Source organism: Ptychodera flava, chromosome 15, assembly GCF_041260155.1.
Source record: "Ptychodera flava strain L36383 chromosome 15, AS_Pfla_20210202, whole genome shotgun sequence".
Classification (NCBI taxonomy): Eukaryota; Metazoa; Hemichordata; class Enteropneusta; family Ptychoderidae; genus Ptychodera; species Ptychodera flava.
The window spans coordinates 30,609,937-30,731,832 of NC_091942.1; the positions used below are offsets into that span (position 1 = coordinate 30,609,937).

At 39.0% G+C, this 121,896-nt stretch overlaps 3 protein-coding genes and 1 long non-coding RNA gene across 14 annotated transcripts; 2 read left to right on the plus strand and 2 right to left on the minus strand.

Annotated features, from left to right (window-relative positions):
- Positions 1–15,567: 15,567 nt before the first annotated feature.
- On the minus strand, positions 15,568–21,315 carry LOC139150771 (toll-like receptor 13). Its single transcript, XM_070723167.1, has 2 exons — positions 21,299–21,315; positions 15,568–18,283 (listed from the first exon to the last, which is right to left on the minus strand). Exons 1-2 carry the CDS (start codon positions 21,313–21,315, stop codon positions 15,568–15,570), a joined length of 2,733 nt encoding a protein of 910 aa, XP_070579268.1.
- Positions 21,316–28,607: 7,292 nt separating this feature from the next.
- On the plus strand, positions 28,608–40,983 carry LOC139151854 (cilia- and flagella-associated protein 337-like). The gene is made up of 14 exons (XM_070724873.1): positions 28,608–28,798; positions 30,071–30,262; positions 30,938–31,201; positions 31,375–31,539; positions 32,901–33,053; positions 34,286–34,470; positions 34,811–34,960; positions 35,432–35,568; positions 36,294–36,445; positions 36,641–36,858; positions 37,187–37,236; positions 37,883–38,319; positions 38,996–39,142; positions 39,409–40,983. Exons 1-14 carry the CDS (start codon positions 28,790–28,792, stop codon positions 39,613–39,615), a joined length of 2,466 nt encoding a protein of 821 aa, XP_070580974.1. The 5' UTR covers positions 28,608–28,789; the 3' UTR covers positions 39,616–40,983.
- Positions 40,984–43,670: 2,687 nt separating this feature from the next.
- LOC139151855 (trinucleotide repeat-containing gene 18 protein-like) lies at positions 43,671–118,790 on the minus strand. Of its 11 annotated transcripts, none has more exons than XM_070724877.1 (32): positions 118,654–118,790; positions 104,514–104,818; positions 88,016–88,129; positions 69,154–69,312; positions 67,014–68,003; positions 64,953–66,194; positions 64,435–64,755; positions 63,865–64,081; positions 63,329–63,408; positions 62,444–62,770; positions 59,958–61,610; positions 59,382–59,552; positions 58,841–59,000; positions 58,275–58,391; positions 57,622–57,775; positions 57,128–57,374; positions 56,276–56,416; positions 55,408–55,704; positions 54,833–55,042; positions 53,902–54,032; positions 53,364–53,570; positions 53,031–53,225; positions 52,649–52,802; positions 52,072–52,186; positions 51,528–51,603; positions 50,812–51,037; positions 50,158–50,370; positions 48,649–49,604; positions 47,674–47,815; positions 47,036–47,155; positions 45,978–46,142; positions 43,671–45,815 (listed from the first exon to the last, which is right to left on the minus strand). In XM_070724877.1, exons 2-31 carry the CDS (start codon positions 104,719–104,721, stop codon positions 46,135–46,137), a joined length of 9,351 nt encoding a protein of 3,116 aa, XP_070580978.1. In that variant the 5' UTR covers positions 104,722–104,818; positions 118,654–118,790; the 3' UTR covers positions 43,671–45,815; positions 45,978–46,134. The 11 variants fall into 11 exon arrangements, with proteins under 11 accessions (XP_070580978.1, XP_070580976.1, XP_070580979.1 ...); XM_070724875.1 differs by lacking the exon at positions 118,654–118,790 and adding an exon at positions 117,691–117,862; XM_070724878.1 differs by lacking the exon at positions 118,654–118,790 and adding an exon at positions 109,120–109,137.
- LOC139151859 (uncharacterized) lies at positions 69,143–77,391 on the plus strand. The gene is made up of 2 exons (XR_011556501.1): positions 69,143–69,279; positions 77,234–77,391. It is a non-coding gene; the product is annotated as an uncharacterized lncRNA (long non-coding RNA).
- Positions 118,791–121,896: the final 3,106 nt, after the last annotated feature.

Sequence of the window (121,896 nt, forward strand, 5' to 3'; positions counted from 1 at the left end):
CAGAATGTTCGTGCTGGGCAAAGTCTGTGGCATGGTCTCATCAATACACTGTGTGTCTATTGTCATCTGCCAGTATAGTTGACAAACACTGCATTTGTAGATAATTTTATCAAAACTTTCAAAGCTCTCAGGAGACGCATCAAACCTTAGCTGTTTTTGAATTGTGCAACAGCATCACAAAATTAAACTTTCAAGCCATAATAGCTTTGTATTGTTGTTCAGAGCTAAATAAACTTTTTTAATAACACAGATTCCAGGGTTGTGATGTTAGAAGTGTATTGTCTGAGAATGTGTAGACAGGAGACGTAGACTTAATAAGGTGTTGATGTTATTAAAATTCAGAGAACGCATAGAAATCAATAAAAGTTGCTATGACGACAGGGAATTTTTGTTTCAGATGTTACTTATCAAACTGTCGAGTCTTTACAGCATTTGTCAATGGGCTGATTTAAAATGTACAAAGCGTAGGGATTGGTCGAGCAGATCTTCAAGATTAGTTCTCAATCCATCACAGACTACATATAAATTGAATTCCACACAGCCTGTCATTTGCCAGTTGTAACATACCAGCGTCTGTATATGAAAGTTGCAGAATGGAACTCTGGCAGTCTTTTTGTTTTTGTTGTTGTGGTGCCAAGCGTGTGCGCTAATAAGCTGCATCAGAGTTTGAGGTCAAACACACAAAAATCAGTCAGAGGTAGCTGTTCCCATAGCAACAGTCACAGTGGTCAGCATGTCCAGAAATGACTGCCTTTCCTCCTCCACGGAATCTTTTCATCCGCCGGACTCAGACTCCGAGGAGCAAGAAGCTTGGATTGAGTAGTAAGTTTCACAAAGCACCGCTTGATTAATAATCTCTTTTCCACAGGGAGAAATGTTCAAAGTGGAAAGCACCGCTAGCGAAATGACAGAGCTGTCGAAAAGGTTAAATTATATGAGAGCTGAGATCAATAAATTGTACTAATTTGTGAATTTAATGGTTGAAATTGGCACAACACTATAGGAAAGCAATGCATTTCCACTCCATGCCCCGACAAATGCAGATGTTGAATACACATGTAGAGACCTTCTCAAACGTAGCGTCTTCATCTGAAATTTTTATCAAAAGTGCTTCTACTGCTCATTGAATTGTCTGAGTTTTGTCATTGGAAAATTAGTTATGTGATGCCAAAGAAAAAGGTTAGTTCTGACTCAAAGCAATACTAGAAAACATCTTTTTCTAAAACATTACAAAAATTATAGTACAGAGCATTATAACTTCTATAATTAGGTCCGTTAACCAAAATTTCCGTGGTGTACAATATAGATCTAAAAGATTCACCATTTGGTTGATTTGTTATATAAAAAAATAGTACAACAATACATCTTATATTTCCATTAGGGAATTCCTATCAAACAAAATGAGTCAGAGCTTTTATAGAATGTAAGACAAGTTCAAGTTAACTCTGTCTTAAAATGATAAGCCGGTGTCAATTCCTCTTCCCCAGAGTAAAAGGAATCCCTTGGAAAGAGAGATTAATTAAAGTTTTAATATCTGTTAGTTTTATTATACTTCTTTGCAGTGGCGTGTGTGATTGTAGCTGTTATTTCTTCTGGGTTTCCTCCGAAGAGTTCTTTTTGCATTACAAATTTTGAATGAGACGAGTACTGTACTACATGTATCATTACCTACATACCCTAGACACATGTACATTTTGTACAAATTGGTACAAGAGTACCACTTCCGGCAGAAATCTAAAACTAAATTTTCACGTCATGAAACCCAGCCTGTCTTATGAAAGATCAGTACTATACTCCTTTCTGTGGTGGGTTTCCATTAAACCTTTTCTTCACCTAACATTGGTACTGTCCTATTGTTTTCTGTGTGAAAGTTGGACCTTTCCACTGGGATATAAGAGTGAAAGGGTTATAAACTTACAATTCAGGTGATGCTACAGGTCAGTTTACAATCAGCAGTAATTTAAAAAGCTTTATACTGACATGCTGAGGACAAGTCTCAAGTAGTGTTTTGCATTGACACACTATACTGAACATGTGTTTTCAAGCTTAGCAGATTTGACGTCAAACTTAAGATGGTTTAAATGAAATAGATTAAGATTCAGATAGTATTTACAACTTCTTACAGACTGATAGGGCAGCATATTAGCTACCTTTCATTGTGTTGTGGCCTGTAGTTATGAGTTGACAGGGTAATTCTTATTGGAGAACAAGTTTCAAGTAGTTTTGAAGGTGCCGTATATGACTTGTTGTTACAAAGGTCGGGCGGTCATTTGTTGTGGAAACATTGCCGACAGCCCTTAGAGTTGTCGAACTGGGAACTGAAATCGTTGGGAAAGTCAGCGAAAACAATGTGTGGTGGGATCGCTGGTTTAAAATCTGTCCCTGAAGCAATGTATTGTTTGGTGTAAAAAAAATATGTCACGGTAAGTATTTTTGCAAATCCTCTAAGACGCCGATCAGAGTTCCAAAGTGTACTGTAGTTGGCTAAGCCAGTGTATTGCATGTACTATGGCAATGCAAGCATTTGGAAGATTTGACACTAACTCAGTCCGTGTACCTGGAGGCATATACTGTGAATGAAACCAGGCATGGACATTGTCTTTCTGCAGTCATGGTTCAAAAGCCGGGGCGACCTTGCGTGAAAAGTCTGGTACTATTCTTGGCTTATGTAAACTGTTCTCTGAGAAGAAAAGTTTGCGCTGCAAACAAATCACGGCGTTTGTATAACTGTTCCAACATTTTTTAACAGACACATGCTTATGTTTAGTGTGTGTTGTGTGTCCACAGTGGAAGCACAGCCTCTTAATGTGTGCATACTTGATCGTTAAGTAGGAGGGAGGTTGCCATGGTCACATATTGCTTATAATGACAAATATAGGTGTAAGACACTTGACTTTAATGATTTTGACAATTAGTGATGGAGATGGTCTGTTGGTATTCCGGACTTGCAAAGTGGTTTTGTAAACACACCACAATTTCTTTTTCACTTTCTTAGGAAGTTTCATGTAAGCTGCAGTCCAAACTATAGCTTCAGATGCAAGATACATTTTGTTCAAATATGCATGGCGTTGCACGAACCTCCCGCACAAATTTACTTTTTTAAGAACTTTTAATGACCAAAATAATTATCTTGATTGGCAAAAAGCTTGACCAAATAAAAGTGATCGGGTCATAGCATAAAATCCAGTATCTATATAAGCTTCTATGAGGACAAATATTTTATGTCCATCCACTTAGCTTGTTTGGTGTGTTGTTGCAGCATGTAACTGGCTTATTGTGAAAGTTTGAACTCATTAAACTTGAACAGAGTCCAGCCTGGCTGCTTATTAATCAAGACATTTACTTTTTATAGGCAATCCACTGGGCAATCGGCACAGTGTTGTCAGAGCTAAGCTTTTAATGAACAGCAAACAGTAGACACTCACTTACCTTGATAAAAAGGTTCTTTAGTGTTTCTGTGATATTGAAATTGTGCTGTCTGGCTGAGTGTTCTGCTTCTGACCATGCTGACAGTGTGTTGGCCAACATGCCAGCCAAGAGCATTGTTATCGTTTGCAAATTAACCAACATACATGTAATTCAAAACAACTAAATATCCTCTAGATAAAAGATCCTCTAATTAAGTCATTATGGTCAATTATTGGTCATTTCTTTTTGCCTTTATATAATAGTGTGAAGGCCAAGAGTAGAAAGCACTTTCAAAGTCAACAAAACTATGATAATCATAAGATCGTTGCACACTAGTAATGGAGACGACCTGTGCAAATACTGATTTGTAATCAATTCTCTGAGTCTACCAAACCATCAGCGTTTGTGCAATCACTTGTGCTGTCGTCCATCAAAAGTGGACAATCTCACAGTACCCATGCATATTAGGAATCCCTTAAAAGTGGGCAATTTTAAAGTACCCACACATATTAGGAATGACATGGTAATTGTCTAAATTCATGGCTGATTAAGCGTGAATTGCCTTCAACTACAAACATTGAAACCTAATGACACAATGTTCAAATAAACTTGTAGAAGTTGACAATCAAACAGTTACTAGGCCATTAAAATGCCCTGTATCTGTCACAGCAGGTATGGATTGTCTATTCCCACATGGGTGAAATACGACCTTAGAGTTTACAAGCTAATTACTTTGTACTAATACAGACTATTTTAAAACTATAATATTTCAGTTGGACTAGTTGTGTTTCATCATGGTACTGACAGCTACACTATAAAAGGCCATTTGAATGTTAATATTCTGTAATCTGTTCATATCATCAGTGACTTTCTTGCAAGAAAGATATCTATGACCATTTGGAAAAATTTGTATGCATCAGCTAAGTTCACATAAATTCTGTTATACCTTTAAAAGGAAAGTAGATGTAATACTTTCATAATTTTTGACAGAAAACAAGTGCATGTTTTTGTGTTTCTCTCCAAAGAATGTTCAAATACAAATTATCAGCCGTTCACATATAACATCACAATACGCAGTGTTATTGTTGACATATGAATTCTGGTCATAAAGTTCACTTGTCTGCAGTAACATTGGACAGAACACAAACACAGGATGTGTTGGCAAGTTGAATACAAGACATTCCAATATGCTTGGAGGAATAGAACAAGTAGCCAATGGAATTATATTGCAAGCATAAAGAACTTTAGAAAATAAGTATAACTGTCTGACCAAAAAAAGCTGCAAAAAAATTGGTTTCAATTTCACCCAATCCTCTCTTTCTGAAGCCTAAAATCTTATAAGAAAAATGCTTTAATTGAAAATATTAAATTTTGTGACATCAACTGAAGGACATAACATAGTCATGAGAAGAACATTTTTAGAATCAGGATAGTGCAAACTTTTGCTTTTATTAGAGATTTATTGAACACAAATGAAAATAGTAGTAGAAGTTTTTTTCAAATTCAAAGTTGTGATGTGGATCGTGAATTATATACTGAAAAATATTATATACTTTTAATATGTATAGATTAGCTAGAACTAATAGCAAAATCTCTGTTTGTTTTTGTTGTAGTCACCATGAACAAGATAGACCAGCTTAAATTGTCTTAGATTGATCATTAGTTTACCAAATATTCAGCAGTTATGATCTGTGTATGTTACCATTGAACTTACAAGGAACTCAATGTTTTCTGTCCAAAATATTTGTTTATCATATATGTGCTTATAAATTCTTATTTATATCTTTGTTTTTGAACTATTGACAGGAAACAAATTAGAAACAATAGAGACCGACCCTCCCCCTTTCCCCTCCTAAAAGATATCAACCGACCCTCCCCCTTTCCCCTCCTAAAAGATATCAACCATACTTGTACAATCAACATGAATGACTGTTAACAAGGATCAGCAGTATCTCGGTAACCAGATTGTTTATGGTTGCTAGGCAGGCCAGTGTTGGTTTAAGAAGTAGATCTCTTGATCTTCTGTCTGGGTGTTGTTTTCACAGACTGATTTTAGAATGGAATTTTTTCTCTCGGTTGTGTATCACAATTGCCTTGTTTAGAGTACTTTGACCTCTGGTATTTTGATGTCATATTATCCAGAAAGGTCAACTCCATAAAGAAGGTAATTCAAGGCCACAGTGTATTTGAAATGTGTGTCCATTAACAATATAATTGGGTTTGAAGGATATATTTTGATAAAATGTGCGTGTTTCTCCGACTGGGAGACAGCTGAGAGATTTCAAAAGAGTGCAGGTCTATAAGTTTTCATGCCACTCTCTTCTCTGTACTGTAAGAATATGCCGATTATATGCCCTGAGTGTAGTTCTTTCTAATGTAGAGAATACATACTTAAATTCTTACAAAGTATACATTCTTTTCCGTGGTACCTTTGCGTGTCTACTCACTTAATTAATATGAACAGCATGCATGATTAGCTTTGCTGAATAGATCAGACTTCAAAGCCTATTTAATATGAGCTACGGTTGATAGAAATGCATCGTACAGAAAGTTTTTTGTAACTGTTCATGTGGAGGTACTCAACCCATTGTGTAGAATCATTTCGTGACTTCAACCACGGTTAGGGTCAAAGGTCAAGCACCTAGTGGAACGTGTCTGTATGCAATAGTTTCTGAAGGAGATGGTGTTAGTTGATCAGTAGCAGTCAAAACAATTTGTTCATAGGGATTTGATGTTAATAGTAGCTTTTGATGTTGAGCTGTGTTATGTTTTCGTCTTTCTAAATTTCTTTCGTGTTTTTTATGGCACTGTATCATTACTGATGCTTTAAAGGCAGTAATGCATCATTGTCGGTGGCATGGTTTTGCAGGAGAGAGCTATCAAAAGATTATTTCTATAAAGAAAAAAAATCAATAATCTTGTTATTTTTTCAAGGTTTTGAGTTGAGGTCACAGTCTGTGAATGGATATAATTACAAATGGAGTGTTTTGCTTCTTGTGAACCAGCATGTGCATGATGACAAATAAACCGCTGTTCAACAGTACGCCTTTCATACGGGTCAATTTTAAAATACTGTGTAAAATACCCAGTACATATTGATCAATTACATATGTTTTCTTTGATGTATGGCATACTTTGCTATTTTTATGATTTCAACCGTGAACATTTTCCAATCGATTGAGCGATCAATTCTATACTATTTTTAAAAGGGGAAACTCGGTTGACGTATGTACATATTGATTTGTATTATCACTCTGATACTATGAATTACCATGAATTGAGCACTTCAAAATATGTGTAATGAAACACACATTTTACGGGTGTTGTAGATGGTGCAGAAAAAGTTTTCACTCCGTCAAGGAATCACCCAAGAAAACCAACACTAAAACACATAGTTAAGAACTTTTTTTGTCATAAACAAATAACGTATGTTGAAGAAATTTCATACAGTCATGGATTTTCATGTAAATAAAGTTACACGAGGATAGAATTTAGGACATTTCAGTAACCTGCTCATAAACAGACTGACATTTGACCTGTGGTAAGGAAAATGATATTGGTATTTATCATATTTCAGTTTGTAGGTCATAGGTTTCTGGAGCTATCACTGAAATCTCATTCATCAATTGTTTGATTGTTAAATATTCCTTATCTGTAAATTTTGGTGTCATGATAGTTTTATTTTGTTTGTGAAATACAGCTTCTTGTTCTTCTCCCCTAAATCATGTCAAGAGTGTACAACTTGTCATCAAAGCCTCTATGTTGCAGTGTACTGTGTAATGTTAAAGCAAAAAATCACACCCAGCAATGGTATACCATGAGATTTTGACCAGTTCAGGACACATGTGCTCATGCAAGCAACTGTGAGTTCATTTATGGAGTGAACTAGGTCTGTCGCTATCGGCGGCGTGAAATGTCAAACAGGGAATCGTGCCTGTTCCAAATGTGCTATGTTGCAAATATAGCACGGTTATTTTCACACCTCAACCGATCAGACCACAGTATTTGACCTCAGTATACTGGTATAATGATACAATGGTTCAGGACACATGTGTACATGCAAGCAACTGTGAGTTCATTTATGGAGTGAACTAGGTCTGTTGCTATCGGCGGCGTGAAATGTCAAACAGGGAATCGTGCCTGTTCCAAATGTGCTATGTTGCAAATATAGCACGGTTATTTTCACACCTCAACCGATCAGACCGCAGTATTTGACCCATCAGTATACTGGTATAATGATACAATGTATGTCATTATTGATAATTGAATATACGTCTGGACCGGAATTCATTTGTCAACAGTAACAAAGCATGAGTGTTAGCCATAATCCATTGTTTTGTTAGACTGATTTGTTTCAATATACTTGAAACGAAAAGGAGAAGAAAAATTTTAATGTATTCATTTTCTAAAACAAACTATGTAAACATCGTCAAAATGTACAGCTATTGCCCCATTAAGATTACCCATTGTCAGATATCATAGATTACTGAAAGATAATTTATGCAAATGTTGTTCATTCTAATCGGTGCTTTTAACCCTTTGAGCACCAAAGTCAATTTTTGTCACCTTTAGAAAATACACTCCAATCAATTTTTTTCAGATTTTTGTCAAAATTTTGATAACTAACTGTAGCCAATGAAAAGTGATGTCCATTTGGTCCAAAGTTGTCCAAAATTTACAGAAAAATTACATAAAAATCGGTAAAAATGTTGCACTAAAATTTTGGTGGGAAATTACTACTTCAGTCAAAGGGTTAAATTATCTTCTTTCGTTGTTCTTTGTAGTTTCCAAGAGAAAAACATCCGGTTCGAGGAGCACATCAACCTGCATCATCTTGAAACGTTGATGCAGAGGTTTGCTGAGCATCGGCCAAGCAGCGATGCATTAGACAGGGAGAGAAATGGTCAGCAGTCGCCAATAAAGATGGATCGAGAACCCGGCAATATGACGCTGGAGGAATTCAAGAACACCATTGCCAGTATGCTTGGAACAGATGAGTGGAATGATCAAATGGAAACTCTCTTTGCCAAGGTGAATTTTTTTATTTCGACAAAAAAAAATTATCCGTAGAGAAAATATAGGGATCATGAATGTTGCTACTCTCAGGCATTGGGATACAAGTGACTACAATACTGTTGTGGGATTGACTCCATTTTCTTGGTCTTTTTTTCACATTTGTATCAAATCAGAAATCAGTCGTGTCATTCTATCAGAGGAAAAGCGTGTACAGAGCAAATGATTGGACAAACACAATTTACAGACCGAACAATCAAAGGAAACAGTGACAGATTATCGTGTCTGCATTTAAGTCCAGAGGGGGGTCTTTAATGTATGCCCTTTGTCACGTTATTTGTGAACATTGTTTGCTTTTGTGATTGATTTTAGCTTGATTCATTGCTTCGTGACATAAAAAGTGTGAAAAAAGGGTGACTTAATTTGTCATGTTCACAATTGAAATGGAAAAGGAAATTTGGAGGTGATGTTTTGCAATATCGTATCAATATTTCACTCCAAGTTAGCAAAGAGATATTGTGAAGCTAATCTATGATGTACATGTAGGTTGATAAAATTTCCTTGCTTTGATTTATAATTCTGTAAAACTGAACATCATGAAAGACCTAGGAGAACAATTTAATCAACAGTTCTAGCAATGCCCTCAGCAGTAAAATTATCCAATCAAATTGACTCCTTGTGTGACCTTGAAGTCAGAGCATACGTTACCAGGCTTGTTCAAAACCTAGTTTGCCATGGCGATATTTATGGTTACTGAGATTTTTTACCTTTTATGGCAGGTGGACACCTCTGCTGATGGTCTTGTTGACTGGAATGAGTTCTGTACGTATATGCTAATGCAGTATAGAGAAAATGATTTCTTGAGGACCAGAAAGGATATTCCATTTGTCAACGAACCAAAAATCAGACACATTGTACACAATAGGGTAAGTCTTGCTAAGAAATCCACATCTCAAATTTAAATGTTTTCTTGACCTTGTCACCCAAATTGAAAGGGATGTGACAAATAAATAAATTAATAAATTTTTGCATCACAATTTAAAATGTAAACATTCAGGCCAGGTTTTGAAAATACAGTACTTCAAGGATTATTTATCAACTGCAAGATTTGTTAGTGGATGAATATTTTCAATGAAAATGCCTTTTTATAAATAATCATCACAAATGTTTATGTGAAAATTGAGCAAATATGGCAATTCAGTTGTATTTTGTTATATATGTGGACAACTCGACACCATTATTGTTCAAAACCTTACATTAAATGTTTCACTCATTCTCAAAACTCAGCGTTATTCTAAACCTTGTAGCTGTTCAAAATTGGTGTTGAAACAACATCCGATACAATTACTGCTACAAATATGTAATGATACAAAAACATTGTCATAAAACTTTGTTAGCTATAAAAATACATTGATACTGCAGTGACAGGAATTCATGTACCCTCACTTCAAAATAGCAATCATGAAAATCTCTTTGCAGTTGACGTCTGTCGTTTTTGCAGGAAACAGGCAATTTGTGAAACAAATTGGTTTGATTCATTCCACATATTGCATGATATTAACTTTAATATCACAAATAAGCTGTAGAACTGAATAGGAAGGGAGGCATGCACATGGTCAAACACTTTCGTAGTGTTTTAATACAATAAATTCAACGATTTGTGTTTCATCAACTTTAATGTATCCCCATCATTAAATTACACTTGACTACAGTACCAAAAATATATGCCCAAACTAAAACCATGCATTTTTTCAAATATGCATATGTATAAAGTTTTGTAAAATGAAGAAAAATTAATTTTTACAGTTTCTGTAGTTCAAAATATAATTTTGCAGATATTTTGACTTGGCTGAAAACAAATCTTAATGAAAATCTAATAATGATTAGAATTCAGTTTAATACAATATTTTATTCAGAGATGTTGATTTTGTATTTGCAATTTGACAATCATATAAAATCTACGCAAAAGTTTGAAAGTAATTCATTTCATACCTTGGGATAGAAATCTTCGAGTACATTATTATCAATTTTAGTAGGATCAATTTAGAATAAAAATGAAAATATTTTGTGTTTATTATTCTTTGTTGCCTCTTGTATTGAATCTTAGCATTGAACGAAATATTTGGCTTTTTTATCACTGTTCATTGCAGCAAGAGTGTACCATACGGGTTTTAGCAACAGACAATCCTACCAGATATGTCAATCTCAGTAAGGTAAGAAATGCTACTTTTCTATGTAATGTTGAATATTTTCCTGCATTTAATGCATGTAACATTCATGTGTTCAATATTTTAGATGAGTCTACAGCAAGGTGTGAATTCATATTGAAATTAAATACAACAAATAAGGGAAAAATGGGAATTTTTGGTTCAGTGAATTTCTAATTTTTCTACAGCAATGACAGGCTATGTAAGGATACACTAGTCAATCATGACAAAGCCCATTGTAATTTGTTATCTGTAGACAAAACCTTAAATGCAATTTGTGATCATTTTGAAATGCCTATCAAGGTTACTGGTCGGTACTCTACATTTGCCACATAGTGACTTTAACACTGTGCAAGAAAGTATTAATCCACACTGAAAGGGAAAACAATGAGATATGGTGAGAAAATGAGTACTGTTTTGTTTGGATAACTTTTCTAAGTTTTTGTAAGGGAATGATACAGACACCCTTGCCAATCATTGAACATTTAACCCCTTTGTTATTTGTGATAATCATTTTGAAATGCCCATCACACAGTACAATAAATTACCCACAATTGTGTGTGATTTGCACCAATGACATTAATTTTAATCAATTTTTAAATTGAAGATTCCATTCTGATTAATGTGCTGCTGATCAAGTTACCTATGGTATGCACTCCTACAGAAAATTTGCAAAACTAATAGTGAATTAAACTAGATCATAATTGTATGTGTGGTATAGCACACAGGTACCAAAAGTAATAACACCAATAGTGAAGGAAATTAATAGTGAAACAGACTATGTTGCAGAAGATGTTAGACTTATAGTGGATCATTGTTTTGTTAATATGTAAATACATGACTAAAATTTGAGGCTATGATGCAAGCCCAAGTAAATATACATGCTACAAAAAATCCAAACAATTTTTGAATGAGACAACCATATTTTGTGCTGTAAAACCCACCATTTGGAAACAATGTTTTGTCAGAAATTTAAGTTCCAGAATCAAATGTCTGCCCATATTAGTATCTCACAAAGCTGATTTTAATTGCCTAATGCGAACTGTTCATTTCCATGAAAATCATGAAAGATAAATACCCTCATGGCTAATCTTTCCATGTTTTGTTTTTTGTTTGTTTGGTGGATTATTGAAAGTCCTAAGTTACCATCAATCAAATGTAGGCAATTGTACCAATTGACTGGACTGAAATATGTTTTTGATTACAAAACCATATGTGTGACTGGATGATTGATGGCTGAATAGAAAGAAACATGTTTCACTCTTGGATACGTTGCTGTTTCCATGGAGATCAGATACAAACCATGGTGATACGAAAACTTGAAATATCATATAGCACAGCAGTGTATGCCAAACTGTGATTCAAGGTTTATGGCAAATTTGACCTATTTTGTCTTCTGAACCTCACAATATAAACAAAAAAGGTACAAAATAAAGTTGTTCACTTAGATTTTGAACGTTGGTAGAACTATCATTGAAAGAGGTATCATTTTGTGTTTGTATCATGGAAAAAGAATTTAATCATTAAAGCATGGCTGTCTGAACACTGATATTGCAACTTGGACAAATTATAATTGTACTATTTAAAACGTTGTCACCAGAATAATATTCTTCTCCAGTTCCAAAGGTGCCCACTTCTAAACCATTGTTGAAAAACACACCATTCAATTCTTTATATTTCATATAAGAATGGGTTCATTCGTGAATAACACAGCAGGCAAAAAACTCAGGTCTTAACTTGCCTTCCCACACAGTAACATCTTTTAATTTGTTAGAGCAATGAGTGTTTCCAATGCTTGCGTTGCACTGAAGGAGAGGCAAGATTTAGCAATAGTGTGACAGAATTTTGAGAGCCCTTTTCAGTTTTATGTGAAAAATATCCTAGCTGGGATGGAATAAAATTCCACAAGGAAGGACAACAGTCTTTATATGCTGTGTGTTGTTTGTTGACTCAGCCATTGAACAGGTTCTTTGCAAACATGAATGGACGAATGCATCGAATGCATCGCCGCTTTTAACTGCCAAACTTTGGCTAGTGTAGTCAATGAGATAATAAGTGTGGCACGCAGTGCTGGTGACAAAGCCATAGCGTTGTTGCATGTCAGAGTCTTGCTACCACGGTGACATGGGCGTTGCTATGACACCGTCAACAACTGTGCCCTGGCGTTAATTCTATGGTCAACACAGGTGACCCAGGTCAGCTGAGAATGGGTAGTGTAGTGGCCGTGCTGCAGCATAGCAACTAGCGTTGAGTTTTCTAGTTTATTGTCCCAAGGCTCAGTTATGTTTCACAAAGGAGGCACAGTTATGTGTGGTGGCCATCCCAAACTCTTAACCTACTTCTTGGAGGGCAGTGACCATAACCAAATCCTGCCATCTGGAGCTGCCAAGTCCTGAGCATTGAAATCCATGCTTTCAATGGTTTCAACAGTGTCTGTTATGACTCTTTCAAACTCAAACAGACATTTCCACATCAGCCCACATTATGTCTATTCACATTTGCCTACATGAAGATGCTGTGAAATGTTGATATTCTATGTTTATGGGCAATATATATTTTTTAAGGGATATATATAGAACATATATATTTGTTTAAGCAATATAACATACATATTTATGTAAGAACAATATAACATATATATTTGTTTCTGGTTATCATGCCAATCACTTGGAGTTGTGTGTGCAAATTACCTAATGGCGAATGCAGAATCCAACCACAGAACATATTTATATCAAGCAGTTTCAAGTTCAAGCCATATGTGATACAAATTATATTACTGCTATTCAATATGCAATATTATAAATGCTGTGTGACCTTAAAAAAAGTTTTTCATTTGGCAAGTGGTGGAAGGATGCTTGGTAATCACCCATGTGAAAAGGTCACATGATATTAAAATTTTCAGTAAGGGTCTTGACCTGATATTTTCTAAGTTCGGAAATAAAACATAACTTTAAGGATCAGGTTTTAAGAGTCTGCAGACTAGAATCACAGGATGGAATGTTTGTACTGAAAATTTCAATTACAAGTATGCGGTTATTTGCTCAGAATAATTTATAGCAGTCTCTTGATATTTTACATGATGTGACTGTATATCTCATAAATGATTACATATTCATGCGATGTCATTCTCACTGCATCATATTAAGCAAAAAAGACATGTTGCTAGAGGGCGCTATTGCCATGCCTTATCACATTCAAGTTTAGTATTGAGTTTAACCATGACCCCAGTAAGTAGAATGAACATATGGGTAATTCAGTGCTCCCCAACTGAAAAACAATCAAGTGCTATAAATCCGGGACCATGCACACAACTTACTCAAAAACAAAAACAATTACAAACTTACGTGACGCAAAGACAAAATTTCCAAACTTATCCAAAAGTATCTATTAAACTGTTCAGGAAAAATCAGAGAGATAAGAAACCAGTATTCTACTTGGGAAAAGACTCTGGAAACCTGTACCGGAATATAATAGCTAGGTAGTGCTGACATGTGATATCGGGCATCATCATCAAACTTGAAATGGTTCAAACAAAATATCATAAACTGTAAAGCTTTACGAACAAAACTTTCTCAACATTGACTAACGATGAATGGCAACAGATACTATACTGAACACATAACTGAGTGCTCTAATATACAGAAAGGCTCCCAAAACTTAGCGCGTCTGTTCCACTTCCATTCCAATGCCTGATTAGCATAACTTACACGCTTGTCATTCAAGAGTCAAATAATTTCTGATCGCGCCAAATTTTATGTGCTAAATGTATTTTGTGTGTTGGTACTGTTAATTTTTCTGTTTTTAAAGATTGAAGGACAGTAAACTTTATTAGGACTTCCTGTCTAGGAAGAACTTCCTAGAACTAAGAGTTCTAGGAAGTTACACAAAACACAACTATTGAATCCCTCATAGTTGTATCAACAATGTGTTCATTGTTTAATGAACCAAGTCATAGATATTGATGCTGTTTGTGTGAGTTTAGTATAAATTTGAGGTCAGAGTCTGAAGTTCTGTAAGATGTTCATCATGAGGATGTTTGTCTATTGTTGTTTTAATTAACCCTTTGAGTGCCAAAGGTCAACTTTTATTGCCTTTATAGAATACATCATACATAGCCGCAACTTTTTTCAGATCTGAACAATTTTTTCAGATTTTTCCCAAACTTTTGGTCAAAAATTGTTGCCATTGAAAGGTTATGTCCATTCGGTCCAAAATTATCAAAAAATTACAGAAAAATTCATAACGCATGGTAAAATGTTACACTGACATTTTTGTGGGAAATGTTACAGCACTCAAAGGGTTAATTGGCAGAGCAAAAGCTGTATTTGACATGTGATGCACAGAACAAGGGAGACATTGCCTTTGAAATCAGAATAAAATTTTAATTTGTGCTGCTGCAGTCACCACAGTCTGTATTTTTTTGTAGCTGCAGCATAGGTTGAAACCAATGTTCAGGTAAATGTATATTGATGATATGCATATGCAAAATTGGTGTTAAAAGATTTAAAATCTTCCTATATATGATAATTTTATATATTGTATACCGTATTGAGGCAGTTTATTGCATGAATGTGCATGCATAACCTCATTCCATAACCTGTTATTAGCATATGTGCTAGTACCAGTAGTTTGTCAGGAAAACAGTGTCATCATATAAAAATTGTCAAACTTACAGACTAAAAAGAGCAATTTTACAGTCTTTCTTAGTGATATTATGTGACAGTAATAGAATTATACGCCTTACATGAATAGCAAGATATATACGAATATACAGGTACATCAATTCACAATTTCCTATGACTTATGTTGTCTGTTTATGATTGTTAGAAATCTAATCACAACTGACAGTAATTTACATCAATTTTGAATCCCTCCACCGACTTCAGACATTGTTTAGAGTAAGATTTATATGATCAGTTCAGGAATGCATTTTATTTGTTTATACGTTAGCGACTCTGTTGACTCGACTCTCTGTCTGGAGAGCAACTTTCAGTTTCTGCCAAAACATCTTCCTTCCCAAGTCATTGTTTGGCCACTTGAGGTACCTCTTTATCATGAGTATTTTGCGCAGTACCCGGGGCATCACATTATCCGGGATTTCCCGCAGCATTACCATCAGCAGCACATCCTCTTTGTCCTCAAATAATCTGCTTTGTGCCATCCTCATTTCAAAATAGCACCACTCACTCTGTGCAGAGTGTGGCGAGAGCACCAACAGGGTTTTGTGGCTGTTTTCAATGCTATCCAGAATGTTTTCAAATATGTCGTTACCGGGCATAAAGTCACGTTCATGGATACACAGCTTGAAATTTGGCAGTTCAGTGCCTTCTAGGTTAGGAACCAATTCCTGCATAATCCAATCTCTGTCATGTTCGTTGTACACCACAAAGGCATCATACCTTTTATGCTGTGGCTGTACGTTCCTGTGAACTTTGACCTGATAGCCACCACATCGTAGTTTCAACTTGAAAAATAAATAATGTATGTGCCATCGGAATTTAATCCCCAGCGCTGTAGATATAGTCACCACAACTACGAGAACTAAGCAGCCCGTCACTGAATGAAGGATGATGTGAGAGAATGCACAGAATTCCAAGGAGTACATGAAAACTTTACCCCGTTCCTTGGGTCTGAGACATGGAGGCAATTTCTCTAACTGAATTCTTCTGTCAGTTTGCAACCATTTGATGAAAGTTTTGATTTTGCATCCATGGCAGGAATCGGAAAGGGGATTAGAAGTGATGTTGAGGTACATCAGACGTGGTAGAGACTGCAGTAGATCAGTGTTGATCTCTTTGATTTGATTTGAACTCATGTCCAAGCGTTGTAGATTCATCAATTTGTTTGGAAGCACATCCATGTCGTGGAGTGTATCCAAGTTGTTCAGGGAGAGCTCCTCTAAATTTGGAAAGAGGTTCAGAAATGACATCAGTGCCCGCATATCATCAAGCCACACACTGTCGTGCAGTTTGAGAGTTGTAACTTGTATCCAAGGTGTGTGTACATGCAGCTCATCAAGGAAGTCTGCCTTGTCAAAAGGATAATGACTGCCTTTTGGAAAGGTTGCTGCGATAATGCGTGCTTCCTCAATCTGAATTGTTTGAAGCCTGGAAAGATTGGCTTTCTGCAATGTAGAAACGGTTATGGGAACCTTAACAGTTGTGTGACTAAATTTTTGACCAGTTATATGGAGGTGCTCAAGAGATGGAACATCTGGCAGATACGCCATTGCTGAATGGTAAAAACTTATCGATAATTTTTTGAGGTATTTGAGACCATGTAAGGGGTGTTCACCTGTGTGTCCATGAATGTTAAGTAAATTATCTCGCAGATAAAGTACTTTCAGTGATGTAAGAAAAGAAAACACAGCATGAGGCAGCTGTACAAGGTGATTGTAAGACAGATCTAGAATCTTCAAATTTGGAAGGAGTTTAAAACTGTGAGGATGAATAGATACAAAGCTGTTGTTTGAGAGGTCTAACTCTTCCAGAGAGGGAATTCCAGTAAAGATCTCGGGAGGGATCTCTCCAAAGAATTTATTCTCATTTAGATTTAGATGATGAAGATGCAGAAGATTTGCAATACTTTCAGACACCTGTCTGATGTTCGATAGCTTGTTATGTGACAGGGTCAGATTGGTCAAACTATGAAAGCCTTGGAAAAGTCCCCGAGGAAGAAAAGACAGGTCACAATTTGCAATGATTAATGTTTTTAAATGTTGAAGCCACTGAAATGACCCCTGAGGCAGTTGAGGAATGGAATTGCCGGAAATGTCCAGTTCTTCAACAATTGTCAGTTGAAGTCCTTGGAAGGTGGTATTTGTGATCTGCCAAGTGCTGCGCGAACCATCAGAACTGTTCAATTGGCTATTAAGACTCAGAGAGTTGACTTTTGAGTGTGGGAGATTGTGAAATACATTGGTTAATGCATCAGCTGAGATGTAGTTAGTATGAAGGTGCAACTCAGTGACATTTACAAAAAGCCTGGCATCTGGAGACATGAGATTGTTTTCACTGAGGTCTAGATGCAGCAATGTTCGAGTGTCTCGCCCAAACCTGAAATTCTTCAACATTGAGTCCTGGATGCCGCATCTGACAAGTGCTAGCTTCTTGAGTGCAGTAAATTGTTTCAGATCCACACTTGTGCACTTCTTCTGAAAGTTGTTCCCTCCCAGTATGATTTCCTGGATTTTGACCAGTGGTTTCAATGCAGCATGTGGAAAGCAAGAAAGTTTGTTTTGCTGCAGGCTTACCACTCTGAGCTGTGTTAAATCTTGGAATAGTCCATCTGGTAGCGTGGAAATTTCATTATAATCCAAGTTTAATTCGTCTAACCATCTTAGTCCATTAAAAGTTGTCGGACTCAAGTGAGTCAATGAATTTTGTGACAGAATAAGACACTTCAGCTTCTTCAGTTCGGCAAATAGTTTTCCAGGAATAGATGCAAGTTTGTTCCCTCTTAGAATCAGGACTTCCAGCCTATGGAGCACGTTGAAAGATTTTCTGTGTATTGAAGAAATCTTGTTAGATGTTAGATCTAATGTTTCCAGCTTATCTAGCTTGAAGGAATCAGCAGCGATTTTCTCTATTTGATTTGTGTGCAATGTCAGATGAGTTGCATATGCTGGTAGTTTGTCTGGAACGCTTTCAAATCCTCTGTCAGAGCAATCAATGTAGGTTTGCTTATATACCTTGCATATGTGTCGTCTCGGAGCCACTAGGGGACCGTTCAGTTTTTACGGCTGGGGGGGGGCCGGCAAAATCTTGTCGCCGGTGTTCAAAAAATGATGACCCCCCCTGAATTTTTCGCGAAAAAATGATGACCCCCCTTTGTCAGACGAAAAAATTTGATGACCCCCCCCCCCCCCCCCCCCCCCCCGCCCCGCTGAAAAATAACCAAAACCCATATGTCAAATTACCCGCACGGTTTGGATTTGAACTCCGGTACGCGGCGCACTTTATTCGTGTAGCAGAGATGAAAGTGCACAAACTTCTCAGCCACATCCATGCAAACGTCTGTTAATTAGGACGACTGTAAGGCAATTTTGAACTTCATTTCCATGGACAACTTATGTCCATGGACATTGTACAAAGTAAACTTTATTTGAGTGGTTCGCCAAAGGCAGCCCTCCGGTTAAGAGGGTCATGGGCCATTACGTAAAGTCAACTTTATTCTAGTTGGCAACCAAAGGTGGCCCGCTGGTAAAAAGAGGGTCGATCATGGCCATTGCACGAAGTAAACTTTACTGACCATGGCCGCTGAAGGCGTCCGGCCGTTAAGATGGTCATGCGGTATTACAATAAAGTCAATTTATTGTAGTGGGCCGCCGCAGGCGGCCCGCCGGTAAAGAGGGTCGATCATGGCCATTGCATGAAGTAAACCTAATTGGAGTGGGCCGCCAAAGGCGTCTGCCCGTTAAGAGGGTCATGGGTAATACATAAAGTATATATTTATTGTAGTGGGCCGCCGAAGGCGGCCCGCCGGTAAAGAGGGTCGATCATGGCCATGGCATAAAGTGAACTTTATTGTAGGTATTATGTTTTTGAAAATGTGGTGACCCCCCCCTTTCCTACCAGTGAAAAAGTGATGCCCCCCCCCTTCGTGGATTCCAAAATTATGATGACCCCCCCCTGGATTTTGCCGCCCCCCCCCCCGGCCGTAAAAACTGAACGGTACCTAGGGAGCAGTGAACCAGTAGAATGGTGATTAAACAGAGAGGCGATATCATCATTGTAGGATTTCCAAGATACAAGTCACAGTTTTGAGTGGGTCCACAGCTGACTGTAACTTTCCTCTTGAACAGCCAATTCCACTGGGAAGTGTTGAAGTCACAGAACAAGTTCAAATGCAGAAAGTATATTCATTGGCTTGAACATTCTCATTGCTTAAGTTCGGCCGGTAATGCATCCAGTTGCTGTCAAACGATCAGTGGTTTATGATAGTGTCATTCACCTCTTTTCTTCAGAGTTTGTGATGCTTAGCAATAAACCTTGATGTTTAAACATCCTGTTTCCTTTAACGTAGGAACAGAGGCGTTTTCAATGAATAGATGACAGATGTTTGGTACTTACAGAGCAGTCTGACAGTCTCTAAGTGAAAGCTATAGGTACATTATATAACCAGTAGGGGTACACCATTTGATATCAGGGGTGCCTGGGGATTTGGGACGAAAAAAAAATTGTTGCCAGCCAAATGAGGAAAAAAAAATTTTCATTGTAGTAGAGTCTAAAAAATTTTTTTTGGGAGTGTTGGAAAACATAATTGTTGTGATGCACACAATTCTCTCTGATTGGTAGAGTGTGGCTTCAGTGGTCTCTGAAGCTGCTGCATATACATGTAGTGGCATTTGTAAACAGTACATCTATCATCCTATATGGCTTAGCTTTCAGGAATCAGTTCACACTGGTGTACATCCTTAAACAGGAACTTCCCCTATAAAAGCCAGATTATCGTAAATCTTTGCAAATGTAAAAAACCCACGCTACTGATCAGACGCGGCATGTTTTGCCCCTGAATCCCACGATTTTTCCATGTTTCAGGCGTTCATTGTCACTGAATCTTGCATATGATGTCTGTGAATATATAGCGACTAAACTTGAGTTGAAAATAAACTGAAAAAATGTTCTGTTTTTTGTCAGAGAATGCATAATATTTCAAAATGTGTTCCCTGTACGACCATTTGACCCCTCTTTGTATATGTCACGAAAGTACCCATCATGATTATTCAAATTTATCACATGATTATTCAAATTTATTAGGGGAAGACTGCATTAACTTGCATGGTACCTCAAACCCGAGTCTTGCCTGACCAACTCGGGTGACAAACAGAAGACTTTTAATCCCAAGGTGTGAATGTTCCATTGTTATGTTTATCTAATCTAGCTGGTGCCATTGTAGTGCCATTGTAGGAAAGGCAGGTCTGTGAAATTGATCCTCTAGGGAAGTAGGTATTCCTAAGTTCATGGAGCTTTCCCGTAATGTTATCAGACGGTCAAAGCGATGCCATGAGAATTCAAAAACTCCTGCCCAGTGTATGCAAATGGCTGTGTCATCAGTAATCCCCCATTGTGCACCCATGGGTCCGGTCTGGTCCTGTAACTTCCCGTTTAAAGGATTCACGAAAAGATAAACAATTTGTGTTAACTTGTATTTGCAGATAGAAATTTAACAAATCTTAAGTTACTAGATTGTTGTCTTATCTGTAGGTCAGGTAACACATTCCTGAGCTTAACTATTCAAAGGAAAAAATGTTTTAATGGTAAATTCAAGAATTTACAGACGTATGTTGAAGAATTTCATTTTTTTAAAACTTTAATACAAATAGATTAGTACTAGTCAATGCCAATTCTATAAATATTAAAATCAAATTTCAAATATACAATGTAAGAGTTACATCATTACACCGAATACTAATTTAATCAATTCCAGTCTTGTGCATTGTACTGCCTATAATGGAGTCAGTTCTTTTTTGAACTGATTTCTTCTTTTTTTTGAAATTTGCTATGCCTCTGCTTGACAAGAAAAATTTGCTTTGAAGAAGCAATTTCCAAATAAATTTGCTTTGGGACCTAATTCCTCCAACCCCCTCCCTCTCCCCCCCCAATCCACCCCCAATATCAAATGGTGTGGCCCTTAAAGTGGGTACATCATTTTACATAGCTGTCACTTACCTCTCTGGTCTAGACATAGATTGTCCTCGGGATATCCTACCAAGGATCCATCCTTTCACCTCATCTCAAGCTATCCTGTTTCAATTTTCATGAAAAGAATTCAGTGGAATTTCATTTATCAGCATTTTCTGCCTATCCATTTTGTGTAAGAGTTCTAGGAAGTTACACAAAACATGACCATCGTGTTTTGTGTGACCTCCATGATCTTCAAAATGAGCCCAAACAAAAGAGGTAGACCAAAAAAGTGTTATAAAAATTTCAGAGTCAATATCTGTCCGCAAGGCACTTTCTACCATAAATGACAAATCAAACTCTATATGATCAATGCATTAGTCAGTCCTGTGAATAACTTTCACTTGCTTTTCATCTTTTGCGATATCACCTATTATTTTTTGTTTGATTATTCTGTGATCAGAAATATGTTGAATGCAGCTCTAAGGACATTTTTTTGTTCAAAGTGATAGTTTAATGTTTATTATTTCATCCAGCCCAGCTTTCACTTTTAAACACTTTAACTTACTTTTGAAAGTAATAGTTTATTGTTTGTTAATTTATCGATCTTTACTTTTATATCTTAAACACTTTGTTGTTCAAAATAATTGTCAATGTTTGTTATTTCATCAATCTTAACTTTCAGTTTCTCATGAGGTAGTACTACCTTGGAATTGAAAGTCTTAAACTTTGGCTCTCAGTTTCCTCAAAGAAGCTTAAATCCGATCCTTGCTTCTCCAGAGTTTATGACCTTGTATGGAGTTGAGACAGGTTTCTATAACGTAAGATATCCTGATACGGTTGGTTACCTCATGTTCAGTGAATGCAAAATTAATATAACGTTTCCTGTACACAAGGTTTGCTATGTTAAGTCCCCTGTGAAGCAGGAACTAATCGATCAAGTTCAGTCACACATTTCCACCCAGTGCAGTTTTGTTTCTTTGTGTCCGACGATTTCATTGAAACTCGGCTCAAGAATAATGTGATAATTTCCTTTAAATAATTTACATTAATGTGTTTTGATGTTACAATGGGGTGATCTCATATATTCAGCACCCTTTCTGTTTCTTTTAAGGTTTTGTCTTCCTCCTTATGTGATTCACAGTCATCCTAGTACGTGTGCATTCAAACTCACCACAGATTAAAATGTCAGTAGCTGTAAATTTTGATGATTTGTCCCACCATTTTTGTTTTAACTGTCAACTACAGTTTCTTGTCCTACTTGCCAAAAGATGTTCACATGTACAGTACTCTGCTTGTCAACTCGACAGCCTGTACATGTGTCAAATTTATTGTTGAGGAAGTCCTGAGGGACTTATAGATTTACCTCTGTCCGTCAGTATATGACACTGACTCCTTTTGTCTTCATTCATAACTCAGACATACCTGGACTCCGATCTCATTCAAACTTGATACAAGGACAACGTACCATAGGGTACACATATTCACATTTTATTTTGTTATACCATCCAATATGGTGCTAGGTGGCCATTTTGATTGGACTTTTTTCACGTCCAAAGCCATTATGCAGACATGTCTGAACCAATTTTATTCAAAATTGGTACAAGGACAGCATACTATAACATATAAAATATGCATGTCAATTTGTGTCACTATATGATCCAATATGTCAGCAGGGGTCTTTTTGTTAATTTTCAATTCAAGAGCTGGTATATATAGACATGATGTCTAATATCTCCTCAAAACTGCCTGTTTTAGGGATGTCTCAGATTTTCGCATAAGTTCAAAAAGTGAAATTCATTAGTTTACAGGGGGAGGGGGTTTGACCTCTATTCAGTTAGTGAACTTAACTTTGGCACTCTTATTTTGTGATTACAAGGGGGCAGGGGGTTTTGATGTAAACAAAGGAATTTCATTTCTTGAAGTTATGCGACCATCTGAGACGGTCCCTTCCAGCTGTCATATTTGGTCTGTAGGTTCCTTACCAAATCCTCTCTCAGATATATATTGCCCTTGTTTTAGGCCGCGTTCAAAAAAGTGGTGAGGGGGGGGCTGGAGGAATTCAGGGGGGGATTCGAAAATTTTTGGGGTAGTCGAGGGGGGGGACTTGAAAGTTTTGCTCTGCCTATAGGGGGGGACCTGAAAATATTGTGACTCCCAACATTTTGATGTCGTCCAATGGTTCTAATGTTAGTAATAATTAAACAAAATCTAGAACCGTTTTGTCATATTTTATGTCTTTAATCTCAAAAAGTCTAAAACTGTATGAATGCCATTAAATTTTTGTAGAACAAGTTTGCCTTGTAATGGGGCAGGAGCTACAACTGTTTATAATTTTTCAATATTTCTATGCAATGTATCAAACAGTTTCTTGGTGTCTCTCTACAGCATGCTGAAAAACACAATATTCAGTTTGTCAACAAAGCCCGTTTGTCTAAATATAGGTGATAATTGAATGATGCAAATGCACGGTACACGTAGGCTGTGTTGGCAAGCTGAATACTGGATAGCTCAACATTCTGTAGAGAATAGAACAAGAACACAATTGTATAAACTGAACAAAAATGTTGTCAAAATAAAAAGTTAATACAACTACTGCCCTGCTACTACATACTGGCAGTGAGAGTGATACATGTAGCTCTGACTCTGATGTAGTTTAAAAAGAGTTTCGGTCATAGGACACTCAATTGACAGTGAAACATACATCTACTTGTACACAAGATCCAGCCAGAGAGCAACACATAGAAGACTAGGGGACTAACAGTTACCATGGATTTTTGAATTCTGGCATATGAGAACAATAAAATATTAGAGAAAAAAGATGGGGTCACCATAATTGATCTTATACAAATATACGATGAAAAGTCAGTTTTTCTAAAATCACTTAAAATCAATATATAAAACCATTCATTTCAAGTTTATGCAGTGAATGAAATTTTCACATCTCATTGTACCAATAACACAAAAGTAAAACTTTGAATAGTAAAGACTCTAATTTAAATGGAAAAATATGTGACTAAATGGAATCTTTTATTTTTTATCAAATTTGTCATTATTACACCCAAAATTTCTGAGATTAAAACATTAATTTCATGGAATATTTTAACCGTCCAATCCAGTATTGTCAATTTTGTAAAACATTTTATAAGTGGCATCTAAGTTGTATATGTCTTGAACTTTTGAAAAAAAAATTTTGGTAGGTCACTGTGCTCATTTTTTCACAATTTGGTTAAACGTAGCTAGGAATACATAATTTTCATACTCTCTCATGATTGTCATTTTGTGTGCTTTTCAGCTGGTGCCATTGAACTGGCCAGAGTTGGATAAACTCAAGTGGGCTTAGACTGAGAAATCAAAAAGTTCACTGATGCATTTAAAATGGTATATGGCTCTACAACCTGCTGATAAGAGATAGTGTTGAACATTTGCGTGCAGAACGACACATTACATGTTTTTTTTACTCTGCGTGCATTCCTAATAATATGCGGCTATATGGTAATTTGGGGGGGGGACTTGAAAATTTTTGAGGGTATTGAGGGGGGGACTTGAAAATTTTTGAGGGTATTGAGGGGGGGATCTGAAAAAAAATAAGATTTCAATCGCGATTCCTCCAGCCCCCCCCTCACCATTTTTTTGAACGCGGCCTTATCATTAATATTTTGTGGTTTGGGGGAAGAATTTGGTAAGCTACAGTGCTGTTCACGATTACATGTTTGTTACTGAATATAGCTACATCCATGTTACAGTTTGTAGTCTGAGTCGTGAATATGTCTTTTAGTATTCATTGTTGCACTAGCAGTCGCCTACTAAAATGTATTTTCATCATTATTGCATGCGTAATTTTCAAAGGGGTAATCTAAAAATGTTGACAAATATTTATTTTTGCATATTAATAATAGAACAGTGACATCAATTGCGAACAGTCCCATTATAGAAACAGGTGCTCGAAATTGTCATCACTTTTGATTTTCAGATTCAGTTCAGTGCCTCGTGAGTCACTTTGTTTTGACATCATGTACACTTAAAACTTCATACAGTCAACGTCGTGCTTGTTCGGTGATTTTTTGAACATCGGATATATTTCATCATTTTTTTCTGGAAAAATCACAGCAGAACTGTATCAGCTATTTGGTCACTTGTTCACTAATAATCAAGATGTATAAAAAATGTTGCAAAAAAAAAGACAAAAACAAAAACACCACCAATTTAACCCGCTCCAACACAGTTCCCTGCAAACAGATCCACACTCACTTTTGATAACCATGGCTATGGGCCAAACCATGATAAATGGGTTGAAAAACAAAACAAACTGCAGAATTTTGAATTAAATTTTAATTCATAGATGACAGTAACATAATTCCTGGAAAGAAACATGGAAAACATTCTCATCACCATCCTAAAATTCCAGATATCAATCTGCAAAACTTTAAGATGGATGGGAATACTCATATTTTGTATTCGTTGTATTATTAACCCTTTGAGTATTGACATTTTTTTCCCACCAAAATTTTAGAACAACATTTTACCAGTTTTTATGAGTTTTTCTGTATTTCTTTTGATAATTTTGGACTATACAGAGAGCACTTTTCACAGCCTACATTTTCAAAATTTTTTTAAAAAACTGAAAAAAAATTATTTGGACCTGAAAAGGATTGTCTGGTTGTCTTTAAATGGAAGGTGACAAAAATTGACTTTGGCACTCAAAGGATTAAACTCAAATGAATGCAATAAAATTAGAATATACTGCCCTTTTGCCTTGCAGCATACATTTTTTTCAGTCTCAAAAGTTTCTTACCTTAGATTGGAATTTTAATGTTCATCATTTAAAAAAAATGATAATCTTTAATACCAATCAAGATTTTAAATTACTTATTATTCCACAACTTTTGAAAATGTTTATTTATATTTTATTCCCATTAAAATAACTCATTTTTTGTGACAGTTAACAATTTTTAGAAAATCACATTTTATATAAAAATTTGTGTACATGCTCCTATACTTCATTTTGTTTGCAATGTTCTTATCAAAGTAAGAAACAATATTTCATTTTCTCTGGTACTCTGATACAGGAAGGCATGATGGGAATTTTTGATACCAATCTACACCTTGAAAAATCTTACGAATTAAAGACAGATGACGATAATCCACGGGCAAACAAGAGAAGATTTAAAACGTGGTACACAGACGCAGTTTACATGCCAAATATTGGTAAATTAGCCATATCCTCTACAAGCAGGGATATACGCTTTTGGGATGTGTCCACCACTTCGTGTTTTGAGGAATTTCATTTATTTGGTAAGAAAAAATCAGATTTATATTTCTTTGTCTCTTGTTGTCTATTTTATATTTATTCATTGTTGCAAGACCAAAGACCACAGTTGCATTTTATTCATACATTTATTACACAAAATAAGTTTGTTCCATTTGTAAGAAAGTCTGGGAAGGAGACGCTCGTTTTATGTTAATTCAACATGTGTAAAAATTTCCTGTAAATCTTACTGTAATTTTGTACCAAAGCTTTTGGTCCTGAAAGATTTTTCACTTTCTTTGTTTTTCTTATTTTTGGCAGCTTTAACAGATGTACCTACATGTTTAGATTACTGGTATGATAAAAAGGTAAGATAGTAAATTTAAAGGTGCAGTGAAGTGCAGTTCATAAGTGTGGCATTATCATTTGTTGTTCTCATGGTAACATGTTGGCCTGATAGGGCCACCAAGGTCATTAGGGGTCAAAGGTCAACATGGAGACCCCAAGTTTGGCTCACTGTCATATCAGCTGAACTTTGCTCAATAATTCAAAATGTCATTGTGCTCTCAGTGTATTATGATATATTATTTTAAGCCAGTAAACAAATCATTCAACTGACAACCAAGTGTAAATTCAAATCTAAACTTCCAGTACAAAGTTGTCTGAAAATCCAAACCATCACCATGCATTTTGTTTATTCTTCTTGGTGAGTGTTGAAGGTTTGTTTGAAATACTGTCACTCAGTTACTCCCTGCATTCAACCTTTTCTAACTCACTCATCAATTAGAGTGATTTTAAGTAACTTTGTATGCATGGTGTCATATTATTCAGTTTTTTTGGTCTTCAAGGACAATTTGTCTTTCTTTGCCATACTGTTCATGATTTTGAGCGTGCCTGGGCTGATGATATCTTGTGAACAGTGGGTTGGTAAGCCTTTCTCAAACTCTGAATGACAACACCAGCCATTTCAGCTTTACAGTTGCACTAACTCAAGCGCAGTGAATGAGACAATCTACAAGCATTTGCAGTCACTGTCTTCCCCAGTGTAGTACAATTTGAAAAAATGCTAGTAATCACTTAAATTACCTGTTTTTTAGATTGTTTTAAGGCTAGCGTTAGACCATTTAGTATGATTAAAATATTGCAACACAAATTTAAATTGTAATGAAACTATTCCAGTAGATAGAATTGCAACACGTTGTATTTACACTGTTGATGGGAGATGTTGCAAACATCATACAATTAAAGAATGTTTCAGATCGGTATTTGTATTTTTATTCCCATTATAGACTCCACATGGTAAGTCTCTACTTCTGTTTGGTGATGACATGGGTGCTATTCATCTTGTGTATTTCCTGAAACCACAAAATAGTCTCTTTGCCAAGCCATTTAAAAATGAAGGGGGAGTACAGAAAATCTGGACACAGGTAAGAATGGGAAAAATGATAATTTATTTTGTGAGTTATCACCGACAATTGTGTCGTGCCAATGTAAAAAAAAATTCATGCTGGCAAAAATTCTTTTACAGTGTGTTTTTGATCTCTTGCCATGGAAGTTAGTGTACTTACTTTGCATTAGGGGAAGACTGCATTAACTTACATGGTACCTGAAACCTGAGTCCTTGCCTGACCAACTCGGGTGACAAACAGAAGACTTTTAATCCCTTAAGGCGTTAATGTTCCATTGTTATGTTTATCTAATCCAGCTGGTGCCATTGTAGTGCCATTGTAGGAAAGGCAGGTTTGTGAAATTGATCCTCATAGGGAAGTCGGGTATTGCTAAGTTAATGGAGCCTTCCCGTAATGGTAAAAACACCTTGATATTTTCAAAATTGATTTTGGAAATCTTTCCTTCATGCAGTGTAATGATATTGAGATCATTGCAATTTGTGTCCTTGCAATTTGAAAGTGATGTTTTTCGACACTCTGCAAACATCAACTGAATGTTTGAGGCGGCAGTCTGACATACTTTACTATCTGTATTTATTAGCAAGGAAATCTCAATCTTTGTCATCCAGACTATGAATTTAAATCATTGTCAATATTTGGAAAAATTTAACCTTTTTAAATTCAGTTCTGTTTTCAATTTTCATAATTCTTTTATTTTAAGGATCTACATCACCACAGCAAACATCTCAAACACGTAGTTCTCAGTAACATCCACAGTGCTGAAATGGTAAGGAAAGTGAAATATTTGCCTGACAATGATTTCATTCTATCGTCAAGTGGCGCAGTACCACATCACTGGTCATGCAAGACGTGCAAGGAAAAAAGAAGAACTTACACTTTTAAATGAGCAAGGTATGTATTTCTCGAACCTAGGTAGAGTGCACCTCAGGAACAGATATTCAGACTCCAAAACTTTCACAAATTCTTTTGAACTATCACTTGTGGGGGTTCATTTTAAAACTTATGGAATAATAAAAGTTACACCTGACCAGCTTATTTTTCTGGAAATCGATTTTGATTTTGATTTTTATTCTCACTTTCAAAAGGGATATCCTCATGGAAAATTTGAGCAAAATTTTGGTTTACCAATTTTTAGGTGTGTACTACCATTAATCAACTTTATCAACCGTCTTTTCATGTTATCATTGTTTCCTTTTAAAAAAGACTATGAGCAAACATTTCATCATTTTGTGTCCAAAAGTTAGGTGTGTAAATTGTGAAAAAGTCAAAAAAGTACTGATATTTTCCTTTAAAATTCACACGTCATCTCTTTATTGCCTCTGCAGAAATGATTGTAAATGGAGTATGAGTAGCAATGTTATTTTCAGAACACAATTCTTAAATGGCATATTTATTTGGTCGTTTTAATGCCTATGGTCAGTGTGTACCTTGACGAAGGTAGATCAAGATAAAGAAACAGTTTCTCAGCACAACCCCCAGAACGCAATATTTACTGACTATTTTGAAACTGTGGTTTCTAATGGTTTGTTATCATGCTAGTTGAAACTATTGGGGGTCCTTAACCCTTCCACCCCATTTCCCTGTCTAGAGGTCCAACTTTACCGTAGAAAATAATTGGATTGGTTCAAACCATTGTGGTGAAAGGGTTAAAAAGGATGGGCATGAAACACTTCATAATGTTGTGCTGTGTACTCACTAGTTTCTGAAGTCACTATACTCTGTAACTCAGTTACATTAGTGTAGTGATGAAAAGTTAATCTTCAAAACACGGAATTTACTGGATCTTCCTATTGCTCCATGCATTACTTTTTAATCAATTTCCACAATATACTCATAATTACAAAGTTAAATTTTTATCACTGGTGTTGTTATAACACATCGAAAAGATGTCACAAAGTTTATTCGTTTATTGTTTATTTATTTCACAAAAATATAGGGAAAAAATTCAACAGTAAGTGTGACTTCATCATAACCATGAAATCGGATGATAAACTGATAGATGTAAACATAACACAAAACGTAAATTCCCCTTGAAAATTTTAGAAACTGACAGAGTATGGAGAGAGTCACTGTAACGTCAATATTTGTATGGAGAGTCACTGTAACGTCCAATATTTGTATGGAGAGTCACAGTAATGTCCAATATTTGTGTGTGTCTTGCAGGGCGTTGAATGTTTTGACTTCAACAAACAACTGAACATCATTGCAACCGGCAATGTGGATCACTATGTCCGTCTTTGGAATCCGTACGTGACGGAAAAGCCAGTGGCTTTACTCCGAGGTCATCAGGTTGCTGTGGTTGACGTCTGCATCCATGAAGACCTGGAAATGGTGTTCAGTTACTGCAAGGAAGCTGTAAGTTGATGATAATGGAGATGAAGTTGCTGATAGCAAAAGATTTGCTGATTAAAGATTTGAGGAAAACAGCTAGCATAACATTTCAAAAAAAGGAAGTAATGTTATTTCTAGAACTTTAATGAATTTTTTCAACAAACTCTGTTTTGATGATAAAAAGTTATTCAGAATATGTACTTCCACTGATTAGACAAACTTGTTCAAGAAAAAGATACCATTGCTCATTTCTTTAAATGTATAAATTGTTGAGTTGTAACTTGTGGGGGACTATATTAGGTCTGTTTAGAATAACAGAGATTCTCTCTTTGCCATGGACAACTAGGATTTTCTATAGTTTTTCCTGGACAGTGTTTTATATCAAAATGCAAAATAGAAATTGGTATCACCACAGAATTAAAGAATATTGCAAGCCTGTGAATGCTGTAAATGACTGAAAAAATTGTTGCTGTATTATTATTTTTTAATTTTCATTTTAAATTTTGAGGTGATTTCTGTCAAGATAGAGGATACTGGTAGTTTAACTGTTTATTTAATGAATTTTGTTTGATTTCACTTTGCTGCTGGGAAATTAAAAAAAACACAATTATCAAAAAGAGGTATGGTATGTGAGAAGTGTAGTGTGGCTGTTTAGTGTATGTTTATCTGTCATGGTGTTCCCCTGTTGATTTCTTACAGATTGTCAAAGTTTGGGACATAAAAGAGCATACTTGCTTGCAAACTGTGATTATGAAATTCCCATGTGTACAGAATGCAAGGATGCCGGAATTTGGTCCTTTCTCTGTGTATTTGCAAGGCCAACCCATCAACAGTCTTGTGGTCTGCTGTGGAGACTATATTGCAAGTCTTAAACTGGGGAAAACTGCACCCAAGAAGACCAAACAGGCTACAACTCACTCTACCCAACTCTGTGCTGCCATGTACAACTCACATTTCAAACAGGTTGGTAATACAGAGATTGTGATTGGTTCATTATGAATGAATTGGCTGTTTTCAACCAATCAGAGCACAACAAATTTATTGATGTCAAGATAACAGAGAATATGTCCATTCCCGGCACATTTGTCAAAATAAGGTCAAAGGTCATTCAATTTCGTAACCATGACAACTTGCAGGTCGTAACTGGAGCTGATGACTCCTCAATAGCAGTGTGGGATATTGAGACAGGAAGCAAAAACCACGTATTATCCAATGCCCACGGAGATGAAGAAATCACATGTATGGCATTTGATTCAAGTCTAAGAAAACTCATATCAGGCGCTAGGAATGGATCTATAAAAGTAAGTGATCATTTTTATTAGCTCGTATTTGGTTTTGTATATAAATACCAAAAAGAGCTTTTATGATGAGTCGGTGGCATCTGTATGTCTGTATATTTGTGGTTATGTATGTGCGGATGTATGTCCGTCACACACAAAGGCTCCCATACCGCCAAAGCTACCATCTCAGTATTTGGTGTACAGGTAGATGCAGGGGTTGAGATGTGAATTTGTTCAAATGAACGTGTCAGTGTGAAAATGTGCAAATGAGGTAAGAAAAAGCGAAATCCTGCAAATGTGCAGGAGTGATGGCCAGTGTCTGAAACAGGCTTGAGTCATTTCCTGTCATTGTTTATAAACTGCTACATATTAACAGACCAGATCAAACCATAGACAGTAGAGGGGGAAGACTGTCTATGGTCCAACTAAGAGGGACTAACTGTTTCTGCTATGCATTTTGCTAAAGTTGACCTCCAGTACCTAAAGTCTCAGACCTTATTTACTTTTGTCATTCTTTTTTATTCTGGTTTAAATATTTCTTGTTGTTTTTCTGGTTGTACTGTGCAGAAATCATTGTCATAATATCAGCGTAGAACTTTCCTGCACTGAACAGATAGAAACAACATTTATTGTTGATCTTTGGTACCCATGCTGGTATATACCAATTCTGATCAAATTTGAGCGACACCGAATAATTGCGGTATGTTTTGGACTTTGGAAAGTTTAAGAAGTTTGCAATAATTTCATGGTTTGATAAAGCAACTCTCATAATGTAAAATTTTGAAAGGATAAACCTTTACCATGACATTACATAGGAAACAAACCCCAGAAAATGACATGACTCACCATCAACAAGTACCTCTAGCTTTAATTTGTGTCTTAGAAGGTACTTTAAAAATAAGATTTTAATAATACTAAGTATTTGATATCATTCAACCCAAATGGAAGCAAAAAACATCCACTTATCAATGTCTTTGGCTAAACATGTGTTAAAACTTTAAAATTAAAATGTTAACCCTTCGAGCGCTGTAATTTTTTCTCCAAAAAAATTTTAGTGCAAAATTTTACCAACTTTTTATGAATTTTTCTGTAATTTTTTGATAATTTTGGACCAAATGGATATCACATTCCATTGGATACAGTTTTTTATCAAAATTTTGGCAAAAATATGAAAAAATTGACTGGGTATATTTTGTAAAGGTGACATAAATTGACTTTGGCACTCAAAGGGTTAACATAGAAGGATTAATCTGATTTCTGAGGACAGTCTTTCCTAATTTATTTTAAATTTTTGAAACCTTCAAATATTAAACTAGATCAATAATAGATATACTGCTGCTGATTAACAATGAACCACTTTGGTATTTTCACTCTGTGTATAGGTTTGGAATTTTCAGAACGGACACAACATACACCAGTGTGAAGCCGTATCTGAAGCGGAAGTCACCGGTATTGTATCGTTCAGAGAGAGACATCGTATTCTAGCTGTGGGATGGAGCAGACAGATCACAATGTATGATGACAGCGATAGTGATGTAAGTCACAATATAATAGAGTCTGTTTATAGGGACAAAGTTACTGGGTCTTTTGTGTATTTTTTTCCACTGCATAGAATTTTCTTTTCATAATCAACGATGAAGGACAAATTACGTTGATCCTGCTGGAGAAGTTTGCCAAATCAAACTTGCCTGCATCACACACTGAGGTTCATCAATGTACATTTACTGGTAGATACCAGAATAAATTATGACATTGCTTTGATCGGTCTATTCTTCTGTAAGGAGATTGGGTGTAATCATTTGTTGACCACTTTGAACATGTTTCAGTGTTCTGAGCCACTTAACTGACGAAATAGAACAAGTCTTTCCTTTGAATCTATATGTTCCCACCATTTGGAATTTTTTTCTTTCTGTAAACATGACTCATATTTATATATTTATATTTTGTGACACAGCTGATCATGGAAAGGTGATAGGTAGTACGCGCCTTAAAACTGAAAGACTTATAAACTTTTTCTCAAACTGAAAGACTCATAAACTTTTTCTCAAACTTTCTCTGAGGAATCTTATAACCATACTCTCAGCAAATCAAGAATAAAAATCAGTGGTCACTGAGCAACTTTGGTACTGGCAAAACCAAATTACCTAATAATTTGCTGACATTTGAAATTCAAAATGGCTGCAATTCCTGTGTTAACTCTATGTGGAAAAACTTACATTTTTGATTTTCACAAAACTAAGACGGTGGAAACTCACTTAGTGCAAGACCTTCAAAGTGAGTCCCACAAATGGAAGACCAGAAAAGGAGTATAACAATTTGAGAATCCAAATATCTCTCCCCGAGGCGCATTCTACCTTAAAGCAGCAACTCTAATGTCTTGCAGTTTGGTTTGAATATGATCATTTCACATCCATACTCCCACACTGCCTCATATTCACTGCTTTCCTCTGACTCTGTGCACTGTGAAGACACAGACTGATATTTTATGTCATATATAGTAAGCTTAACACATCTTTATAAAATCAGTCAGTTGAAAGTATAAAATAACTTCATGAGCTGTACCAAAGGCACATCCTACTCATAACTCTTTGAAAAAGACAGAATATATTCTATGATGACAGTAACTCTAATGTAATTCATGCTTGTGCAATCAATGAAGTATGTGTTCTGTCTCCATGAAAAACCGCAATCAGTAAAATGAAAAGCGCCCTCATAATGAATAACATGAAATCTTCTGTTTTGTTTTGACGATATGTTCTCAATGCAGAATGCCTTCATCCATGCTGATAGTTCCTGGAGGGGAGGGCAGATTCACAAGGACGACATCCTCTCAGTTGACTACTGTCCTCCTAATCTCCTGGCAACGGCAAGCTTTGACGGAGAAGTCATCGTCTGGAGTGTTGAAACTGAAAAGATGTTTAGGAGGCTGCGTAAAGGTCAGCCAAGTAAAGTGTAAGTTGAGATCTTGTTTTAGTCCAAGTCCCACAGTGCTGTCTCCCACTTGGCCACATGTTTGATTGATGAAGACAAAGAATACAATTTATGCTGGAACACAGAAAATAGTTTAAACATCCATCATCTGTACACTTGCCAAATAGTAGTAGAGCTTTGCGTAAAAAAACCACAAAAGGTTCCTTTTTTGAATAATTACTTCACAGCAACCAATGAAAATATCAGATGCAAGTGTAAGAGTATGAAGTAACCATAACTTTTATATTGTTCGCTTTCATGGAAGTCCTATGTGGATTTCAATTCTTCTCACTGAAATGGATTACATTCTTTGCCATTTCAGAACACGGAAACTGAAACAAGCCTTGTCATACTTCGGAGACAGCAGACCACCAACAGCCAGTTCAGATGGCAGCATGCCTTCAAGGAAGAACTCAGGGCGGAATTCAAGACCCAACTCTAGACACAGATGGAGTCATAAAACACCAAAAGGGTAAGCAGTGTTTGAACTTAGTGTAGGACATCCCTGTCAGAAACCTGTGGAACCTCCAGAAAGGCAGTTTGTTCAGCTGTAATTGTAACACCTTTATTAATAATTTGTGTGTAATTAATAAATCGCAAACAGGATTATTGAGTTCAACCAAATGAAACTGATCAGTTTTTCAGCAATCCATACGGCGTTTCTGTTTTCATCCATGGATTTCTTCAAAACCATGTAGGCAATATGCTCCAACTTTTACATCATTGCTACTTTAAAATAAGTTAGAAAGCAAAGGATATCAATGATGAAAGAAACTGTCCCCACTCATTCTACATTCTATTTTCTTGTCACAACCGACAGGACAGAAAAACAACTTGTATTTAGTCTTTCAGCAAAGGCTTAAATTTTCACTGCTTTTTTGAAGGTGATGAGTATCAATGTCCCAAACACTGTCTAACTCATTTTGTTGCGTATTTGTTGCAGATTTACCGCTCCAGTGGATAAGTTGTTGTTTCTACAACAGAGAATCAGCCAGGGCCAAACAGAGGCTGCAGTACTTCTGTCCAGTGAGGCAGGGTTTCTGCATTTCTGGAGTGTCTACGGAAAACAGCACGACATGGGTAAAGTATCAATGTGACTTGTGAAAAATATCATAATCATATTTTGTGTCACTCTGGGAGCTTGAATTTCAAGTGTTCCTGAGTTTGTTTTCATGACATAGATTATCTCGCATGCAAAACAGCTTTCCATCAGATGTGAGGACACATAAATTGGTGTAGTGGGTCTTCATGCCATGTAATCTTTCCCCATTCTCAGTTCCATTTTCACTAGTGAAATGACACCATGGAAATAATACGGCTCAACCACGCAGCATCACAAACAGGGTCAAACCATTTTATTTTCCATGTTCTGAATCTTGGCTGTTGCTGCTAATGTTATCTTAATTTGATAATGTCAACTTGGTAAAATTGTATGATCCCTTTGTATCAGAATGTAAAGATAACCATTAATTGTTACATGATTTGACCCAGTGTGATATCATGTAATGTAGTATCATTTGATCTGACATGATATAAATATGATTGATATACTTTGACTGGAAGTGATATAACATGATTGAATTCGATTTAACGTGACATTCCGTAACATGATTTGTTATGGTCTCACCTTACATAACATATTTCCATATAATTTAATTTGACTTGATCTGACATATAACTTGGTCTGTTTTAGTCTAATTTTACATAATTTCATGTATATAATATCTGACATTATTTGATATAATATAATATGATTTGATTTGATTTGATTTGACCTAAATCCTGGGTTTTTTTTATCCTTGTAGGATTTTTCTATGCCAGTGAAAGCAAAGAGGAGGAAGAATCTGTGCTGGCATTGTGTACAAACAAAGACAATAGTCTACTGATCAGTGGTGATACTATGGGCTGCATTTACATATGGAATATTGAACAGTACTGTTTACAGCCACGGAGAGAAGTATGTATGTTTCTGTGATGTTTTCAAGTGAAACTGACGTGGTTCAATGATTTTGGTGGACATGACAGTTTTTATTCATTTAGGAAATTGATCATGAGATGTATGTAAATTGCATTAATAAAAAGTAGTGTGTTGAATAACTCATCTGAGATCCAAAAGCTTCGCTGAGAGTTCAACAAACTTTTTGTCTTGCAGAGACAATTGGAGAAGCCACCATTGGTATGTTCATGGAGAGCGCATGACTCAGCATTGGTCAGCGTTGACTTTGTTGTCTATGATGACCAGTCCTTCATACTCTCTGCATCCACTGACCAAACGGCCAGACTGTGGACCCTCAAAGGTCACTTTGTGGGCACTTTTGGACAGACAGACAAGTGGGTCCTGAAGAATCCCGCAACATGGCGACATCCAAAGTATGGAAAGTTTTTTGTTTCAGTTCTTGTCAAAGCCACATATTGGCTTGAAACTGTAAGAACATTTGATTTCCCATTCTTTAAAGGGTGTTACCAACTGGCAAGCTACACAAAATGCTCCTGAAATATTCTTTTTCTATTTTTATTTTGGGGTATTGTTAGTGTAAACAGACATGATTACTCATCTGTCTGTTCTGTCCCTGATTAAAACTACATGAGGAATTGACTTTGCCATGACCAAGTCTTGTATTATCAGAAAAATGTCCTTAAAGAAGGAAGGCGTGTAATAATTGTACTGAAATCTTTTTGTTTGTTTTTATGCCTACAGGACACCATGGGCTTTACCTAAATCCAAGAAGAAGGAAGACAAGTCTAAAGGTGAGTGAAGTTTGCTCTGCTTGTAAAAGTTCCATACATGAAGGCAGCCACAAATGTGGTGAACATTTTGTTTTTCACATAACTGTCAGATACTTACCATCTTGGAATTCTTTTTATTTGCGAAACTTAAAGAGTAATGGAAAATTAAAAAAATTATGCTTAGAGTTTGGTGTCTATGTTACAGTTACAAGACTTCTGTCATGTTATTGATAGAGTGATGGATACACCTGAAGGAGTGGCTCCAATCTTCAATATGAAAACAATTTAGTGTTCTTAGGGATCTCCTATAGCTTTATGAAGTGACTGGACCCCCTAGACTTATGTTGAGTTGTAAAGTTGACTGGCTGTTTGTGAATTTGGCACAAATGAAGAGCATTGGGCCCAGTCTTCATTACGAAAATAATCAGCCTTCTTAGGGGGCCTCCTTATCTTTATGAAACAACTTGCCCCCATAAGATCATGGTGATTTGTACAATTGTATAGACTGTGTACCCAGTACTCTTCAGTCATGCCAAGTAATGGTATAACTCAACAAGATACATCACACACAATGATATCTTGATTTTCCTCTCAAATTTCTGTAAAATTCAAATAACTTTCAACATTTATTACAATATTTTTATTTTCCATTGCTAAATTTACACAGTGCCAAAAATCATTGAAAATGGTGAGGACAGCAGTGAAAAGGAGACAAACTCTGGAAATGAAGATAATGACAATATGTCTGACAAACTTGATGATAGGGACTCGCTGATACCATCACCAAGGGACAGCCCTTCCCCTGTGGATGAACTGGCACCGTTACCAAGCATTTATCCAGTTACCAAAATGAATGATGGCATAGGAACTATTCAGTCGCCTTGTACGTCACCGACACAGGATAAACCCAGACTACGGAGTGCGGACATCAAACGTGTCCAAATGCAGTCAGCTCCAACGATGACCAACGGGCTTGACAGCAGGGGATCGTCAGGAAAACTGGACGAACATCCGGGGGCTTCGAATCTGGATAGCGCTTTCAGAGCCAAGAGATCTGTTACCTTTGCGAACTTTGGCCAATCTAGGAGAGCTTTACAAATGAAAGTAAGTTATGAGTCATTTGAGACTGCAAATTTGCCATGTAGGACCGATGTCAGTGTGTGGTAGTAGAAAGCTGTTATCTTCAGCCTATGCAAGTTAAAGAACTTCAGTCTATTGAATTAACCATGAAGGAAACTTGAAAGAGTTTGAATATGAAAAAGTTCACTAAGGGTGTCTTGGTTTATTGACTCAGTGACTAATGACTTAGTGTCTTTTATTGCCCTTTTATCAGCCCTTATGATTTATTTGTCAAAGTCAGTTATTGGTCTTTGTGCTAATGTCTTCAGAAATAGACTACTTAATTAATCCACTGGTTAATTAATATTAATAAAAATAATAAATTAGCTATGAGTCATTACCACTAGAAGTCCGATTGTGATAGAGTAAAATATAATTTTAGATGTTGAGGTATTAGTGTTTTCTTATTTGGTGAAAGTTTTTGCTAATGGATCCATTGTGTGTATAATAGGTTATCTGATAGCCATAGAAATGAATGTCAATAAAATGAAATGGCTTACTGAACCCTTTAAAGACACTCCTTTAAATTTCAAATTTGCAGAAGGAACAAAAGAAATAATGAATTTGCATAGCGAAGTTTGCATATGCCAAATCCACATTGTTTTCTCTTTAGTGTTAGTGAACTGATAATAAACTTCTGTATAAAATCTGCATTTTCTAGACGTTACTTGGACACAAAGTTGAAGAAAACATCGCAAGGCGGGCATACAGCAGACAGGAAAGAAGGCACAGATTTGGTGATGTTGACATGACACTGACAGCCAGATTTGGTAAACTTTGTTCACCGTTTCAAGCTTTAGCTACTCCTGTAAGTAACAGACATAAATTTCATTACTGAATGAAATGAAAATGAGTGTTTTTGGAGGAGTAACAGAATGAGAAATTTCAAAATGTTGTGTTAACTTGTCCTTATTCCTTATTGGAAAAAAAATTAGTTCTTTTTGATAATGTCTTTGTGATAAAAATGGTGACATGTGTTATATCACCAATAACTTTTAGAGTTAGATTTGTAATAGCATGATGTTGTCAAATCTGTTTTTAAAATTGATGTAATGTTTTGCTCTTGTTGCCTAGGCAACAGAGGAAATACACCTACCCTACAATTTACCGATGACTCCCAGGATGGTTAACCGTGGCTTGACAGTGACAAGTGAAGCCGAACTGAAGGAGATGTCTCTATCGCCTCCACCAACGGAACAAAATCCAGAAACCAAAAAGGACTCCTCCTATTCAGTTCTCCCTGCAATCAACTCCCAGTCGACTGTGGCCGGATCAAGGTAGCAGATACATTAGACGTTTTTGGCCAGCAAAGTGATGAAGCTGCATGACTGTAACTTTGTGAGGATATCGTGAGACGTTAAGGGTCAAAGGTCATAATACAGAAATTAGGAATGATGAAGATGTTACAAAATTCAGTGAAAAGGGCAATCATGTATATGCAATGCTGATGAAAGTGATGATAATTACATTACAAAAAGTGTTTGCTGCATGAATTATTCATCAGAAAAGGTCAATATTTGAATAACAATCTGGAATCATGGACAGATATGGTTATGATTACACATAGGAATGGACAGTTAAACCTTGTGCAAATGTTGTTGCAGCAACAACATACACACATTCTTTCATGAAAACTGTAAAAAGTTATACAACACAGCTTTTTTTTTGCCTTAAAATAATTTTTAATATTTCTGTTGATGTTTGTGGGGTTTTTTATCGTTATACATGTAAGAGAATTGTCAGGAGTGTGATGTCATCAAATGACCTTTGCACTCAATTTTGCATCAGATGATAGATGGACTTGCAAGACCATGATGCATCATGGGAAACACTGGCACACAGACCATTACTTTCTTGTCTCATTTGAAGTGCTTGGCAATGATTTTATTGAATCCATATAATTTGCTGTAAAACAAAAACATTAATATTGAAAAATTCACACAATTTACAAAAACAAGGAGTTTTTTCCTCCAGTGTTCAGATTACATTCTCAGTGGTCACTGCTGGAAGTATAAACCAGGCTGTCTTTTCTCAATGAAGATACTGGATCCAAAATTTTAAATTCAATTAGAATGCTATTTCTCTCCCCAAATCATATTTCATCACTGGTCCGACAGAAATGGGCAGCAGTTGGTAAATTTATCGTTGTTTTTGAGACAGCAAGACAAATGAGATTACAAAACCATTCCTCTTGGTTATCTAGATACCACTTTCTCTTCTATCACAGTTTGGTGCATTTGCATAACAATACCAGAAAGCAATCATGCAAATGAAGGAGCTTTGAACTTCAAATGACAATCACAGCATTTTACCAATTGAGTCTCAGAGAACTCTGCAATAACATTGATATCACAACATTGTCATGTCCAGGTTAGATAATATGTAAATATTTGTATAAATGACAACTATTTGTAAATTTTGTTAATAATGACTTGAAATGTACATATGTAAGATAATAGCGTCTGTTTTTTTGGCAGTTACAGCTACCAATTTGTACATACACACCAGAACCTCATTTAATATTGTAAAATATATAGAATCATCAAGTTTCATTTCCACTGATAGAGATTTCAAGTCAAATATTTTGTAATTACACATGATTTACAGTTTTCTCTTTGAAGAATTTGAATAAAATGATTTTTACTGTCATTCTAATGATGTCACTATTAAAGTCTGCATATACAGTAATTTTTGGCACTCAGGTGCTTTATGAGATCTGCTTGTCAGTGTGTCAGCCGTGTGTTTGTCTGAATGTGTATCATTTGTGTTTGAGAGGGAGCATGTTCATTAAATTTAAATGTTTGTCTCTCTGTGACAAAATTTCAGACAGAAAAACGTCGTTAAAGATGAGAAGAAAGTGTTTTCGACATTTCATAGTAATGGATTTACTGATGAGTTTTCTGTTCATGTACAGTGCAATGCATGCCGAAGTGAAGATTCACAGAACAGCGCCCTCAATAGATTAGCTTCCACTTTTTAATTCCACATCTACACCATCCAGCAGCAAAATTCCATAGCTTCATTTTCCATTCAAGAGAGGTAACAAACATCAGCATCAGAATCACAATCAAATTTTCATGATTTGTGGATACTGATTTAAGTAGGTACACAATACGATCAATAGTTAACGTGCAGATGCTGTTATCTCACCTCTTGAAATGGGGTTATGTCACACAGAACCGACAATTACACAAAAATATATGCCTGTCTCTGTTGGAAAAAATTGCTCCGTGTATCTTCTCAGTGTTTCCGCGGTCGGCTTACAAGATAGTTATATACAAAACAATGCATTTGGCAAGATGTGTTTGTAAAATGTATTTGGTGAGGGAGATCTGCGTGTAAATCAGCCAAATTGGAGACGACAAATTTCACAATATTGCTGATGTAGCTGCATCGTATTTATAAGTAAAGCGGACAGTTTTGTTTCAAATTTGGCACATTAATGATGTAAATGATATTAACAATTGTACATCACCTTTTAAGTCATACAAATGCATTTAATCAGCAAATGTGTACAACGTGTGCACCTCACCATCCCAGTGTCTTCACTCAGTAGACGCTGAGACAGTTCTAATTTACATGTATATCAACCAGGAATGACGGCAGAGATTGCCAATTATGTATGTAATTGGTACAAACCAATTGGCCAGTGTTAGTTCTGGTTTGATCTCTTCCAGGCAAATTGTTTAGACATTTTAAATTTCAAGGGAAACACTGCTTCTACAAGGCAGATAGACATTTCTCCATTTCACCAAATACCAAAGAGAAGTATTGACTCTTTCAGTAAAAGTAAACTGGTTTACTTTTGAAGTATTAAATATGATAAATGTTATGTCCATCATACAAAGCGGGCTGTAAACTACTCAGGTTTTTCAGAAAGTACCTGAAATACTTGAGTGAATCTTTCTATGTTTGACTGAGCCATGAAAATTAGAAAGTGCATTTTCAAAATGCAAGTCAGGTACATGCAGGTGGTTGGACCATTACTTTTGTGTTTCTTTGTTAGACACATCCTATGAAACAGGTGCCACAAATCTTCTAATCAATACACTGCAGGTTGCGGCAGCATTTTACCAGTAATCGCCATACACAATACAGAGTGCCATAATTACAAGGTGTCTGTGTTTTGTGTACAGCGATTTGACGTCATCAGTTTGTGGCTAGACCACTTGTAAAATGTTGCCCAGGTTTCCCTTGTATGAGATGCATCCGCCTGGTTGATATTTTGTTTGCTAACCTAGTCTAAAAATTTGGAGGTGTAGGCAATGTGGAGGGGGTCCTTGAACTTGCCTTGTTCAAACATAGATTGTGAAAAAGACAATGTAAGGCCAAAAGGAGTCAAGAAAAGGTTCTTTCAAGGTTGCCTTCATTTCATCTAAAGTACACATATATGTGAGCCGTGCTTTTGATGTATATTCATTGTTTTTAAAAATATATCTTATTTCCAAAATCATGTCAAACTGCCATGTTCAATGTGTTAACAAAACCTGTATGTCACTGATGTCCAGTTTTTTTGTTTACAGCTTAATTTGTTTGTAAACAATAACGTTGCAAATATGTACACTGTATGTTTGTCTATTTCTATACTTAGGGAGATGATATACTTGATTTATTTCACAAAAAATTATGAAAATATTATTGAAAGTTGGTTCTAGTCCCTGACCTAAAACGACATGGTTGCAAATGATGTTGGATAAATTGAATGTGTGCATCATGTTCAATACTCTGATTGATTTTGATTGATTTTGGAGCATCATGTATTGCTGAAGAACACCGAGTTGTGCTTGCCATATTAGCCTTCTGAACTCAGTATACATCGGGTATGGCATGCTATTCTCAAATTAATCAAAATCAAAATTTCACATATATGTTAAAATGATCATCGACAATAATTTGGCAAAGAGTTTAGGTGTTACTAAGAACACATCACTTTGTGTAAGAACACTTTGTAGCAAACAATATTTTGAGTTGAATATTTGAAATGGGGGCGCTGTTCAGCCAAGCCAAAATGTTCAGTACCCAGGATGCAGTGCTGATATTGATGAAATTATTGGTCTTATTTTCAAATAATCATCCTCAGTGATTTTGGAGGATCAACAAAAGGAATAAACCAGTGCATGTACAGAATTTCTGAGTTCAACATGCAACAAATTTCCTGCACACATACATACACACACAGACATACATATATACACCTAATACACAGACAGACACACACACAAATATCAAGACAGACAGACAGACATACATACATACACCCTTGATGATAATATTGATACCTATGGGTGCTTTGACATGAAGCACCCAGGTGCCAATAAAACACTAGAAGTACAAAATTTTAAAATTGTTTCATTTTTTTAATCAGAGTCATAGAACACTTTACAGGGAAATATGAATCATGCTACGACGGCATAACTGCATATGTACAAGACAAACCAAAATAAACCTACGTCCAAAACTTTACACTTTTCCTTCCTTTTTGTGCCTTTTTTTTGTTTCTTTGGATCTCTTTTTAAAGATAAAACCATAAAGCATCTTAATCCAAACACAGCCTTTGGCCTATGCTTTCCTCTTATTGCATTGTAGCTTGGATAAAACTTAAAATTCTACACAAAACTGTACAAACCACACAATAAAACACAGAGGAGGGAGGGAACAGAAAGGAGCAACGAAACTTGCTGACATAAACAATTGATTCTCAATCAATTTTTCATAGTCTTACTTGCTTATGAGCAAAAACAAAACAAAAGAGTACTTTTCCTTAACATAAGAAAAACATCAAACAATTTCTTATATCTCCAACACAAATATCCATGTAATGTCCCTGTTTATCAAATATTTCCACATGGACTGAAAAAAATGTATTTTTTTTTCTCGTTTTCATTATACAAGACGATAAAAAAGGAACGATATAAAAACATTAGAAAAGTCTGTCCCCTTTTTATATTTTTTCTCTCATCATGAAATTGGGGAACAGAAACGTAATTCTGATGTACACACACACAAATTTTCCACCACATGAAGCACCACTATAAACCAGCTGACTAACCTCTCACCATGGTAACCAATTATAGTAAATTTCATAAAGGAATCTAAATTCACAGTCTGTTGTAAATTGTGGATGTGCGACCTTTGAACTCTGCGACCTTTGAACTCTGTGTGGTTGAGACGGAACAGGTTGCCCACCTAATATTAAACAGGTAAAAGCCATTGTTTTGTTGTATATTTCAAAATGCACAGCTAAACATTTAAAAAACCTGGTTAGAGAGTTTGTTCAAGGAAACTAAAGCACCGGTATTTTCATATACACAAAGTGGCAGTGATAAATTTTCGGAAAATGTAGGTCACTGTAAGGTCACTGATTGTTTACACGGTATCAAAGTAACTTAAGTAAATCTGTGTAAGCAACATAATGCTTGCTTACACATCATCATTATTATTGTTGTTCATCATCATGATCATCGTCATTTTAGAATATTTTCAATATTTTCCATCATGGAATAAACTAACATGTATGTAATATGCTACAGCAATCAAACTCAATTTTACATGTATTTACATCAAACTCCCCCATCATGCGCATTTGTTTTATGGCTGGGAAATTTGTTTTACAGTAGTTTCTATTTTTAACTACAATTTCTCTTCTTAAATACATACATAGATACAATTGGAAGGACTGTTGTTTCAGCAGAGAAGCCGTATCTTTTGTGACTCCACAAAAAAACTTCTCCAAATGAGTTTGGTTTCAATACATTTTGTGCACGATTTAAAACAAAAATCTACTGCTTACGAAAAACTCTACTGTGCGAGTATTCAAACTTTATGCAAATAATCTCAGTTCTGACAAACCCTGCAGCACGAAAACAGTCAAGCAGAGTGCTGCTTACGCTTTACCGTACTCCAACGACTTAAATCAATGCAGTTTTTAAAAAAATAGTGTTGTAATTGCCCAGCTGGGTGAAGTTCATCATCAAGTTCAAGAAAAGGTATTGCGGGTACCCTGTTGATTGTAGTTTGATTTTGTACATCAAGTCCAATGAAGAGCGGTGTAGGAAAGTTAATCCTTACATGGTATGACATCATAGCACTTGATATCACACAGATGACATCACATCGTTATCCTTATATGGTAATGCATGATGTCACAGCATTTGATATCACACAGTCGATATCACATGATATTTCCTCAAATGATATCATGCATTTCAAAGTGCATAATAGGCATGTTCCACATAAAAACATGATAGTCTTTCAAGGTAATAGGGATTCTATATTTCTTCTGTCTGCATTCCGGTTGCCGGATCGTAGGTGCCGGCTAAGTAATAGACATCATCACTGTCTACACTGTGTTTGGATTTCTCCTTTGCCGATGGCGGGTTTTCTAGCCTGGTCTGATACTCGTCCACTGACAGCACCTCACACTTGTGTGATATTGTCTGTACATCATTTTCATCAACATGTGGGGACTGGTAGAGCGCCATCTGTAGGTGAAGGGAAGAATGAAAAGTTTTCAATGGACAACGTTTTATTAGCAGTTTTCTCCTCAGGTATTGAATATTTGAACATTGAACAACTTTCCATAAAATCATTCTGCCATGGCATGGATAAAATCTGGTTGTTGCTATATTGTTAACAATAATTACCTTGCCATCATTAGGTCTTCGTCCGGCTTTTGTTTCTTCCGGATGGTAGAACCATTTAACTTTGACAACCATATTTCCACCCCATGCCTCCCACATGCTCTCAATCCTACCAACATACGGAAGATGGGGCCGGCCAGTTGAGAGAAATACAGCACAGTCATTGACCTGAAAAAAATTATGACATTACTAGTCAGTGATATATTACAGACAAACGCTACAGGTATGTTGTGATGTGGATGGTTAGGACTTGAAAGTTGGAGAGGCTGTTAACCCTTTACCTGCCAAGTTCATATTTCACCATCAGGTCAAGTTGGTTAAAACTAGTGAAGCAAAACATGTCCCGTATGGTGCATTTTAACAAAGACTTGAAGATTTGAAGGTCCCTGAAGACAGAGATACTGTAAACATGATTTTTACAAACTAAAGCTGTTATAATATACCAAGCCAAGTGGGTGAAAATGCATATGGTTTTGGCTCAATACTGCTTTTTACTGACTTGGCAGATGGGGAAGTGATACTGTCTGGCAGGAAAAGGGTTAAGTGGTTATCTATTAATGTATCCAAACCTTCTCAACCCACCCACCATAGTGTGGTAGAACCTCATTCAATTCTATGGTGTGGTTCAGTCTATTCAAACAGGTTTGGGGGTGAATGTCAGGTATTTAATTAGTATGCTTCACACACTTTATCAATTTTTTTTTAAATGTTGAAATTTGTCTAATTAAAATTGTCTACAGTTAAACGTTTTGATAGGCTCAAATGATGGTATACAATCACAAAGTGTAAATTGAAACAATAAACGGGTAATTTAAAACAAATTTACGATGAAGACAATTTCAAATTAGCTGGTTAGTGTTTTAAAATTAATTCACACTTTGTGACAGTATGACAACATTTGAGTGGCAGCCATTTTTTCACTTCAGAACAGGTTGAGAGGGGGTGACGGAGTCATGAAAGGTCATGGACCTTTGGAGAGGTAGGATAGGGCAGAGGGACGGTGCGAGGGACAAGCTTTACACAACAGGTTTTTTTTTTGTTACTGTTGAGATGTGCCTCACCCTGATCACTTCTTTGTCTCTGCATATGGCTTTGTAGAAAACTTTCTTGCTTTCCCTTCATGCCCCGTCGTTGCGTCGCTTTGCCGCACCACCTCCACAATTGACGAGCTGGCAGGAATGCTGTCAGAACAAACACACACTTGACCAGTGAAAAAAGTGCAGAAAAGAAAAAAAAAAGCCACGATCTCATGCAAATGTGCATTATTCAAATCCCTGATCCAAAACGTGCTGATTAGATCACTAAAACCCACACTACTACAATTTTTTTTTCAACATGCAGCAAACAACTGCAAATAAAATACAGAAAATTAAATGAACTGCATAAAAATTACACTTTACCCCTTCACCAACAAATTTTGGTACCACCCCTATTGTTTTCTAGGGCAAGATGGACCTTTTCACAAGGAAAAGGGGTGATAGGATTTAGAAGATCACCTTTGATAATCCAAAATCAAAGGTGAAGAAAACTCATTCCCTTATATATATCCCTGAAACCCCTATCCTGCGGATTTACTTGACCCAAAGTTATGGACTATCACAGTGTACCACCATTATCAAGACATCCCTGATTTCCTTCCCATCACAAAATAACCGTACCATTACATGACCTCGTTTTGAGAAAAACATTGTGCACCTACTCAACGGAGAATTTGATTTATCCTTTTGGGGAGCTGTCCGATTCTGAAACGGTCTATGATATCTCAACTCACCAGCTATCTTACTGGCTGATGGGAGTCGAGCCTTCCTTGCTTTCCGGGCAGCGGCCGCAGTTCTGGAACCCTATGAGGACAGAGTCAACAGTTCAGATTATCATGTATGTCTGTGAAGATGACATTTGCATGTAATTCTCAAAGTCAAGCACATAACCCCTTTAAGGTACTTGTAAGGTATTGTTGGCAGAAATTATACCAGGTCTTTCACATCGCACATCTTGTTGTCTCGACGTAATATTTGAACTAAACATACTTCAAATCAAATTAGCATGCATAAGTACAAATAAAGATGAAAGCTAGTTGCAATGGATGAGAAGAAAATTGAACAGAACCAAGAAATAATGCAGTTTTTTAGCCTAGCAGCATGAGCTGGATCATGAACATCAGAAGTGTGTTTCAACAAATGTAACCATCAAGAGATGATGAACAGAAAGTCTGTTGATATGTAATTTTATTACTGACATGACGTCACTTTGGTCAAAAAAGTCAAAATGTCTCAGCCTTTGGTTGAATTAGGTTCTTTAAATATTGAAACTGGATCCTAAAGCCGAGTAGACAAGATATGAAAAACTGATATTCAAAATCAATTTGCTCATATCGTTAATATCTATTGAGCTATACCACCCTTGATTTTGCAGTGTCTTTCTCTTTTAGTGTAGTATTTGTTGGAAAATAAATTCACAGTCAAAACAAATCTTCTAATTACACTCATGAGAGTTACTATAGTAGATATGTCTTGTCAACCGTAGTCTCAATGGAGTAATACAAAGTTTTTTCTGATACAAACAATGTTGCATTACCCTCATTGTCACTTGACAGATATGCTGATTTATGAACAAAAGACAAATATTGAAATATTACAGATATTCTGTCGATATGTTGAATGTAGATTGTACTTGCCTTTCGCAGTTCCACAGATTGCTCACTAGAGATCTCTGATGTTGAATCACTGGTTGCGGTGTCGTCGTCGTCTTCATCAGATAATTCCGCCTCGTTGTCGGTCGTCTGGGTACTGGCCAGTGGAGTACTGTCTATGCTGTCAGTGAAGCTCTGTGTGTCAATGTCATCCAGGTTGGACTGCGGCGGCTCATCAACGATGTTCAAGTCGCCGCTTTTGATGCTGGTGATGGAATCCTTTTTCTTCGGTGGTTCATACGGCAGTGGAGGGCTGAAGACGGCATCATCCTCTGGTTTGCTCATCTTGGATTCCCTGTCTTTCTCTTTGTCCTTATCCTTGCTGTGCTTATGTTTCTTGTGTTTTTTCACACTTCCAACCTCCGCGTCTTCCGAGTCAGATTTCAACTTATCGGACTTTTTCGACTTCTTATCAGAATGTTTTGATTTGGACTTTCCCTCGCCTTTATCCTGTCCCTCAGATTTTGCTGTTGTTTTCTTCTTAGTCGACTTCTGAGAACTGTGTGAACTATCCAAGGAATCGCTCGTTTCACTTCTACTCGGACTTTTTGAGTTTTGACGTTTCAATCCCTTCTGCTCCTTGTCCTTTTTTTGTTCTTTGTCTTTCTTAGACTCCTTTGCAGATTTCCTCTTTGCATCTTTGCCATCTGTCTTTTCCTTGTCTTTGTCCTTGTCTTTATCCTTCTGCTTGTCTTTTCCTCGGTCCTTGTCCTTGTTTTTGCTTTTCTTCTCCGCCTTCTTGGCACTGCTGGGAGTTTTGTGCGGCTTTGCAGGAACCTCACTAGAGTTGTTGGCACTGCTGGCATTCACAGTTGACGCCGAACTACTCGGTGACTTCACTGGAGTTGACGGTTTGAATTCGTTTTCTCGAAAGAAAACATCGTTTTCCATGGTTTCTGATATTGTGTCCATTTCTGTAAACTCAAACTCTTCATGAATATCTGAGATGAATAGAAATCAAATGATTTCATTATAAATCAATGATATCACACAGACGGAATAGACAATGCAAACTGTTCCACACTGACAGTAACAACTATGGTTCATGCAGAGTACAAGAGAGCACACATCAGCTTTGATGCATCAGTCTATTAATTGTTTAACCCTTTCACCATAATGGTTTGTCCCAAATCCATTGTTTCTATGGTAAAGTTGGACCTGTATACAGGGAAATGGGGTGAAAGGTTTAAATCACATTTCAGTCTAACCCTTAGTCAATCTTTGCTTGAAAAAGCAATGAAATCAGGCTGACAGTATTAGATTTTTGCATTCCAATTCAGCTTATGTTATTTCTAGCATGCTAACGCTATTTGGCTTGCAAGGGTTTCTGAATAACATCGAGAAAAAATCGTTTGCTTCCATACACAAACAAAACAACACTGCTGCCATGGTTGAATGTGAGAGCATGTTGGTGGATGTCCTGAGGTACAATACAGAAAGCTACAAAGTCAGAGACTGTTTTCATTCAATTTTGAAATTTCCTCTTTCCCTAACCTTTCTTAATCTTGCTTGGTTTCCTCCCTCTGTTCTTAGCTTTTTTATTCTGTTCTCTACTGGCAGCGACATCATTACTACTCTCATTGACCTCTCCAAAGGTCATCGGAGTCTCAGACAAACTTGGCGTCCTCAAACCACTGTCGATGCTCATTTCACCGGAGGTGCGCCTGCGACGTTTACGCTGCGGCATGATTGGTGAGGGTTCTATGTCTGATTAAAAGGAGAAGACAACGATGCATAAATATGTATCGCTTTGATACACCTAAAGTATTTGCAAATTTGCTATTTCTATTTTTTCAAATTATGGACGTTGTAACTTCTTTGTATGTGAGTTGACCTACTTTTATGACCTACTTTTATGACTAACTTCTTAAAACACTGATTGGACAAACTATAACTACAACTACCTTTGTTTATTTTTAATATGCATCACATTTGACTTGATGAGAATGTCCGAGTTTACAAATTTCAGAACCACTTTCACAACAAATTTTTGTTACCAACTTTCCATATGACAATAGTTTGAAACCAAAACTATACATTCAGAAAATGACAACGAGGTAGCTAATAAAAAAGCATGTTTTGTAGCTTGCAAAGGAAACAAGACAAGAATGATTTGCAATAAATTTAAAATGTACGTAATGTACTCACCAACTATAGGATAATCCGGGGACAACAGCCGGATGTGATCGAGTGGAATTCTTCCTGAATCTCCGTCGTCAAATTCCACATTGATGAGTTTGTCATCAATGCTTGGATTGGGACTGCCTTTGGACACAGTGCCAGGATACAAACATCTGTATTGCTGACTCCAGTATGCACACACTCTGGTTCCCTGACACAGGAATCTAGCAGAACCAGGCTTTATTTCATGAATCTGTGGAGAATTAATCAAAACTTACAAAATGAAAACTTTCCAAGTGCTTAAATCATTTTCTATTTTGTACACTGCAATAATGCATCTAATATTTCACATTTATAGAATTGATGCCATATGTTAAGTCTTTTAAATTTGGAAATTTGCATAATATCTATAGATTAGAACAGTATTATAAACATCTGGACAGTTCATCCTTGATTTGATGAATTTCTCCCTCATAGTGCAAAGATAATAAGATTAGTCTTGATATTGTATTCTGTTTATGTATTATTTACTAAAACAGAAGTTACAGTCATAAATCTTCAATATCAGGACATTGTGAAAACAAATACAACTGGTTAAATGTCTCTATTGGAGCTGTATGTTATTTTCTTTACAATATTACAAAATAAAACCAGAAACAATTTTATTGCAGGAGAAATGAAGAAATAAACACACATAAATTCGTTTAGACAGCAAATTTGAAGAACACAGCAGTTACACTTACAGCCTCTTGCAGTATTTGTTCTTGAGAATACACATGGGGTCTGTTGCCTCTTTGACCATCTACTACTATGCCATAACTACAAGAACAAAAAGTAGTGGTTTTGTCACAAAAACTGGTGAAATTTACCATGACGTTGGTATTGTCAATACACCATGCACATCCAAGAGAAAACAATTGGACATATCCTATCCACAGTGAAACTTCACCAAGATAAACACAAAATGCACAACAATGATTTGAGAGGAAAAATCAATGCTAACTTTATCTTTTGGATAATTTACATGGAAAATGTTCTGCATTGAGCAAAGTCTCACCATTCTCTCAATCATTCTTTAATTGCGTAAATTCTTGACATCAAAATGAACATGAATTATTAAAGAACTAATTCTAACATTCTTCTAATTCTTCATACATCATTAATACATATATCAAGGCACAGTATTGGATATCGCATGTTCAAACATGATTACATTTCAGCTGTCATGTACTCAGGTGAGTTTCTTCAACACCCGATGAAAAAATAATGATATTGACAATGACTTACATATCTGGGGCCTGAATCGCGTTGATATGACCGGTGTAGAAGAGGCCATCGATTGGAATCAGGACCCTGGTGCCATCGATCAGTTCGTCAGGTTGCAATACACACGATCTGGGCTCTGTGCGTGAAAAATGCAACAGCCGATCAATTCTCAAACACACTTCTTCATTACGTTTATTTTTGCAATTTACACACCTGTCAGCCATCACAGTACATTTTAATGACACTGGGATCAATATTGAGATTATGGTCGCCGATGTCACTGCCAAATGGAAATCCTCACTTTATGAACTGTCAGGAGATGGACAGTCCTATTTACAGATGATAGATAACTACATGAATTTCAAATCACTTTCAATCTAACAGGGTCACATAGATCATATACCGTTACGTTTTGGTGCTTGGGAATTCCCACTTCATGGAAAAAACACGCACAGAGGCAACTACAGGACTTTGTATCATTCCCAAGTCTTATATTTGCATATTAACTCTGGAAAGGATATTTGTGTGAGGCAGAAGCCAATGTTTATGTTGATCAAAACCAATGCTACACTCATTTGCATATTTCCCTCTTTCTCACCTGGTGTCACAGGTCTGTCAACCAATGAGCTCAATGGTATATTCTCATTATCACTGAAACACTCCTGCGTCTCGGCTTCTCCCTCCTGTTGTTCTTTGTTGGTTGTCTTTGTCTTGATGGACAGCGTCTTGGCTACCTCATTCTGGTCTGAGGACTGAAAATTAAACAGATTGTGAAATAAAGGAACGGAATCATCTCTTATTTACTACAATTATATGATTTGTCGTGTCACTTGCAATGCAGCCTACAGAGTATGGATAACAAAAAATAGGGGAGGAGTTCTTTCATCCGTACAGTTGTTATCCCTTGGAATAGTTCTTTGATATCTGATGACATGCTGGCCCTTATTCCATGTGACAGGGAAAAATAATTGTATTCTCACCTGCTTCTTGCTCTTTGGTTTACTCTTTTTAGTCTCTGAGTTGTCAGTGTCTTTCCCACTGGGCTTAGGGGGTTTCTTCTTCATCTTTGTAGGACTAGGTGGTACAGCATACCCTTCTTCAACATCTGGCATTGGCACTTCAGGTATTGTTCTTGCTTTGCTGGCACTGCTGCTGGAGGACATCTTTCTCGGTTTCTGTGTGGGGAAAAATCATGACAGGAAATTTCTTACTTGTTCCCTTTTTATTGGTTTGGGAAACTGGTACTGAATGCTGGTCAGGTATATGACCACAAACTTATGCAAACACACTGAAATCTCACAGGAGAGCATTACCTTGGGCGGAGTCGCATCTTCTTCTTTCTTGCTTCTCCACGGCAACGTCTCTGGCACTGTCTTCAAGGAAGGCGCTTTGCTGATTGGGCTCACATCCCTGGAAGGCACTGGACTGGTGTCACTCAGGAAGATTCTTTCACTTCTACGTCTTTGCCACTGATCCTCATCCAGAAATGCTGGCCTCTCATTTTCATATTCTTTCAGTGCCTGAAAGATTAATATGTTTTGTGTCAGTCTGTGCGTTCAGCCACAATGGAAAAATTCACACTTCTGAAGTAAAATCAACTGACACATCAACATGTTTTATTTGATAAAAACTGACCCTACTTCCATAATTTAAAGATGAATCTAATCTGAATTTGAAGTAAAATGTTTTGGCGCACACTTCCTTTGAAAATATTACTGTAGTGAAAGGAATCGTCACAAAGCATTAGTAAAGTCTTTCAAAGAAAGAGGAAGAGAGATCTTTAAGTGAAAAGCTGAAATACTGAAAAGGGAATTACTTGATGGAAATTTGAGAATACATTTATCAATTCACCTTTGCAATCTGTTCTTCTTTGATTTTCTTTTTCTTAGCTTTCTTGGGCTTCTCTTCCTTAGCTTCGGGCAGTGAACTTTTGGGAGACTTAGATTTGCTGGTTTGTTTCTTGGCTTTCTTTGGAGTAGATTCTAAAGACAAGGGAGATACAAAGTCAGATTTGAGTGTTAATCAGCGTTGAAGTGATTGAGTTTTGTTCCGCAGGGAATCCACTGAAAGTCAAAGGTATCTTCTGAATGAACGTACACTCTTATCAAAAGGAATGTTGTAGATGGCTGTAACATCAGTACATGTGAAGATAACCACGGCAGAATCACACTAAACTTGGATTAACCCTGTCTCACTGCTTGACTTTGGTACATTCCATTGTTTTAACCCCTTCACCCCCAGTTCCCTGTGTACAGGGGTCCAACTTTACCATTTGGGAAAAACCATAGCGGTGAAAGGGTTAAACAAGGTAAATGGACCTAAATACAAGAATATGGGGATGAAAGCTTTAAATACAACAATATCTCTCTCCACTGGGAAAAGGCCGAATAACACTGGGTTAACGTTGGGCGATGTTACAAATCAACAATATTTTAGGGGGTATATTTCTGTTTATCCGTTATGAAAAAGCACCCTAAGACACCAAAGATTACTGCATAACAATATTGAACCAAATTCTTTAGTGTGTCTTATCTCGGTTGCCAGGCTATACTTTAGAGTAATACACACTTTTTGAATAATTCTGCCGGTCAATCATTTGCAGAAGGTTGATATGAATGACAGCAGATAAATATTTATATTATGATGATATTGAGGGTGAAGATAATGTAATACAACAATTTGACTTTGAACAACTTGTGTTTCTGTTCATGTTCAAAATGCACCCACTGCATTCATGTTCACTTCATAAAATGAAATACTGTACAAATTGACTCATACATACCTTGATGTTCGGCTCGGCTAGGTGAGCTGCCTTTCTTTGGCCGGCCCGGCTTTCTCTTCTTCACTTCATTGTCAGACATGGAGGCCTCAGATTCCACACCGGAGCTGTGCCGTTTCCTCTTGTTGCTGGTCTTGGGTATGGCAGCAGCGGCAGCCAGTAATCCCAGACCGCTTTCTATCGCTGGCTGCTCTGGCTCTATGTTACTTTCATCTACGAAGGAAGTAAAACATGTCGTGTAATGCAAGCAGCACACAAAGAGAAAACTTAATTTAAGCACTGTTACAACAAACTGTGGAAAAATACATGACTCACACTATTATTACTTATAGAAATTGTGTGATACGACAACCCCTGAAAGTTGAATATCACATTTGTGAATAGAATAGAATAGAACTGCAATGAAATGCACTTCCCTACTACCTGCATTTAATTTTATTACCCGAAATTTCTTACACATTGGTAAACGCACACAAGTACACAAAAAAATAATTGCATTGAATCTGTCAGGTGCATGCCTATGAACAGATCTACAGACTAAAACATGCTACAAGGTTTCCACTTCAAATCAAACTTACCGTAGACATTTTCAGTTTCTGTAATCACTGACGGTTCATCTTCCTCTGTGTTCATGTTGCTATAGCGATTAATCACTCCTTCAATGATGTCGTCATATCTCTCAAGTCTGGATTTGTACGCGGCATCATCTTCCGTGATCTTCTTTTTCACTTTGTTCGTCTTGACTTTGTCTTTGTCCTTGTCCTTGTCCTTGCTCTTTTTCTTTTCCTTGTTTTCCTTGTTCTTCTTCTGAGGCGTTTCCGGAGACTTGAAGCTTTCTAACACCCATGATTCCCGACATTCAAGATCCAACATCGCTGGAATGGCAGACAATAGATCAAATCAGTGACACAACTGACCATCAGTTAGTGGTAATGAGGAGAAAAAATCTGATTAATAATGACAATTTAATGATAATGAGTAATGAACATGATTGCAGTATGACTTTACATTTGAATACCTTACAGCTTGTTCTATTCTTAGAATTTGGAGCTCGGAATGGAAATGTAATAATATTGACAAAAGACAAAATATGTATGACTAATGCACGATAGGCAGTGTAACAATGGCAATATTCATCATTTTCCAACTATTATATTCATTTTACAGGTGCTGTATGTAGATGTTTGCTCACTTAGTCACTAATGGTTTTTATGACCAGATCCAGTATTAATTAATCATATCTGTAGTGTCAATGTGTTTTCTAAATATGAAGTCTCGCCTCAAATCAACCTCAAATGTAAACCGTGGAAGAAGCCACAGGATATAAATGAAACAACACTTAAGATAATCTGAAGAGGTTGTCATTGTACCACATTGGACAAAGCTCAAAGGTGACATCAAAGCTCTAACTAGGCTTACTCAAACACAACTCTATGATCACTCACTCCAGTTCATCCAAGTCTGGTGGGGAGCATGTCAGTGACTTAGGGCGCCCTCGTGCTTTGGGTTTCCCATTTTTGTCCTCTTTACTTTTGCTTTTACTTCCTGGTTCACCCTTAACAGACTCTTTCTTCTTTTCTTTGGGAACTGAAATTAATTGGAGAGCATGCATCAAGACTCTGCACCTACTCCTTCAGTCTGGCTTTTTTCTGATGAGTTATTTGTGAGTGATCAGCCACCATGACACACGACAATTGTTGTCTGCGATAATTACAAGCCGGAGATTGCAACCATTTTGTGTTAGATTACCCGACTCTTGTGGATTGAAATGCAAATCCTCTGGAGCTCCACGGCAACACTCCTGGGATGCTATCATTATGACAAAGGAGGCCATAATTTAGCCAGAACATAATTCTAATTTCTGAAATTAAAAATTGATGAGGACTGGTCACAATGATTTCAATTGGGGTTGGCGATGATTGTCCCATCTGGGATGGTGGAGTAGAATTGAAGCAAATAAAATACAGACTTTTTAATACATGAGAGTGGAATAGCGACAAGCATAATGTTTACAAAGTGACTCCGCAATTCAATTTTGATGAGAATTAAGACAGATTCCCAAGTGGAAACATAGCCTGAGTGGAGTAGTCGTCTACAAAATTAAGCGTGTTCACTCATCAGTGTTAATTTGGCTTGTATGCTTTCCAATTATGTACGGGTCTTCCCTACCCTGTCCAACCATCTCTTCTACACGTCAAATATGTACTACAATAGAATCAGCTTACTTTTACACAGAAGATGATCAGAAAAAGTCGCTACCCCTCCCAATTTGAAAACTAGCTATGCATCGAATCTTACCTTTAACCGGCGTACCATCGGCTGAGACAACTTTAATTTTCTTTGTCTTGGGAGATTTCACTAAAGAATCTGTTGACGATGACAAATCAGACGAGGAGGAGGAATTTTTGGAGCCGTTCTTCTTACTCTTGCCAGGCGATGTTGAACTTTTCTTCACCTTAATCTTGGCCGTTCCCTCCGGCACGCTCCCTGCCGCGACAATTTTTCCGGGTTTTCCACCGCTGCTCTTAGACTTCTTCTTCTTTGGCTGGAAAAGCATCACACAACCAATGAGAAAACGTGTCACACATTTTCAAATATTATCACAGGTCTGAATGTTATCCTGTATCTGATTGGATGAAATGTTAACTACCTTTAGAACATATCATACATTAAATGCTTTCTTCCTTGCATGCATATTAATGTTCCTATAGGGTATACACTCTTCCTGACTAATCCACTGGAACAAGAATGAACATGCATGTCGGAGTTCGGGATGAAAAATTCAAAGGTACCTTTTCAGCATTATCTGTCTTGGATGTCTTGCCCGAAGTGTCTTTATTTGATTTCTTATCTTTGTCCTTGGAGAGTTTCTTCTTCTTCTTTGGAGGTTCATCCGAGGAAGACGTGGATTCGATGGACAGGCTCTGAACAAACTTGCCATTTGTACTGAAAGAAATACGCAAGCTCGATGATCAAATTGAGATTTAGGGAGGGGAAGGGGTTTTCAAACAACGCTTGAGAGAAGGGGAGAGATTCTAGTCCCCTCAAACTGCTGCACATCTGAGCACCTTACAATGATGGAACAATACAATATAAAATTCTCAGTCTGAGTTTAACCCTTTCACCACCATGGTTTGTCCCAAATCCATTGTTTTCTATGGTAAAGTTGAACCCTGTATACAGGGAACTGGGGGTGAAAGGGTTAAAAGGCTGTACTATATTTTGCAGCCGTACTGAATGTGGACTGAGAAGGTAGGAAAATTTCGCTGAGTGCACTTTTAATTTTCGGATAATCAAGTAGACTAACTACAGATGTGCAACTTAAAGTGCCTGGCCACTAAAAGCATTCACATGAAAAGTCTAGTGTATCACTCGGAGTGGCTTAACCCTCGAGTGCCACTCCATGAATTTTGAATGACAAAATCTGTGATGCCATTTCACATACCTGTCTTCATGTTTTCCCTTTCCTGGAGATTTCAGACTACTTGGAGTGAATTTCTTCTTCCTGGGACGACCGGGTCCTCTCTTCACTGGACTGCTGTTCTTATCATCGCTTTTGTGACTGGAAATCAAAAAGTGGACAAAGACTGATAATTTGCACACGTTCAAGTTATTATCCCCTCTTTTCAACGATAGTTTTTCAGAATAATTCCTGAACTTGCCTGACAAAAATATTCTTGGTCACAACTCAAGTTGATTCATCTTTTCTGAGACACTAGACAGTCAAGTCATTTGCCACAGGGTTAGCTTTCTCTTGACTACATGTCCAACAAACACACTTGCCATCGTGTTTCCTGAAGCAAATAACCTATTCTTAGTTTTTAACCATCTGTGCTGTTTCTATAATCATTTGGATTCAGCCAAACTCGAGAAGAAAATAAAAGATACGAAAGGCTGACAGAAGACATCGCAGAAGAGTGGAGGGTCAGAAGTACATGATGTGATACAACTCCTCGAGGAATCCACAAAGACGACCTAGAAAAGAATTTTTTTCTATTTTTTTTAACTCACTCTTTGTCCTTCTTCCTTTGAAGCCTTGCCAATTCTTTCTGTTTCTCCTTGTACTTCCTCTGCAGTTCCGCCAATTTCATTCTCATTTCCAACTCGCTGGCATCCATGCCACCAGCATCCATCCCCGGGGGGAACTTAAAACCACCCCAAGATCCTTTCCCTGCAAAGGGTGACATGTCTATCAACACAACAGCAGCAAAAAGGACCTTCATATTTAAAGTTTGCCTCACAATTACAACTTTCTCTTTCACTCTTTAGAACTACAAATTGAATGGAAGGTTAACAACTTCACATCAACTTTGCAAAACTATATGAAGAAACAGCCACAGATATGTTCCAGTAGTAATCTTACACTGTCCGAACAGGAATTCTACTGATATATATATATATATACCTTTTAATTTTTAATGAGCTCTATTAATGTGCAAAAGATAATTGAAAGTGAAGTGGAAATGAATGTAACAAAAGAAAACGATATATAAAAATAATGCTATCATGAAAATATTTGAAGAGAAAAACTTTGACATAGGTTGACACTCACCTGTTGATTCTTTCTTAATTGTAAATGACACTTTACTCTTGAAGACATACTCTGACGTACTTGACCTCACTTCTTGCTTGTTACAGTGATAGTGATTGGCATTCAAATCCGTGTTGCCATGGTGACCACCATCCACCAGATCACTTCCTGACTTCATCTCAATTTTGTTCTCTGCAAGACAACAGGTCAGAGGTTCGTAAAATGAACGGAGGATTCTGGGAGCTATTTGCCTACTTTTATTGGAAATTATGAGTTCTTTTTATTAGAATGTCATAATGGATGTTTTGAGGAGATACTCATCCTCTTTTGTACAGGCAAAGTAAAATGGCTCTTAAATTATCGACAACAATAAAATTTTAATATCATTTTATTGAGTTGGACAGCTCTACTTCTAGAAGCTTGAACCCAACTGGCTTATTATCATCAAAATACCTAATTTTGGTGAAATTAATCAATCACTCTGTTTAACCTGCCTCTACAGATGTTAATCCGAAAATTACATTTTCTATGAGCTGACAGAAACAAAAGGGTCAACTAATATTTAGTCTTTGATGATTTGTTGTTCTTTTAGCTTACCAGTTTGTAAACTTCTCTGTATTGCAGCTTCACTGAGCAGTGCTATTCCCTCAATCGCTTCCCACTGCTCTGGGTCTATGGCTTGCGTTCTGGAAATCACGCTCTGTGTCGTGGCAATGACATTAGACACAAACTGCTCTTTTTTCAATTGGTCCAGTGTCTCGACATTCAGATCCATCTTCGGAACAAGAGCCATCTTGTTTTCTCTGTCACTTACAAATTCGTTTGTTGTCTCGTTAAAGTTGGCAGTCCTTTCTTGCACTGAGTTTTGATTCAAATTGAGTTCCTTTAACTCCTCTTTCTTCAGAGCAATCAGGCTGCTGGCATAGGCTGACAGATCTTCTACTTTTTTCCCAGTGTGCACCACTGTGACTGGCTCCTCTGAGGGCAGATGTTCAGCCTCTGCATTCTCTGAGGCGGTTTGTTCTGGAAGTTCACCTGGAGGGAAAGATGGAAACTTGCTGATAGGCTGATCAGCCTCCGTGATCTGATTCGACGGATGGAATTTGACAATCTGGTTGTGCTCGGTTGTTTCAAGAGAAGCAGCTGGTGAGGCTGCCGTTTCATTCTCATAATCCTCTTCCGCACTTTTTCCAAGGCATTCCGGTTTCCCAACTGTTTCCAGTTTAACAGGTACAGTTCCAACACACTGACTTGATGGCCGCATCGCCGTGGGTTTAGACGGCGATGGAGTGATGGTGTTGACAACATCTATGGGTGAGTCACACCTTTGAATTGCCTTGTCTACCATTCCTTCATTTGACATTGTTGAGTCTGTCTCATTTATTGCATTTTCACTGTCTTTCTCCTGAGTGCATGCATCTGAGCTTATCTGGGCCTCAGCAGGTGGGGTCACCGTCTGCACACTGGTGCTACGCAAGCAAGTTTCAGCTTTTGACGATGATGATGACGACGACGATGACAATGATGAAGTTGTTGTCATGGTGACCGTTGCTGTGGAGGTGGACGTTAATGCCGACACACTGCCTGGTCTGGAAGTGCTCATGGCTTGTGTTGCCATGGTGGCAGTTATTGTTGTCGCAGGCACCGGAAACATATGCCCGGCTTCGTAAAAGTACTGAAGTGGTGCGGTAGGTGGGTACATGTATTGGGGAAAGGGTGGCTGGCCTGGAGTGATTGGAATAGCTGGGATGAAAGGATGCTGAGTTTGTGGTTTCTCATTCAACTTCTCCTCACTTTTCTGTTTCTCTTCTTCAACAATTTTACTTTTGTCCGATTGTTTCTCAGAGTCATCACCTGATGGACTCTCAGTCGTTGGAGCTATCCCTGTTGCCGTGGCAGCCACTGCCGCAGTGGCTGCTGTGGCTGCAGTTGTCTGGCTTTCCCGCTGCTGTCTCTCTTCAGCCTCCCGAGCCTGCTGCTGCTGCTGCTGATGCTGTTGTTGTTGTTGCTGTTTCTGCTGTTGTTCCTCCTGATACTTCTGTGCCTGCTGCTTGTAGAAGTTCATGATGGCGTGGTGCTGCTGCCAGATGTAGTCCATGCTGCGCTGCTGTTCATGACGCTGCAGCAGCTGCTGGTGTTGCTGCATCTGGTGCTGGTTCAACATGATCTGCTGCAGTTGGTGCCCATGAGATGGCAGATGAGGACTTGGGCTGGTGTACGGCCAGATAGGTGTAGCTCTGTCTAGGACTTCTGAAATGACAAAGGCATGAAAGGTTTCAATTCTGACAAAATAGTGCTGTAGATATACATTCACATTCTGAAAAAAATGGTGCTGTAGATACACCTTATTTTCCACAAGTTTTAAGGCACATACACACTGTATCAGCAACATTTATTTTACAACATTGCATAGCTTGTTAATATTTGTGGAAAATACAACAGCAAACTAAACACATTATCCTATTTCTGATTCGTGTCACTGGTTAGGTCTATCTGAATACCATCACGGTGTGACACATGCTGCCACAACACAGCCCAGCCTCTTCAATCAGAAAGTCACACTGGTGCATTGTAGTAATAGATATGCTGTGACCAGAATACATCATTGCATCATACTTGACAGGATAATTGATTGATACAGCATCTATTACACCATACAGATATGTCCTGTCAGCTTTCACATGAACGGTTATTCCTAGTAATGATATTCTGAGTGTCATCCGACATGAAACTTGATTCAGTTTATTCAGTGGGGGGTATGAGCAGGTGGTAAATGACTAAATTTCTCCTTTACAAACCTAACACCAAATGAACAACATCGTCTTCATATTTAGCAAGACAATGAACAAATCAACCACTCACAAAATTTGGCTGGCTACTCTTCAACCAAAATTTTTCTCACCCATAAAGAGCAATATACCTTATGTGAACTCCCTTCCCTCCCCTATCTGGCCTCTTTTCATTGATAATTTGACACCAATTTGAAAACAATTGAGAGTCCCGTAATGAACAAGAGGGACATGAGAAGATCTCATGTGTGCAAAGTCTTAAATTCCATTTCTGACTTCATAAAACATTCTTACCTAGATTATGGACAGTGTCTGACGGAATCAACACAAGCTGACCAGTGGCAGGATCTCGGGCCAACTGCAGTCCTGTGGGATGAGACAGAGGAACATGCCCATGGGGTCCAGACTGCGTCTCCATATTCCCATGATGCAGTGCTGGGTGACCTGTTGTCGGCGGCAACCCGTAGGGTGAATGACCTAACCAGAGAGGAGCACCCCCAGCAGTGGCAGTTCTGGGTAGCCAGTGTGTTGCTGCAGCCAACTGTGCTTGTTGCGCTGCGGCAGCTGCGGCGGCTTCACTGCCATCCCATTGGTGTACGCCTGGTGGTAAACTACCACCTCCTGGAGAAAACAAGATCATTAAAGCTTAGATTTTACAACAGAGATTGTTCTCTGTAATATTTCAGAGTCTCTCTCTCTCTCTCTCTCTCTCTCTCTCTCTCTCTCTCTATATATATATATATATATATATATATGTGTGTGTGTGTGTGTGTGTTTGTGTGTATACCGGTATAATATTTTATACATTCCACTGAACATAACACAATCATCAATCAACCCTTCTTGCCAATTACAGTAATGTAAAAATGTTTTTCTACATGCAGGCAACACAAACAAATAGTGGGTGAAGACAAATACTCTTTGCACATTAATGCGCATCTTTCCATGAAGTTTCTTGACACACTATGGCAGTTTACCAGGGCATTTTGACTGGTAAAAAGCTATTAGTATCTCCATCACTGATTATTAGAGAGAACAAACATAATCCCACAGAGTTCTGAGGACTAGTTGACATAAAGACACTTGCAAATGTTACAGTAAAAATTCTCTGCCATATTACTGTAAGATCACAGTGATACCAGGGTGAATTGTTCTGATACCTGCGTTCATACAACTCACCTGTCACGATAAGATTCGAACTCAGTTCACCCAACATGTGACTTGCTGACGGCTTCATAAACAGATCTCTCTGCTCCCTACTGACAAAGGAAGAATACACCAACATTCACATCAAAATTTCACAAACAGTAAATCTCTACCTCACTTAAAGCTATACAGACTTTTCATGTTTCTCATAGATTTGCTCTCGATGTGAAAAGTCTGTCTGTATAAATTTGATTAGCTATTTCTGATTTGCAAGTCACACTACGACAGAACAATTGGCGAAAAATTCAGAATATTTCAAAATCCCTGTCAAAGTACAAAGGAACTGTACATATTACTACTGTAGCTTATCAGTTGAGCTTATGTTAAAAGGGTCATAGGTTAAAGGTCATGGGGAACCTATAACAACAAACACAAATATTCACTTTAACCTGTTCACCCCAATTCCCTGTAAACAGGTCCACATTCACTATTGATAACAATGGATCTAGGCTAAACCATGGTGGTGAAAGGGTTAAAGACTAACTAGATAACATGACATGTCTATTTACCTGAGAAACTGTTCTCTTTCTTTGTCAAGGCCAAGGTGTGGGGGCAGTAGATGTATTTGAGAGCGTTCCAACTGACTCCGTGTCTCTTCTCTCTCTTTGTCAGAATCATCGGAGCTGTCCAAAGGCCGGTTGGAAGTTGGCCGTGAATGCGAGGCAGATGTTTGCGAAGATGACGATGATGACAGTGATGATGATGTTGCTGGATTATCTTGCACAGCTGTATTGAAGACATCACAGAGTGGCATGTTAAATGTCTCTCACAGCACACATTTCTAAACAACTGATGATGTTGGTACATGCCACTGACAAATTTCATCAAACTGCAGCCTGTAGTATTTGCTGTTGATATGGCGTTTAAACAAACTGGCTATATTCAAGCAGAGGCATTCATTACAGCAAAGAAATAAAACATCACATAGATATTAAATGTCAAATTTCTTTACATTTTGGGGAAAAAAAATTTCTTGATCCAAACTTCATAAATATTCCCAGAATTACAACAGGAGGGAGTTCTTTTCACATCTTGGAGAGTATCACTCACATCTCTCAATATCTATTTTGCATGTTTACCTTTACTAGAACCCATGCTGGCAACTTTACTCTGGTACTGCTGCTGTGAAGTAGCAGAAGCCACGGTGGCTGGCGATGGCTCCTGCTTTTGTACATGCGTAGCTGGCTGCGACGGTCCCTGTGAGGGTGGCAGTAACTGTGGCGGTGGAGGCACTTGAGCTACCACTGGTGAAGGGGTCTGTTGTTGTTGCTGTTGCTGACCCTGGGAAGTGGGCTCCCCTTCTTTCTCTTGCCTCTGCTGTGCCACAGCGATACCCACTGGTGGATAACGTCCATCTCCAGCCTTGCTACCGGGATAGGCAAGAATATAATTATCTGCACCTGGCAAAAGAGAAGATAGCGAATTCGTCACAACAATACTCTCTTATAAACCCGAAATGAAAATTTATTATAAACAACTGCTAAAATTACTGTTCTTTCAGATATTGAGCAGCTCATGAGAAGCCTGACAGTTGTTTGCTTTAACAATTTGATGTTGTATTCTTGATGTAATTATCATTGGACTTCAGTTAACTCACCGATTTGTGGAGTGCTTCTCGCTTTTGCTGATGAGGGACTGGATCCCTCGCGCTTGGTATTATGATGCAACCTATCCTCAGTGACCGCTAAGTTTTGTCCGTTTCTACAACTACCACCACTACCACCACCACCGCCCTCTTTAAGAGCGTCCTTACTTTGATTCCTGGAGTGTGGTCTCTTGTCCATTTTGTGGGGCTCACCCTCTGTGAATCTAGCCGCCGGTGGGAAGTCATAGCAATAGCCGTACTGGGCGGCCATTTGTGATGTCATCATTTGATGGTTCCACTCCATGAATTGGCGCTGGCTTTCCGGGTCAACCTGCCCTCCCATGGGATTGGGCGTTACTTTGTCTCTGCTCTGACTGGCCGGTGGGGTTGTCGTGTGGTCGACAAGTGTGACATTCCTTCCTTGGTGGCTGTGGTCATGAATGATGTCGCGAAACTGCGAGCTGTCGTGGATTTTGACAACCTCCTTGTGGACGACGTCACGATTTTGGTTCACATCATAGTGTACAGTGCTGTCTTTGGGACTTGAGTTATGTTGTGGGGCATGTGACACGGTCTGTGCACTGCCCGGTGAGGGTCTACCATGGTGGCTATCAGCTCTTGTATCTCTATATTCCAACATCCGATCACCGGACCTCATACTGGCCGGAATGTCCAACTTCACAACTCCATCTGATTTACTCTGTTTGCCGTAATCACTTGTTCCCTTAGCACTCTTCTTTGAGCGTTCATGCTTCTCACTTTTCAATGACTTTGAACTTGAGCTGTTCCCAGTCTTGGCTGGTTCAGAGCTCTTTGTTTGTTTCTGATTGCTATGGTTACTGGGAGGTAAATACGGTGGAGTAGTAAGTGAAGTTTCCACAATCTTTCCAATTGTGTTTTCAATAGTTGTTCCTTTCACAACTGCTGATGGTATAGAAGTGGTTGCATCCCCTGTGGTCTCGTGGCCTTTATCCTCCTTTGACGAGGAGGAATTAGATGAGGTTTCTGACGTGGGAGGAGATTTCTCATTATCCTGAGTTTTTGCTGATGTTTGCGTTATACTCGACACCGTCAAGTCACCGGCAACTGTTCCGACTTCCGGCATGTACGTGGTGGCATGGACCTTATGCCCATCTTTCTCTCGTTCATGTCCGTTGTGTGAATGGGAGAAGTAGCCAGGATACTGGTATGCTGAATAACCTGATCCTCCACCAGTTGCAATGGCTTTTCCCCCCGTTGATAGAATGGCACGTCCTATAGAACATAGTAGACACACACTCCATGTTATTTACATATTACCAATATGGTTTAAGCCAATTGTTAATATGCAGTACGTTGGGTTACTGTTTTATAAAGCTAAAGGACTTTCAACATCGTACATTGGCAACTTATTACTGCCCCCTTCTGGCATTTCATATTTTTGCACAGAACTTTCAAACAATTACCGGTTTTCAGCATTGGACTGAACGTCTATATAATGTTGTGATAAGAATAAAAGAGACAAAAATTTATAGTTTCAAATCCTGAATTACTCATTTTATCAGAAATTTGAAGGGGAACTTGGCTTGTAAAACATGATGTTTGACTCATAATGAGAGACAAATTTAATTCTTCTGAAGCCTTAATTATTTTCTTTAACCCGATCAAGTGAATGAAAGTGTATTTTTGAGAAAAAATAAAAAATTTGGTAAACATACAACTGCTGAACAACAAATAATATATGCTTAGTGAGATACATTATAAAGAATGAATTGTGAAAGTTTAGGAACCACATGGTATGATAAATTTTCTATATTAAATGGTCATAAATGCTCAAGACCATTAATTCATTTTCACAATGGTTTCGTTTATCGTGTCTAAAACCAGGGTCTAATACATATGCATGGTCACCCATTCATTCATTATCTTTCAACATGTCGAACAATATAAGTAGTATCTCGTATGAATCAAAAATAATGAAAAATGGCCAACTTTGTCCTTTTAAATATTAATAATTGTACAAAGGGAGTTGGAACTAAACTCAAAATTCCCTTTATGGTCATTTGGTCTCTTATGTTGTAAAGATGTACCCACCTTGAGATGTTATGGTAAGAGATGCTGGTGTTGATACTTGTACAACAGTATGACTAGCCGACGGAGTGCTCTGATTGGCTATCGATGAAATGCCGCTGCTTGAACCAATAGCGGCAGACTGTCCTGTCATGGTGATGGCACCACCACTATCAATGCCCGAAGTAGCAACAGAGGTCGATGTTTGTGTCTTGGAAACGCTACTTGACGCCGCCGCATTTTCCATTGTCACAGTTGGTGGGGGCAGTATTGCACTTGTAGTCCTTGCTGTTGTACTTGGAGTTACACTAATTGAATTGGAACCCATCGCAACAGCAGATATTGCTTGTGATACGTTTATGGTAGAAATAGCACTGTTGGGCACATCATGTTTTTTCTTTGATTTCCGTTTCTTTTCTGTCCCGTTCAGTTCCCTTTTCTTTGAAACTTTCGGGGTGGCATTTGTATTGCTGTTCATAGAAAATGGTGGGGGCGCCAGTGGTGGAGGTGGGGGCAAGGGTTCAGCCGCTTTCCTGTCTTTGGGTGCACTGTTCACCTTTGCTGAGCTGGTTGACATTGAAACTCCTGTCGATGATGATGACGACGTTGACACTGATGTCGTCATGGTGACAGAGGTTGTGACTGTTGTCGAAGTTATAGTCCTTGTGTCAAAATTCCTCGGAAGAGGGCCTGCTTCATTCGGCGATTTTTTGTCAACTTTCCTTTCAGGTTTGTTACTGTTTCCGCTGTCATTACGTTTCTGTTCTTGTTTCTGTGAACTTTCAGCGGTTTTTGAACTAGTCCTATCTTTGCCATTAACATTTGTCTTATTGCAGTCCCTCTCTCTTGATTCTTTATTGGTTTTGGTTGCCGCCGGCGATGGCTGAGATGCTGACCTTGTGTTGCTGCTATCTTTGTGAGAAGACAATGTTGACTGGGTTGTCATGGAGCTCGGTAAACTGACAATGGTCCCATGGGATGCTGTTACCATCGGCAACTGATAGTGACTTTCCACTGTCAGAAAGAAAGAAAGAAAGGAAACCAGAGAGAGGCAATTAATCATGCCACTTCACAGGTACTCTTCCTGTCATTCAGTCAGGCTTGCATGGATCTGAATATTGCAGAGACAGACAGGGGGGTCTACCGGCAAACAAATCTCAACCTGGTGTGTGACGTCGATTCATTGTTTTTGTTTTGGCAGAAGAAGATTGTAATACCCTGACTAAACCAACTAAACTCTTTCACCATGACGTTCATTTATACAAAAAATAAAATTAACTTTCGGTTTTTTTTGAAGTGGGTTCAAGACAAACAACACAACTTTAGAATTTTCCAGATATTCATTTTGATAGAGGGACAAACAAACAGTACACAGGAAACTTTCATACAACATTACGACTCACAGTATTTTGACCTGAGGAGGCCATGTTTATACGCACTTTGAAAAACTCATTACTTTTTGCCTTATTTACCCTAGTGTTCCTTTTTGAAAACACTTGTCTCTAGGTTTCATTTTAAAATACTTCTGCCAGTTCTCATGGAAATTCTGAATGGTTTCACTGGATGACAACAATAATCTGTGACACTAAAATTCATTATTTTTGAAATTCAGTAATTTTTATTGGTCTGAGTCAGCAAATTTTATTGATGAGGTTTTGTTTTGTTGCCGCTGTGGGGTAGGGGAAGAGACTTCCTCTTTTAATTCACAACCATTGGTCTGCATGAAATGTTGTGTAAACAGCAACAAATCAAAGTGATGTATTATCTAGTATTCTAGGGAACGGAAACAGACCACCATTGTATCTGGGCACGATTAGAAACAAAAATAGAGTGAAAACAATACACAGACATCGGGCTGAAGTCATTGACATCCTTTTGGCGGTATCCAGACAAGGATGTGACCTTTGACCTCGGTGGTGTTGGCACAGCTGAGCTTGTCTACTTATAGTCATTGTATAGTACTTTGTGGACTGTTTGCGTGATAGATGTGTAAGTAATATGACATTGACATCATCTTTTTAATCTTCTCAAATTTGTTTACGATGTTTCATTATTTTACAGTGACAGGAAGTACCATCTTTTCCTAATATTTTGTGATCACGTCAGAGCAGAGATACTCCTCTAGAAAGCAAAAGTGCTGTAAACACAGAAATGCATTTGTTACCTTTTTGTGATTCATATAGTTTATGATATGCACCATATGGCTGGGAAGGTCGGTTGAGCACGCCAGCAGTCTGTGAGAACATTGACCCAGCTTCTGCCGCCGCTGAGACCATCGGACTGAGAAACGGTGAGTAAACAGTTGAATTGTATCTCGGGTAACCTACAAAGACACAAATTGAAGAGACTGTGTGACAACAAGCCCATGTTTGAGCTAATGCTGGCGGAACATCACAATCCACACTTGAGCAGATATTGTCAAGAAGCCAAGTGTTTGCTTGTGCTGGAGAAAAATATTCGATTGACTACCCAAAAATTTCAACGACTGTTAGTTACACGTATATCCCTTTGGTGACAGGATTGATGACTTTACGACAGAAGTCTAAAAAGCCAGTGCAGTCTGATTGTCTCGACAGGCGACTGTTTTTCCTCTTACACACTTGACCCCTTTACTGCACTACTTAGTGGTATAATCCCATTGTTCTGCAATTGAGGCTGCTGGAACTGTAAATAGGAAAACAGGGGTGGGCTATCTCTTTCATTGCCCAGTCTATTAAGGCATGTAAAGTTAAAAAGCTTAGAAACTCACGGTCTGAACCAAACTGCACTATGGGGGTGACAGAGTTATGGAAGCAGAAGTGTAGATACAGGTATACAACAACACTATGTGTCTCTTAGTGGAGGATGTCGTGAGATTTTCAGTAGGGGTTTATCTGTTGATGTGTCGTGGATGGGGGAAAGGTCAGAGTAATTGGAGGGGCAGGTAAAGGTCAGGGTAATTGGAGGGGCAGGGAAAGGTCAGGGTAATTGGAGGGGCAGGGAAAGGTCAGGGTAATTGGAGGGGCAGGGGGAAAAAGGCCACTGTGCAGTTTTATATTGTTTGTACCTTTTGACCTCAAACTCTAAATCATTAATAATTCCCTGCAACAGTTGCATTTCAGTTAATAACAGCTGTGTGGGTCCTTGGATGTGATTTGTCAAATGTTTAGACTACGATGTGACAACACACTGGCATTACTGCCATCAGTGGTGTTATCAATTATGGTGTAGCTGCAGTAGTGGTAGCAGTGATTAAATTGGTGATGGGGTTTTATTGGTAGCAGTAGTGCAGAGGCGTGGCAGAGAACACACTTCCTAGCAATACTGAATAGTAATTAAAGTACATGTAGTGATGAAAGTAGGAATATATTATTTGGGGGAGTGGTAATAGCAATGGTAGTACTTAGGAGAGATCTAGGTAGCAGCAGTACTCACAGCAACACGAACAGATACTGTGTACTACTACTACTAGAAGTGATCTTAGTGACAGTTGCAGTGGGGTCGGAAATAACTTGGGCAAATAATACAGGATAATCACAATAAAATCGTTCGTTTATAGTTAACAAACTCATATCTAGCTCTTTTAAATAACGTGAATTCTAAACAAAATTAAACTGAAAAGATCAGGTATTTCTATAAAAGATTTCATAGACTATTGCCAGATAGTACAACTTGCAAAATCCAAGTCACGGCAATTGTTGGTACAGGTAATACCTCCACTTTGCGCCTAAGACAGTTGAAAACTTACAAGCTAACAGTTATGTTATTTAATACTGCATGTGTAAAGTCTCAGGATATCTTGCCCTAACACCTGTTTCATCTTTGTCACCATGATAATTTTGTCAGATTAACACCTGTAGAATTTGCATATTGCGAGCAGTTCTCCAGAACCAAACACACATGTACTATTAAAGGTCAGTAGAAGAAATATTCTTTGAGGGCAGTTACACCGATGAGATGGCAGGGGACTTTTGCCGCCGCTCTGCATGACTGTGATAGTTCAGTGCCCTTGCTAATGATGATGATTAATTTATGCTGATGCGGGCGACAGTTTTCCCGATCATCAGATGTTACTGCTGTTGCAATCCCTTGTGAATTGTCAGATTACAAAGCATTAAGGTAACAATGTAAAAACCGCGCCCAAACAGGCCACACGCAGCCACCTCAAATTGAACCTACCATCACATAATACAAATCTACAGAAAAATATAATCCTCTTCATACTCGAGAAAAACAACGCAATAATTACAAAGTTGATGGTCCCATGGTGCAACCTACCAAGGATACAGTGGGAGGATAGTACACTTGTTTTCAAGACTGTCATATACAGATGAAGTTCAACACCCTACAATAAATAGCTACAATGCATATTTACATGTATTATGTTGATTGACAGCTACATGGTCATTATCAATAGAAACACACTTAATCCCATTAGTTTTATTTTTGCATTGTAGATACTTTGATCTATAATTTATATCCATTTGTGTCAGATCAGTCTATCATTTAAACAAAGTCGACCCTGACATATGCTAATACCTAATTGGAAGTTCTGTTTTCAATCGTTGAAAAATGGTGCACATACAATTTTTTTTGAAGGTGAGAAAAATTTACAGTTAGGCCGATTAAGCTTTGATCAAAATGCCACTGAATGAATTACATTTAAAATCTGCTAAAGCCCAAATGACAGTATCTCTTTTTGAATGAGCTTGATGTATTGAAATCCCTTATGCAGTCTTTGTAGATTTGGATTTTTCTTTTGAAAAATAACGACAAAAACCTCAAACAGCATTTCAGTTTCGCATTAGTTACCAGTACATTCTCATTGCTAACAGGGAACGTGTAGAGATTTTGTGGTGTAGACACGGATTTTGGCAATATGCCACCAGGGGAACCATTATGTGGTCCGTAAATACCGACAGCATTTTCCTGATTTCAGGGAAAACCCAGACAATTCCATCACTCTCTAAGTCCAGGCTTTTCCCTCATCCTTCCTCTCTATTCCCCTAGCTTTCCCAAAATCCCTTCCCAGATTTGGACTTTTATCCGGCAAAGGATAATCTTCAAATTCTTTTCTCTACAGATGGAAAATGATAATTTTTGACGACAAGACTTCCAATTACAACGAAAACTTCAAGATTTACGACTTTCATATTGTGTTTTGTAAGACTCATGGCTTAAAAAATCATAGATGCTGGAGCTCTATGGTCCACACAGACATCTACAAATCTGCTTACTTTGATCAAACTAGCACTTTTAACCTATTGGCATACTAAAATTCAGCAACCTACATAACATGTAGTCAGGAATTATTAATGTATTAGATTTCTTAATGGTTTTACTCATGTTTTGTGAATAACGTCACAAAGTGGTGGAAGATTTCATACAGCAAAATTAACTCTTGTCACCAAATTTCAAGATGACCCTATAGTCACCAAATGTCAGGACAACCCCATTGCTTTATTGGGCAATTCTCTATCAGTCAACATTGGGTCCCAAGAATTAATCTTCCATAGAGCTGAAAGTGTACATTTTCACTCGAGAAATCCACATCCAAGATGAAAATGGCAAGAGTGATTTTTGTTATACCATGCTAAACTGGCATTTAATTTTAACTGAGTTTGTCAATAACTCACATAAAATCTTCAAAATCGACAAAAATCAACAAAAACAGATGCTCTTGCCATTAAAGTGATTGATCAGATTGCCTAAGTTTAAGTTGTTGCCATGGAAATATATTTCTGCCTTCCATGATCAATTCTTTTTTCCAAAACTACTGTATGACTGAACGCTGTTGATTTCATGGAAATAAACTGAAATCCCTCCTGTTTACAGATTCATAAACATGACCAAATAATTGGTATTTGGTCGTTGTAATTGAGGACTTGCCCATTAAAAATACTGCTGTAAAAAGTATAATTTTTGTTAAACATCAATGAATTCCATCGAAGCATAAATGCCTGGATGTACTATATTAGCCTACAGCGCAATTATGTATGACTTTGTGGATAAAATATGAAATATTCATATGCAAAAAAGTAGAAACTGTAATTTTCTGTATGCATGACAGTGTTTTTTGTTAACGCTAGTGAAGTAAGAAAACGTTATCAGAGTACAAAAACCTTTTTATTTACTTGGATTTTTCTGTTATACCTATAGCAACTATGTGAGAGTTACTACAAAAACGTTATGAAGATCCGAAGCAATGCCCAGATAGATGTGTTCTAAAACCTTGACCAAATATTGCATAAACGTACGGCAAAATGTTTTATTTAGTGCAGTTTTTCCATGGCATTAAATGCCAGCATTAGTCAAGAATTGAATGAATGAATAAATAAAACAAAAGCAACAATCAGGCAAGAAAGAGCATTTGTCATTTTCTGATTGTAGTTTTGACAAATTTCAAACATTACTTCTATCAGATTAATTTTCAGATCCATCAAATATGCAACAAGCAGTGTGCACGCTACATCCTCCCCTCTATAGAAAAAAGAACTGATACCAGTTACATTTACAAACTGTGTGTTGACATTCCGGCAGAAAACAATTTGATGCACACACAAAAACATGTCACACCATCATAGTACGCCACATGGTTACTTCTTAACTCAAAACATGCCTGCATTGCAAGGCGTAACATGAAGTTTTCACTCACTGTACAACCACCTTCAGCCAAGCGGTTCACTTACACACACACACACACACAGAAACATTTTTAAATGCACCACAAACTTGGCAATCATAAAGTTCCATCCAAACACACCCTCATCAAATTCAAAATTTGTGCATTAAAAAACAATCTAAAGCAAGGTTTCACATTCAATACTTAATAACTGCAACTTTCTCGTCACGTTCTGATAACAATGAAATAGCTCACTCAAACGTCCATCTCGGTTAATGCACCTCGGGCAACAAAATCAGCTGTCCTGGGGAAACCAAACTCAACCATTGATCAAGAGACATAGAAATTATGACAAATACCCCTTTTATTAATGTTAATTTAATTTCCTATTTAGTTATTACATTGCCAGCGGAAAATTTACACCCTGATATGTTTGTTGCTGTGGCAACAGAGAAAGAATCCATTTTCATATTAGTTTTCATGTAGATTGGAGCCAGTTGTATTGAAATGGACATGCATAAAATATCTTAGAGAAAATACCGTCGATATCCATTGATACGGTTTTAGGGCTTTCTGAGGTGAAATTATTGATGCAAATGGGGTACTTATAATTCTGGTCTTGGCCCGTTGCCATGAAATCTTGCAAAAATGCACACTGCTATCTGCCCACACACGCATGCTACGATATGTTCAAAATAACCCAAGTCACCGGAAAAAATCTTTAATTTTTAAAAAGAGACTTGGCAGTATGGAATTTATGATCGACTATCGGCCGTTTCCATGGAAACAAACATTTCTCAAACAGTTCATTTCCTCTTGGTATTTGACATAAATTTTCATGTTCACAACCACCACAACGCACCTGTGCCAATGTCACCTCAGGCTAAGCCTATACTGCTAAACACTTTCTTATTTCTTTCTAACAAGCAATCTGACAAGTGTCAAATAATTCCTGTATTTTATGTCTTGGAAGGGGGAAGGAGTTTCAGAAAGAAGTCCGTATTGACTTTACGAGTCAATGCTAGCGACGTAAATTAGCAGCCACTAGGAGTTGCAACGGCGTAAACACGCACGCAAAGTGGACCGTACCATTGCAGCTGACAGGTATGCACACACACAGGGTGAAAAAAATAGAAGTCCCTTCTTTGTATAAATGAATGATAGAGCCTAAATCCTTCATTCAAATCAGGTACATGTCTGTTTTTTACTCGGGTATTAAGGCTTACCATCAGAAACACAGCAGCTGGTATGCATACTATGCATTTGGCACTGCTACATGCACAACCAATGCCAGAATGGTACTTGTCGATTTGGTACTCCAGTTTCTGTGACAATAAGTATGTCTGAATTTTCTATATTTTACATTGCCATAAAAAAAAAAAAAATCGTAAAAAACGACATATGCAAAACTCATATCTGGTTATAAGTGCATTGTTGAATTTATAAAGTACACACTTGATTTGACAGCAAAGTCTTCCTACACGAGATATATTTTTGAACATTTGTTCTGTATTTTAGGCCATGGGAAATTTAGTTTGTGTTGCAAACAAAATTTTTCTGATTCAACATAATATAACAGGAATCACCAATGGTACATTTACTAATGTATCAGTTAAACAGGTATTTGGTGTTTGGCGTGACATCATCTAACCAAAGCCGTGTACAGCAGCATCTTTGGAAAGATTTTTTTAGGGGTCTCTATTCCAATAATCTCTCACTTACCCTACATGGCAACCGGCTTGGCATCATTACAGATTACTGCAGAATTACCAGTCCTGACATTAAGTGGGTGTAATAGTACATCTTTTAGGGGACAACAATTTTGGCCCTGATTAATGACAAATGGAATGATGGTGACAATAAATGTGACGAGTGATTCAATATACGATACTTTTCTATTGCAAAAGACATATTCACCGATGAAGAGCATTTATCCCTATGTATTGCAAACCTCAACAAATGTTCATTTCTCCCTCAACTATGACTAGAAATGGAACCCTTATTAAAAACTAAATGAATATGTTTGAAGGATGACAGAATAATAAACGGCAAGAAAAATTCAAGGAGCAGCATTGTCACCCCCAATCAACATGATGCACAATTAATCCAGCCTTCCACTATCCAATAATGACGTAAAACATGGGTTACTCTGTGTGTCAAGCAGTACTCTAACAATGATTAAACAAGAAGTTAAATAGCAAGAACAAAAATAATCAAATAACAGCTAATTGTTGATTCTTATTTTCTGGGCAATCTGTATTTCTTCAAATTTGGGAGTCTTCAAAGGAGTCAGTTTTGTTTTCAAAAGGAACAAGAAAAATATTGAGGTGCTTGCTAGGACTGTTGAGTGTGCTAGAAGTGAGCAGTTGTACACTCACGGCCGGTGTGTTTACAACTGGCTCAGGTATGCTCCCTGAAGCCAGACACCACCTGCATGGCACCTGTCAACTTGAAAAACCCAAGTCCCAGCTAAATGAAGCATCGGACTTGAAATTATTCGATGCATTATATTTAATCTGGGAATTATGGATACAAGCAGGGCTGAAGCAGTCCAGATGAAAACCAATCAGCATTTTAATGAAGCCAGAGTCAGTTAAAAAAAATAAAACCTTGGAAAATGTGTTTCCTCTTCTGCCTTCATGTAAACCTTGTGATGCACTGACAACATGGCTGACAGAAATTGTCGAATTCTATTATTCACGGCTCAGCTGTTTGCTTTCCTGTCACGTGTATATTTCCCAAATAGGACATGAATTCATTTGCTCTGTGTATAAAACACTGACAGCTAAACTGGCTGCAACTTTTGATAATGTGCTTTACATTATTTTTTGTTCAGTTTTCAAAATGCAATTTCTCAATCTACACCAAAAGATCATGTTGAAATACCTGGGTTCGACTTGCAAAGAGTCATATGTCTTTTATGTTGCGGTTGACAACTGGATTTTAGTCTAAACTTGAATTAATTTGCCACATATTACAATTGAATGTTATATGCAATGTGTTGTTCATATATTACAATTGAATGTTATATGCAATGTGTTGTTTTTGTAGGATAACACAATCTATTTCCACATACTTTCGTAGGAGAAGATAAAATATTCTTGCTTTGTTGAACAAATATGCAGTCAGCATTATCAAAAATAACAGCAATTGTCCTCAAACTTTTAAATTTTTTTTTCTATACAATACTGACTAGACTATTATCATAGCAAAAACCAAACTATAAAATATTAAAGTTGGTATTCTGCTTTCACCAGTCTTACATTTAGAAATAATATTTACCATTAAAAACAAATTAAAGATTCACAAGAATGCAAATACGATGACATTTGAAATGCCAAAAGTCGCGGAACAAACAACAATGGGGATGTTTAATTTGCAACGTGCTGGCTGGTTGGAATATTTTGAAGACCGGGGCCTTTTGTGACTAGCACTGGCTGCATAGTAGGTTCCAGTCTACAAACGATATGGTCTGCAGTGAAGACCAAAGCTGCTCCGCGGGGAATCCATTCAAGGCAGCTACGCTCCACAAGGGCAGAGCGCAGCACTTTTTTTCAAAATGGGGCAATTTCTATAGCAACTGTACAACCTATCAGTTTCCCATTAATATTTTATTGTTATTCTTTATTCTAATAAAATACAGCTGAACAAGAAGGACTGCCTGGGCTGTGCGAACAACGGCGGGCTATGCCATGAGTCATGATAAAGCTGGATGGCAGGCAATGGAAATACCAAACCCATTCTAACTGTGTGCGAGGATGTCATAAACAAGAGTGGAGCTAAAAGCAAGCGCTGTTTTCAGACCAGAAGCATTATTCCCTGAGTATGTACTGAAAACGCCATTGGCATTAAAAAGGAACAGTTTTAGAGAGAATTTCTAAAGAAAAGATTAAAGAAAGGCCAAACTCAGGTAGTGAGCTTCAAGATACAGGATGACAAAATTTTATATGTGGCTTGACAATCCGTTATCATTTGTAACGCAACATTTTCCGTCTAATTTGGTTATGCTTTTAGCAGCAGAAAGAAACCGCAGAATTTATCATGCAAGGAAGTTCCATTGGACTCATAAATCTTGCCTTTTTTTTCACTTCATGTGGAAATGATTAACAAGGTCTGGCAAATTGAATACAGCATCAGCATCAGAGATTTTTACCAGAAGTAAGAATTACTTGTATGACATCAACGGTGTGGTAACTGCGCTTCATGCAACTTGTAAATACAACAATTAAACTCTGATGCAGACTACATCTAGGATTTAAATTTTTTTGTTAAATCTAATCTCCATTTTACTGTAACAAATTTTCACCTTTCATGAAAAAAAAGAACCATCTGTAAAACACATGTACACATTTCTTCCTATATTCAACATACAGGTTGTATATTGCTTTTAAACATGTGTCGCAACAACATACAGCCACCTAAATTACCAATTTCAAACACCATGACGACCAACCACGTATTGTCAAAAATTATTCCTTTATTTACTTGGTCGATGTAAATCCGCAATTACCAACTGGCTTAATGATGAAAATAATTGAGCAATAGCCATTCTTGGTAAAAATATTTCTAATTCAGCAATTTTGATGGCTTCATTTGTACAAACCATTGTGGGGGAAAAAAGGAGGGGAAAAAAAAGAGCATGCGATTGTATGTAGATACAATACACCTTTACATTAACAAGCAAAGTGGCCCAAATCATTTGGAGTTTATGCTCCTAAACCAGCAGCTTTTCCATCATTATTGTCTTGCTAATGGTATAAAAAGTCTGAATTCAACAATGACTTCACAATCATTTATTATTCCAGCATTTAACTGTTGTGTCCTGCCACTTACCTCATTTCAAACAAACGTGGAACAGAGGGCAGAATGTGCGTCCTGAAAATCCGTAAGGCATTCATTTTCTTTTTTTTTTATTTTTGGTCGGTAACTGAATAATATACAGCAGGAGATCCTGAATGACTCCCACACATTATTTCAGGAACTAAGCTCAGTGGATAGTGGATGTGGGTGTTTAAAAAAAAACAACGGTGGAAAAAGAATCATGGGGAGGCTATGAAAGCACATTTCAAAATTTTCCACAAACGCACGCCAAGTACAACTCATGATAAAAATTCGAGCCGTTCAGAATTATGGAAGGGAAATCCTCTTTGAGTTTCTGAGTTACTGAATTTACGCTTGATTAATAGATTTGTTAATCCCCTCTGCAAAGACGTCATTCCACTGCCGGCACAATCATGATATCTGTGCAGTCATATTGTTTGTGCTGTCGGGTTCAAAACACGCTGCCGACTGACTATACACAGTCTGCAGAGAAAACATCACACTGTCAAACACTTGTAATGCTAAACAATGCCTACAGACCAGAAAAACCAAACAAAATATTGATGAAAATTTGCAAATTTTTACACTTTATAGTCTTATTACATATACTCCCTAGTGTTGGACATCCAAATTTTAATAGCACCAATTTTTTCCGTACTCGTTATATAAAGTACAGATAAAGTACCGTATACCCCTCGTTACCTAAGCGATGGTTTAGTTGTATTTTTTTTTAGGTCTGTTGACCACTTATACTCGCCCCTGTAGCAGGAATTATCTCAGAAAACTGGACAATTTACTACAACCTGACCATCATTAACGAGCTGTGCGTTTCACCGAACTGACAGCTTACGTCATAGGGGAATACCCTGTTTTGGAGACTAAAGATATATTCTATCATTTTACGCAGAGTCTGCATAGCAGGAGCCAGACAACTGTATATACACGCATTTACAGATATGCTGAAACTGTGGACCTGCCATACAGTCTATGACCTCCTTTAGTTTATATTCTGGTCTCTTTCTGTGTGTATTAAATTTAGATGACAGAAAATGTGCTTGACAGACTGTTTCTCACCAATGTTTTGATGTTCCAAAAGCTTTGCGTCATTACAGCCAGTGTCACGCATAAACATTCCCCGTTAGATTGCCTGCACTGGCGTAGCAATGCGGGTCAATACATGTACACGACATCAAAAACATTGCAGTTGGCGGCTCAAGGCCAAAAAATTACACTTAAAATGTAGTCCAACACAGACAGGAAACACACCTAAAGACTTCAAAAAAAACCATGTAACTTAATCTGGAAAGTTGCAGTTTTAGAAGTGTACCTCCTCACCATCCGAGGAAATGGAAGACGTCAGTTCATAGTCACAACACGACCAATCAGGCTGTTGCATCACTCTGAATTTCCAAGCTTTCACATCACCTCTTATTGTTCATAAATAATGCATTGAAATTCGGTGAGCAATTTCATTATGGCATTTTCAATAAAACACTCTAGCTTTTAATTTACATGTCGTAGCCTGTAAAAGTTGACGATAAAATCCGGCTTAATAATGCTTTGGTTGCGAGTAACGACCAATTCGAAGCTAAACCCTCGATTTTCACTGCTACACACAAGTCCTGCGCTGTTGACAGTCGACATGAGTCAGGGCGGCCACAAACAATTTTGCTGGCTATTTTTCTGAATTTCATTTGAACCAAAATGCAAAAGACAATGTAACATGGCGTTATTCAGGTTGAAATCTAACTTTGCTTTGCAAACTGTGTCATCAGAATTACCCGGTAGATCACTGAAACACCTGAAACATGGTCTATGTCCTCTGTACATAACGAGGCAATGAGCGCAGCTTTTCCCAGAACTTAAAAAGGAATTGTATGAATTTCTGAGAACATACAACGGCACTGCCATCATGTGTGCGAAATTAGCATTCTTCATCAAACCACCATTAACCGGATTTTTTAATCTGTCCTAGCCTATTTAGCGCAATCAATGAGGCAATCAGCCATCAATTTTCTGCTTTGGGTTGCAGTAAGATTTGCATTAACAGTGTGTGTGCGTTGTGTGCTGCGATCTTCACATGCGAAAAATTTATCCAAGTGACCGAGATTTGAACCGACAGCCTCGTTTACTCACTTTTGAGAAGGACGACGGCAGGAGAACAAATTTATTTTCTCCTCGGCGTACACTCAGTCATGAGTTGATTCTGCATACATGAAGGGCTCTGATTTGCATGATAAAAGTTACGATTTGGAGCACATCAAATAAAATTTCCTACAATGGGGTTGCATTATTTCCCCCGATGTTTTTACAGATGCAGTTGTTTCATGCTCTACTGTACACAACATTAGAGCTCAAAATTTCTATATTTCATTCAGAAACAGATCCTTTTTTCCCTACTACCAGAAATACACCCTCACATTCTTCATTTTTCAGAAACCTCCAGTTAACCACTACTCTGCATTTGTGACTTTGCAAGCAACGACACCTGATCGAAGGAGGCTGCCACTCCCTACCATGGAGGCTGCACCACACAAACTTTGCTCCTGCACAGAACACATTACACACACACCCACAGCTATGGACTGTCATTTTGAGGCTTGTGTTAGGAAAAGTGGATGGTGCGACATGCAAGTCTGAGGAGTGATAAATTTGAGTAATCACTTTATGCCGTTGTAAAACTGTAGCCAAATCAATGTAATCTGCTAAACCTTACATTAGTCAAAAGTGATTAATTGTTTGTGTCACCCACATCTCTGGCAAACAGGTAGAGGGTGTCTTGATGACAAGACAAAGGTACAAGGTTTACCCGCCTGCCGGCCAATCCCTCCAAGTTGCTCTATAAATCTCTCTCTGCTATATTTTTTGCCACTCTCTCTCTCTCACAAAGGCAGACAGCCACACTTAATGCTTGGCCACTGATGACTGGTGATACATTATTATTGCCATGCCTTGGTTTACCTTCCACTAAGCGACGCACCACCATTGCTTTTGAACGACATTCTTATGTTGTAGGTTTCTGCATCCTTTCATACTCTGAGGCTAGCAAAAGCTGAATGAAATGGCATGTTTTTTTTGGTGGTCCAATTTTTCTGCTGGAACAAATACAAACACAAAAGTGGCCAGCCCAGGGATGTGTCGCAATACACACAAAGGGGTAAGAAACAAACAATACTATTGAAAGAACACTATAACTGCAAGAGGGGGCACTTCAATACATGCCAAAGGACAGAAAACTTGATGGTGAAGTCTAAAAGAATACAAATTTTGGAAAAAATGTGATGATTACTTTGTCACTTTCATCATGGGTAATAGGGCATAAATATCTTTATCAACAAGTATTGAAAATAAACAAGTATCAAAGTAAGTAGTAATTGACATTAGCATTGACGTACTTCAACTGAGAATTGATAGATAATGAATCTACAACATGATCCACCAGAAAAAGACGATGACAAAGACGTGTAACCAAGATGGAGGTAGACAGAGAGAGTTATTACAAATCCAATGCACACAGCAATTGCTTACTTGGTTTACTTGTCTTTTTATGAGAAATTTATCATGCGACTTTGTGAAAATATTATCATTGTAATTTTTTGCACGAATACGCAATGTATCAAGTGGTGGCGACTGATTCGTTTCTAGCATCTGATTTCCCTTAAAATATCATTTGGTCCTGAACTATGACTGTCCAAATTTCAAAATGATGCCAGTTCACATCAAATTGAACACTCTAGCTTACTAAATCTGGTGGGTTTTTCAACACCTAAAGTCAAACAATCATTTTGCTTTGATCATTGACACTTACAATTATTTTTTTCATGCGGGAAGACTCTTTATAGTGCACGCCCCCTGACCCTTGACCTTTGAGAGCAGTCCCTGACACCCGTAACTTTCTTTGAAGTTTCCCTGCCTGGCCTACTTTTTGGAGCTTGATGTCACAACTGTAATCATGTGATCCACTTTTAAATTGGGCATTACCATTATTGGGGTTGCAAGGCCGTATGAATCGGGTAAAATGAAAAAAAAATCGCCAGAATTAGCAATGACTTGAATCTTCTCATTAGAGGTGCCGTGTTTCATATGGCTTCCCAATGATGTCTGAGTAACAAATACTGGTGATGTTGAGAGCCTTCAGACTATAATATTACAGACACCATGGAATACCCAGGCTTTCAAATGTATGGGGGAAAATCTGTTACTTACATTTGTACTGAAATCAAAGAAACATTTACCCTGAAGACTATTGTACATAAGATTTTACAAAACGAAGTGAATACATTGGTTCTTAAGATAACTCAGCAGTATTGCATAAGTTACAAGAATTTCCTGTTTCTTCGCTATTAATTTACTTGAAATTTTAGGTACCCTGAGAGAAATAACGTTTTAATACGTATATTCTGAAATTGCAAATCTTTGGGTGACTTCTTGTTTATTTCATTTTGACTCTTGCTGTTGTTTATCGCCAAGATTAGGATGAACTGTATGGAAGTGGCCTTCAATATCAACGCAGGATGGAACACCTGGATATTGTTCATTAGACAAAACACGACCGAAAAACCACCAGGGACTGCGAAGAGAACACGACCAGTGGGCTGCTGAAATACTCCGAGAATTAAAGTAAGCTGTTTTGATGGAACTACTGGATGGAAAACATTGCAGCCGTCCATTACAAATGTCAGACAACATTAGATGCATTGCTCAGAAATGTGCAATCTAGGGAAATGTATGTGTAACTGACGGCTATGATTCATGCAAGCATCGCTGCCCTGCCCTTCGTTATTCATGCTAAAATTGTACGGTTGCTCGCAAATTATAATCATATCTTCACGTTGGAGGGGCGGGAGAATGACAGGGGAAATGAGCGGACTGAATTATTCTGACGCTAATCAAAACCTATGGACTGGTCTGCGTTTAGCCTGGATAAGTCCCAATCCTTTCGCTGCGCCTGTTTCCTATCAAGCTGTTATGCTGAGGATTTATGCGCTGCTCTGCTCGGTGTGAATTTCTGCTGACAGATCTTTTGTGCATGCAAAACTATATGTATTACCTTCCCAAACAGAAAAAGCAGCATTGGAAAAGTATGCAGAGAGAGATTTTTAATATCTCCTTAGATAGGTGTGAAAATCTTTTCCCCTTTTCTTCCAGCTTTCTTTTCCGCATGTATACCTAACATTGACATTTTCCTGGGAAGGTTGCGTTTCATGAAAATGCAAAGAGACACTATGCATTAAGCCTAATCTACTTAGCGAATTAGTCTTTGATGGTTGTCTACGAGAAGATGGCAGGCAATTGATAGCAAGTTTGAAAACAGTCGGACGCGACAGACAGCTTCTGCACCGCCTGTGCTCATCGTCACCTTGTCCAGTGACCCTAGTGAAGCTCCTCTGATTGTGGCGGTTCAGAGCTCCGTGACCAGATGTCAAGTTGTTGAGGCCACAAAAATAAATCTTCATTTCCCGTGAATGGAAGCATTAGGTTGGCTTATCACTGACAATCCCTCAATCAGCTACGCAGCGGGGATATCTCTGTATGACAACCAACCGGACAAGGCCCATCCCAACAATCCGTTACCCTCTCTCCCTCAAAAAAAAAAGACTATGCCAGCCCCCATCACCATAACCACTGAGTTACAAGGAGGCTCACACATGTTTCTTGTAATCCCCATCTATATGGAAATTTTGGTGAGTGTGATCGCTGCCCGTTCTCTATCGTAAATGTGCACTGCTTTTCAGAGCAACTCGAGTAAAATTAATGCGATTCAGACAAAAGCACAGGACAGGCCCAACTTCCTATTCAAATGGGCCAGTTAGACTTCTAGTCGTATTCTTTGATGCAGTCTACACGGACACACAGGCTACACAAGGGAACCAAAGATAAGAAGTGTGCCTGGGGCATAGTGTGTATTTATCACATCCATCAGAAAAGACCATACTCACACAAAATACAATATTTAGCATTCCCTGTTCATAAAATACCCAAATATCACCTTGTTTCATATTTTTTTCAAACGGAACCATGCCAGTTGAAACAGAGATATTCCCTCGACTAAAAATGGGTTCGGCTCACCTTTTCTCTTCAGCAGTACAGTCACCGTTGAGTACAACAAACCAATGGTGAATTATAAAATAATGGGCCTGTAATGTCCACATGAAATTCTATGGCAGGAGAAATTTTCTCGGCTGTCTTAAATTTATCATTTTACAAATATGGAGGTAATTCCAAGAAATACATAAAGACTTTTATGGTATACCTGCCAGTAGCATATGTTCACTTAGCATTGACAACTGGTAGGGGCATTCTCGCCAACGAAAATATGGAATATTAACAGTAATTTTACATGTTATGATATTCCTTGCTGCTCATAAAATTCTTCCAATGGTAGCTAATCCACCATATGTACTGCGTAGGTATTGCAAGTTTGTGACTGAACCAGATAAAGGCTGAGGAGCCGAATGGAACTCTGGAGCCATTGCAAGTTATACATTCAAGATAATCTAACATTTCTGTTTGAGGGTATCACCTTTGGGGGGGAACTTCTATTAATGTAATTAAAGATAATGAACTTGGTACATGATGCCAAAAGGAGAAAGCTTCTAAATACAATATATTATTGCATTGAAATCTGCAGAGGTAAAAAACACAAACAGGGTTTCCATTTACATGACAACAACAAAGTATACCGTGCAAGAAAAATAACTGAAATGTACTTTGAGTTTAAAAACTCTCTGACAGATTTTTTCCCCCATGATTCACTTTGAAATGAAAAAATGAATTTTTCATTATCAACCTGAGACTTCCCCGCTTTAAAATTTGACAATACCATGGTAGCACTGTGCACATGATAACAGCAAAGCAGGGCAGACTTAACCTGACAAGCACTTCCCTAATGGAACAAACAATTCTTGAAGATCTGAATTTTCACAAAGGTAGATTAGCGATGCTATCTGCCTGAAATTGACTGCAATTGCCTTATTAACATAAGTATTCCATGTTTTGGCCTTTTTACATTCCAACCGCGAACCTCTCCCATCAAGCCCCATTCAGTTTGGGAAAGAGGAGAATGAGGCCAACGACTGAGAAGTCCCCTCACGACCGCTGAGTGGTGCAGAGAACCCTACCACCTGACCTATCCCTTGGTGCGGTCGATCTCCTTGGTGCATTTCACACAGGTAGTGCAGCAGAGCTGATGAACACTCTACGAGTGGGGAGTGGGATTCCATGTCATGCAGGCTGCGTCAAATCTGTGCAGATCTCCACGCTGGCATTGCTGTTTGTCCACTCTTTGTGAAACCCTAACTACAAAGTGAGGGAATCATTATCTTTAGCCATACCCTATAATTATTGCTGTGGCGTGTCATTCAAACTTGCTTATCTCTCCACCAGTAAGGACAGCAGACAGCTAAGTGCCATGCATGTGATCGCCATGGGAAAACACACAACCCTCTTATCAAGGCTTGCCATCTTTAAAAATAAAAAAATCTATGCGAAGTTTTCAATTCGGATGCCTTGCACTATCGATCAAATTTCTCCTCCTCACCCGACTAAAACCATTTCCAGATTCATCATCCTGTGTTAGAGTGGAAAAGATTTCTTGAAAATACTGAGCAAAAAATGTTTTTGTTGCATTTTTGTAAATGATGTAAAGCAGTTTCACACTCACTATCCCTTGTGAACAAAGTGTAAAATAGATTTGTGACATTGAGAAAAAATGCCCTGATGTATTAAATGTCTTTTGAGAAAACTAATTTTTAGTGCTTAATTGCTTGATATTAAACCACAAGCAGTCATGGGGAAGGGCTGCCTTTTTGGCAGTTCCCCTTCAACATTTCAGGGTCAAGGGTTAAGCTGTTATAATGCCTATTTAGCAACTGAGAGGGATCAACTCCTTGCTCAAGATAATGTTTTATGACAAATCTCCTGATCAACTCCAAATGAAAGTGCAAATTTTGGCATTTTTAGGAGACAGAAAAAGTCAGGAGATATTAAAGCCATGGGCAACCTTCATATAATACAGCAATATTAGAATCAATGTACATTAAAGATTATTTAATGTAAAAAAACAGAAGTCAGAAAAAATTCAGCTAAAATTTAAGTCCCTTGTAAAATTTCCATTGAGGAGTCATTGCCACTTTTATGGATATCTGGGGAAGATGATAATGCAGCAGTGGTGTTCTATAAAACCATGTTTTTTCAAAAAACACACAAAAACATGAGTTTTACAGTTGACATATGATTTTCTTGATACAAGACAGTGAGAAAAGAGGCATAAAATGCAAGATACAGTCGAAAATCTCGCAAGGCATTTTATGTACCACATTTTAACCCTCCCTGCTTTCGGAATAAAACTGAAAGCTAACAGTCATTTTTATCTCAGAACAGCATCCCATAAACATCCCTCATATACCTGTCACAAAAAATGGCACTATGCTGGCTACTGAAAAATTGATATGAAAAAGGCTTCTCAGCACCCACACAAGTCACATGACCATCTCTCTGTGTGCATGCACTTGATATGATTACTATCCTCATGGATCAAAGCCACAAATTTCCATTCCTAATTTCTCCTCATCAGTATGGTCATGAAATTCAGCTCCTGGATTTCAGGGAGTCCTTTGACAGTTTTTTTTTGAGGGGTGTAACAAGATTAATTTCCTTTGAGACGAGAGACCAGTATATCTCAAGAATGTTATGTTTTACTGTCGGCTGTAGATCTTCAAACTTTGAAATAAGCTATCACTACATATGAGGAGGTTACCACACTAGCATACTGACAATTTTCAGACAAACTAGCAGTCAAGTTTAATTCTCTACTTTACATATTAATTAATTTGAACATTTGAAATCAGTTGAAACTCGTTGACTGTACTTTTGAAATGAGTTTCTGTTGGTCATTTACCAAGTTCAGAAAGTTGAGGCCTCTACGCTTAAAATAGAACACCCCAAAATAGATTCCAGGCTGATAGCTGCGATATCATAGCTGCGATATAGTTCGGTGTAACTGAAGACACTGTTCTGTACTGTACGAAAGACTACAATCATAAGATAATTTTCAAATTATCAGTCTTTTGCCAAAAAAACTGGTTGTTTTGAGAGAGAGAGAGAGATTGAAACATGCAAGATACATAATGGCACATTTAAAAAGTGAAATCAAACAAAACCCATGACTTGAAATAAATTGACTTCTACTCAATTATTTTTGTCTGAAGCTTATTGCATGTAGATAATTGTAAAAACAAAAGCCCCAACACTTCAAGTATGGTGATACATGTGGGTGTACATTTTCGCAGAACAACCAGTTTTTTCTCGTTTACCCGGTGTTCAGTTGCAGTATACTGCTGATGAGGAAAAAAAGGCAAGTGAAATGCATCAAGGGCTGAAAATAACAACACGGACATTCACGCCTAGCATCCGCACCCAGCTGCAGAGGAGGTCTGCTAACGTTTCAATTGCCTATTACCAGCATAAAACAGACCTTGAAATGCTGATTTAGGCATGGTATGTGCGCACAAGATCAGAAACAGAGGGGGTGTGGATGGCAAGTGGAAGGGAAAAGAAAACATTTAAGGATGCAGTGAAGTATATAAATTATAAACAAACATACCCTCTGAAGGTGTCCAAAATTGTCCTATTGGCAGCGAACCAGGAGAGGCACTTGTTCCTTTGTAGCCGTCTGATACAGGCGTCACATAACCGCCTAGGTATGAGAAACTGGACCCTGAGAACAAAGAATTGAATGCATCCGTCAAATTTTCCAGGATGGGAATATCCCGGAAAAAACATATTTCAACCATAAAGTCTTCCATTTACTGGGTAATGTTATACTTTTTCCTTTTATGGAGAGACGTAGCGCGTAATGTTTTCATTGCCTATGCAAGTTGAGTGAATTTACCCAAACACTCGCTAGGTCTGATATGCAAAATTCTAAACAACGCCCGTTTTCGTTAAATTTGTCCCAGAGGAGACGGAGGGGAAGCAATCAAACAGGCAGAGTCCCTGCTTGCCGATTTGTAATGCGTGAACAGCAATGGTGAGCTGAAACTATGCAGATTATCAGGGGTCCACCCACGTACTGACAACAATCCCAGTTCTTATGGAATACCATTCCATAAAATAGGCTAGAAATTATCTATTATTGTTCGGAGTGTTAGGTACTAAGAATGAGGATGTTACGGCCAGGAGCTGCTTTCAAAAACCTGACAAAAACACATGCAAATCCACCACAGTCTGTATTCCCCCATGGTTGGCACTGGGGAAAATAGGGGAGGGAAGATGAAGTAATGTGAGTGTGGTCTGTCGAGTGGCTGCTCTCCTCAACTTTTCAGCCTTGCCAACTCCTCATGGCCCGCTCCTGTAATCTCTGTTAAAATAGGTTTTCTTCTTCAGTGATGGAGGAAAAAATAACGGCAGGCTGATTAGCAATTCCGCGCACAGCTCCATGCATTACCTTGGGACCCGTAATCCAAGCAGCAAGCCAGCATAAAAGGGATGCCCACAGCCTTCTCCAAAGCTGCACTCAACAATTCAATCGGAGTTCTCTTGCAATGGCAGCCCAGGTTTAAGCTTTCTATGCACACACGGCCCTGCTTCAACGTCTAATTGCGTTACATTGAATTTCGCTCTAGATCACCAGGCCCCATTTCTTCACCCTCCCTCCCTCCCTGGAAACTAGTTACCAGACTGCCAGGCTTATAAACTGAGCATTTTCTATACTGTATGGAGGAATTATTTGCACAACATCCTCAGCCATTAAAACCTGCAAAATCTACAGAAATTAGTCCCTCACAGAGACGGCAAAACCACTAATAGCACGATGTAAATGTCACACCAGCTATCTTCTTTTTCATGTTTCTTTTACAAAACAAAATATGGATAAACATTTCCTTGCATGTTGTTTGTGACACATATAGAAAGCATTTCTTAGGCACGAAGAAAGATTTTTTTGTGAATTATAACCCCTTGGCTAGAGAGAACGAATATTTATTAGCAGAAACTCCTGTTTAAAAAAGAATTGCCATACACTGTAATCGAGAACAGTCAGGCCTCTGTTCAGCGTTTATTAGACTGTACCTCTCTGAGGAACAACTGTTAAAAACGGTGATAGTCGAACAGTATGTAGTAACTCATAAAACCATACTGGTTAGTTAACCTGTATTACAATTTAAAATGGCTGCTTTCCTTGACAAACTGAAATATTGCTTCAGTCAACACACAGAGAAGACAGCTGTCCCTCTTATGTGTGCCAGTATGAACAGATAAGAAGAAGAGCCTTGTTTCCAATACATATTCTTAAAACACAGAAGCACATCGCGAGGTATAGAAATATGTTGAAAATGAAAGGTACAGGAAATATTCCAGCAAAAAAACTACAACTGAAATGTTTAGCGGTTTTCTCTAACATTTAAGATCATGAAAAATTATACTCAACCTTAAAGGTGGTTTTAATTACCAGTAGCAATACATTAATCCCTCGCTGTGCAAGGAAAATGCAACCTTCTTTCCATTCACGTCCTCGCTTTTTTTAATTCTCAGTGCCGTAAAGCGATCTGCTGTCACCAGCCATTTGAGATATATTGATTATTTTCACGTAAATTCATGTAATGTTTAATTCCTTGCCCTGTAAACCTTAGCGCTGGCCAAATACAACAGGATAAACAGCAAGCCAACCGTTGGATGGCTTCCCACTTCCACTGCTGGGACCAGCTGACCCAACGATCGTGACGCTACTCACAGGGAGAACAAACTTCACAGCCCTTGTCAAATGATTTGTTGTGTAGGAGGAAAATTAAAAGGGTACATCTGGCAAGCTAGAGTGGTATGAAATAAATTTGAGTTGCTTTTAATAGACTAGCTATATGCCAGTAGCGTGAGCGCTGTTACTGATGAAACTGTAGTGTATTATAATCCTTAATTCCAATATGTAAACATTATAACCTATCTTGTACAAATAACTTGTCCCTCCCCAACTTGCAACTGTGTGATTATTTTTTTTTAAAGGTGAAAGAAGACCATGACCAAGAACAACAATAATGTGGATAAAAACATGAATTTTTGCTTAAAAACAAGCCCTGCTTAATTCATAACAAGGTATGCCTGCCTGGAATTTGGAAAACCTGTTTTGGCGACGACATGTTAGGAACTGTGTTTGTACATGTGGAGAGGTTGAAGACATTCTGGCTTAGACAATGCGGGGACCATACGTGTACCTTCAACTCAGTTTCCGCAAGGGGGTGTGGCCAGTCAGCTCCACAAAGACAAGGACCCTCTGAGGGTACCCGCCTCATTCAGAGTGTGCTCTACCCTATTGACACCCTGCCATTTGTAAAAAAAAAAAAGACGGAATACGCCACTTGCTTTGCTATTTGAATTGGAAATATAGTCAGCACATTGTTCAGCTATTGTCAGTTACGTGAATGAACGGCTTATGTGTATTCTTAGTTCCGATAGGAGAATAAACAAGCTCGCCAGCTACAGCCACACTTCATGAAAGAAACGTTCCTATTTTCCTTCAGAAGAAAAATAAAATTCTAAGGAGCAGTTAATTTTTGATAAATTGTGGTAGATCTCAGAACATCATTTGATGCAAAATGTAACAAAACTGCATTCCTATTTGGTTTGTAACTACAAATAATTTTTCCTCACAATCTTTAGTTTTTGTACGGATAGTGACAGGGCACCTCTGGAGTGGCGTGCGTATACAGCGATTTGAAAAGAGACCTCGTCAGTTTTTTTTAAGCCAGCCAAAAGACAAACAGCAACCAAACCCAACACAGTGAGGTAGGAACAAACAACAAACAACACACAACCCTTTTCTCATAAATTAGTGGCTTTTTAGCTTCCCAACGCAATCAATCGTTTTTCTCGGCACAACTGCCCAAGTTGGCATTCCAAAGAGTCAACTCGACGCAATCCATCAAGATTTGCGTGAGGCCCTTCACTATGAAGCTCTCAGCCGGCCATCAACCTAACACCGCCTCTCGCACTCGGCTGATTCTCATCCCCAGAGTGCAGTCGCCTCTTCACAATATTTTGAGGTCCAGAAGTATCAACTAAAACGGGAAGAAAACTTCATAAAGCCTTGTACTTCAAGAGGTTGACTCAAGAAAAATCAATAGTGCATGTATGGATCAACAGAAGACATTGCACTGGATTTGCAAGCACGCTTACATTTTGTACAATTAGTACATAAATTAATATAGCAGATAGAAGACAACAAAAATCAAGCCTATGTCTAACTCAGAGCACTTACACCCAACAACTGAACTTTCTGGGTATTTTGTTTTATTAGTATAACCAAACCCTCTGGCTGCAATATGTGGTACTCAGCAGAATCTACAAAATAATACATTTCACCCAGCTATTACTCCGAGAAGATTGCCCCTCCTTAGTGATAGAAAAAAAAACCCATACCCAACAGGAAGAAAAAGTCTCCCTTTTTGATTTCGTTTTTGTAGTTTTTGAGTGGGTCGACATCCCTTTCTGCTAAGAGTCAAAAAACACATTTTCACTGGCGCTGTGGAGTTCGGAGTACAAATACAAAACTGAACTTCACAAGTTTTATTTCCCTTAATTCTCCCAATTTCTAAAAACTCATATGTTCTAATAGGCGGGCTGGGCCTTGGGGCACTTTCACTAAGCTATCTGTGCCATTATGTATGTGAATTGTTGCAGACTGCTCTATGCTTTGAAATCTTGTCATTATATAGTCAACGGCTGAAAGCATTCACATAGTGCACACCATTACCCAGGCCTAATTGGGGAACCTGTCAACAACCTGGACTAGCATCGTACCTGTGTGCTCTCCTCCCCACAATGCATACATACCCCCCTTTTCCTTCTTATTTCCCCTTTTTCTTCTCTGCGCCAGGGAAACTGGCATACGCTCCACTGACCTGTCATTTTGGGGCTAAAATGACGATTTCTGACATAAACTACTAATTTAGACTTTTCACACATAAGTGAGTCCATGAGTTATTTAGTTACGCACGGGAACGGTGTCATCATTCAAAGGAAGATGTCAAGAGATTTTGAAAAAATCTACCGAATAAATGTCAACTCAGAAAAAGAATGTTAAATATATTTTCAGCCACAAATTGCCATGACTGACAACATTTCTAGCGCTGATATAAATACATAAAGCCATGATTATAGACAAAGAAAACACAGAAACTTCATGACTGCACTACTCTCTGGGGATTTTTGTTTTATCAATTGACAAAAATTTTTCACTTTGTGATACAAAATTACCATTAAAAATCACCAGATGGAAAAGTATTAGTAAACTGGGTTCATACTACAAATCGCATCGTAAATGCTCCTGAAACGCAGTTTCCAAGGTGACCAAAATCAATGAGTTCCACTTCACAATATGGCCTGATCTCCGCGCATGTTATTTCTCCTACCCGTCTGTCCTTAAAATTCCCCTCCTCTGTAAATAGGGACGAGAGTCTTGTTGCTTTGTTTATGGCAGTTTATTTTGCTTTAGCTTGTTTATTTTACTTACACAATAACATTATACTAGCTGTCTGCGTCTGATCTAAACAGAGTTTACTGCTACGAGTCCAGGCACTGGGCATGTGCGAATGAAGCCCTCTTTAAGCTCAACTCTGTCACGTTACCAAAACACGTTGGCCTCCACGATCGCGTGTCATCTCAATTTTGTTTCAGTTTTCCAGTGAAATTCCAACGTAAATTTATTACTCCACGTTATTGTTCATCAAACAAAAATTGGGCAAATCTGAACACCCTGTTGGATACAGATAGAGTTTATTTGGACAAGGCTTGTATGAGCAGAGCTCACACAACACAGTCCAACCATACTGCATGTAGCAAATACACTGTAGTACACGCACTGCCAGGAAAACAAAATAGGCGATTGAAAGACACGGAACCACTGATAAATCTGACCAGAAAGAGGCGGCAATTACAGTGTGTACTTCTGAGCTCATTAAAAACTCCGCAAGAAAATAATTAGAGATCGTGGGGGGAAAAAAGCAATTTTGCAGAACGGTTACACTGTGTATGCAGAAGAGCATTAAATTTGCAGTGGCACAGGCCTCAACGGCTTTCTGGTTTTGGTGATATCCAGCCACACGGTATTATCCAGAACTGGACTGCAGGATCATTTTTCATCGAGTTCACACATGCACAGAACATTCATTTCAAGCCCAGAAAAGATCAAACATATGAGACGATCAAAATATCATTTTGCAGCAAAATTACACAAAAATATTGACATTTGCTGTAATGAAGCATTTTCACAGTAGAGTGAAAGGTTGCCCGCATGTGTCAACAAGTTCCACAGATATTAAATTTCTGCGTCTACATTCACATGAAAGCACATGCTAAAAAAAAACAAGAAACAGCCAGCCAGTTTGCTTAAACATTTCATTTGACATGTATCAAAAAATTTAAAAATTAATATTTTTATTCAAAGGCTGCCTGAATCTTGCATGTGCTACAATCAGTGACAGAATCTGAGTGATGATTTTCTCTGGCATTGCAGCTAAGGCTAGCTGTGTTCCATATGTTGGCATATTAAAAAAAGTCTAATGAATTCGCCTGCAATTCTATCATAACGAGAGAATAGATAATTGCCCATTGTGATCAGTCCAGTAATAGTGGAATTTCCATTTTCCCTTGGCAGAAAGAAACTGCTTATTAAGGCTTGGACAGTGATCATTTTCAGCACTTTCTAAGGGAGGATATAAATCAAAGTGATTTTAGGGCTCTCAGAGTTTGTCAGCAAACCATTGGTCGGTGTGTCTATGACAGCACTACTGTGTACGGCAGACTTTCAACAGCCTATTTTCAAGGCAGGTACGAGAACCACATTTTCACTTTAAAAATTTCTTCAATTATATATCGCCATAGTCTTGCAAAATGTTGAGGGTGATTTGGGCAACTTGCTCTATCTCAACGCCAGCAAACAATACAGCATTATGATTTTAAGTGCATACACGCGTATTCTGTTTGTGTCACACAGTTCTATTTGAATGCTCCCCTACACCGTTTACTCTGAGGTGAATTTCAGTTATCCACTATTCACAAGAAATGTCTGTATGATGAGAATTCATCTTCCTTCCCTGTATATTCCCGTTTCTTGTTGTACAAATGTATCTACAGTTGTTTACCCTATGTGCATAAATGTCCTTGGACATGAATATAGGGGATTCCAGGTGTCATAATTTTTTTCCGGCAAATTTCTTGCAAAACATGAAATGGAGGAAATGTTGTGGTCTATTCTCGGATTTGCTTAAAATACTTCCATTAAATCCCCTAGTGCCTGCACCATATATCCGTTCATTGGCAGCGTTGAATCAACAACCAAGATCATCCCTAAATTTACATCAATTAAACAACGTTTGTACAGAACCTACAGTATTAAACAAAGGGGTGCTTGATTTATTCTTGGTCAGATGTGTCACGCGTCTACTTATCCACTCCCATGCCACACCTTTCCACTATTTTTTTTCCTGTGGTAAATGATCAAACGAAAACAACCCATGTGCCATGTCATTTTTGGAACCGTTCCAACAACAGCTGAGTTCGCGCTGTTGCGTATACACACACACGCCACGCTGGTACTGTGACAGCGCAGATCTCCACAACTCTTGTACTCGCTTTTGACAAATAAGTTCAGAGTTTAAGTTGATTATTTTTCATCTGTTGCCTTGATGCAACGATAATTTAACCTGCAGGTCTCCAACAATAACCCGGCGTCTCTGTTTTTATCATCCTTCAACAGGTTACTTCCTCCCCCTTGCTACATTGGACCCGGCATTCATGTAATTGCGTGCAACAACCGCTACATGTAATTCTGACAGGAAAATAACAGTGTGACAATTTTTATTCTTCATTTCCACCGACATTTTACCCTCGCTGGCAAAGGCACACAACAACTGACATTTTTTCCATCAATCAACACCAAACCACCCTAGTTTTAATCACTGCTGTATAACACAGTTCATATTTTCAAGTCCTCCACTGCATGCTCACACTGTGTGTATTGTTCCAGTCAATTGCTTTATGAAGAGTTCAATTTAAACCAATGATTTCAATTTTAGTTTCAGGCATGCTAAATAGTCTGAATTTTTGAATTTTACACAAATACCTGGGTAACGCTAACAACAGTTATTCTTTAGCAGCAGTTTGACTCGCTTTTTATTCAAAAGGAAGCAATAAATACCAGTTCTTTTGGTAATTCTCCAACATAATTATTCTGTGCATTAAATAGCAAAAGCGCAAGTTACTACTTGTACTCAATTCTATAATGTATACAAGCCCGGCCTGCCTGAATACACCCATAGTTTTCCTTCCTGGAGAGAACCAAACCGACCTCCATGCTCGGACACGCATGGTTGATGTCCACGGACATAGCCCGGTCTGTCAATGCACTCTTCCATCAGACACATGAAGTGAGAGATTACGGGCTGAAAACCAAGGCCTGTATACTCTCCATCGAACATCTGTAACGCAGTCAAGCCTCAAGATAATTATATTTCCCTTCTTTCTTTCTTTCCCTTGTAATACACTGGATCTTTTTTTATTAATGTAATATTAATAATGCTGAATATTGTAGCGATGTAACCCGTCCATTATACATAATTTAGATGGCTCTAAGGAAAGACAACTTTGCAGGTGCCATGGCACACTACCATAATCTCATACTAAATGTTCTCACTGCATTCAGCCTTTCGAATCAACATGTTTTCCCTGATTTTACTGGAAGCGATAGCAGTTCCAGGATTAGGAAAGGGGGAAAGCATTCCATATTTCATGGGGGGAAAAGACGTGGGTTAGGCATTTACGGCCAGATTTACAAAGATCAATTTTTAGGTTTCAAATACATCTGACAATCCACATTTCTTGCCAGTCCTATCCCTCACTCTTGTGAAATGTGTAATTTTATCGACGAATTCAAAGTTTCAACTGATTGCTAAGTTTAACTAAAATTTGACGATCATTTTTTTTTGCCAAACTGATTTCTTCTAATAACCTTAAAACTGTGCCAGTGACAATAAATTACTCTACAAAATATCCAGCGTTTACACAATGTCAGCCATCAAAGTTAGATAGTGAGATAGACATAACACAACTCACCCTACAGCATAATTAGAGTTGAAGAAAATCTGTTTGCATACAGAAAATGAAGTGGAAACAGTAAACAGAATATCAAAAGACTATTTGCAGATGAGACAAAAAGAACTGGGGAAATAGCTAACTTGATAGCTCATAAAAAAACATAAATTAAAAAAATATTTTTTTTGAAAAAAGTAGCAACATAAAGCAACCACCATCACTCTGTAAAGTTTGGGAATATACTTTTTTCTGCATGTTTTAACAAATCAGGGACTCCACTTGGCTCGTTTTGCACAAAGTATGGCCTCAAGCACTTCCTAAGCACGCCAGAAGCAGCCTTAAACAGCAGCCCATCTTATGGCATAGACAAGAAAGAGCTGAAGGATTTGTGTCACGTCTGTGCAGCAGATTGGATAGATGCAGACTGCGTTCATCGCTTAACATGGCCTACCCCAGACTATTAATGGCCGTCTCCGAGTATGCAACGACTCAAAACAACATTGTAGTACTTAGGAATACAACACTACATAGCCTCAAGTCCGCAAAGTCCCTTACATTTCATGTCAGTCAAAACTTTGAGAAAATCCCTCAGGAAACTCTTAGGGAAACTGTGATTCTCCCGGAAATCAGAGAGGAGCTCCGTAAGCTCTACAGTCGGAGTGAGGGGAGAAAATGGACCATGGATTGTGTGTAGTGCCGTAGTGCTCGTGTCATGGAGACAGCACAGAGTCCCTGAGTCTTGCCCATTTATGGGAGTGTTGCCAGTGCTGCCTCCTGCTCACGATCCCACAACCATTCACAATGACATCTATGGAGATGCAACACGGCTCTGAGCGTTCGGCCCACTGTCTCCCTGTCTCCCAGTGCATCCTGCTTGGCATTCATGGCACTCGTGCGTTAGGTCCACTGCGTCAACCACTTCTTGTCAAACCCTTTCAGAACAAGGGTTGTGAAAGGGGGTTAAAAATAGGATGTTGTCCGCTTCTCAGAACACCTCTTAGCAAGTTCCGCACAAAACTCTGCACCCCCCAACGCCCTCGACTGATCGGACAGTGAACTTTTTAATCAAACTGCAAAGACTAACATTAAGGGTGTAACAGAGTCCCTTTGCACCATTCACACTGATTCACTTTCCCATTTTCATCAATCAATCACCCTATCACAGAGCCTCCCCCCTAAAAAACAATAATGGGGGAACCAAGCTGGTACTCGGTGAGCTTCATGGACATCTCCCTTTTTCGTACGATAGCACGACACGTCTGGCGACACAAACACATTTGCTGGAGTTTTAAAATAACACAAATGCATGCGTGACATTCAATTTTGTGTCACGTTTTTATCCGAGGCAACAGCTGCATTGTCATGTCATGGTAGACAAGGTTTTCTTGTTTTTTGGGGGTTTTTTTATGCACCGTTTCTCTTTGATAGAGACGGAGAGAGTTGACATTCTACCGCAACCAACAACAAAAAACACTCAACAAATTTGCTCTCCGTAACAAGAAAGAATTCTAAGGTTTGATATCCTAGGTTTAGCGACAGTTCGATAAGAGAGAAAAACCCTGCAATGTCAATAATTAACATTTAACATCGCCTCCTTTGTAACTTTCACGCTATATTATCTCCATAAGAAACATTTCCAAATCCACTTCCTTACTCTTTGTTCCTAATTCCCTGAAAAGAGGTGTGTGGTAAATTACTACTTTCAAGATATAATGTGCCCGCATCAGGTCCAGAGTCAGTCCCCCTATTTACCGACAAAAACAAGGGATGCTCCCTAAACAAGTCAGACAATAGCAGCTAATGGGTATGTCCTATATATATATATATACACATAGGCACACCACACACACACACACACACACACACACACATATTGACACAAACCCAAACGCATAGACCGAGGGTATGCACTTTTCTTCATCTCATTTTGGGAACTTTCTCTTTTGCTTCTCCTTTTTGACCGAAACGGAAAGCCATTTGCACAATAGATTATTTATCAGGATTTCTGTGAAGGGCCTTCCTGTTCTCATCACAGATCCCTTTAAGTTTTTGTTTTCCCGTCTTTGCAAAACGACAAAGAATTGGTGGTTTTGAAGCAACTAGAAACGATAAAAAAAAACGCCTCAAACTTTCACATCCTCAACCTTTAGTCCTTTCTAAGGTAATTCGTTGGCAGCCAAGCTCCGTGCTGAAATAATGGGAGGTCCTCACGACAGAATAATAAAAGGGAGGGCAGAAAACATTAATATTTTATTGTCATATAAGGGGAATAAATTTGACTATGTCAGATGAAGTAATGGAATCTTGGTTTTTATCTGTGGAAACGATCTCTGTGAACGCTGCGATAAGCATCATGGTAGATTTTACACTGCATCATGGCTGTCTGTCAGCTTAGGGATAGTTGCTATGATTCTGATGCAAATCTTCACAAAGCGGCAGCATAGCTGCCATGCAAATGGCTAATGACGAGATGCACAACTCGACCAAATGAAGAGCAACTCAAAATAATATGTACCACGTACGTATGCGTGCCATTTTATCCCACCACACCGATTCCTGTCCTGCAACATCGGCAAACCGGAGTGACTAACGACTGAACCGCATTTATGCAAAACTTAGTCCCAGCCAAAGAGCGGTGTTATTAACGATGCCATCCAATTTTAGGTGCGTTCTGTTGAATCCTCCACTGTTTTCACCGCGCGTGAATTATTTCCTCATCGGTTCCTGAAGTGAGTTTACACTACATACGCTTCAATCAATACAATGTTTACTCAAATAATATCAATTTGTATTCAAATATGACCTCCTGAATTTCCAGTAATATTAAACACAGTAAATCACCAGAAAGCTCCTTTCACGATACGCACATTGGATATGCTTTAACAGTTTGTCACAGACTAGTCGTACTGTGTGAGCAAAAAGTTACAAATGTCCTCACTTCCAACCTTCAAATCATTTTGCTTCTATGCCTATTACCTTTTTACCATTTTTACTTCTGCAAAAAAATTGTGTCAATTTTTAAACTCTGAACGCTTTGATCCGCGGAAAGAAATTAAACAGCCAGCTCTTCCTAATAATACAAATTTCCAGAGTAAAACTAATTGAGAAACGTTACATGTAAATTAGTAATTGTTCTACGTAAAATGTTTCACATCTGCTGGGTATCATAAAAATCCTATTTGTACCGTCAACGTTCTGGTAGTTTCGCCACTAGCCTTGGACGAGATGCGTAATGAGCGTTTTTTCCAGAAAATTTACACCTATCCACTTTGACATTTTCTTAGCAAGGACTTCTGCCCATCAAAACAAATTACCCGAGATGGACTATGTGACCGGGCGGGCTTTCCTTTACGTCCTTATCAGTTATTTTCAATATCTCCGCCCTTCCCCCTAAACACCTGCCGTCGGTCGTACCTGTTGAGAGAGCACGACCGAGCCGACCGTGCAACGTGCAGTGATGCTGTCATCTGGCTATGCACGTAACAAATTGAACTACGTACGACTGCCGACCAAAAAAAAACACCTATCGAAGACTTTTAAATTTTCCCTGCAGATTTGTATGTAGCTGAAATATTTTCTCCGTTCAAAGGTTCTTGCAAACTGACCATCAATACTGTACAACTCTGAGCACCTCAAACAAATTGCAGCAAAATTTCAGCGACGTTACGCACAGCACACACAACACACTGGCGTCAGGCCGGGATCGCCCGGTACCAATATTTTTTTTGTTTTCATCCAACAAAGGCAACGTACACTCGAAGAATGTTGTGTCAACGGAACGTGTTATATACTTCCTATATTTCGGATATAAACGTTTCCATCAAAACTAAAACAATATGGAGATGTTAAACAAAAATGTGTACTTTCAAGTGAGAGATCTAAAAATATTCACGTTCAAAGAGAAACACGGTGAACTTCCACACAGCTATGATGAGCAGTGCTAAAACGTCGGTCACGACCGACTTTTATAGGGCAAACATTTCGATCCCTATTCTATTTTGATATTTTGCGGAACTGACCGTTTTCAAGTTGAGTTGGGCGGCGAGCTGCCAAACAAACTGAAACGCTGACAGATGGGTCGCATTGGTGAGAATTTCGATCGAAACAAAGCTATGTGACTATGAATAAACCATAGAGGAGTACGGGACAAGACGGGCTTTGCCTAAACCCTATTGGCGGGGTTCCCATGAGTCTTAAGATGTGTTCGACGCAGAATATGCGACGGGAGAAGAAAATAAAATCGGCGTCAATGCATTTCGCTTGACAGGTGACCAGCCATAGACTTCTAAAATTATTGCGAACTAAATCAAGCCTCGAAATTGTCTCTGAATTCCCTCTGAGCTTTTGTTCCGGCTTGCCACCACACGTAGCGCTGTTAGATTTACTTTCAATTCTGCTTCGAAAAGAAATTGAGTTCGTTCTTTCAGTCCCGGTTTAGCAGCGCCTTAGCCTGTATCACTGCGATGCGATGGCAAAGCATTTGGCTCATAAATAACACGGTATGCCTCCCTGTGTAATTTCTCCCCCGCAACAAAAACCCACAGAAAAGTCCGCACAAAGACGCTATTTATAACCAGCCTCTCACATGTCGATGCATATTGTTCGTTCTTCCATTGAAAAGCGCTTTACCGATGAAAAACTATATACATGGAATATAATAAGTCTCGGGGAAGTGAACGGCAAATTAGTTGCCTAGGCCCAGTTCACAGAAATTGAATTTTTAAATTGCCCGTCGTGTTGTATTCATGCTGAACTCTAAATCCACAGGCCGGTAGTTCCGTATCAAAGCCAGTACACAGATCTCCCGAATGTCTTTGCGGAAGATCTTGCGTTTTGTTCCACATGTTGTGTGGAACGGCGGTGCCTTTTTTTTCAATGCGCGATTTTACAACTTTGAATGAGATTACGATTGGCTTTTCCATCAGCCTGTCCGCCACCGCCACCGAACCTTGAAACGCTGCCAATGTCTATACACATTAGCCACTTCCTCCCGCGACATGCTCCCTAAGTTGGGGACTAAGTTGTTGGACTTTCAACGTTCAGTCAATTTCATCCATATTTTGTGCCCTCGTTTCCAACAAGCCCCCTTGTCAATGAATCTTCAGACTGATGTTTGTATAACTGTCTTTCCAACAGCACTGACAGCTAGCTGCTAAGAATCCATGGTGCACCCCAAGTTCCTGTTCGCTATTTGCTACATGTAAGTTTGGGGTCACTTCCTGAGTTCCCCCCGCTGATTCCAGTCATTTCCAGAACAAAACCAAAAGCGTGACTAATCAACCAAACACACCATCAATATCAGTCGCCAAGTCCCGTCGTTTCATTCTGCAGCCATGACGGTCACGGTCCGACCTGGAGATGATGTTTGCCTTTTGCTTTCCCGGCGTACGGACGAAAACCGAAAACCAGGTGTCACGTACGTCCCGCGCTGTAATGCGAAGCCCACACTCAAAATAACCACGAGGATAGGGGGCCTTTATTTGTCTGCGCTCAGCTCGTGCTCCTTGTCTCTGAAAACCCGTCATTTACGGGTGTGTTTACTTAATAGAACAGCCGAGATAAATAGCTTTATTATGAATTTGCATTGCGTGTGTTTCTGCTGCGTCCCCGTCTATAGACGATGCATTTATGCTGTCCGCATGTTAAATTTACTCTATTTGAAAGGGTGGAATCGAACCTCTCAACAGGCCCACATAAATGACAACAATTTTTCCCGACTAAGCACACGCTAGACTTACACGATACTGATTTTCGTTGAAAAATATCCAGCGGGCAAGACGAGAGAGGGCTTTGTTTGTGCAGTGCCAATATCCTTGCAGCACCTCTTGGTTACAAAAGAAACGTATATGCCCTATTTTGCTCGCAGTTGAACAAAATTGAATACATACTTAACACAGTTTGAATGGCCGAACTGTCATTAAAAATCCAGCATTTTTCACCGACTGTTTCGATGCCCAGAATTAGTAAACAGGTCAGAACAGTTCAGTTAATGATCAAAAGCAAGATATTCCACAAGCATTTTTGACTCCCTCGTAAAAAGTGGATGCATGCCTGGAAACACGCAGGACGACAGCGGGACCGGGACAGTTGAAGTCGCAAGCAACGCAGCGAAAATAAAAATCTCCGTCCTCCGTGAAAAAAAGAAGCAGGTCCAGGTTTTTTCACATGTTCAGTGAAGACAGCATTACAAATTGCATACAAGTTTGGTCTGAACAATGAGTAGGGAAAATGATGAAAATTTGAATAAAAAGATTATTGCTAAGGCCTATAGAGATAACACGAATGAGGACGACTGCGCTCTTAACCATAGACAGTGCGTAGCCCAACACAAACTTGAAGCAAAGCATTCGCACACTCAATCGCTAAAATCAAGATCCTCTGAGTAATGCAACTTCGACTTTATTTATCCGAGAACACGATAGAAACATTAACAGAGAAGTTTTGAAAGCTTACGGGTGCATAATTTTAGTTATTTTGGGCAGCTTGAAAGGTCATAGTGAAATACTAAAAGTTTCACTCGCCCAAAAAAACCTTTGCTGAACTTATATTTCAAACTGAATGCCTGGAAAGATTGTTACGCATTTCAGTATCGATATAGAGTTTCAAAGACAGGAAAAACCCGAATTTTACAGGCCGTACCTACTGGGATACCTCGCTTGACAACGGCTGGGCTGACGTATTATCTAAGTACAACGAGCCTTCCTTTATTTTTGACAGTCATAGGAAGCACTTGTGTACAGCCGCCTCGACTACAGCACGATTTCTTTCTGTGTGCACTTTGCATGGATAAACACGCGTCTTTCCCTTGTCAAGCGCCAGAAACGTCGCATCATCCATCCAAGTTTCAATACAGATTAACAAATTACATTGAAAGATGGTGACGAAATTCTTAATTTTCGCTTAAATGAAAAAAATGTTCTGCTTAGGTGTTCGGCGAGCAAGCTTCAAGTGACGGTTTCGAAGTTTGTAAGTGTAAAACGTCTCTATCACAAAGACAAGAGAGATCCGCTGTTGCGTGCACAAAAAAAATAACATCTCCGATGAATTTTCAGACATATTTTACACCCCCTAGCAAGTTCAATCGAGTATATTTTGAATTCTTAGATTGATGGAAATTTTCAAAAAATCCACAAAGTAACTGTAATAATCCTTGACAGAAATTAGAAGCAGCCAAGTGGGTCTTGGACTAAATGAAAGCGGCTGAGAATGGGGTTATCCCTCGAAATGTATAAAAACAGAGAGAGAGAAAAAATTGTCTGCGTCCAACGTTTGAAACATGAAGCCTAGCCCTGCTCTCCTCAATGACATGGCATATGGCTAAACACACTGGTACTGCTGTCCGCGCGCGATACACAACTGGAAACTCACTACGCACAAACGTATACCGTACGTAACAATCGTGGCTACACTGAACTACACGAACAATATTATTTTCAACTGCATTTCTCATGATCATTTGGCTGGTTGGAAATGGTGCTTGCATCCTAGACACTTTCCTTTACATACATAGTATTACAGCAAAAACAATATACATTCGAAACTACAATATTTCCTATCGTAAAATAGATCGGGGACTCTGCAAGATGTCGTCCGTACGATGAAGAGGGTCCGCCCACACCCACAACCATATTAGTATCATAGTTCAACAGACCAAGTACCTCGCGGTATATATGTATAGCGAACCATTAGCTGTGCGTTCCGCTTCGATTCGTTAAAAATATCGAGTCAACAAAACAATCGACGTCATTTTCCAGAACGAATTATACACATTCTTTCCTGGGCAGTGATAAAGAGCCGAGCTGATATTATTAAGCATGAGAGATGAAAAGACTTCCAGTTTAATGCCAGTCTGGAACTAAGAACTAAACCGAACACAAAGGGGTTGCCCGGATGGTGAATAAAACTGGCTATCGCCAAAACACGTCAACGATCAGCGTCAACGGCACGGTTCGCTGGCATGAGCGTACGTGGAAAAATAAAATTCTAAAAAGAAAGAAAATAGATAAGACACATGTAATTACCTGGCAGGGCTTGTTGAAAATATTTCCCCTGGTACGGAGGTATATTACTGATACTTTGCGGCGTTGCTGCCCCGGGTTGGTGCCGCACTCCGCTCGTTCCCGGCTGCTGTGTGTCGGTAAATATCGGACTCATCAACACACCCGAATTCACTGCAGCCGGCGTGCTACTGCCGACTGGTTGACCTTGAAATGTTCCCCGCCCGTCCATTTCTCCGGCAGTCTGTCCTTTTCTATTGACTAATGAGCGAGTTTAGGGTATGGTTCACTCTTGTAGCACTGGGCACCGACAGACGCTGATCCACTACCTGCAAGACAATGTTGAGATTAGAGAGCGACTGCTTATTTTTGTGCGTCTTGGCGCGAATATATCTGCAACAGCGCACTGTACCATGACTACCACGTAGCCACGTGAACGTCATTTCGAAACGTGTCCGAGAGCATATAACTGTGAAGTTTGAAGTGAAAAGCGGGACGTCAGAGTATCGACACGAGCAAAAAGTAACGTATAAACTGAAATAAATATGTGTAAATATTCAGAGAGATGTTGAACGAAAGTATAGCTACGCAACAATAATACCCCGCGAGAAGCGGCCACTCATACAAAAAAAAACATGGCTGATCACAACGGTGTCGTTCACGATTGTTCACCGGGAACGAAATTATCTGACAGGATGACAATACGTTACGCAAAAACACTAAAATGGCCCCGTGTACAACTATTCCCTTTGTTTATTTCGAAGCGACAGATGTGTATGCACGGCTAAAGTTTACCAATAGTAATAAACGGGCTCGTCGTTTGACATTAGCGCTACCACACTGGCCCATAGTACGGTTCATGTGTGCGGGTATGGTCCCCTCAATGATAACGGCAAGCAAGAGTTGAAACACTTCTCTCATTAGACCGTACATACATGAAAAAAAACGCGAGTTAGATTGTCAGACCACAGCTGCACACCCATTTCTGAGCACTATTGACAAAACCGCAAGACTTGATGAAAATTTAACACAGCGATCGATATTATTTTCCCTGTTCAGTTTTTGGCGTACGGTCTCGCCCCTTTAGCATCAACAGCCACGATGTCGACTGTGTCTCAGTCTGGGCCGTTGAACTATGAATTGATCGCCACGATGTGTGCGGAGATATCCGTGGACGGTAAACACGATGAAAAATATAAAAACATTAAAATAATTGCATCAATTTCACACCATAACATGAGGAAGTTAATTTCACTATACGTAAATTCGTAATCTTCGTCTGTGGGTTTTCAAAGGCGGCCGAACAGGTTAGGACTGGCTATCAAAACAGCTTCATGTCTATGAAAGAAAACACGTACACGTATGTACGTATAGACTAGCGCTGCTGTTGAAAACATGTGACTCAGCCTGTCTGTTGCAAGACGCGTACATAAATAGTGATCTCTCCGCGTTCTCTGTTATAGCCAGAGCAAAAGAATAGTCACATATCAATTTTTTATGCCATTCTGTCAGTGGTAGGACTGGGATGGTTTTTTTGGTACTGGCCTATTGCTCTGTAGAATAATCCCGTTGTTTTACGAACACCATTGACAGAAAAGGACGAACAGAAAAAAATAGTATATTAAAGTATGTGAATTACAAACCGAATGCGTAACATCGCTCACCTAACACAAATTTGAAGTAAAACATACTGCAACCTGGGAAAAATTCATATTTTTTCCTATTTTGAGATAGCATTGTGTTGTACAACGTTCTACAGCTTGCACTACTGTGGCCAGTGCAGCAGTGTTGTGTCGTGTGCATTGACGTTTGTGAGCGTAGCGCCACTGCGTAAAATATCCATTACGATCTGAACTATTTTCAGTCTTTGGGAATTTTTAGAGGTTGAACGATCGGGCGACACTAAATGATTCGAAATCGTTCAAAATCGCCACCTTTTGTGAGTTTTTTATCCTTGGCACAGTTCGGAGTGTCGAACGACTCTTGACAATGATGGTTCAAGTTGGTGGTCAGCCACCGTGAGGCCCAAAATGGAGTGAAGCCGATAAACACTTTAATCCCCAAAACAGCGACCTTGCTAGGATTGTCAACGACAGAAACGCGGTCTCAAAAATTCAACATTTAGCGTGAAAACTTCACTGATAACTCTCAACAGTGCGACCCTACTTATAAATCTCGAACACGTCCGTAAAATATGACATATCTCGCCTTTTTTGCGAGCCACTAACTTTCATCTTAATGGTCGTGAATCACGCTGAATGCATGACGAACCAAGTCCTTTTTCGGTTTTTTTGCAGAACAGCCCAAAATATTCACTGCCCGGTGTCTTTGTGTTCAGCAGAGCTATATCCACAATATAATTCGAAATCTGTGAGAGAGTGCCTTTATCACAGAAGTTTCATACCGACAAAACGTCAAACTTTTGTAGAACAGATTCTAGACAGCCTCCCTTTCTCGGTTTTCCTTTTCGAGAGAACGACGGTGGATCAGCGAGTACGAGCCGGCCATGCCACACGCTCGGCGCGGCGAATGGTGTCTGCACGTGCGTGTATGTACGTTCGGTGACAGGGTAAAACTGAGTACCTAGTATGCTGTAAGGGCTCCAGTTTTGATGAATCGGCGCGATTGTTAAGCATTACGGACACCCAGTTGTCCCCGAAGTTGGAGAAAAATTGTGAACAGATATCCACATCATGGCGGACGTTTACAACGACGTGTTTGTTTTTGCCCACAACACCGCGAAGACAGCTTTGGTAACGCGGGACCAGGGCTTCGCTGACGTCGCAGCAACGACTCGCTATCGGTGCTAAAATCTACGGCCCGAAGAGAATACTGTTTAATCGACAGACACCCAGCAATTGGCAATCGCCCGAAATGGACATGAAAATTACCCAGACCTTTCTGGCTCCAACATCTGAATCGACAAAGTCGAAAACATATCGGCTGGAAGACCGTACCGCTCGACGTGTACAATGTCAACTTCGAGAAAAACTTCAAAATCAAATCCCAGAGAATATAAAAGTTAGTCGGGAAGTGAAATATTTCGCTCTACGGAGCGGGGTTCACGGCAGATGTACTTACGGGGTGAGGCGTTGTCGGTTCCGGAGATTGGTCTGGCGGGATAAATCCGAAAGAGTTCAAAAGAATGAGATCATTTGGTGTGTGATTGATGCTGACTACAGCACATGTTGCATTTTCTTAGCCCAGTGTGGCTAGTGGTGTGGTTTTTATCGCTACACATTGCATTGCTTGCATTGTACCACACTACTGTCTGTACAAAGTAAACAGCATGCTGATTGGCCCAGACAAAACCCTTATCAATTATTTAGAATAATGGTTGTCGGTTTCAAGGTCCCCCAGTCTATGAAGACACGCATTGATTGTCAACCAGCCAGTCGACGGTGCGTGTGTCAGATCGGCTGATTTAGAGGGGTAAGTCGAAGCTATGCATGATACAGCAGGAAGTTATTTGCCCCCGTACCTAAGAAGTGAAACTTCCCATTTCGAAGTATACACTGTATTCAGTGTTTTTACTTTCGGGGATGATAAGACCGACCGGGAAATGCATTAGTGTCCATTCTTTAAATTGTACGAGGCGGGTAATTCCACTGCGGCACCCCTGTCACTCAATACCTTGTCCAGTTTAGTCCCACGACGCCCGAGGTCTTTGGGCATAACTGAAACGGATCGCCGCCTCTGTATTACAGCACGAGTCAATTGCTTGCTATGGACCTACACACTGAAGGGGACTAAGGGGAGATAGGACTGTGGGTCCGGTCCGCAATCACGCGATCAGATAGTTCGTCCAAAGGTGCCATTCATTACGTATCTATGTTGGCATGTTGTTGCAGTGGGGGGAAATTCAACAGCACTGAATTAATGGGAATGGTCCATGACTTGGCTGTCACCTTGTTGTAAGATTTAAATTCTCCCTCCGTAAAAACCGCTACGTTTACAAATCCACTCACACTGTTCAATCCAACCCTGTGTTCTTGACTCAACGCGCACGAAGCGGCCCGTACGTATGCTGAGGTAACTTAACTATCCGCTTTTCCTTCGTCCGTCGGCCGGAAGCTAATGCACCGGAACAAACGTGACCCGACTTCTTTCTCTCTGAAATTTTACATTAGAATCAGGACATTTTCCCCGATAGATCTCAACCTGCCATCGCAGATACTCACACAGCCCCACGGACGGACCCCGTCGCAGTTTTTGTCAGTAGTGAGACCTAAATTACTGGTCACCATTTCACCACAATGGATTTTGAACGGGGAATGAATGACGCTCAAAAGGGGAACAAACCCCCGACAAATATTTTCCCAATCGTTTATGTTTAGCAGTTCTCAATTCAAATCGGCCAGTATTTACCTTTTGCCAACAGTTCGAAGCTTTTTAACGAAGCTGCGGTGGTCTGATAGGAATGCAAAGCGAATTATTACTTCGGCTGCCAGTTCTCGCCGCGAGATCACATTTGAACCGAAGACCTCAGCGTAAGTTTTTTGGTTTTGGCCGGTACACGAGAAAGTGCCGAGTTGCGAGGCTTTTCAAGTACGCGGGCCTGTCCTTCAGCGAAGATACAAATACTCTCCGCGTTTGACTGTACCAAGCCGCGACAGTCACTCTCACTTACCTTAGTGCCGTTGCTATGGAAATCAACTCCTCTGGCCGCGAGGAAGTGATAGCAGCGATTGTGATGTACAACATTAATATGACAGCGACTGAGAATAAATCAGGGGTAAATGCACCCAGCAGAAGTGAACATTTCAATCATTGAAGCCCCGCTCTAAGGATCGACCCCCGTTCGCGCACAATAGCAGGGCTATTGCGACGGACGATCGCATTGATCGCCAGGGCTAATTAGCGCTTATGAAGGCAGTTGAGCGAGCTCCTTGCCAACTCGTCCTACCTTTAGAAAACCCGCCCACAACACTGATTTTCATCAGGGCTTTGGATGAGAACAATCTCCGAATTACCCGTCATCTTATTCCATTTTTTTGTTTAAATCTATTCCTTGTTTTCCAGTCTAGTATACGAATAAAAATGCTTCAGAATGTTATTTTTTCATTGTCGCTGAATTTGGCTTTTTTTGTGTGGTGACGCGTAATTTTCCCTAACGAAACTTCGAAATTTTTCAGTTAGAAACAAACGTTTCTTAATGGATAATTAAAAGTAATCGTTAATAAAATTATTATTTACATTATTGTCTAAGTTTATGCTAATGTCAATATAGTTAACGTTTTGGAGCGCAACCCATGAAGCAGGTATGACTTTGCGCGCCCACCCCACCCCACCCCAAACTTCCCCCCCCCTAAAGTTTGACCTACGTGCCAGGGAGACAAGCCCGGCATCCAGTGAATTGGTTGAGCATCGTTAATACCCCGTTGGATTGGTTGTTCTCGTCAAGGACACGCTATTAGCTGCGAAATAAAATGATTCTTCACACGAGCTTTACGTATTGAAATATGCGGGCAGAGATATGATCGGATATACGTGTTGGTTGAACTGTCGTTCCACTCGGTTCAGTTTTACCTCTTCAGGGGGTCTTGCAAGTCCCACCGCGATATGCTCAAATCTGCGGTGCAGTTTCTGCGTGAGCCTCCAAGACTCAAAGTCATTACTTTATGTTTGCACACGCTGTTACCAGGGTAACAGGGACTGAAAGCGCGGGATTCTCGATGCAGAGCCAGACATTGAATGCGGTAGTGTGTAATTCAAGCTTTCGGAGTACATCTGCACGAACGGGGGATATGAATCGCATAGGACTAATGGCCCAGCTGACGTATTCGAGCCCAAAAGCGCCTTAACGAGGGAAAAAAAACCATGACAAAACATATGACAACAAAACGGTAAATGGCCCGGTTACATTCTAGAAAATGTGATCACAGGACATCTTTATATTAGCTACGGTGGAATATACAAAAACGTTCCCCTTAATGTAAAATTAATTACATGTTTTCAAAATAGCGCCAATGAAGGCATGCGTTGCACGTATGCCCTTTATCGATGTAACTCAAGACCTTCGGAAGGCCTTTTCGGGATGCAATCTCTACGCTGGCGGGAACATTGTATTGAGCACGAATGTTGGTAGCCCCAGTGCAATATATTCCCGTCATCGGGTGGCCCCCTCTTCAGAACAATCTCATGATATCGAACAAAAAAACAAGAGAGCGTTTGTGTTTTTGTGTCGCTGGGTGTATTCTGCAGTTGTAAGTGACGTAAGACGCAGTACTAATACCCTTTCATGATAATGTACTAGCAATTAATATTTACATATTAATCGAAAACTGAAGGACAGAGAGGTGAGAAACTCGACTCGTTTTAATGGGGAAACTCAGAGGCGAGATCCCGGTGCACAGGCACAACGCCGTAACCCGCGTATCCCGTTGATCTTAATGCATGCCGATTTTTTTTTTGCGAGGAAAATGAACGCTTTGTCGTGGAGATAGCGAAGTCCCTCGGGGAGCTGGCAAAATACATTACTTTTCGCTGTGAGAGCTTCAGAACCGTTTTAAAGGTTTGATGCAGGTCCACATTCATTTATTATTTCATTTAATGCAGATGGGTATAATTTATTTGTGATGTTCGCGTCTTGTGAAGAGTAATAATAAGGATTGATGAGTTATGAAAAAGTCGAGTCATGTGAAGGCAAGGCAATGCTTTCTCCGAAGTCCCTCTTAACCTACAGGTGTACTGAGAGTTACCCGGATTACAGTGTATTCAAATCGCCGAGGAGAATAGTTTTCTCCCCGCCAGTTATTTCGTCCCTCGACAAAGCGTCTAGGTCGAACTCCCGCTCTGGAACTAAATTAAAGGACACGCGGGGAACAAACAAGCCGCACCAGGGACGGACAAGAATGTGCGGTGTCGTGACATATACAGGACACGTACAGAGCAACAAGCTATTCAATAACAGCAACCCGAGGGAGATCACAAAAAAACTTTAATGCAGAATCGATCACCGCATTTGATTAGCGTCGGCAAGCACTTGTCAGATGCTTTGGTCCTTCCCCTCTGAAATACAGGTATTTATAGAAAATCGAGAAGAATTATTAATAAATCGCACGCTGTGAAAGCAACGAGATGACTCTCACATTCAAAATGCAAATGTATCTCGACGGTATACAGAAAGATCACGCTAAACTTCAGTGGCACGGCGTTGAAAGGCGTGCTTCGATCGACTTGGTGTTTTGTTGGCAATTCTGCAACCTGAATGTGTGTGCTTACTTTTAAGAAGCGCGTGTGTGGCGCATCTCTAGCTCCGATACGCTATGTATGACCAAAGCCGAAAAGCGCGCAAACTAGAAGTCTTTCAAACCAAAAAAAATCTGATATACTATGTATCCACCCTATGTGCACAATGCAGTGTATTTTAACATACAGCAAAGCGAATTTCGTTGATGTTTCTGATCAAGTGTGTACATCGTGTACGTGTCTTGATCAAATGTAATACTAACATTATTTCTGTAAACACTGTCATATTATAATATTTTCATTTGGTTGCCCATTAAGTCATATAATTGATAGAAGAGAAATAGTTAATTTGTTGAAGGATTTTTATAGTCCAGCGGTGGAAAAGGATCTTACACCACGCGGAACATCTTCACAGTTGCGCATTGCATGTGTTGTTCACTGTGGCACCGATGACGTATAGGCTTAACATGCAGTATATACAGAGTCGAAGCTCGGCTCACACTTCTTTGTATGTAATAAGTTGTGAATGTTGCCCAATGCATTTCCCAAAGCGCCTTTTTTTTTCAGGGAAAGGTAGCGGGGGATACAGTTTCCTGGAGTTAAACAGAAAAAAAAATATGATTTTAAGATTTGAGTCACCATGATCGTTGTGAAACTAGGCCTGAGAATCACAAATGACATAATTACACAAAATTATGCCCATTTTGGGTTCCGTATGCGTATCTGTAATTTAAAGCAATCAGAGGGCAAATCTAAAATTTAATCAATTTCCTCTTTTATTTTCAGCGAGAAAGCTGCATGTTTCTGATGTGTTATTGACTGCGTAAAAAGACTGAACCTATGCCAGTGTTTCACTCCCGAAGTTACAAATACATAAGACCCACAAATTACTTTCAACAGACAACAGTCGAAAGTCGTGAAAGAAGGTTAGACTGTGTCAACCGGTCTTCCGGTGGTCGTGCCATCTTCATCGTCACGGTCTAGCTGTACCACCATGTGACCAGCCAGTGATACAGCAGGATGTTGTCTAGTTGGGAGCAACCTTGTGACGGAAAAAATCTGCATTGTCCAAAGTTTCATCCGCTTCTCTCAAAAGTGAACGTATGACTGATATGATGGACACACACGGCCGACACCATTTCAGGCACCATGATGATAGTCATGTGGTGCGGGTTGACATCGGTTCTATCTTACCAGTGTGAAACGGTCGGGAAATACGAAAATTTCATGTCATTTATGAGACGGGAAATGCTTTGCATAAGCTTATGTTATACACTGGCGCGAAACTCCAAATCCTTCATAATTTTACAGTTTATAGGTTTCCCAATTTGAAATATATCTTCTTACAACAGTTTCTGATGTCGTTAGCCCTCCCTTCTCTAAAGTGTATGCACGTCACGTCCCAGTGTGTTATTCGCCAAATTCTGTCAGGGATTGCAGTATTAGAGGACCAAAACAAATTGCGTTTATTGATGTCCCCTAAAATGTGGTCCATTTTGTATCCGACGGCAACAACCTATATACGCTCTCTCTCTCTCTCTCTCTCTCTCTCTCTCTCTCTCTCTCTCTCTCTCTCTCTCTCATATATACCCATTGAACACAAGGAAAATGTTGTGCCCCATACCAATTCTCGCTGAGTCGTTGAGTAACGTACAGCAATTTATTCCTATTGCTTTTCCCTTCTCGTCTGCTCATTCATGGGGCATATTTCGAAGAAAACACCGCGAGACCATTACTTCTATGTATTTATTTAAAAAACATGTCTATATAACCGATGATGTTTTCCCATCTTGCATATTCAGTTGAAATTCCCCACACTGCAAAAGAAGGGAATTGAGGCAGACGCGATACAATTCTAGATTCACCCAAATCCGAGCATGATTAAGAATATCATACCAGCGTATCCAGAATTTGCAAAATTCCACGATTACTGGTAAACAACATTCAATCTCCACAAGCCCTATTTTTACAATATTTTTGTTGCCATCGCGACGACCCCGCTCAAGCGGTATGTACGCTTATAGCGCCATAGTCTGCAGACTTAGCGATCTGTCACAAGGTTTCGTACGACCAGCCACGCTGTGGACTAGCTATCCGTGCATAGGAGAGTAATGTAGCATGTTAAATTTACTTCGCGTTGGCGCCATTATTCTCTGGTCTCCACTCAATTTTGAACAAAAAAAGTTACAAACGAAACAAAAAATGGTAAATTCTGCTATGTCCAGAATAAACTAAAAAGCTGGGATGCTAGCGGTATCATAGTGGTGCATAAATCATCGTATGAGACGATGCAGACTGGCTGTAGCTGGACCAGGCCTGATGCATGGGATGTGTAATAGAAATGTGAGCAAAAGCCAGCGTAGCGATAAGGTTAAGCCACCGACAACGGTCCCAGTTTTCAGTCAATTTTACAAGGTTGTGGTTGCAGCAGCAAGATTTGATGAGTGAGTGTCAGCGGCGGCTTATCCAGCTATTGTGACATAGATCACAGCAGTGAAACACTATGCACCCATGCATGCACGCCTTTTCTACAAAATACCTCAAACCTTCTCTTCACTCCGCTGCTGATTAGTTTTAAGGCTCTCCGTGTCTAGTTAATTTCATCCCATTCCCTTTTTTGAAACAAAAACAAAAAAACACAAAGCAAATCCCTGTTTTGTGAAAGAGTCTACGCTCTTAGCCCCTAATATTGGGCACCATAAACAAGTGGAGTGAAAAAGAGATTACGCTGTCGTTGATAGCGTGCGCGTTTCAGTGTCAGCACTGTGGCATATACATAGCCAGTCATAGCACATAGCGTATTTCGTTGTGTTCACACCTGATACATAAGTGGACGTTGGCTGGATTTTACATGAAAAGATTCCTAGCATCTTACCAGTTTATGTAGAGTTCAGGTAATACACTCCAACTTATCCCTAGATCGTTCTTTTTTTACACAATAGAATGACCCTGTAGCCTATACCCAGCCAGTCTTTCAACCTGCGTTTTACAACCCCTTTTTACATTTGTCTCTCATTCTAGCCGGCCAACCAGAATGAAGCTACCAGCACGCGGTGTATTCTAGTGTCGTTGCTGTTTTGATACGTAATATATTTTTTTTTATTTGTTTGTTTTATTTTTCAGTACTTCTGTTGTGACGCCGAAGCTTACACTTCCCCGGCGATGCCAAACTTTACCATTTGCTCAGGGGAGAATAAACGCCACTGCAGCGCCAGCCTCATGTTGCCCGCATCGGGCTGTTTTTGTATATACACACAACGAGACCCGGCACTCTGCCTAAACCTCGATATCTGCAAAATGCACTTAGGGAAATACAACACTCAGTCAAGATTGGAGTGACTTCTCCAAGGTAACATGCTCCGAAATCGTTTATTCAAACTTTGCAACGCCTTTCAACGTGCAAGCTTATGACAACTTAGAGCAAGTAACGGCAATACAGCGCAAGTCACGCAAAAGAGCGTGCGGCGTAATCGCCCTTGTAGTACCTCGCCAGTGTTCGGGTTTGCTCATTGTAAACTTTTCTTCTCGAGACATTTGTAGTGTTTAACAAAATATCTCACCTTTCGATGCCTCTTATTCAGTTTATATTCAGCACTGTTATTCTCACTGTTTGTTTACGTTTTTGTCGTGTGATGGGCTGCACACATGGCGAACGAATTGTAAAAGCTTATTCTGTCAATCGGGCCATGAGCAAGCAGAGATTGTAGACATATCGCAGAAAAACAAATCGACTTTGGTTCCTATGTCTACATGTATCATAAAACACTGCTTGGTTCTGCGCGGAAAGTTTTGCCTTTTCAAATGACTTAATGAGGATAGTACGATTATGGTTGTCTTTACGCAGTTCTTTCCAGTTTAATTAGACGGTAAAACCATTGCAATCAGCTGATTGATTTAATGATGCGTCTCCCCGGACTAGTCCTTCCCTTTGAACTTTCGAGCTCCATAAAACTTGCATGAATTGCAGGTTATCGAGATATACTTGCCTTTAATGATCTGCCCGTTTAAAAAGCAAATGCGTGTGGACTTATTCGCAGTGATGCCAGTGTTCAACGGTTTTGTTCACTGGGGGATTGTTATTTTGAAAGAAGTCTAGCTCCACAAGAACTCGCTCGGCCTCCGTGTGCAACCTAGTAATCGAGACACCAAAGAATAGCATTGACATTCAACGTCTCCACCGTAGAAGTTTAGAATCCATATGCAATGGACGCCAACTGAACGGTTTCCGTGTTACAGCGACCGAGAAGATGATTTTCCCCGCAAAGGGTGTATTAGCCTGGGAAACAATAAGATAGCGCCGCTCAGCGTGCAGCCGGCAACAAGCGCACTTCAAAATACTAGTCGTTCGGCACTGACTTCACGCTAAAGAAGTACGAGGCTGGCTTGTCTTCGGGACTATTTCAACCATAGAAATACAAGAATTCTCACAAAAATACTTGCAGGTTAAAAAAAATCCGTTGACCGCTCTGTCAGCGATTAATCTCACACTTTTCGTATTTACTTGTGATGTTGGGCTGGTACTGTTCGACACAGACAGCGCTACTGAACTGGTTTCAAGCACACCCACATGATAGCCGGCGTAAGCGACCCGGCAGTTTTTTATCTGCATACAATGCAATTTTCCAACAAAGAAGTGAATCTCATATGAAAGTAACGGAACGATTCTCTTCACCGATTTCATCACTATTTTTAAGATTGCCCGATTCTGCAAGAGGAAAATTAACCAAACCATTTATCGTGCAATTAGCATTGGCGATAATTTTGACGATTGTACGTTAAGCTGTTAACCCGTTGATAATTACCTGTAAATTACTGCTGATTGTGTGTGCAAGTACGAACACTTTCGTATTTTCGCGTCCCGCCTCTGTTCTCGGTTTGGATCGTACATTTTTGAACAGCTGTCGCGATCCGGTATCCAGCGATGGGAATGTTCAACAAAAATTTTAAATGATATAGTTTAGAAAACCAATCAGGAAGATAAAAGCCTACGATGGCAGTTGCGGGCATGCAAAACCGTTTATTGATATATATATATAATATATATATATTGCCCGTTTCTGTCCGAAGACAAAAAATACGGATGTTGGTAAAAAATTCGACCGCTGAGAGAGAGGGGGAGAGGGGGGAGAGATACATGTTTTCACGGATTCAAGGAGGAAATTGCGAGGCCGGTATTTTGTTTACATGACTACTACGCGCCACGCGTTCGTTAAGTTGGCGAGACGTGTGTGTGTTTGCGAGGAACTCATCAAGCGGGGCCCGCGACGTGTAGACAACGGGACGACTTGATAAATAGAAACGCCGCACACTTCGTTGAATTGATTCAGGACCCCGCGTACTGTTCCACTTATCATTATTGCACGTTAGTTTCTGTAGGAAAAAAATTGTCAAAACAATGTCCATTTCTCCTACTAGGTCTCGACTGCATCGTTAAACGCCGCACTGCCCGGTCGGTGCAATCGACTTCAAAATTTTAATTTTGATCCGCTTTATGGTTGCACTAGACCCTGTTATACTGCTTACAGCGACCGATTTTTGCACATATTTTTACCACTGTTTTAGATGAAAAACGTCTCACTATACACACGTACACGGATCATAGTACTGTCCCCCGACACCATGCAATCCATGGCAATGAAATTTCAACAATCAGACAAACAATTCAAGACATACAAACGAAACATTTTTTTAAAAAAAACCTGCTAATTGCCATAGGATTGAAAATAACAAACTGAGACGGGTTGACCCGAGGAACTTGTGTCATTGCATTGGGCTAGACAAAATTTTACAGTCGACATATCAGTTGTACAGCGACGCCACATTACTCAAAAACAGAGATACCATTCAACGTTTGCATAGATTCAAGTTTTGTCTAGTATGTCGTGGTTCTCGGAGGCGAATCAGATACGGCGTCGCCATTTCCCTTCGTTTTGACATACAGAGAACCCAAAACTCCGGCTGTACGTGTTTATCATATTGACGAGAGAAGAACATGGTAAAGCGATATTACCTCAGACTGTCAGAACAGCTGCGATCTTCTGGGGGAAAACACACAACTCTTCGTGTTGTAGCTGGCTGAAATGTTCAACCTTCAAATGTGTTCTCAAGTGAGTGGGGGTCGTTTCCTTTCGATAAACGACCCGTAAAACGGCCGTAAACTGCTACGCCCTGGTGCTTTCTGGGACGAACTCAGTGTGCAAGTTTCAGTGAGCGAGGCCTGGTTTTCAACCCTGGGTTTCAACTCAATCTTGCCTCCATATTGGATCTTGATTACGCAGTCGCTTGGCCTATATAATGATGTCTGGAAAGAGACGGCTTCGGCCGGGCACCCACTTCAAAGATTAGTCCCAGACGCGGAGTCGCACCGATGCTTTCAGTGAATATTGTGCATGGCTTAGGAATTCACTCGTCGTGGGCACACGCTTCCCTTACCCGAATAACAGAGAGCTTTTCTGTGGACAATTCATGGGGCAAACAATGGGTACGCGATTCAGAGAGGAATTTTATTTGTACATGGCTTCGGGGAGGCTTTTTGTGTGGCCTGCTTGGTATTAGCATCGCAAAGGCCATAGAGTGAAGAAATGCAGCTAGCGAGGGGCTTGTTGATTTTCGTTGTTATGTAGACGAGCCTTTTTTGCTTGGACTATTAAGCTACCTCGGGCATACGCCATTAGTCATCTTGAGATACCATAAAAAAAGAGCACGCATATTTGATTTATGTTTGCAAGGTTTTACTATCGCACTTCAACTACTAGTAATAATCACAGATTCAGGTTGTTAGAAAATACCGAGAGACGTAATGCCTGTGTATATAAGTTGATCTCAAAAACATGACAATAATCCGGGCCAAAGGTACGATTATACGACAGCGTGACGTGGCATGCAACCCAAGCTGGGGTCGCTCCCAAAGCGTTTTTCTAAGGTGATCACAATACTCGGTTCAGGGTCCTCCTTACCCGCCGAGGAATCTTACCTCTAGAATGTCATAAAAAGAGGACTGCTGTGCTATGTTCACAAATATCGAGAACGGATAACCGCAACATGACCATGCAGGGATGAACAAAGCAGTCGGGTGTCTCCCAAACGCGTGAATTACTCCAAAGAGAGGTCACCGGCGGTCGCGAAAACAGAGACGAGTACAGAAACATCACTAAGTAAACACGGCAATGTTGCAGACGTCTCTGGACGTGGCAAACCTGTAAAAATTAACAGAGGGCATGAGATGAAATCCTCTCCACACATGTATTCTAGCTGCGATCATCGCAGATGCGACGTAAAATCTTCTTTACACGCATGAGAAAGGAGTCGAGTAAATCAAAAGCAGACATGTGACATGTGGCTAGTGTTTACGTACACAAGGTGCGTACAGGCCATATCTCATGTCACATTCTGAGCATACTTTGTTCCGATTGGCTATCCTTGGGTCATGTAGGCGGGGCTTCTTCCTTTTCAATAACACAACCTAATGTTGTCGCTTATATGGCTTCGTTATCTCGTTTATCTAATAATGACGTCATCGTAATATAAATAGCGGACCGGCTGGGCTGTTCTATTTAATCTCGGTACCCACGCCATGACCGATTTATGGTTGTTGTTTTTTTTCTGTGGAGTGGCATGGCATGGCGTGGTGGTTAAAGTCGGACATGTTGTGGCCGCCGATCACGTTCATTTCCAGTTGACCAGCCTGAAGTGATGGGTGTGGAGTGAGTGACGTGACCCAGGAAACAGGACAAGCAAATAATTCCGTGGACACATATTGGGTGTAAGAGGTAAAACCATTGAACCATGCAAACGAAGAACATTGGAAAACTAATAATTAGGATTCCATCGTTTTCGGTCGCATTCTCGACAAATAGCGTGAATATCGAATTCTAGTCGGTGTGAAAACGCCGACACTGTCAGTGGTTTAGTGGTGAGGCCGCTTTGGGTAAAATGTTACGAACGGAAGACAAAATACAAATGAAGTGTTCTCGCAGAAAGTTTGCCAGAAAATTAAAGTACAATAGAATTGCCGGTGTTACCTATTTGTATCAGTGTCTGTGCATGTTGTTAACTACCGCCATTTTTATGAAATCTAGTAAATATGGAATGTAAGGGCGGGAATAGTATTTTCGACTCAGTCGAAATACGCCTTCAGTTCAAACTGTACAAGGACGCAAATACTAAACACCCTGACCTGCGTCCACGCAACGTTTTTTCATCGCACCGTCGTTACAAGATAGCCGATTTTGTGAAAAACATAAACGCACCAAGCCGTGACATAACGTGTAAAGCGCACGTGCTGTACGCGCACTGATTCAGCCGGCATCCGGCCGCCGCCTCCTGTCCCGACTTACGGTGCACAGTAATTCCAGTAGCCCCACCGCTGTAATCGCTCTCGGTAAATACCGTATACCGTTACGTGAGGCCTTCTTATCTGCGAACCTACCTGCGTGTTTATAGGTAGGCCGCTATCGGCGGCTGATATCACCTTTCCCGATAAACAAACAAACACCAGACGGGATTTAGTGACGATGGTTAAAAAATGTAAGCGTGTGGGCACTGAAATCCAAGGTGCCTTTAGACAAAGTACGTGGTTGGAAATTTTTGTCTGAGAGCGCCAAGTCAGCTACGTTTGTATCATCCGAGGCCTTTCTTGTTCACAATGACAACGGCAGTATTACCACGGTGTACCGCTTTCTTTAAGGAATAATTTAACCTGGCTTGTTTGTTCCCACAACGATCTAGAAAACTCCTTCTCGCCCAGGGTTCGGGGTTGCGCCTTTGCGTCCTGTAGGCCTAGGCAGTTCAGTAGTTAGTGGAATGACCGTGAGTGGGCCCAACCCAGCATAAAAAAACACGGGTGCCAATTATGTACCACAAAGCTAACGCCAGAATAACATCTCCTTATGTTGTGAGTTTGAACCCGATTGAAAACTAGCCGTATTGAATCCAACCAGCACATTAACGCTGCTGAAGCATCTGCACTCTCCCGGGATATCTGTATTCTAAAACTGTTTATTACATTTTTATCCGAAGCAAAATCGAGCTGCTCGTTAGTCGCTCCATTCTCCCCGGCTTAGGCCCGCAGTTATATAAGCCCCAGTTTGTTTCATACTGCATTGTTATATTGATAACAAGTTTTAAATAGAACAAGTTTGGGTACAACGAGCGAGTTTTAAATTGTAACGGTATAGATAGCATTTCATCTGACTGCGCATTAGAGAAGCCATAGAAAACAAAATCGCCATAGCAACATGGGTGATAAAATCGCTGTTTCCCCATAACTAGCCGTACGGTGGTGTCGCCGAGACTTGGTAATTTTCAAGTGTCACCTGGTTAAACATATCGCAAAATGAGGGTGCGCTTTTAAGAGTTTTGTTTTCCATTCGCACTAACCGTTTTGCATTCAGAGAAGATTTTGTGTGTTGTGGCTACACAAGACGCATTCTCTTTTGCTCTTCCTTTCACGGCAGAGGGGCAACCATTCTGGTAACCATACCTTTAGCCCCAGATTGCCATCTCGTAATGGTGACACTCCTTAGGACAGCGGTGTCTCAGTGCCAACTGCGGCGAAAATAAACACGTAAACAATGGAAATCGATCGCATAAACAAAGGAATGACTGTCTATTGTTTCTGAAATGATGCCCACCGCTCGTTGTAGCGGTTTTGGCAATTTGATCCTTATCAACCAGATATTTCTGACCGTATCAGTTGAAGTAGTCTGATAAACGCGAGAAATCTCCGCACAGTTTGTTGGAGTATGGTGCGCGTATCAAAAGCGGGACAACCCCGAACAGAGTGCAAAGTCGGCGAGGGTATTTCTTTTCACGATATAAACTGTTCCACTGAGGACGTTTCTTATAATTGCACGAACCTTTCGCACATCTTGCATTCCGCTTTGTCCTTTAAAGGCCGCAATTGGAAACCCGAGAGACAATGGTTGTTTGTTATCAACGGAAAAGCTCCGATAAACAGGAATCGATTTCGTATAATGGTCAGGGAGAAAATGCCCGTTCAATTTCTTTTTTGTTCTGTTCGTCCACATCGCTTATCATGTCTAACGGGACAGGAAATCTTGAAATCGTCGACGTAGCCGTTGGTCAGGGGAAATGAAACTGCGGGTCGATTGCAATCAGTCTCGGTATCATGCAGAACAAGGGCGGGAAGAGGAACCATTGCCCCGGGGTGACGTCTCATTACCCGAGCAAAATTTCATTTTGCAACGCGTCATCT

Excerpts from the sequence above, each read along its gene's own strand:
- LOC139151854 (XM_070724873.1), top strand. Across the intron at positions 33,054-34,285 it reads ATGATGACAGCGATAGTGAT|AATGCCTTCATCCATGCTGA; the intron begins GTAAGTCACAAT and ends TTCTCAATGCAG. Across the intron at positions 34,961-35,431 it reads AGTCATAAAACACCAAAAGG|ATTTACCGCTCCAGTGGATA; the intron begins GTAAGCAGTGTT and ends TATTTGTTGCAG.
- LOC139151855 (XM_070724877.1), bottom strand. The coding sequence starts at position 104,721 with ATGGACGGGCGGGGAACATTTCAAGGTCAACCAGTCGGCAGTAGCACG. Across the intron at positions 50,371-50,811 it reads CCCGGATTATCCTATAGTTG|ACATAGAACCCTCACCAATC; the intron begins GTGAGTACATTA and ends CCTTTTAATCAG. Across the intron at positions 49,605-50,157 it reads ACCAAGCAAGATTAAGAAAG|ATATTCATGAAGAGTTTGAG; the intron begins GTTAGGGAAAGA and ends TATTCATCTCAG.